General features: G+C 40.4%; 6 protein-coding genes and 1 long non-coding RNA gene across 11 annotated transcripts in view; 3 read left to right on the plus strand and 4 right to left on the minus strand.

The window, feature by feature from the left end:
- Positions 1-58,171: 58,171 nt before the first annotated feature.
- Positions 58,172-84,415, plus strand: LOC119917235 (sprouty-related, EVH1 domain-containing protein 2-like). Its single transcript, XM_038737449.1, has 6 exons — positions 58,172-58,733; positions 73,406-73,598; positions 73,712-73,880; positions 74,387-74,451; positions 80,308-80,466; positions 80,738-84,415. The coding sequence occupies exons 1-6, from the start codon at positions 58,708-58,710 to the stop codon at positions 81,518-81,520; spliced, it is 1,395 nt and encodes a 464-aa protein (XP_038593377.1). The 5' UTR covers positions 58,172-58,707; the 3' UTR covers positions 81,521-84,415.
- Positions 84,416-90,687: 6,272 nt separating this feature from the next.
- Positions 90,688-105,116, minus strand: LOC119917127 (actin-related protein 2-B). The gene is made up of 9 exons (XM_038737242.1): positions 105,069-105,116; positions 101,894-102,004; positions 100,049-100,264; positions 99,425-99,497; positions 98,603-98,739; positions 97,716-97,865; positions 96,070-96,215; positions 95,504-95,636; positions 90,688-92,342 (listed from the first exon to the last, which is right to left on the minus strand). The coding sequence occupies exons 1-9, from the start codon at positions 105,114-105,116 to the stop codon at positions 92,172-92,174; spliced, it is 1,185 nt and encodes a 394-aa protein (XP_038593170.1). The 3' UTR covers positions 90,688-92,171.
- A 47-nt stretch (positions 105,117-105,163) lies between these two features.
- LOC119917128 lies at positions 105,164-107,291 on the plus strand. Its single transcript, XR_005447228.1, has 6 exons — positions 105,164-105,223; positions 105,837-105,922; positions 106,153-106,210; positions 106,571-106,710; positions 106,902-107,005; positions 107,171-107,291. It is a non-coding gene; the product is annotated as an uncharacterized LOC119917128 (long non-coding RNA).
- Positions 106,025-117,631, minus strand: aftphb (aftiphilin b). Of its 2 annotated transcripts, XM_038737240.1 has the most exons (10): positions 117,524-117,631; positions 114,071-115,509; positions 113,668-113,834; positions 113,022-113,148; positions 110,579-110,635; positions 110,300-110,416; positions 110,037-110,097; positions 107,179-107,271; positions 106,874-106,997; positions 106,025-106,693 (listed from the first exon to the last, which is right to left on the minus strand). In XM_038737240.1, exons 2-10 carry the CDS (start codon positions 115,472-115,474, stop codon positions 106,549-106,551), a joined length of 2,295 nt encoding a protein of 764 aa, XP_038593168.1. In that variant the 5' UTR covers positions 115,475-115,509; positions 117,524-117,631; the 3' UTR covers positions 106,025-106,548. The 2 variants fall into 2 exon arrangements, with proteins under 2 accessions (XP_038593168.1, XP_038593169.1); XM_038737241.1 differs by lacking the exon at positions 107,179-107,271.
- Positions 117,632-121,987: 4,356 nt separating this feature from the next.
- LOC119917524 (zinc finger protein 239-like) lies at positions 121,988-125,759 on the minus strand. Its single transcript, XM_038737888.1, has 2 exons — positions 125,473-125,759; positions 121,988-124,403 (listed from the first exon to the last, which is right to left on the minus strand). Exon 2 carries the CDS (start codon positions 124,339-124,341, stop codon positions 123,289-123,291), a length of 1,053 nt encoding a protein of 350 aa, XP_038593816.1. The 5' UTR covers positions 124,342-124,403; positions 125,473-125,759; the 3' UTR covers positions 121,988-123,288.
- Positions 125,760-128,027: 2,268 nt separating this feature from the next.
- Positions 128,028-137,851, minus strand: LOC119917041 (galectin-related protein-like). 2 transcript variants are annotated; one of them, XM_038737111.1, is made up of 5 exons: positions 137,602-137,851; positions 136,976-137,068; positions 136,798-136,886; positions 135,941-136,127; positions 128,028-132,915 (listed from the first exon to the last, which is right to left on the minus strand). In XM_038737111.1, exons 1-5 carry the CDS (start codon positions 137,632-137,634, stop codon positions 132,772-132,774), a joined length of 546 nt encoding a protein of 181 aa, XP_038593039.1. In that variant the 5' UTR covers positions 137,635-137,851; the 3' UTR covers positions 128,028-132,771. The 2 variants fall into 2 exon arrangements, with proteins under 2 accessions (XP_038593039.1, XP_038593040.1); XM_038737112.1 differs by having other exon boundaries at positions 136,976-137,059; positions 137,602-137,850.
- A 2,120-nt stretch (positions 137,852-139,971) lies between these two features.
- Positions 139,972-144,179, plus strand: part of abch1 (ATP-binding cassette, sub-family H, member 1) — a 39,947-nt gene continuing 35,739 nt past the window's right edge. Inside the window, exons 1-2 of one of the 3 annotated variants that reach the window (XM_038737108.1) lie at positions 139,972-140,102; positions 141,390-141,502. In XM_038737108.1, the coding sequence (XP_038593036.1) occupies positions 141,431-141,502 (72 nt within the window). In that variant the 5' untranslated portion in view covers positions 139,972-140,102; positions 141,390-141,430. Of the gene's footprint in view, positions 140,103-141,389; positions 141,503-141,826; positions 142,030-142,053; positions 142,689-144,179 lie in introns of those variants that run through there. The other 2 variants (XM_038737109.1, XM_038737110.1) reach the window with 2 other exon arrangements.

Consider the following 144,179-nt stretch of genomic DNA (forward strand, 5'->3'; position numbering starts at 1 on the left):
GCCTTGTCTGGTACGTGGGAAGCCACTGGGGAGAGCGATTTATGGCCAATTGAAGCGGCAGCAACATCCCTTGGAAGGCAGCGAGTGGATCCATAGCAACGATCCTAGAGGGGCATATTAATCCCCTGCTTTATGTAGTGCTAAGTGTACAATAGTAATCAGGATTGGAGTAGGCCCCGTTGATCATTAAGGGAAAAGGCTATATAAAGAATTCATAATGGGATTAGCCCACGGCGAATGGAAAAAGAGAGAGAGACGAGGGTGTGTGGGTAGATGTCTGGAGGATGAGGACGGGGGGGAGGCAGGGGTGGCACGATGCTGGAATTAAATCACCCATCAAATTGCATGGAGGAATTTTAATTTACAGGTTAATGTCATATTGTGTGACTAATCACAGCCAACCATTTCAATGAACCAGTAGAAAATCGGGAAATCAGAGGCTGCTGCAACAATTTGGAAGTGCTGGTTGCGGTCCTTCCTGGTGAAAATCTACTTCATTGAGTAAAATTAATGTGTTTTCATGTTCACAGAGGATCTTGACTATCCATTCAAGGCTGATATCAGAGTAGAGGCTAATGAAAACTAATGTGATTACTTTATTCACAATAAGTGACTTAGAAGTATAGGGTTGCAGCCATCACCCTTCAGCAGCAATGTGTGAAACTGGACCAGTATTTACACTCTGTTGCTCCTAAAAATGTCCCAGATATAACCTACTTTACCCTAAGTGTCTGTTATGTGATTGCTGTATTTTCATAGTGACTGAATGCAGTTGGCCTTCTTTACAATCAAATAACTGACAGTTATTAGTTAAGCTCGCCATTACAACATTTTTCATCTAACACTGGGGCTCAGGAGAAAGAGCGGGTAGCTCACTAATCAAAAGATCAGCTCCTCCGATATGTACTTAGGCAAGATACTGAACCCCAGATTGCTCCCAATGGCTGTGCCATTAGTGCATGACTGTGTAGGAATGGGGTGAATGTGACATGCGCTTTCAGTGGTCGGAAGACTAGGAAGGCAATATGTAAGTACAGTCCATCTACAATCCATTATGCTAAAGTAGGGTGTAGAAAGGTTTTGTGCTCATATTTTGTCTTATCCAGTAGCATATACAAAGATCACACTAGATGCCAGTAGATGGAGGTAGTCTGGGCACATCCAGCAGGATTGACACCCTAGCCAGACCCATACCATGCTCAAGGGATTGACATATTTTGGCCAGCGTGGGAAAGCCTCGGGATCCCCCAGGAGCAGCTGGACGTGGCTGAGAGAAAGGATGACTTGGCTGTTGTGCTTAGTGTGCTGCCTCCGCAAACCAAACCAGGTAAGCATCTAAAAATGGACCAGAACCTCAGGCTTGCAGGACTAGTAACATCTTTTAAATCACTTCTCAAAACATACTTTTACAAAACAGCCTTTTATTAATTTTAGTGTTTCCTTCTATGTCTTTCTGTCCTACATGTGCATTTAATCTGCATCACTGTTTCAGAAATCTTCTTTCCTTTAACCTTTAATTTTATGCTGCTTGATTAAATTTACTTCTGCTTTGAAATATTTAAATGTGTATTCAATAATGTAAAGCACTTTGTGACTCTGTTTTGATAAGTGCTGATTATCAGATTATCAGTGACTTTTTGATATCTGATTCCTCTGCTGTTCTGTTTATATAAGACAGCAACAACAGAAACAAAATGAACGTGCCAGCAATCTTTCAAAGTAAGTTATTGCCAAATTACTTACTTGTACTCTTCTATCAAACCTAGAAGGACAAAAGAGTTCAAATACCTTTAGTCCTATTCTCTGTTCACTTATGTTAAAAACTAGAACAGAATAGTCTTACACAAAAAGCACTGTAACCCTATCACCAGGTCACCAGCAGTCACAAAGTAAGTTCAGCTGAAGTCTTTCCAGTTCTAATACTATCTAGGGCCTTGGCTCAGCTTGCTTTGGGTAGCTCCTTCATCACTGCGGCAGACCGGGGGGAGGACTTTATTACAGCCACAGCTCGTTAGCTTGAGTGGTCTTAATGAAGCAGCGTGGCGATCAGACAGAAATCATGCTGCTGAGGCCCTGCGTCATTACACCAGCCTTTAATTACGTTGATATATGGCTGGGACGGGCCTCAATACCACAGAAATTTCCTAAGTCTTACCGGACTAAGCGCATGTCCTCCTAAAAGTGTACAGTGTACTGCATAAGACTCAGAGACACACTCACAAAGCAATACCAGCTTTTGTACTGAAACTGTTGAGCCAATATGTTGCGCCAATATTACATTTCAACTTCCAGTTATAGATTTGACTGTTTTTGAACCAAAATCTACAAGTATTTAAAATTAGACACCCTTCTTGTCAGGGTGAAAATGCCTCTGAAACAACAGAGTCTAACCATCATTAGACACTAAAATTCTCCACTGGAAGTGTGGATAGTGTTTTCCCAGCATGCTTCTCCACACAGCAGGTGGGAGAGAGGATCTCAGGACAGATCAGGAATTGAGGCCAAGTCTTGGTGAGATCGGAAAAGCAACTTGAATGGATGACAACAGACTTGAAAAAGGTACTGTTGTGTTTCATTACTATTCATGAGTTTACTTCAAAATGTATTCTCCAACTGAGTACTGGAGAAGGACTTCCAAGAGGCCCTTGAGGGGTTTCAGAATAAGAAAAACATCCAAGTTTAGAGTCAAATGGGCAACAGGAATAATACTGTGTCTGCTTGGAGTACCAAATAGGTTTTATTCATCTATTATCAAGGTAAGATGTGCCATCTGTCCCTTACTCATATGTCCTCTCTGGAGTTTTTGACCTCTACAAGCGCTTCTGTTTTCCCGCATTTTGTTTATTTGTTAATTTTTTGACGTGATACACATTCTTGCCAATGGTTTTACACTATTTCACTGATCTACAGGCTGCAGTAATGCGCCAAGATATGCTGCAATGTGCCAACAAAGACAGGTAAGAAGTAATCTAGTAAACATGAACGTAAACTACTGTGGATTTAAAATACTAAATAAATGTTAATGCTAATGTTTTATGAGGAAAGAAATGTATTCAACACATTTGTTAGAGCTAAAGGATACACAGAACATGTTTTGGTGAATGTAAACAGAACTTTTGTTTGTTTACAAGAAAACTCCACAGGGCACATTTAATTGCCCCATGTAAAATTTCTTTTTAAAATACTTTGTCCTAGTTCTGCCTGACTTCTACTAACTATAATGTATTACATGTAAGTTAGAATTATGTAAGAACACTTTATAGCCTCCCTGGTGCTTCTTATGTATTTTTTTTGGATAAAATCAGTCAGACTTACATGAAGCAGCACGTCTGCTGGAGTAAAATATTACTGTCTGGCTTGCACTGCCACTGTGTGAAACATATTCCACTTTTCTTTCATTGGACTCAGAGTTATGATAGCTATATTATGTCATGCTTCCCTACCTCCTTCATTATTCTAAATGAAGAGAAATCCAGTTATATAATACAAGGGCAGAAGTTCTTATGAGATTTGGAAAGCTCAGCAATAGACATCTCCACTCTGTGTTAATTGGTTTTGCTTTTGAAAGGCCATCATTTTCTTTCGGGCCCATTAACCATAATGCTCCAGAGTCCAGGATTAGTTCGCACTCAGTAAGACTGCAGTGTTGTCGTTAAATTCAATTTAACAGGGCACCCACCAGTGCTAATTACTGCTAACCCCTCTTGCTGCTCCATGTTAGTTTGGCCACTGTCCCTATAATAGTAATAATAGGCCTACTGGCCTACTGGTCGATAACTCGTCGGGTGGGTTTACCAAGTGAAGTGTTTCTCAATTCTGCTGTTAGCTTCTTGCATTTTAAAATGCCTGACACAAATTCCTCTTCATGAATAACTATTAAAGAGTGCTTGGGCCTGTTGCACGTTTCTCGCCCTAGGTCCTGCAAACACACAATGCAAACCTCTACCAATACTTAATTAAAAATCTACCAAGACTTTGTGGTTTTGTTATTTCTATACAATGTATGTTTCTGAACTTCTCGAAGAGAAGGTTGTCCACCCGAGAGCAGGGTTTTCCTGGTTCAGTGTTTAATAGTTTGTGTCAAGCATTGCACAGTCACCATTGTGTGAGACACTTAAACTATTAAACTGTGAGATTTTGTCCGATATCTTTGGTATGAAGCAGTCATTGCGGCTGTTTGTGGTGTTTCTATGCTGCACTTCCAGAGATCAATTGTTATTAAAACTTTATGAGCAGATAACAGTAACTCCTCTCTTGAGTTTCTTTAGGTGTCGCTCATTACTTTGGTCAAACTCTCTGCTTCAGGGTTTGGTAAATAAACTATACTTACTTATACTATATCTTTGAGCTGTTTTCTTGCAAAACTTTATGCATACATCATTTATATTTAAGTATTGCCATTAATCAAGGCCATTTTTGTTCATAGTTGATGAAAACTACCGAAAAAAAATCATGAAGTAATATGTCTGGCTGGTCTCCTGGTTCAGCAGACAGTGACATTTGAGCCACTGAACAACTCACTCACTCCCTACTTACTTAAATGTGAATCATTCTGGGTTTATTTTCCTTCAGCGTAAATTACACTGCTGCAGTTTTCTGCTGCTTAGAGAAACTGACCTTTAATATTAACTCTCCTACCCACTTGGCCACCCGGATATGCTTAGGAAACTTTTGCATAGGACGCAGGTAAAAGATTCATTATTCAGCCCCAGGAATGGGCAGGGGAGGACCGTTCCAATGGCTTTTACCTAACTACCCACCTAAAAGCCTCCCAAGAAAAATACCTGCATTACAGAGCCACGCTGGGGAGAAAGTGTATTCACTATAGAAGCACTCCCAGCACCTGAATAAAAGATGAAATTTTGAACATAGACTGTGGGGTTTTAAGTTTATTATTTAGGCCAAGATGGTCTAATTGCTCTAATGCAATGGAGTTGATTTTTTTTCTAGCAAGTGGAGTCTACTAGTTTCCAGAGCTCTACTTAAATGCAGGATTGTGAAGGGACCACTTTACAGCAAAACCATATTTTCAGTGAGAATGGAGTGAGGCCAGTACAGTACATTCAAGGTAGAAACATTAATTACTTTTTAATTTGTATGGAGGGGTTTACAGAGTCCTAAATGTTTCAGACTCCAAGCTCCATACCTGAGCCTCCACAAATGGTGAGGAGGGAAGCTCTAAATCTGAATTTAGAAGTGTTTAATGTAGAGAATGACAACGCTGCCTTTATTATTAATGAGTAGAGTACCGCTGCCATCAAAACCAAATAGACCCAGAGGAACTTTTAAGAGTAAAGCGTGTATCATGAGGTTGAAAGGCACAAAAAAGAAAATGTATTTTCTTTTTATTTAATGTGCAAACAATTGTAATATCAATTTTTTACATCTAAACCATTTTCTATTTCAACAACTAATTTTACTTACTATTTTAGTTGCAGCACACATTTGTAATCCTAGATGTATACTAAGTACACACTGCTAATGTTTGCCTAGTACCCGCTAATTAATTCTGTGTGTGCTGTTGCAGCATGTACTGTACCTGCTGGTACCTGATGGATTGCCCACACAGTTTAGGGATGGTCAAATATTTGTTCCTTTAATCTACAATGGCTAAATTGGGGACCTATTGTCTGTGTATTGTCTGTGTTTTCTTATGTTTGGACAAGCATTTTACATTTCCTATGTGTTGTGGTGGCAGCCCGACTGAGGGTGAGTGTCCTGTTTATTTCTCCTTTTTTGTCTGTGATTCTGTTTTTTTCCCTGGTTTTCACTGTTCTCTGCCTGCCTCCCTGTGTCTCCTCCCCTGTGTGTGCTTTCTCTCTCTCTCCCTCCACTCCTGAGCCCAGCCAATGACCCGCACCTGTATCTCGTCAACCTCCTCCTCTGCCTGCCACACCTGCCAGCAATCAACTCCACCTCTGCCAGTACTTCAACCCCGGCTCTCCACACTACCTCCGCTTAATCGTCGTTGCTCCAAACTCGGTGCCACTCGACCTCTCAAGCTTGCGCACTCATTCAGCATCATGTTTATTTCCCTGTGCTTTGTCCCCACAGTGCCACTAACCCTGTCTTTCTGTCTGTTTCCCTTCCTCTTCGGACTTCCCCCACGGCGTCCTCCCAGTTCTCCCTTGCCTCCTCTCTTACTCAGCCCCAGTGTCCCCCTGCTCTCTGGTCTCAGTCTCCTCGGTTCCCCGTGCCTGTGTCTCCCCGGCATCCACCTCTCCCTCCAATCCAGTCCCTCAACCCCTTTTTCCCCCTCAGTAAACTTCCTTCCCTCTGAGCGTTGCATTTGGGTCCTCTCTGTCCCCACACCACACCATCGTAAACACTATGCATCTACAAGTGCTGGTCATATATAATTAGAATATCATCAAAAAGTTGATTTATTTCAGTAATTCCATTCAAAGACTGAAACTTGGATCTTATATTTATTCATTACGCAGACTGATATATTTCAAATGTTTATTTCATTTAATTGTGATGATTAAAACTGACAACTAATGAAAATCCCAAATTCAGTATCTCTGAAAATTAGAATATTAAGACCAATCCAAAAAAAGGATCTTTAGAAATGTTGGCCAACTGAAAATTACGAACATGAAAAGTATGAGCATGTACAGCTCTCAAAAGTTAGTTGGGGCTACTTTTGCCTGAATTACTGCAACAATGCGACGTGGCATGGAGTCGATCAGTCTGTGGCACTGCTCAGGTGTTATGAGAGCCCAGGTTGCTCTGATAGTGGCCTTCAGCTCTTCTGCATTGTTGGGTCTGGCGAGTTTGCAGGCCAATTAAGAACAGGGATACCGTGGTCCTTAAACCAGGTACTGGTAGCTTTGGCACTGTGTGCAGGTGCCAAGTCCTGTTGGAAAATGAAATCTGCATCTCCATAAAGTTGGTCAGCAGCAGGAAGCATGAAGTGCTCTGAAACTTCCTGGTAGACGGCTGCGTTGAACTTGGACCTCAGAAAACACAGTGGACCAACACCAGCAGATGATATGGCACCCCAAACCATCACCGACTGTGGAAACTACACTGGACTTCAAGCAACGTGGATTCTGTGCCTCTCCTCTCTTCCTCCAGACTCTGGGACCTTGATTTCCAAAGGAAATGCAAAATTTACTTTCATCAGAGAACATAACTTTGGACCACTCAGCAGCAGTCCAGTCCTTTTTGTCTTTAGCTCAGGCGACACACTTCTGACGCGGTGTCTTGTTCAAGAGTGGCTTGACACAGGGAATGCGACAGCTGAAACCCATGTCCTGCATACGTCTGTGCGTGGTGGTTCTTGAAACACTGACTCCAGCTGCAGTCCACTCTTTGTGAATCTCCCCCACATTTTTGAATGGGTTTTGGTTTCACAATCCTCTCCAGGGTGTGGTTATATCACTACACTTTAAGAGACCATTTAAAGGCCTTTTCAGGTGTTTTGAGTTAATTAGCTGATTAGAGTGTGGCACCAGGTGTCTTCAATATTGAACCTTTTCACAATATTCTAATTTTCTGAGATACTGATTTTGAGGTTTTCATTAGTTGTCGGTTATAATCATCAAAATTAAAAGGAATGAACACTTGAAATATATCAGTCTGTGTGGAATGAATGTATACATTATATAAGTTTCACTTTTTGAATGGAATTGCTGAAATAAATCAACTTTTTGATGATATTCTAAATATATGACCAGCACCTGTATGTAACGGCTCTGAAAACCAAGTCATCATATTCTTCTGAGTGATAGATTCCACATGAACACAAAAATGTCAAAGTTATAACAATTTTGGTTATTTAAAAAAAAAGACTTTCTGTATTTTGTGTTTTGTATAGACGCTTTCAGCGGTAACAACATAAACAAACGGTTCTGCGCATGTGCATTACTCTGGCCCAAACCTAACTTCCGGCAGACTTCCTCAAACAATCCATATCAAGTAATTAACGTTAGCTAGTATGGCCTCTACAAACCTGCGTATTACTCCCTCTCCCTAACTACTTCCACTCCATTTGCGCGTTCATGCGGAGGGTCTGCCACATTGAGTGCCATCTGAAACCAATGAGGGCGGAGTGGGAGTGGGCTGTTAAACCCTCAAATGCCAAGTAAACACTGATGCCGGCTTGTTGAAGGTGTGTAACACTCTTTGTTGCACGATGGGCGACCTTTCATTCAAATGTGAGTTTCGTGTGACTTCGCTGGTTAACATGTAGGATTTTTCAATTCAGAAACTATACTAAACAATTCATATCACCATTCACAGGTTAACAACGTAGCTCAGAGGTTATATTGTGTTTTAAAAAACAAGACAACTGTTTTTTATTTGATACACATATTATAGCAGTGAGTGCAGCGGTAACATCAGATCCAACTTATGATGGGGAGAGGGTAGTTTGTCCGAAAGTTGGCCGCTGTATTTTTACCCTACACGGGTTAGTTGGATCAAATACCTCTTTAGGGAGCTCGATTTGGCTGTGAGGGTGACTCCGAGCAGAGTTCACTTCGTGTCGGAGTGGAAGTGGCGAGGGTCTAGTTTCGGAAAGGCTCCCAGTAATAAACAAACAGAAAGGAAGTTAACTTTGGGACGGGCGTATCACCTTGGCAATGGATCGGATGAATCGGATGGCTCGATTGGAAAGAGGTGATGTCACAGACTTCTGTGCACCAATTAGGATTTTGGCAACATTTGAATCAACAGTTGTGTGGTTGTTTGCCAAGTTCTGATGAAGCAGACCAGCTGAGTTTACAAGTGTTAATGTTCATATCAAAGTCTGTTTACAAGTCTTGGGGACTACTAGTGCTTATGTGAAAAGTTTTATGCAGCCTTTAGAGGTAGCTGCGCAAAGTCTGATGATCCAAAGTCTTCAAGTGAAGTCACTTGAGTCAACATCGGTTGAGGCTGAAGACAACAAGTTTGGAGGAATGGCGTTAGAAAGAGGGGAGATTCCCAGACCTCTGTAACCCATTTGTCACGCTTGAGGCCAGCAGCTCAAGGCTACGTTAGCTGCTGAACCGTCCCTCGTGGGTCCAATAATGTAATAGATCGGTGGAGCACACTTTTATTAAATAACATGAAGCCAATTTGAAACCAAGTTTTCAGACTTTAGGAAGTTTTAGCTGCTTGCCTCGATATACACTGTTTTGCCAGAGTTGCGTTTCCTGAATCACTGAGGTGGCGAGTGCAAAGTTATTATGACGCATCATTTGAAAGGCCACAAATATAACACACCGGTTCAAAAATACTGTAATTTCCCTTTAACATGTCAGCATACCTTCAAATTGGCATACCTACTGCAGTTGGTAAGTCTACAGCAAAAGGCAAATGAACATGAGATGTCAGCAGTTTCCTCTGCTATTGCTAAAGTTGTGATTTATACAAAATATGAAAGAGCTGAGGCAATAATCAGGGAAAGTAGGGGAACTTTTACAAGGTTTAAAACCACTACAATGCTGATTTCCTTACTAAAAACCTACTTAAAGTCCTTATTCCTACTTGGGACCTAAACATGGCTGGATGTTGAACCCTCAGCAACACTTCCACAGCAGATTACTAAGTGATTCTGTGAGTGTTTTTGCCCTGAAAGAGGAAAATACAGAATACAATGAAAGAGAGACAGAAGACCCCTGCATCACCTCTCACAGTCCGTCCTCAACCTCCTCAAGTGTTGTGTTGTGACATTTCCCAGTAATGATGGGAATTTTCTCCCCTCTCCTAGCAGGAGTCACCCTTCCTCACCTCTCCAGCCTGTCCCTCCATGCTGAGACCCACACAATCGCTCTGCACTGGGTCCTGTGAAATCCCAGGACGCCAGGGCCCTATAAAATCCAATAGAATTGCTTTTATCCCCTGAAGATACAGTACAAATCATCATTGGTTTTATCTCAGCTGGGGATGTCGATTTATCTAAATGAGCTTAGTCCCTCTAGCTGCCTGTCAAAGTAATTTCTCCAACACCAGCCCCACCCTGACACCCTCCCTTCTTCTCAGCTTTTTCCTCTCTCCTCCCATCTCTCAGCTCTTCTCTTCCTGCTCCCGCCCTGATTCGGTGAGGTTTAGATCCTTTCGATGCCTCCGTCCTTTGTTCTCTTGAGAGGGAGGGGGCAACAGAGGATGGGGCAAGTAATGGGATTGGTACTCTGTACTGGGCACCAGTTTTGTTCGAAGCCTGCCTTACTGGCCCAAAGACAAGTGTGTTTGTGTGTGTGTGTGTGTGTGATTCTCAGTCCCTTTAGTGTGCAGTGGAATGTACTTAATCTGCCTGCCATCATAATGCAAATGAAGCTCCCTGGTCCCAGCGGGGAGATACTGTGTGTGTGTGTGTGGAATAGCCAGGCCCTTGACAGAGAATACTGGAAAGCTCTGGAGGGGGCATCAAAGAGTGGGCAAAGGCTTCAGTCACACTAACACAATGGCTCAGGACCAGGTCGAGTTACACACACACACACACACACACACACACACACACACACACAAAGGTCCATTGGAGAAGAGATATGACTCTGCAGGTGAACTGGGAAATGACAGTGACCCTGTATTTCTGTCCCTTCTCTAAATGCAAAGGCATTTAAATAACAAGCTTGTTTCTGCTTAAAGAAAAATCAAAACACTCAAGTTAAGGAAAAATAAAGATCTAGAAACTTATATATTAAGAAAAGGAGTGTTAGTATAAAACAAGTTAACTTACTAATACGGCTCTTCTTCCTTTTCACTTTGGCCACTTTTTCCTCACTTTGTCTTCTTACGCAGGTCAGGAAAGCAGATGTTGTTATTGTTTATCTAACACTGAAACTTTTAAACAGGTAAATAGATTATTCTTTAAAGTAACATTAACTTTGTTTTACATTGTACATAGATGTGACTGGGTAAAGCTGTGTGCAGTAGTATTCTGTACTTTTCCACAAATCAGCTTCACTTTTAACTTTAAATGTCATCATATTGTCTTTTGAAAATGGACCTCTTCTTATAATGATGCAAATATACAGTAAGAATGATTATATAAGATATGCTAATAAGCCTATAAAATATTATCTTAAGCTAAAGCTAGTTTTGGTAGTAACAACATTACTACGTTAAGTCATAAACTGCAGCACACACACAGCTCACCCAAAATTTTAAGCCAACACCACCTATCCTAAATGGTCATGTACCGCATTTACTCTAAATGTAAGCACACAGATGTACAATCATCTTCCTGTTAAAAAGAGGTTTTATAGAGATCCCTTCACATCATTTTCTAAATATGTCATCAGGTAACATTAAAAAATTATATTAAGACCTCTACATCTGAATAAAAGACTGAGGACATTGCTTTATTTTTAAAAGGAGTAATAAAACAAAATCGTTTGGTTTTTCCCTTTACCTTATCCTCTTCTCCTTCAGCTCCCCACATATCAGCCACATTCTTAAGATCAAGGTGAAGGTAGATTTTATTGTCCCAAAGGGAAATTACTTTTGTAGAGAGGTTATAAGAAATACTGTCGCCACATGGCAACTAGAAATATATCTTAAGGGTACAAGCTAAAGTCAATTCGGGAACAGAGAAAAAAGGAAATAAATACACTGGCTCTTTCCAGACAGATGTGCACACGTATGAAACACTGTAGAAACTGATGTTGGGAAGACGACTGACAGCGTGGGTACTCCTTTACCCTGGAGTGTTGATGTTAAATAATAATAATAATCTTTATTTATAGAGCACTTTTCAAAAATAAGTTACAAAGTGCTGTTAAATACTACATTCTTTTTAAAATACAGTATTCACTTTGTCCTTTCGCCTGATGTCAGCTGGGATTGACTCCAGCCCCCCGCGACCCTGTACACAGGATAAGCGGTTGACGACAGACGGATGGTATTCACTAATTCGCTGTTGTGCAATTACTGTTAATTTATTGTTATATAGTACAGTACAAGCAGAGGAAGACAATGTAAAAACACCTAAGTGATCCACATCAGAAAGCCAGCCTCACTTGCAATGAAGGCACAAAGACAAAGCATTCAAGATTATTATGACAGATTATGATTTTTACAAAACACTGTAGTCAAACTCCATGTAAACAATGCACACTATGGAATATTATTAACCTGCTAGTTATTAACTTGATTCATGACTGAGAGGAATGTGATTTTATAAAAAAAACTTTTCACAACTGTCAACAGCCAAAGAAAGCAAGGTGCTTTACTCCACACGCCTGAACTGCGAATCCTCATTTCAGTGTTTTGACAGTCAAAGGTACAATAATGTGGCCAACTCTATTAATAGCAAGACAGTTAATTAGATTCAAAGATTAATTAACAGCTTATCTAATCTATCAAAGGGCTAAAGATAACCATCTAATTAACAATATGAGTGAAGAACAGCGACAAAGTTTGTCAAACAAAGAACTCTGTCATTAGATATCAGTGTCTGTATCAACCATCACCATCTATTGTTATCTCTCATCCCCTTGTTCCCTTGTCGTCCCTTCCTTCTGTTCTCCTTTACTTCCCTCTCTTTCCCTCACAGACACTCCCCCCCCGCCCCTGATGTTTATTGATTGCCAGAGTTCATACAAGAGCATCACTTAATGTGCTTGCTTTCATGTCCTGCTTTTGTTGCCAGGGCCGCAGTCCACAATATTGCAAATTGATCCGTCTCTCCCCACCACCCTTTGTCAGGGTTTGTGAAGTGAACTACTATTACATTAGCCCACTCTAGTCTCCGATCTGTGCCCCCACCCCTCTTCTTTTCCCCTCTCTGAGTCTTTCTTTCACTCATTCTGTCTCTTTCTTGCCTTTCTGCGGATAGCATCGGCATGGCTAAACACTGGTTTGAGAGCTGATTAGCGGAGCTACACACCTGACTGGTTGCATTGATGAGCTCCTTGAGGTTTGATGATGTAGCCAATAAACGGACACTTTTGATTATCTGACCTCCGACCTTTTCTGTAACAACAACCTTCCCCCCATCCTCCCGCCTTCCCGCTTCCTCCTCATCATCCCCTTCATGTCTTTTTCTCTCCATTGTCCTTCTAAGGTGACGACTTGAAAATGAGGTCATGCTTGTGTGAACACAAACAAGGGTACACATCCTCAAGGGCAGTCCATCCTTGAAATCATTCGGTGCAGGATTTTACCGCCTCTGGGACACACAAAATGTAGGAATGATTTATTGTACATTATCTCGAAATGAGCATTTAGTAAGGCATGTTAACAATAACTGGTGTATCCTTGCTGCATACATAGGGCATACACTGTACATTTGTGACAGATTAATCAGTACCGATCGGACAATTATCAAACTATTGTTATCGGCAGAAATTGGAGTCAAGGTAATGTCATTGTGTACCTGAGATAATTAATATTTAAATAAAAGCTAACTTTATATAAGACAGCTTTATTGGTAAATTATGAGAATAGTAAAGTTAACATTAGACTGAAGATAACTATTTCTCAGCCTTTTTTCTTTGTTAAGATATTTATTACTTTGATGTTCCAGTTTTTAATAAAGTCAACGATTGTTCAGGTGGAGGAGGAGGGGTGGGCGGTTTTGTCCAGTTAATCGGCAATCAGCTTTTTCCTGCTCCAAACTATCGTTATTATATCAGCCTTTAAATAATCCACTATCAGTCAACCTCTACTGTACATCTTCAAAAAGTTTTTCAAGAAGTTACACAAGTGAAAGCTCTGAGTTGGAGAACTTCTATGTAAGTTGTGAAAACCTGTCCCTTTAGGCAGTGGAAGTGAGTGGACTCCGAGACGCAAGACAGACATCCAATAAAAAGGTTTTCTCTCACTTCGCTCCTGCCCTGGACAACTTGGCAGGAATTTGGAACGAAGATGAAACGCCGGCACTCTTTGACATGCCTGCGGTCTGACATCAACGTCCTCCTGCGCCGATCAACAGCAATTCCTGAAGTCTGCATCCCTAACAATGTAATTGCCTGGTGGAGTGTTCTCCCCAGCTTAAGGCAGAGTGCCTGTAATTAAGATTGGATGCCCAAGACCACCATCACTACCACCACTCAACACACACGGACTCCACTGCCTCCCAAAGCTACTGTTGTCATGGAGAGAAGACATCAGGGGAAGAGGCTGCAAATGTTTGCAGAGATGATGGTAGCAGGGGACAGGGGGGCTGTGTTGCGAGAGTCAAGGCTGTACAGGGGGTTGTTTTCAACTGTGTGGGAAGGGGGGTCTGAGAGGAGAGCAATAAGGGGATGGGGGACTGCGGCACAATCATCTTGATTTCTTGTGCTGAACGATTACATGCCACGCTAATTGCTAGCAGAGGGATCTTTAATAAATATTTCATTCGGTGCAGCATCATTACTGCCTAATGTCGTTATTAATCTCCGCCGGTAATTTCCACTCAGGAGAAGCGTCTTTGTGAGGGGAAAGCAGTGTTTTCCCCCTACAAGGAGAGAACGAGAGAGTGGGAAAGATGGAGAGAGAAGGAGTATTTGGGACTGAGGCTGGAAAAGTGCCATTACATTAAAGTTATGAGAGGAGAGGGGAGGAGAAATGAATGAACCATGTAGAAAAAGAGAAAGAGAAAGAGCAATAAAGAGGGACAAAGAGAGGCAAAGCAAGGAAAAGAATAAAAAAGTCTGAATGAGAAAGAAAAAGAGAGACAATGGGAAGTTAACTGAACAGCACTAGATGGATAATGTGGGAGCTGGCATGGCTGCAAATAATGTTACAGACACATGTCATTTCCTGAGAGGCCTTTCCATCAGTGAGATCATAGCTACTAATTTGATTTGTACATGAGGAGGGGGTTGGTATAACTGCCTCTGTAGAAAAAGATTTACTTAGGGTAAATGGCTAAAGCTGCCAGTCATGACTTTGCTGTCAGACATGTGGAACAATCAACAATGCCGACTTACCTACAAAAACTTTTCTTTCTATCTCGCTCTACTATTATTTTTCTTCTTGTCATCAGAAACCCAGCCACACAGGAATTTGTATGTACCACCAATTAAATACCAAGATACCCATGACGCCATTGACCCAGATCTGCTCTAATAAAGCTTCACTGGAGATCGCTAATGACCAATTAACTTTTGTCATTATTTAAAAGACACTCGTGTTAAGACTTGGAGAGAGAAAAATACAGTAACTAAAAAAATGTTTTTAGCATTGTTAGCATTACTCACAAACTGGTAAAGCTTTCAACAGGAGACATATTTGGAAACAATTTTATCACATTTTGTCTATTGCATGCTGATATGAAAAAAAAAAGCTTATACCTAGCTCCTGATTCTACATTTGCCATTTGTTCCTAGTGTTATGGAGCACATTCCTTGGGAAAAGCGCTCTATATGTTTTACATATCCAGCAGATTGTTTAGGGTAAAAATGAGAAGAACTATCCAAAACTATGATAGCTATGTTGGCTAAGCAGACAATTAAAATACAACAGAACGCTGCTGAGGGACAAAATGTACCAACTTTTTCTCACACAACAAAATGTGCCTTGCGTAACAATGCAAAATGTTAAAGTAGCCCTTAAAAGGCAACACACTGCTGACAACATACCGTACGTTTTTGCAGACCGTGCATTGTTCATACCATGTTGTGCAAGCCATCTATTTCTTCATGCAGTTTAAAACATTAAGAAGGCGTGAAAATGGCAGCAAGCTAAGCCTTGGGCGAATAGCAAATAGCATTAGCCACCAAGCACACACTGCATTTTGCTCATTCCAATTTCCATCTGTGCCTGCAGCTATGTTAGCTAACTGCTATCAGACTGGCTTATTCACAGACATTTTCAACAGCTCTAGTGCTTTTTAGAGCAAAATACAATCTTTGGTTATAAGTGAATTTGAGATGGACCATAAGCACAAACTAAAAAGCAAATCCAAATCCGTGTTGGTGTTATCTAACAATGTATTTCATGGCCGTAGTCCAAACTCATATGAGAATAGGTTATGAATGATTACCAGAAAAATGATTATATGCTTTGCATGATGTTTCAATAGCATATCCATCATATATGGCCAGACAGTGACAGGGTTGGGATGGGATGGAGGGATGGCTTGAAAGAAGAGGAGAGGGAGTGATTTATTGACTTACAATAAAAAAAAGGGAAGAAAAGGATTCAGCTAAACCATCTATCCACCCAGTCCTTACCCCCTCTCTTCTTCACTCTGCTTCCATCTTCTTTTCTCTCCCTCACACAAACACTCACATATACAGATGCGCGCGCACACACACACACACACACACACACACACACACACACACACACACACACACACACACACACACACACACACACACACACACACACAAAGACCAGAGACACACAAGTGATGGCATTGCCCCCAAAGAAAATAGAGTTGTGTGTACCATCCAATTATCTGTCAGGGGTGAATAATGGCCCCAATAATATATTCACATTGCCGTTGCCGATCAATTTTTAATCAAGCTGAGAAATATGGAGGAAGTGAAGCTAAAATGACCCGCTAGGAACTCTCCCATAATGCCTCGGCAGAGGAGTCCCTAATTTTGCACCAATCAAATTACCTACTCCCCAGATCCCTCCAGCTCCCCTAACCCACCATCATCCTAGAAGCGATAATGGTGCCTCCCAGTGTAGGGCAGACTAATAACTACAATTGGCCCGCTCATTTATTAAGGCAGAGGTCAAGGGGCGTGACCTTATTAAAGAAATGTTCACCGATGATAAAGTGATTAGCTGTTACTAGCTGGATAACGTGCATATAGTGGCAAAAAATGAGAAACCACGTACTTGCTTTTTTAGATTCCTTTTTGATGTCTTAAGTCTAGAACTTTTTTTGAAGTCAGCCTTTTATCCCTTTATTTATTTTAAAAATGTCCTACATGTGGTGGGAATACAATGATAACATAAAAACACAATAGTTAAGTTATTAATTATTCATGAATTCTTAAAAACCCAAAAACATTTCATAAAAGAGATTTGTTATTCACATTTAAACTGGATTTTTTGCCACTTGTGCAACAAACTGCAAAACCATAAACACATATTTCATGGTGTGCTGTACAAACACTTTTCTGACAATAATTTCACGCCACCTAACCCACATTTGCTCTCTAGCTCACAGTTACAAGTGCAATTCTCCTGCGTACATCCACAAACACACACAATAAACTTCTTGTCTGCGCACTTTGTGAGTAGATTTGACCCTATAGAGCCAACCCCATTGCGCCTGAGATGGGTCACGTACCTCTATGCAGCACTGGGGCAATCTGCAATGAAAGCTTTCCCATTTGTAATAAACTGCAGCCTCTCAGAAGAGCAATCCTAGGGAGAATCCACCGTACTCACTCCTCACTAAACAACAGCATCTGTAAAACAAATGAGCGGGGAGGTAATTGCAGACAAACAAAAATTACATTTCCAATAAAGGTTCTTGTCTCATTGGGCTCCCAGAAGCCCCCAGCCCTCCTCAACTGTTTAACAGCCTTAATATACCCTCTCATCAGCCTTCCTGTTGAGAAGTCGCCCGAGAGAGGTTATCAGAGCACAAACAGAGCTCATCTAATGTGAACAGGTTGAGGGTTTAGTGGTTGAAGTGTTTCAGGCAATTAAAAGGGGAAAGTAATGGTAGGATAGATGGATGGCAGCATTAGACAAAACACTAAAAGTTTACATGACCCATCCTTTAATTTGAAGACATTCATGGCACTGTGGTAAAAGTCTCATAATAAGAAGCACATATGGGAAGATGAGTAATGCCAGTGCTATTATAGACAGATCATTTCCATCATAGTAGGACAATTATTTGATTGAATCAGCATACGTGTGTGATGTAATTGGTTAAGCATTTTTAGAGGTGTTCAGAATGCATTTTTAAGAGTTTCCCACCTTGTTTCAGCAGCAATGATGGATGAATAATAATGGCATGCAAGAATGTAAAGTAGGTATTAAACTTTCAATCTCTAATTTGCTCTAAAAGCATGTGTTGCATGTTGACGTCTATAAATAATAGCTGCATCAATTTGACATGTAGGAATTATTGTCATAAACAAACAGGTAATCTCGTAAAAGATCGACAACCACTGTGATGCATTTCACATTGTGTGCCATCAAGGCAGATTTTGCAGTACAGCACAACATGGGGCAGGGGGTCTTCTAGAGCTATTTGGAGTTTCTGGCAACAGCCTGGTGGAAAAATAACTTCAAACATAAAAGCCCAAGAAAAATATGTAAACACTTATCTTTGAGGTAACAAAATCAGTATAACTACAACTGTTGAAAAGACCCAAATGTTTCGTGCCATGTATCACCAATATGTATGTTGTTCATATTCCTGCTGGGTAGTTTCAGTTTATTGCTCTTATCGGTTAATTGTATTTATATCGGCATCAGCGTTTATAACATCAGATATATGACTATTAAAAGAAACAGAGAGACCGATCCTTTACTCATGTCATGTGTAGCATAGTTTGCACACCAGAGGGCGTGGTTAACAACAATGCCTCACCACAAACAAACACAAAAGAAAACAATCAGCTGACCAGAGTCTACTAAACAACATAGTGGCTGTGTTAGCGGTAAGTTTAGGCCTGAAACGATTTATCGATTAAATCGACACAAATTCTTTGCATTGATGCTTCATTTAATCCATGTAACTATACAGCACAGTGTTTCGCACGGACATTTATTACTGTCGCACATCGCGCTTACGCTGGAAACACGACATGGTGGTGATGGAGCTGTTTGCAAAGTGGAGGAAGACAGAGAAAATAGCGAGGGACAAAGAAGAAAGTGTCCAAAGTATGGGATTATTTCAAGATAAAGAAAACAACAACTCTGTGAACTCACAGTCCGTCCACAGTAAAACGAAACTTATGTTGCCTTGGCAACAGCACGACAGCAGCTGAACAAAAAGCCGGACCACAGACAAGGTAACAGCAACTTTAGCATTTAACTGAAATCATGATTGATGAGTTGAAGGCTAGCCAAAGCAAGCCGCAGTCCTCAGCTGAAAATGTGCACACATGCATTTGTTGTTCTCCTTTTTGGGCCGTGAGTTCTAACCTCACAGTCATTCGTTAACTGGCTGTCGGGAGCTGCACCTTTTAACTCACCTCCAGCTCTCTCTGTAGCTCAGACAATCCCTGCTACCTGCATGTGCTAATCCATCCTTCACCCAGATTCTTTGTCTTTATAACTGTTATCTTTATAATAACAAACAACAGCTGTTTCGTGTGCAGGATCGCTCATTTCCCGTTTCACATTTCACGTGTGTTTTCTTGACAAAACATGGTTTGGAGACCAGCATCGGGTGACGCAGCTGCTGTCAGCTCCTGCAGTGTGTGTGTGTGTGTGTGTGTGTGTGTGTGTGTCCCTGTCACCGATCAGTCACGTAATGTTAACACCATGGCTTCAAGACTGCCGTCATATTATGGCAAGTTGTATGAACTGCACGGCCATCGGCCGCTGCTGAAAGTCGTGTAGTCTGCATGAGCCTTTAATATAACTTGTATAGCACTCGGGTGATGTTTGTGTTTGTAAAGCAGCTGTCTGGTTGTTGGTCTGATGTTAGCTGTATGACACACTAAGAATTTCCGAAAGGACTAATAAATATCTGTCACCTATAAATGTGCACAGCTGATCCCGCGAGTGGGGGGCGGCGCCAAGCAAAAGTACTTCTTAAACGACGCATCGATGAATCGTTGAAATAATCTATCGAAGCTTCGAATACTAAAATCATCGTTAGCTACAGCCCTAGGTGAGTTGGTCATTTGTCACATTAATTACATGACTTAAATAAAAATAATGTAAGTAGTCCCTCACTTCTCCTCTCCTGAAAACATTCATGACTTGTGAAACCCTCCCGTTTTTCAGTGCCCTCTCCCGGCTTCCTCCTGGTTCACAGCAGTGTGTTTAATGTTCGGGGGTGGAGGCTATGCTGCTCACAGACGTGATTGTAGATTTATTTTTGAAACAATGCAGCAGATCTAGTGAACAGTCCTCTCACTTTTCTCCACTTCATCACTTCTAAATATTTCTTAACATTGCCTACAGCAGTAATGGTGCCCGTTGCTAAATTAGCCACAAAGCTAATGCCGTGTTTATCAGTGGAGGAGCGTTAACGTTAATGAGAGTTTAACGTATTCTTTACATATCTGCGATCAAAATATCGACTCTTAAATCGGCTATTTTTCACTTTAATATCGGCATCGACCCGCAATCGGTCGGGCTCTATTAAGAAATTTGGCCCTTGTTTTGAACAATAAAACTGTACTCTTTGGCGCTCCTTCAGTTGTCCCATGTAGACCCTCTCTCTTTTGGCGTAATTTCTCAACTTTTGTAGCAGTGTTTGTAATTGTAGTCAAACTGTTAGCAAATCCTGACAGTTTAGCTTTTATGCTTGACAAACAGTAAACAAACGGTTTGTGGATTTCACAATTAAATCAACTAATCATCACACCAGTTTTGGAGGAAATGTTGTCTAATGATAACATCCAACCAACCGTCGCAAATAAAGGCATCATTTTGTTCTGTTATTATCAGATACATCTTTGTTCTTAATTTTCAAAAATGTTTGCATACATAAACACAATATAACGCTTTCACCTTCACCCAAAAACACACAATTTGTGCACTGTGACAAACACATGCCAACTGTTAGTTCATGCCACACACACACTCACATAGTAAGAATTCCACCGAGTGCAGCAGCACTCATCTCCTTCCAGCAGCAGTGAGATCAAATCAGTCTGTTTATCTGATGGTGAACCTGACATTAGGCCAAACTAAAGGTCCCTGCTCGGCTTCCTCTTATCAGACCCTGCAAACAGTGAACTCCATGGCCCGGCCCCTCACAAGGGGAAATTGATTACAGCCTCGGGCCAAAACGGCAGTAAGTCCACAGCTCTGTTCATTCCATTATGAGTCCCGGAGCCGAGCGAGCCGAGGTGGCTATTAGCTACAGGTTCTGGATTAGATCCTCAGATATTATTTGATCTTGTAACAGTGATGGGTTGAAAGAGAGTTGGTGTAATCTGATCTTAGATGCAGGATAAAGGCTTCATATGACCTCAGTGGTGACTAAGTGGTCAGAGCTTTTAACGAGAGGTCTCGGGAGTTCGTATTGGTTTGACATATTTTACTTATAATGGATGTATTGACTGATGTGGAGCAGCCCACTAGTTACTCTTTAGAAACAGACCACAGTATGCACGCTCAATGAAATGTTGAGTTAAAAAGGTGTCTGCACGTGCCCACACTTTGTGCACACATCTGCCTGTGTTTACCACTGTTTTTCTGTTTAAATGTATGTGCAAGAGAGCGATGGAAGACGGAAACAACCAGAGTGAGGAAGTGTGTATGTGTGTGTGTGTGAGTAAGAGAGACAAAGACGGTTTTAGGGCATTCCTGTCAGTGTTCCTGTGTGGCTTCCTGCAAACTTAAATGCTTACATGGTTTGATGGAAACACTCAGAGGAGACAAAGATGGGAAAGTCCCTGAGATATTTAACTGACTATTTGCTCCAATGACTTTTATTTCTCTTTGCTCATCTTTTTCTTTCCTTTGCCTTAATCCAATGTGGCGGAAGAATCTGGGATTTGCAAAGCCAACATCAAAAGAAAAAAACATAAAAATGTGTGAGTATGTGTTTCTACAAGCAGACATATAACAGCAAACAAACACACCTCCACCTCAAACACCTTTTGGTTAAAACTTTGCTTGAGGCATTTTATTTCTCCAATTAGACTTCTTGTGGGTGTCTCAACTTTGTTTGCTTCACCAGACAGGAAATTAAAACTTATATTTGAAACTGTTTTCTTCCAACTAAACCAAAAGGGGGAAAACATCAGCATAACTGTTGTTTGGCACAGAAACATACACCGTTTGTTTCATAATTCATACTGAAAATGTAATTGTGCATTACTAATTGACTGCTGACTTGCAGCTTAGGAGTCAACCCTTCAACCTGCCAAACATCAATCATCTTATTTAATTTTGTATAATTTGTTCAAGCCTAAGGTGCCAATGAGGAAGATTTACCACTGTATATTGGACAAAACAACGAGTGCCATAACTTTTAGAAGTTTTTTTATTATTAACAACTTACCATGTTTGTCTGGCACTGATGCTGTAACCATTCTCACTACAAATGATTTGCAACTGCTTCTACACCTAGGCCTGACTATATTTTTAAAAAGTAGTAATGCTATTACCATTATTTCAGTTTACTAGTGCACAGGCAATCCAATTAGATTTATCTAATTAGATAGAAACTGAAGTACATGATATTGCATTTCCAACGTAAAACAGCACAAGAAAACTTTGTTCATTGGCAGCTCTAAACGGCAGTAAAAATGTAGCTTTGATTCGTCACCTCCTCTGGGCCAAAAAATTACCTGATACAATTTCACTTTAGCAAAAAGGGTAAATCTATTTTGTCTCAATTCTCAATCAGTTGTAGCCTCTGTTTGTCCTTAGGGCTGACTGGTTTATTGATACAGAATATTTTTTATGTAATGTAATGTCGCCTCACTTCCCCCTCTCCGATCCATCTCCGCAACATGCTGAGGTGAGAAGGACCTTCTTCTTCATACTGTACATATAGAATAAACATACAGTAGATGTAAATTTTAATCTAATTATGTTTTGTAACCAGATGTGTAATTTACTCTCTGAACTGTTCTCGCTCCATGTTGAGAACAACACACCATAACCTTGAATAAAAAACTGACCCACATCATCTGTACATGCAGTCATATCATGTACTCTGATTGTAAAGTGGGGCGTATCAGCCACATGTCTGCATTTCCATGCATGCACACCCCCACATGCCGCCTGCCCCTCCCTCCTTCCTCCCTGATGTGTTTTTCATGTTAACACTTTGCAGTGCCTTAGGTACATCGTGCGGCTTCCCGCCATACACAGCCCTACCAAGCCCATTTATAATGTTTTTATGGGATAACAACGTTTTTATTTTTCAATTAAATTTTCATACTTTTATGTTTTTCCCCCTTTCTTCTTTTAAGGGTTGCGATTTCTCCCTCATGTGCTGTTTTCTCCTCTCTATTCTCTTTGTCTTGAAAAAAAGATTGCTGGTTGCTTTGTTTCATTCCCAAACAGAAACCTTGGTTTAACTGTCAAAAGAAGAGAAGAGTGAAAGAATGAATCAATACGACATTTAAAGACCACTGATCGCATCGAAAATTTTTATGGTGGATTTCTATTATACATCTTACAGTGATAACACCTATCTAATGCTATCTAATGTCAGCTGTTGACCAGAGTCTGAAGCATTGTTATTAGCCTAACTATCCTTATTAAGCAAAACAAATCACTTCTGAAACAGCAGCATTGACAAACAAAAGTGGTAGTACAGCATTGATCACAGGAGTCAAGTAAGTTACCTCTAATCGGAGAAACCTAGATTTTTTATAAATGATAAGCTGATTAAATATGACACTGCTGTTTAACTACCTAACAAGTCTTAGATGGTTAATTGTTCTGCTAAAACTATGGAGGTAGACTGATGAATCTGCCGGGCTGATATATGTACATAAATGTAGCTGTACTTTGAGATAGAATCACCTGAAAGCTGTTTGTACATAGAGGTACCAGCACCACACCACACCTCCAGATCCCAAAATTTCTTCTCAGTTAACTAATGTTGGAAATCAAAGACGTTGTAGGTAAGGTGAAACTAGGGTGAAAACCTAAACACATTCAGAATTTATCTGTAATTTAACTCTTTCTTCACAAGAAAGAATGGTGTCGTTTATATTGGAGTGTCTTTTACTATCAATACTTTCTTCCTTCCTTCATTTTTAGTTTTTTTATTTTGGTACTGCTGCATTTGTTTAAAGTATTTTAATAAATTTTCTACCACTGACTGTAATATTGACTCATTGATTTATTCAGATTTATAGTTTTTCAGTGCCATAAACTATAGCTACCCAGCCCAAACACAGGACACATTCAGTCCTACAGACAAATTGCATTGTTATTCTCCCCAACCTATTTAGAGTAAAATTACACATTACAACATTAAGTATTTGTCAAGTATTACAGATAACAAATTAGCAGAAGTAATTTTCCATTTCATTTATTCACCAAAATCAAATATTTTTGAGAGATTAAATTGACAGTGAGAAAACTATTCTGGACTGTGTCTTGTTAAAGAATGACCCTGTTGCCTTTTCAGGTGTATATAGTGTGTGTGTGTGTGTGTGTGTGTGTGTGTGTGTGTGTGTGTGTGTGTGTGTGTGTGTGTTACAATTGTTGGTCCCAAAAGGACGATGCCTGATGTTCTGACTTTTCGTCTATCGCCACCATAAGCAGGTCTTAACAATAACGGTGGCCCCGGGGCCAGTAAAAAGTAACGTTGAGACAGTTGAACTAGCAACTCACTGGCCCGATCCTGACAGAGCAAAAACAACGACAAGGATAGAGGCAACTTGTGTCCGCTGCTCTGTGTACATTGTTTTTATTAAATGTGTCACACAGTGGGCGTGTCTGCTGTTTTGGTTCTCAGTCATGTTACTTGTAGTCTTGTTAGTATCTGTTATATAGTTAGTCTGTGTTTTGAGTTTCAGTTATTTCTTGTGTCCAGTTACTCTGTGTTCCTGTGCTGGTTGGTCTGTTACTGTCTGGTTGTGGGGTTATGATCCGTTTAGTCATTTTGACCTTGATCTTTCTGCTTTAGTTACCGTGTAGCCTTGTTTATTATTTCATTCATCCACATCTTACTTAGTTTCTGTCTCGTATCTTAGTTCTTTGTCCTGTACCTTCATTCATGTCTTTAGGGTTCACTCCCGGTCTGTGTACTTTTGTGTTTTGCCCATGTCTATCTGAGTTCTGTTTTACCTTCATTTCTGTCTGTGTTCCTTGTTGGTGTTAGTTTTTTTGTGATCTGTCTGCTTGTATTAGTTTATTTATATTACTCTTATGTTTAGTGTTGAGTAACTTGTTTGGTCTTTCGCCCCCCTCAGTATCTGCCTGCCTGCTAGTCTCTCTGTTTTCCCTGTTGTCTCTCTGCCTGCCTGTGTCTCGTTAGTCTCATGTCTGTCACCTGTGTTGCTCCCGCCCTGCTCGTTAGTCCCTGTGTATATATACACCTGGTCTTTCCGTCTAGTCTTTGTCGGTTCATTGCAGTGTTTTGGTGTGAGAAGAAGCTCTGTCTGTTCTTTGGATATCTGCCTGAAACTTGGTCTGCCAGCATTTTGGATTTCTGTTTGGACACCTTATTTTGGACTGTGGTTTTCAGCATGAATGTGATAACTTGATCATAAAATTCTTGAAATACCAGGGAAACAAAAGAAATTCCCATTAGCCTCAGCTTTGCCTTTAGTGCTAACTGTAATGTTAGTATGTAAAACGCGCTAAATTGTGATAGGCCTATGTGGGAGAGATTCTGAATGTGCAGAAAGTTTTGACCATGAGCACAAAATCTGCTGGAACACAGGAGCTATTAAAGTCCAGGAGTTTATAACTACATTAAAATTAAATAATTTATCATTGAGGTGAAAAGTGCCACAGTCACAATTAAAGAGGTTACTTCCCCAAACAAAGACACAAAGAGAAGGGATGATATCAAATAAGTTGATCTACAGGAGAAACCGATCTGACAGACTGAGAGCTGCACTGACGTATATACTGTTATATTTAGGTTATAGATTTTGAATTGTCACCTGCCACCTGAATTTTGTTTCTGTTTATATAAATAAAATTTTAAAAACCACCATAAACTGGTGCAGAAAAAATCAGAATGCAGGAAATAAAGTGTTTAAAGCTCAAATTTTTTTATATAATTCAGCATTAAAGATTTCTTAAAAATACTGCTAAATCTCATCTCGATCTCGTGGGTTAAGTGTCTCATCACACCCCTACATGTTAGCATTGCCATTTTGAGCATGTTAGCATGCTAATGCTAATTCTAGCAGGTCTGTAGACTTGTGCTTGACATGCACTTAAAGTAGGGCTAAACAATATGCAAATGAATGTACCACTTTAACCTCGAGAAGCAGTCTCTATTCATTAGCCACTGTACATTTACAGCTAAACTGAGACTTATTGTTAATCATTCTCTCTCTGCTCTGCTCGCCTGCCATTCACCAGTTTTGTGCAGATTTGTGCATGTCCGCCGACTCGCTGGGGATTGCATGCACATCACAGTTCCTCGCGGGTCTAATCCAACTACTGTTTGAAAAACGATGTAATATTCTTTGTGTGGTTCATCAATGGTGATAAATGATTTGAACGTCCCACAAAAGTTCAACTCTGCACATCAGCGGCGCACCATTGCAATTTTGGATTTATTCACGCACTTTAAAAACATTTATTAAAGGCTTCTTTCTTAGAAAACCGGTAGTTCTATGTAAAATCAGACATTGAGCACCGCCAAATAGCCAAAATGTTTTAATAACGCCTCTGTGATGATTCGAATGTGAGATTGGGAGTTGAATCAGGATCCGCATATCGAATCATCAAATCTTCAACTATTTGTGCGCACCCCTAGTCCGTACCAAACAAGCCGAGGCATTGCTGTGGCACCACAATGCTTTATTAATGATGGTTTGTTGTGACACATTTTACCTTTATCAAAAAACTGCTGCTCCTGCGATTTGGATATTTCACTTGGCCATCATGCGATTTAATAATATTTCAATGAATTGTTAACAGTAGCTCAAAGTTTGACCTCAGTTGCAGCTGACCTGTCATAGCACACACAACATTAAAAACATACCACGATATCGGCAGGAAAAGTAATGCATGGCGAAATGTCAGCTGTGGCTACCAGGGTTGTGAATAGGCATAAAGTTTACACACTTACCTAAATCCAATGCTAAAGTTAACACACTTTTTGATGACGTAAACCACCTCGCGATAATCAAAGTGCAAAATTCTTATTATCTTGTTTCATCTTTGATCAGCCCCACACCACAGAACTATCATAAATGTGTTGATTAGTGCTCCCCAATCACAATAATAAAGACATTGTTTGCACACAAGAAGTGCGTTTTATATTTCATGCAGCAGCAAAAGTGGCTTCTTTAAATCAGCTATTGCCACCATGTCTGAATAGATAAAGAAATAGGCCCTCTCTAAATCCAGGAAAGAGAACAAAAATAGGCACAAAATAAAAAGCACATGGATCACAAACATCCTTCACAAATTATCACCTCACCTTACAAACTCTATAAGTAACAAACAAAGATGACTGTCAAACAAGCTTCTGAAAACAAAAGAGGGCAGGCAGTTTCAACCCCTCTCATCTCTTTCCCTCTCAACACCATGCACCGATCTGAATCTTTATTTGAATGGTTCGATTGATGAGGAGAACCAAAAGCCTTGAAGCATCAATCTGGCCGGGCTCCTTTACGCCACCCAGCCAAAGTAATGCCATATCACATTTGACACCCCAAAGCCTGAGAAATTGATCCTCCAGTATGGCCATTGATCGGGTTGGGGTTTGAACATGTGTTCAGGCCGAGCATGGACGGAAGGGTCAGGAGCAAGATGTGTGCTTGGCTCAGTTCTTTTGTTACAGGAATCAATGATCTCCCACCACGGGGGAGATTAGCCCAGTCTGGTCATGCGGAGCCCAGCACGACCTTACGTCGTGTTATATGTTTGTATATATGTCTGTCCCCAATATGTTATTCTTTGTCTTTTATGTTAATCTAACTTGTTTATGTGTGTTCTTGCCTTGTAGTCCTTGTCTCTCCAAAACAAAGATGTGTTTTCTCTTCATTGCTTAAAGGTGTATTTTCCTTGTTGATATCACTAATATCACTTTTTCGGTTACATTACATAAGTTAGCATGTTGACTTCTCCAAATGGGAACATTGTAATACTTCAAAACACAAGTTTCAAATTCAGTATTAATGCCACACTCACAGACACAAACTGGTAACTGAAATTAAACACCGTTGAGTTCAGCGTTCTGTCAACCAGGACTCAACAGTCATTACACAGACATTACAGCAACCACTCCTGTCGAGTGCTTACTGGTTGATCCCACTCTCATATCTGCCCAATAAATATAAGGCTAAATCCAGTAATTAGTTAGCTTAGCTTAGCATAAAAACTGGAAACATAATGATATCTAACCTGGCCAAGCACCTCTAAAGCTCATTAATGATTTCAGCACAAAAAAAAGAAATGTAAAAATAATTGGTGCGTTTTACCTGGAACTATGTGTTACTTAACAAACCTTTGTAGAAAGAAAGAAATGAAACACAGAACATAAGAACACAACACAAAAGTGAAAGCCTAACCAGGATCCAGAGGAAAAAGAATGAAAAGCAGAAGGAACAGAGGAGAGCAGAGAGCAGAGGAGGTGAGAGCTGAAGGCTTTGGCAGGAGCCAAAGCAGGCCACAAACAGACCATCGCTAAAGGGCCCAGGACAAGTGTTGCCATGTCCCCCTGAAACCGCCGAGGCCACTGGGTAATGAATAAACAAACATCCCCTCCAACCATCTAGCTTCTTCCTCTTCCTGCTCTCCACATTTGGCAGCCAACACACACACATGCATACACATACAGAAACTGGCACGTGTATAAACAATGCACACAAATGCATACATGCATGATTGCCATCGGCCTGACAGCCCAAATACAGACTCACAAACATGCAGGTTTTGTGCAGCAGAGTTTCTGCGATGTCCGTCTGTAGGTGTGTGTGTGTGTGTGTGTGTGTGTGTGTGTGTGCGGTGGTGTTCTTTACATCTAGCTGTCCGTGTGCCAGAGTATATTCCCTGCTTTGCCTACTTCATACTGTTCATCTGTATGCGTTTTATTTGCCCATCCATATTTATCCAAGGCTGTGTGGAGACATTTGGCTGCCTAAGTCAAAACCGGGCAGCCTCAGTACATTCCCGCACTCATGCCATGTATAACCCAACTGAGAAATCACCCACACGCCAGTGTAGAGGCATGCGGCAACGCCATGTCAGAGCTTAAGAAAACAAGAGACAAGAAGCTGCAAGACTCGCAGAGATGGTGCCACGGCTCCACATCGCCTGGCCTAACAGTCAATGAAAATATTTTCAATTATTCAACTTGGCGGATTAAAAAGCCAGACAGAGCAAAGGCCTTTTAACATGTAACTTGTTGTGACAACGCTAAACGACCCTCACCACGGCTTGATGAAATATAGATAATTTGTTTTTGTTTCCAAGAGGATTAATTTGTCATTGCCAAGTTGTTGCTTCGGAGACGGACGAGATCTGCTAATGTTAAGTGAGAACCAGGAGGTTGAGGAGAGTTGCTGAGTGAGGGGCAGCAAGCCTCTAGGTATAATCTGAAAAAGCAGTAAACATGGAAGGAAGGCAATAAACATACAAAACACATACTGTGCATTTGGGTCTAATTGCTGTGGGTTTTTAAAGGAGAGGTTCAAAATAAATAAATAAATATCACTTTCAACTTAAGTCATGGGGAACAAAATGCACAGTCCTTCTTTTGTATGTTATTTAGTACATAATTCGACCTTTTTGTTACTATCCCTCCACTGCCACTCAACAGCGAAATATTGTTCACGAAAACAAATGGAGGGCATATAACAATATTTTTGCAGTGAAGAAGTTGCATTGATTGTAATGACACCAACGTTTTCATGCCCTGTATAGTGTAATTAAAAGGATAAAGTTTTGCACCCAAATTTATCAGATTTCTGATGAGAAGTCTCCAAAATGCCATTTATACCAGGGTGGTGACTCTCTCTCTTGGTGAACCAGGCTTCATTACAGGTTTTAAGGCTACTGAGTAAACTCTTATCCTCTCATCCATCAACAACAGTAACAGGCCTCTAAATAGTCAGTCAATGTAACGGTCTTGTTAGGGCTGGGCGATATGGACCAAAAAGTCATATCCCGGTACTGTTAGGCAGAATTCCGGTATAAAATATATATCTGTATTTTCTGCTAAGTGGGGTGAGGGGATTCTTTTTTAGCGGCCATGTTTTTACTATTTTTAGTAATTTAGCTTGTTTCTTATTTCACCATTTTAATTATACTTTATTCTCCATCTTAAGTGTCACTCACTTAATGAATTTGCCTCCTTCAGTTCTCTTCACACTCACAGACCTAAAGTTGTCTGCTGCAAACGCTTCAAGGTGCCCCTCTTCTTTCCGTCTCTCTTTCCCTGTACGTCTGATCCGGTGGCTTTCTCTATTAGTAGGTAGGTAGGTAGATTTATTGTCACAATATAACAAGTTATAGAGTGAAATTGTGTTTTTTAACACCCTTCTGCTACATAGCAGACAATATACATTAATATAGAATCATTGTGAAAAATTGTAAACGGAAATAAACTATAATCAATGGAGCAGTGCTGAGGATGAATTAGAGTTTAAGAGTTTAATAGCTTGGGGGGAAAAGCTGCTCTGCAGTCTGGTGGTGCGGCAGCAGAAACTTCTATATCTCTTCCCAGAAGGCAGCAGGGTGAACAGGCTGTGGTTGGGGTGAGTCATCAGTAGCAGCCTACATTCCGCTTTGTAAAATACCCACTGTGTCACTACTTGTAACGTAATCACTCTGTGTTTCTGTGATAAATGCTACAATGTATCGACTAACCTGGGCGGCCCGCCAAAGTAAAGTAAATGTGCAGGAAACACTGTCTGAACCATTGTTTTTTTTCTTTTTTTAAACCAGGTCTTCAGCACTGTGTCTCCCTCCATGTTGTTGGCGGGGCTGCGTGGTGAGGGAGAGAGATGAGCAAACGCTGGCAGGACTTTATGGAAACATATCAATTAACTCAACATCAAATTATATCGGTATAAACGGTATTGTCTAAATTTATCTCTTTTGAAATTATACCGGTATACCTCATAATACCGATATACCGCCCAGCCCTATGTCTTGTCCTTGTCAGGGTTAGAAATTACGGGGTCTTGACCGAAACATTTCTTTGAAAAGGTCACAAAAATGTCGGCCTAAATATCAGTGAATTTGACTTGGACTAAACCTGAACTGGACACTTCTGGTTTCGTCTGCCTTCACTGAGCTGTCCAGTTCTCGCATGTAAATAAACCTTAATAGCCAATGAATCACCCTTTGAGATTGACTGTAGTCTATGCCCAGGGACTTTGTTTTAAGTTTTAAGTCAGAAAGCAAGACATTACATAGCCTGAAGCAATGGGGAGTTTCAGTTATATTTTAATACGAATTCCCCCGAAAAGATAAAACAAACCCTAGAAATCAAACCATTCCCCCAAAACCTAATTTATTTCCCTAGCTTACACACACACCTACAAACACAGCTACATCTCCGCTTTCCAGACAGAAGGTTACATGGCAACCTTGACCTGTCTGCCCATCGTAAATTACCACACAACCTCTGCTGGCACCTCATTCTCGTGTATCATCAGCTTGTGCCCACAACCGCCATTAAACTACATCAGTGCCTTGGTGAGTCCACTGTATGTATTACACCATGTTTTGCAATGAAAGTAAGCTCCTGTTGTATTTGCAGCAGGTGTATAATTATGTACAGAGAGAAGTTGATCACTGTTTATGTTAAAGCTGCATGATTCTGCATATGCACAGGAAGAAATGGCAGCAAGAGACGCTTGTAACTTTATGTAACAGAAATCCTATTACATGATATAAATTAACAGCAGACAAGATAAATGTTAAAAAGAGGAACAGGATTTAAAGCCTTGGGTCCATTTGTTTTAAATATAGGTCAGCTGTAGTTTTCTATGGTTTGCTTTTGATTTGTAACTTACAATCAATCATAGCCACCATGTCTTTGTTATTTTTTATTTATTTAACCTTTATTTAAGCAGGGGAGAAGACCTATTGAGATACAAAAATGTTCAAGTGCACCCTGGCCAAGAAAGGCAGCAGGACAGCGAGTCCAACAGTACAGACTAAAAACAACATCAAAACATCTAATCTTAGTTGTAACGATTGTATTATTGTAACTGAAACAATTGCTGTATGTGTTTGGGAGCATGGCAAGTAAAAATAAAGCATGCTGCCAGTTTTCCACAACAGTTACTTGTTCCTACAGTCAGCAAGATGGAAAACAACAGATTCCAGGTCATGAAGAAAAGGAGGAGATAATGAGAAAATAAGAGTGTAATGGGAGCTCCACTTTATGATTTAGCCTGATAAGACTGGTGCATCTTAGCAACAATAAATTGTAACCCCAAGCAGCTTTAATTGAACTTGGCAATTAAAATGATTCAGATGCTGATCATTAGACCCGAGTGCCCACTACATTCACTCATTCTCAAACATAAAGGGCTTGCAAGTACAGTAACAAAGCGTTTAAGTACTCACATATACAAAACTGAAATGCTGAGCCTGACACCAAAGACAAAACAATTAACATGAAAAATACACCTCCATGCTGCATTGATGCTCTCTGATGGGTTTATTAATCAATGTTTTGACCTCCGCTGGCCTTCATTAGGTCTGCAAAACCACCAACAGATAACAGTCAACGTGCAATGATCAACACTTCGGTCATGTAAGAATACCTGTCATTGTAATTATGTGTCAAGTAAACAAAGTAGGGTGTCAAATTTTCAAGATAAACCACACAAGTCATGAATTAACTGTTTGATTCACTTTAACCTTGAGTGATTACAGAAGACTAGCAAGTGTGTACGCATCTGTCTGGACTCACTACATGCATATGTGTCTCTCTCTGTCCTACACCTTTATATGGATGCAAATGAGTATCAGACTGTTTATATGGATGCATACAGAAGCGTGCGTGCACGTGTGTGTGCGTGCGTGTGATATGAATGTGTGTTCTCTCTGCTCTCCATGCTGCTCTGCTCCCACAGTGCCCCTGGGACCCATCTGCCTCCCTGTTATTAATTCATCAGGCTTAACCATGCAGCGCTTTATGACTCTGTTTGGACTGACGAACTATCACACACCCCTATCTCTCTCTCTCACCCTCTCTCAGGAACACAGTGCTGAAAAACTATATATCGGTCACTGGATGCTGAACTTATACTGGCAGCTTGATATTTCCATCATCTTACAAGTCTTTCCTCTTGACCTCTATATGCAGTTCTGTTGTCCCTTTACAATTAATCAATATAGCGTGTATGAGCATACAGTGTGCTCTGTCTCTGCAAGATGCATTTCTGCAGTTATTGTTGTTGGGTGGCACCTGAATTTTCCATCTTTGTGTCAATTTTTTCTCTGAAAATCACTCAAAAATGATTAAGCTGAATAAAAAATAACATACAATATCCTGTTTCACTTTAGAAGCCCTCAGTAGGCCAAAAATAATTTCTCAGAAGGCCACAAACTTTCAGGCATCCCTAAACTCCAAGATTTGTATTGACTTTACAACGACTTTCTATGTGTGGCTAATTCCCATCATGGAAACTATTTTGGCTAAATTGTGGCCATGTTCAAAATAAACCCTTTTAAAAAAAGAAATTTAAAACTTTGCATTGAAAGATAATCTAAGAATCAATCAATGTCATTCACGTGAATACGTCTTGATTGCCATGTCTAAACCTGTTCCCATCAAAGACAGAGAGAAGAGATCTGAGATTGCGGTACATCAAAAGAGTTTATCTAGCTAGTATTATGTGGCTGTAAATAGCTGCAGCAGAGATACAAGATACACTCTCACTGAGAACTGAAAAGGTAGAAGTGGAGAGAGAGGAAGTAAGGAAAAAAAAGAAAAGAAAGAAAAGTGAAAGTCTTTATTTTAGTACTCCAGGAGCTCAAAACCAGACAATGGATTTCTCAAAAGATACAAAAATCAACAAACAAAACAACGAATAGTTGTTTTTTTGGTGGTGGTGGTTTTGCATCTTTGCCGTTAACCAAGTCTGATCTTTCTTTCTGAAGTTTCTCTGAGTTTTAAGTTAATATAAGTTGTGACCAGTATCACAATCTATCTGGCTTTCTAATCTTCCCCCTCTCTTCTTCCAGTGTCAAATAACTAATAACATCTAAAAGAGCATAAGAACCATCCTCTGAAGTAAAAAACAAAACAAAAACAAATCTACGGTGAACAACACAGACCAGACCAGGTTGTGTCAATTATGTCAAATCCATACAACTATAATAATTTGTTTTATATTGCTTAATTGATGCAACTTAGAGGTCTTCTATTATGCTCGCTTATTGACCTATTTGGAAAATATTGCCTTCATCCACAGTAGTTAAGGAGTCTTTATTTCAAAAATACAGAAGTTGACATACTTGGTAAAAGTGACTTTCCCCTCCACTTTGTTCCTCAGAGGCCAACACTAAACTTGAGGACATCCAGGGGGAGTTCCTGTTGGCCCACCAGTGGCTTACTACTGGGGTGATACTGCCCCCCAGTGGGCATAATGTGAACACAACTCTCTGCAATGGAGACTGAAAGACAATCAGCATCATGGCATTGTGTTTAAGTTAAGAGCGTGTTCAGTCTCATGTTACAACTTGTGTGATTAGAGGAGTGTGGTGGTGTGGAAACCCTGGAGAAGATTCAGTGTCCAGCCAGGAGAGATTACCTGAGACCATGAGTTTTTTTGGCTGGATCCACTGTAACTCACATCATCTATCAGTTCAAGTTATAAGTTAACAGGAGTCGGTGACACTGGATAAACCTAATGCATGAAAAAATTACAAATATTTAAACAAGTACACACAAAATGCTCATGATACTTTAAGCTATTCTCTTATATGTGTGTTGAAAATGCTCTTGTTTGACTCTTGGAGTTCTGACATATTTCCCGCCTTAGAGCCTCTATGGAACAAAACGATTGACAATGTTTGAAAATGGCCCTGACAATGTGATTACAGATATGTCAGTATGCCCGTTGTCACTTCAAGGGAAAGTCTGGAAAAAGAGAGAAATGGGAATGTGAGCGAGAGACTGAAAGTCATTCGGAAAAAAAAAATGTTGAGAATGACACTCTCAATGGAGTAAAGAAGTGAGAATGGTTGACAAGAGACGAGAGTGACATGACGTGCCTCAAATGGAAGTGCAAGAGTTGGAGAGGATAAAGAATGAGAAGAGTATCAAGAGAGGTATGAATATTATAATTAACTGGCTAAAATTCAAGCGTACAAGAAAGGCAATGAGAGACATAGGGATTTTATTCCCTCTTTGTCACAGTGACACAGTTGGACAACAAGATGGAGATGCAGGAAGGAAGAAGAGTAATGGGGATAAGTGCAGGAGAAATCTCATTAGGAAGCACCATGACAATAAAGAGCAATGCAGAGCCACTCCCTGCTGTGTGAAATCCTGACGTCTTCTATCTATGGAACACAAACTCTCTGATGCAGATTTATGTCCCAATTCAACCTCCACTACCTCTCTGCCAGAATATGAATTTTGAACCACAGAGGTTTTAAATGTATCTGAACAGGAGATGCAAATAACAGTTTGGAAGATCCAACATTTCTAGTGGGTTTAGTTTCAGTTTGTTCATCTTTTGTCTTAGTTACCTCTCAAGACACTGGTGAAAAAGCAGATGTTCGGACAGGAAATGGAAGCTGGAACAGCCACACGGCTCCTGGTGGAATAACAACCTGAGCTGTTACAGCAAAGCAAGCCAATCTGTGTGAGAATATCTACTAGACTTCTTCTAATTCAGTGTTTTTCAGTTTAATTTAGCTCAGCAGAGTTACAAAACATTAACAATCATACATTCTGTTAGATGGAGGTGGTGACACAAATGTTTGATTTAAGTATTACTCAAGTGCCTGTAAGATTACGTTGGATGACAATTTAAAGTGCAAAAGCCGCACTTTTGATGACACCATAAATAATGTAATTACATATAATTACTATGCCAATTTGGCACCCTGACATGTATATTATAAATACATTACTCATACTAATTCCTCACTTCAGTGATTCTCTCTAAAGCTGCCCGTGACCATGTTTGGTTTAGCTTTTTCACAAACATATATTCAAAATCCCACTAGACCATAAACATGTTAGAGTAGAGAGGACGTCTTTGTAGCAGCCCGCATGTAAGCAATCAGTATAAACACAGCAGAGACCATACATAGTGAATTAAAAGCAATTAGCTGACCTTGCAGTTAAAACGCCTTTCTTGGATTATATAAATAACTATTTTATTTTCAAGTCCTCAGGTTAGGAATGCACGTTAATATCAGCACGTCATCCATATCAGCTGATAAAGGCTATAAAATTAAATATTGGTATCAGCCTGAAAGGAACATTTCTGCTGATATCACAGGCTAATAAGATGACGCTTATGTACAAGCAACACGAGTATGTCTGCAGTGTGGACATTTTTAAAGTGTCCAAAACGGGTAGCAAAGTTGCTACTTGCAATGACTGCCCAGTGTCAGTCATGCCAAGTGGAGCCAAATCACACTCCTTCAACACTACTGTTTTAATTGCTTAACTTAAGAGCAGTCATCCCGGTTATTGTGACAAAGAGAAACCTGAGAGAAATATGCACCGGCGAAAAATATCTGTCAGTAATAGTTTTCTTATTTCGCGCAGTGAATGTGTACATTTTGAAAAGACCTTGTATTTTAGGTCTGCATCTGCCAGTGAGCCATGATCAAAAGAGTAGGCATAATGTTAATGTTAACTCCACTACAAGAAAGACTTGACATTCTGTGCAATTAGGTGGAAATAAATATGTACACATACCGGTATCTGCAATTGGCCAAAATGAGTTGGAAAATATCAGCATGGTGGATACACAACTCAGCTTTCTCAATATTTGTTAGATATACATTTTTGTTAACACTGAGAGACCTAATTATTCCTCAGAACCTTGTAAAGTAATTCAAGTACACAAGGACCTTAAAAATTGACATTATTTCCGATTGAATTGAGGCAGATGCATAAAGAGGCTACTGACACATGGTGGTACAAAGATGGAACAGGTAAATAATGGTGGTTTAAGGTTAAGGAAGTGTTCAAACATGTTCTCGTTTTTCAAGAAACAAACAGCTTTAAGCTACTCGGGTAAACTGCTGCTATTCCTGCCCCAAGCAACCTCACTTAGTGCCTTTCCCTCCAGGGAGCTCTTTCTTGGCAAACAGGGCTGTTTATTTTACTAAAACGGGCCCTCACTTCAGCTGGTTTGTCTAATTAAAATGCTGCAAAAGCGTCAATGAATAGGTATTTTATTTAACAGCTAATTGTGCTGACGCCAGGGATAGGGATATTTTATGCATACACTTTGCAGGATCTTGGGGAACACAATTGTATGCACATACACACACACACACACACATATACGAACAAACACACAGGAGATCAGTTTCTTGCTCAATGGTGGGATGAATTTTAAACAGTCAGGAGTATCAAGTTAATCAGTGAGAATTCTGTGGGGGAAGATCAGGTTGCCTTTTATACAGGGGATGCATGTATGATTAACGCACCGCTCCCCATTGGACTGAACAGAATAATTGTCTTGTTTACCAACAGGTGTTAATCTAGACACAGGAATTAACAATCCTTGTTTGTAAGGGCTCTCAGGAGTTGTCATCTTTGAGATGTAATGACTTGCCGTTTTTCTTGTCAACAGCTCATGTCATCCTAATTGAGTGTTTCAAGTCGATGAGTTTAGAAAGGTCAAAGCGTATTTACAAAAAAATTTCTATTAACGTTGTTTCTAGTGGACATTATTAAGTGTTAAAGTGGTGATAATATGCTCATTTTCAGATTCATAATTTATTTGTCATACTGCACATTGCTGCAGCTCCTCTTTTTAACCCTTTGTTTTAGCTATGGAGTGATGCATCTCACCTCTACAAGATCTTTGTTGGGAGTTGGTCATGCGCAGTACCTAGTTAAGCGGTCGTCTTATGTGCATGTGTTCATTCGCACCAGCTAAAGCAGCAGTGAATACACAGAGTGCAGATGTTAGTTTTGGTTGTTTGATTTGTTTGAGTTTTGCTACGTCATTAACAAGTCGACATGCGGCTCACCTGCTACCGTGATAACAGATTGTGGGTGGAAAAATACGGGGAAAAGACGAGTTCTGTGTCTTTTAGGCGACTATAAAACATAATGCTGATGGAGAAAGTGGAGCAGACAGGGGGAGAGAGACAGAGGTTTAGCAAATTAGGTTTATTTAAAAATAATAGTAATAATGTTAAGGAATGAAGTAAGGTAAGGAATTAAAACCTGCTAAAAAGGCAGTACGATGTGAAAAAAAACAGCCATTACTGATGGAGGATGCCATCGTCTATTGGCCCAACATTAGTCTCTACATCACAGTAACAACTTTACGTCCGTTGACTGCCTGGAGGGTAGCTAACATTTGGAATAGAGAGGGGAGGCAGCGGACGGACGTCTTGTCACTGTGTGCTGCAGCTCTGAGTGTTTTTCCACTAGCTAGGCGAGCATGCTTGGCGAGCATTATGACGCATGTTTTGCTGTGACGTCACAGCAAAGCAGAAGAAAGGGCTGGACTACAAAAGAGCTGTTTTCATGCAGTTCAGAGCAGTGTTTTCTGTGGAGTGGACTTTGGGCTTTTTCACTTTGCTAACCTATTACATGCACAAAAAAGATATAACGCAATAAAGGAGAGGGAAAAAGCTAAAAAGCATAACATGAGCTCTTTAACTAGGACTAGGAAGTTTAACCACAGACTTACAGGAGGTTGGCGAGCATTTATAGGGGGCTGCGTTGGTGATGGCATGTTATTATTTTATGCACAGCAGTTTGTTATACTCACAGACAGGATTTTACAACTGGAAAGTCATCACATCAACGGATTAATCGCTACAATTTAGTGGTAAACAGCAGAAATAAAGCATTCACATTAAAAAGTTAGGGCTTTGTGTGGTTGAGTGGCCAAATGACCTCACATTACATTGCAGTAAAAGTTGAGCTAAAACCTTCTGTTCAGATGACTCTGTGTTGTTTGTGAGTTTTTTCATGCAGAGCTCAATGTAGTTGAATATAGCCTCAAGGGCCATGCTCGAGGGCTGTTCAGTGATGGTAATGATGGAGGAACGCTTCACTTTCCCCACCCAAATAAATCTGGGTTTGAATGTCTTTCCATTTATTTTGCATCCAATCCCACCATCTCTAACCTTAGCTTTGCATTCATTCTGAAAACACCTTTAAAGCAACATTATGTAGTAATTTTATCTTAAAATAACAGCTTTAAAAGAGTGACTGAGCAAGAGATCGAACAAGAGTACATATAAGACTGACTTTGACTTGTTGGCGTGAGCTTAAAGGGCTGAAAGGACGCAGGACAGATGCTGAGCAGACCTTCCTGCTGTTGGACTCGTAAGTAATAACTTATTAGCTGGTTTGCTTTGTCTTGTTGCACTTTCTTGATGTTTGCCTGTGTTAGCAGAGTTGTCAGCTCAAGCTAAATCTGCCAGGTTTCACAGACAGAGGTTTAGCTTGTAGCTATAAATCTCAAATTGACGATCACAAACTTACTAGATAACATACTTGGTTACTTTAAGTGCTCTTATGTCGGTTTTGTCTAGCTTTGTTGGCCTGCTTGCCAATCAAGTTTCAAGCAACAGTATGCTAACAAATCGATTAGAATCGTTGACCGTGCTGTGGAAAAAATCTGAGAATTCATTTTTAAGCCATATCCCTTATTCAAGAGCTGCAACCGTATCTCCCCACCTTTGCCCCAGCCTAGCTGTTTCACTTGTTGCCTCCACAATTAAAAAATCATGTTGAGACAAGCATTAGCAAAAGGGAACAAATACATCCTCACCAACAATGTGGTGTAGACAAAACTAAAAACAACTGATGGATGTTTTTGAAGCAAACACCCTATAAAGAAATTACAGCATCACAACAACCACTAAAATATTTGGGGCTATAGCTAATGATTATTTAGTTATCAATTAAGGTGCCAATTTTAGTCTTTATCTTTTCTTTAACTCTATCTTTTTTCTTTTTTTTTTACCTGCCCTGCAGCTTGGTATGCAGTATACGATATTGTGCCAGACAGATTTTACTTTAACAAGAGAGTTTTAATATACTCCTTTGTCTGTATTTACTTAATTATGTATTGATTTTCCACCGGGCCGGATAGAGGGGCACAAACGGAGGATGGGAGGGCATTACTTGACTAATCAATTAATCGTTTAGTCAGTAACTGACACGTTCTGCCTGTCGGCTATGTTAGTTAAGTTTAGCTCTCTGTGGTTATTTGGATATTTTGATCAGTTCAGTATCTGTCTTATAGTATGTTGGGTTTTGGTTTATGTCTGTGTTTTGTGGTGTCCTGTTTTCCAGTTGGTTCCACCTCTGTTCCCTACTTCATTCTGTTAGTCAGTTGTTTCCTGTTTGAGGTTCGGTTCCTGGTCTTGTGTTCTCTGTTTAGCTTTGTGTATTCCCTTGTTCATTTACTGGTTCTGTTTAGCTCTCTTTGTACTGGTCTGTCATGCATTATAGATTGTTCCCTGCATCTTAGCTCCTGCATCTTAGCTCCTAGTTTTGTGTCTCAGTTCATGTCTTAGTGTTTACTTCTGGTCTGTGTTCTTATGTGTTATTTTGCCCATGTCTAATCTGAGTTCTGTTTTATCTTTGCTTCAGCCTGTGGTCCTTGTTGTTAATGTATGGTGTTTTGCATCTGTAAGTGGCTCTCTGTTCCCTCCTGCTGTCTCTCTGCCTGCCTGCTTGTCTCTCTGTTTTCCATACTCTCTGCCTGCCTCATTAGACCTGATCCTGTGATCACCTGTGTTGCTCCCGCCCTGCTCGTTAGTCCCTATGTATAAATGTTTGGTGTTTCTGTTCATTGTAGTGTATACACTCTGTTATGTTGTATGGAGGAGTGTTCTGTCTGTTACTGTTTCTCCTGTTGCTTTTGGATGCCAGTCAACTACTTGTAAGCCTGATTCTGCTTCTGTTGAATTAAATCCCCTGAACTGAATCTCTGCCTTGGTGTCTTGCGTTTGGGCTCTCACCTCCTCTGCGCTTACCTCCACGAATCGTGACAGTAACACGTCAAAAAGTGTCCTTCATAATTTCCCAGAGCCAAAGCTCACATCTTCAAATTGATTATTGTCCAAATAACAGTGCAAATCCCACATATAACTAATGCACAATTAGGAGAAGGTGGAATGACAAATCCATTATCATAGAAAGATTAACAGAATATTAAATCAACATTTTATTTATATATATATATATTACATAAAAACATTTATTGCAGGGTTATTGTTCTGAATAACAGTGGAAGGTGATACTGTTCATGGTCCGTCCCTGTAGAATTATTTCAGCAGACGTGATGCCAGTGGGAATTTATCACATTTCATATTTTTTACTCCCTGTTCTTTGGATATTCTGTCAGTCTAGCAACAAGACAAATACGGCAAATCACCTCACTTGAGTGCAGCCAATAAGAAGTACTAGCAGGATTGTTTTTTTCTCTAATGAGGTGTTAAAACACTTGGGTTGTGGTCTTCATTGGTTTGAGATAGTTTGGAGAAAGATAGTGTGAATTTGGTGCAGCTATTGAAGCAGTAAAGAAAAGCAGTAGGGTGTGTGGGGGTTTTCCTCTGTGTGTGTAAAGCCTAGCTTGTATTACCTTTTCACACGTCAGCCTGAAGCTGACAGGTTGCTAAAGCAAAGGTATTTTAGCATCCAATTTCAACAGTTTTGTGGCACAAACCTGCGAAACTAGGGGTGAAAATGAAAATGGAGAGAGAGAAAGTGGGACCTACACTTGGAAATGGATGGAGGTTATTTTTTGTCATTTCCTTTATCCTGTAAAGGAGAGAAAAAGCTGCCACACACCAATACCTATAATCAAGTGTCTCCCTACTGTCATTTCTCACCTATACTGAAAAGAAAAGGTAGTGGCTTTAAAAGTGCTGGATGGTATTGAGCCAAGAGATTTGCGATACATGATAGCAAGTCACAACACAAGAAAGACAACACCAGAAAAGAGACTGGGCTTCAACATTCAACATTGGTTTGCTTTAATAATAATAATAATCTTCCTGAAGTACAGCTTCAAGATTAGGCCCAATTTCTGACCCTTGATGTCAAATGTCATGTGAGAGACGGTAGACGTCAAAACACCAAGTCTTCAAGTCTTACAGTCATCACTTGCCTCAAGACATTAAAGAGCTAATGTTCTCTTCTGGTACACCCATAGACTGTATATAAAAATGGACGTAGTGTCCGTGACATCACCCGTTGGTTTTCGGAAGAGCAGTTTTGAAGACCGAATTGGGGGAGACGGCCAGCGCCATCTTGGCAATGCATCACCGCATGTCACTCCCGGACAACCAAAAATGGGCAAAGAGGCGGGTCTTGGGTGGAGCTGAGGTGACGTGTTGCTGAAACCACTCCCACACCTAGCTCTACGTGACCGAGTTAGTTCAAGCTAAGGAGCTAATGCTACATGCTACTCAGCGTTAGCAGTGGTAGCTTTTAAACCCCCGCTGCTGTGTGGTGGAGGTTGGAACCTGTGGCCGTATTGTTACCAGTTTATGGTCGTTACGAGCTTACAGTCAAGGTAAGACACAGGAAAATATTTAAATAAAACTCCCTTATCTGGTATTGACATTATACTTCACAAGGTTTTAAACACTTTAATATATAAATGTGGTAACGTTATTTTGCAACACTAACGTTAGATTTTGTTGAGACCAACGCTGACAGTTAAAAGTTAACTATGAGTCAGTTATTAATTGCGTTAATGTTTGTGGTAACACACACACATTATTATATATATATATATATATATATATATATATATATATATATATATATATATATATATATATATATATATATATATATATATACACACACACACATATACATACACACACACATACATACACACACACACACACACACCGTGAGAAGGCGATTTTAACGTGATAACGTGAAAAAACACAACTCGCCATTACTACAACTGTATGAACCCAAAGTAAACATTTTGCTGTGATTAAATACCAATAAACGGGTCAAACTGATGCTGAAATAACTACATGATGCAGATTTGTTAAACATGAATTCATGCTTTGTCAGGTCTGTCAGCAAGACAGCAGGACAACAACTTCTAAAATGTTGAATGTCTCTGAATGGAGTTTGGATCGATCAGGGCTATGCTATGCTAACTTGGTCACAGTAAAGTACAATGACAGCTGAAATAAAGTTACAGACACATGTTTTCTGAACTCACCAGGTAGTTCAACCTCTTTGCTTTCTTTTCTCCCAGCAATGTCCAGTTGTCTGTTTTTTATATAAATATGAAGTCGTAGTCCGACAGAGCTAACGACGCTAACAACAACACTGGAACCGGATGTGCACAGAATCTAGCTACTGAGAAGCTCCAGTGAAGATAAATCAACGTTGAAATCCCAAAAACTAAAGTAAAAAGCTAATTTAATAAAAGCAGTTAACTCCGAGCTCCTCCCGCAAGTAAACGGTGTAGTTGTAGTTGCCGTTTTTATCTCTGGTCCCATTCCCACAGTTGGTCGCGGTGCTGGCCGCTTCAGTAGACTCCTTGGCCTCCACGACTGGCTCCAGTCCGCCTGCAGGGCTCATCGTGTGTGTTATGTGGATAATTTTAATATTTTCTGGCAAAGAATGTCTCTTTTTAAGACAGACGGACTTCACCCAAACAAACGGGGCTCAGAAATGTTAGCTGCGCACATACAGCATGTGGTGCGGTCCACACATGACTTACGTGAATGACTAATCATTCATGCAGCACACCTGGACACACCACCGGTCACTGAACACATCTCTGCCTCACTGCCACAAACAACTGTCTCCACCTGCTGGCATGTAAAGCCGCCTGCTCCCAGCGCTGTTCCAAAGACTTCTATTCCTGTCATCATCACGCATAGACCAGTAAACTGAAATGTGCACATCCCACACAGAAATAATAGTAATCTCTTAAGGATTAGGACAACTGCACCAACTCCAGCACCCAGAACAAACTCATTTAAAATGGCTCTCTTCAATGTGAGATCTCTCAAGTAAGACTTTTATCTTAAATTATTTTATCTTGTCTGCAAATCTAGATTTTATGTTTTTAACTGAATCCTGGTTGCAAATGAATGACTATAGCCAGCTATCTGAACTGTGTCCGCCTCAGTATGATTGTTTTAGTCAACCGAGGGTCAGTGGTTGTGGTGGTGGGCTAGTGAGCGTGTATAGGAAAAATTTAAAATGTCATCAAGTACGCTGTGATGAATTTAACTCCTTTGAAGTTCTCACTCTTAAAGTTGGGGGCCTGCAACCTATCATATTTGTTATAATTTATCGCCCCCCCAAAACCGCCCGGAGGATTTTTATCAGAACTTCCTGAATTTTTATCTACTCTGGTTTTAAATTATGACAGAATTGTTCTTTGTGGCGATTTTAATATTCATGTTGATGACCCCAACAATGTTAATGCAACTGACTTTTTAAAATATGGCCACTTCTTTTAACTTCAAACAACATGTCAAAGGCCAAACCCATAACCGTGGTCATACACTGGACTTGGTTTTTACCCTGGGTGTCAGCATTTCCTCTGTGGAATTAGTGGACATGACCATATCTGACCACAGATGTATTGTTTTTAGCTGCGATTCGCCTGTTACTCATGCCGCCTCACCAAGCTCCGTGTGTTGTCGCATCTTTAATGAACAAAGTGTTTCAAAGTTTTGCACATTCTTTCAGAGCCAAAGCCAACACCTGTCTGATTCCAACACCAACAATCTGGTCGATCACTTCAATCATATCTGCTTGTCGTCATTAAATATTACTGCTCCTCTAAAGGTTAGGCCTACGTCTAAAGCTAGTAAGCAACCCTGGATAAATGACATTACTCCTATTTTAGCTTCATTACACAGGCTCCCAGTATGTTTTAGAATGGACTTTAAAATTTTATTGATCACTTTTAAAGCTCTTCATGGCCTCTCGCCTTGTTATATTTCTGACCTTTTAGTCCCATACGCACCAGCACGTACCTTGAGATCCTCGGGCAGAGGTCTGTTGTCTGTTCCAGAGTCTCGACTGAAAACTAAAGGGGACAGAGCGTTTGCTGTCAGGGCCCCGAGGCTCTGGAACAGCCTGCCCGAGGAAATCAGGTCGGCTGAGTCAGTGAACTCTTTTAAGTCCCTTCTTAAAACATACTTTTATAGGAGAGCCTTTCCCGATCTTATTTGACTTTATTTTATCCCTTTTATTTTATTTTACTAATTTTATATTAATTGTTCATGCTCTTATCTTGTTTTTTTTGTATTATTCTTTACACTGCACTTTGTAACTTGTTTTTGAAAAGTGCTCTACAAATAAGGATTATTATTATTATTATTATTGTCAGAGCAGAATCCGACTGACTTCGGGTGTTTATTTGTCCAATGGTTGCAGAGCTGCTCCCTGCTCCTCTTCTCCAAGTTTAGCAGCTCTCAGCCACCCAGCAGATTTTCAATCCCCGGCTCTGCCTGGTCCTCTTCACACAATGCTCTGAAGCCTCGGTGACGTACTGACAATGTCAACACTGATAGGCTATCGCGACTCAGCGTCATGCGACTTCTTCCCTTAACTTGAAAATATTCAACTCACACAGATCCTTCGTGTTGCCTTTGCGTCGCCGGCCCCACCCCGTTCGCGTCGCGCCGCCCGACAGGAAATCGCGGCTTTACGCGTCTCTGCATTGACATTGTATGTAAACTCACCGCCCTGAACGCTCTTGGTCTGAAAGCACCATAACAGACGGCAAACCAAGTGCTAGCAGTGACAGAGGCCAGAGGCGCCTGTCAATCAAAGTGGTCACGCCCCTAATAATGGAGAATTTTAAGGCTTAATATAATTTAAACCGGTGAGTTATAAAAAAATTCTTCCCCCTCACAGTTGTCACGAAGGGCAAAATTAGCAATATACACTAAAACCATCTTTTGCACCAGGCTGTAAACGTGTTTTGATCTGCTGTAAAGTTGAGCTTAACATGGGGGTCAATGGAGATTGACTCCCTTTTGGAGTCAGCTTCAAGTTGCCACTCGATGAACTGAAACGTATTGGCGTCAGCCTGGAGACCGGAAGTTTGCCGAGTGGGTACACCCCACTCTACCAAAGTGAAGCGAAAATATCCCGCATACAAGCGTTGCCATCTTGCACTGGTGAAGTCATCCAGAGCCAGAGTCTGCGCAGTAAAGCACTTTGTAACTTGTTTTTGAAAAGTGCTCTACAAATAAGGATTATTATTAGTAGTAGTAGTAGTAGTAGTCATTGAATTGGAGCCGCGGTATCAAGGTCCTGCCCAAAACCCGGCCAATTGAAATCATTCATGTCATTCATGACATGAAACCACCCTTTTTATTGAATCAAGTAACCAATTAAAACCAATCATAGTAGAAAAATAAAACACACATCAGCGTGATAAGAATTACCTGAAATGATAGACACCACCAAGGGGCAATCAAATGTTTTGGTTTCACTTCTTTGAAGAGCTGTCATGATGTCAGTTTTCCCCCAGACACAAGAATGGTATCAATCTTCACATCTAACTCTCAGTAAGAAAGCAAATAAGCATACTTCCCAAATTGTCATACCATTTCTTTAACGAGCATCATTTACTATCAAATATTGTCGTATTTTTCATATCAAACACTCATTTACGTTTGTACACAACCTCCTCTCTACTTAAAATAAATCAAAGTCTCCATCCCTGATTGAACCTAAACTCTGAGCTGCTCTTTAAAGCCCTCCTCCCCTCCAGTGAGCCCAGTAGGATCCCATCCTGTTTAGAAAAGGGTTAGTCAGGATTAAAGGGTGTTTCTGTCGCTCTTATCTAGTGTTTGAGCACTTGATCACGGAGGCGTGCCCTAATCCGAACATCGATGCGGTTCCATCAACACGCTCTCCTGGAGCAACTCGCCAACAAAGGGGCTGTTGGGGCTTGTTTAGATGGGGTCACACACACACCCACCTTCTCACACGCATAACACACAGATCCCTTTTTAAGAACACCGTTTCTGCTGTTGCTCGCTTTGATAGTTGATGCTAAACGTCTAATCTCATAAACTTCTGCTTGTTCTCTTCTGACGGACTCGAGACTTATGATCTGTGAAGCGTGTGTGTGTGTGTGTGTGTGTGTGCGTGCATCTGCAGGTCTATGTGGGTTTGTTTGGAAATCTAAGTGGGAGATTAAGTCAGGTTGGTTGATCACCAGTGGATTTGTTTACAGCAGGCTTTAGACAGAGATGATAAGCTGTTTATGTCAGATCTGTCATGAATAATTGCAAATGTTTGGACCTTCTGATGTGTGTAACATGTTAGCCTACATGTGATGGGGATCTCCGTCAGTGCAGATATGCAATCAGTAGTTGTCCGTCATTTTTGTAAATTACTTAAAAGCCATTTGGCCCTTAAAATTTACAGTATAGCAACGTGCATCATAAACATAATTTAAATAACATTTTTCAATACCAGGCACCTGAAGTGTTCTTGATTTAAGGCAATGGTTAACAACTTTAATCTGATGGGTTGTGAGAGGACTATCAAGATAGGAAAAGTATAAAAAAAAAGAATTTAAATATTATTTGCTAGACATAATTTTCAGACTCTCTTCTAATTGTTTTCACTTGGAACAGCCACTATTCTGTTGCCTATGTGAAGAAATCGGGTTGGATTTTCCTGAGCCTCTTGCCTACTGATTCTGATCTGTACCAGAGACGTTTTATAGAGGAGACACGTCACTCAATCACATCTTTAATACAACTCTATGGGGAAAGCCCGCAATGGCAAAGATGGCGGTTATCTCGCTAGAAAGCCAATCGTCTGCTTTTAACAGCCGAAGCGGGAAACATATTTCAGCCAATCGTGTGGTTCCACTGACGTACGGGCCCGTTTTACTTCGGCTGTGCATGCATGGTAGTAGTGACACATGCGTAGTAGAAGTATATCCAGTCAAGAAAAATGCTTTTTAAACCTTATTTTGGGGCAAAGTCATCAAACTTTTTCAGCAATTTTTATTAGATTTACTGCTGATTCTAAACATGCAGTTTTGGCTCTCTCCCCATTCATTCAGATCTGGTCTTGTTAGTCCGAAATAACTGCCCGGAGGCGTTGCCAAGATGGCTGCAGAGTAGCATGGCTTACCTATAAGGACTTTTTCTGTACACACTGTGTAGTCACTGTGAGTCCGCTAACACCAAAAACGACCATCTCCCAGCACAACACAGACTTCAACACAAACTCCACATAAGGACAAAAAGTTTTATGTGCTTAAGTTCGTCAGGCCAAACAAGAATCTGATCGACGTCAAGTGAAAACATGGTCAACATCGGAAAGTCATACAGAGACCTCCGCTTTGTTTTGGATATAAAAACCGACAGGAGAGTTGGCTTTCATCTTATTGGACAGGTAAACTAACATTACTGCAAAGCATGTAAAATATAGGGGTGTCCCTGACTAAAGGTCTATATAGGGCGGCAGTAGCTCAGTCCGTAAGGATTAGTCTGGGAACTGGAGGGCCGACGGATCAACCAGAGTTGTGTAGCGTGGACTGGTAGCTAGAGAGGTGCCAGTTCACCTCCTTGGCCTTGAGCAAGCACCTGAACCCCCAACTGCTTGGGGCACCGCACTGAGTGGCAGCCCCGTCACTCTGACATCTTTCCGTGTGTTGTTGCATGTGCATGTGTGTGTGTATATTTCAGACCTGAGTGTGTACTAATAACAATAATAACACCAGAGTAAGAACATTGAATTTCCCCTTGTGGGATTAATAAAGTATGTCTTCTAGTCGAATCACAATTGTCAAGTCTTGCCTATAGTCGACTGACAAACTGTGTTTTTGTAAAGCTGCAGAGCTACAGTCTCTGTTCATATGTCTACGAACAAGGCAGAGATAGACCAATTGAGTATGGTCAAACGAGAGAAGAAAAATGACCCTCTGCCTCCCTCGTGGGCCTGCTGGCTATTTGACAGGACTGTATATCATACTCTTGGATGAGTTGTAATTGCAAGTGACTGTTCTCTGTTTCTCAGAAGTGGTGTGGTTGTGGTTGTGGGGGGGTGGGGTCAGTGGTGTTTTTGTAAAAATAAAAAGGAGAAGTGTTGTGCTTGCTCTGGATTCTTTAGGAAATTGCTGTCGCACACACAGGGGCTGGAGCCGGGGCCTGGCGACGGAGACAGAGTCTGGCTCCCAGAACCATTACTACGCCTGCTGGAGCCACAGAGGCCAAGCTGTGTGTGAGAGTGAGTATTTTGATAGTACTGCAAGCTTCTGGGGGCCCAAGCCAGACATGAGCTGGATATGTAAGTGAGGGTGAGGGTGTAGATGCTTGTGTTAGTATTGACTTTGGGATTAAGAAAATTTTATGCCAAAGTTGCCTCTTTTGTCAGAACTACTGTATTTTGATTACACAGGTAGGATTAACATTGAACACGGGCGTGTATGCACTGTAAATGCATGTAGGTATTTTACACATCACCAAGAAGGTCCTTGCTGAGAAGGTACAGCTATAAATCTTAGCAATGTGAACAGAAAGCCTGAGTCGCCACTCTTAAAAAAAACACAGACTAAACACAGATGACCCCAATGGTGACCTTGCGCACACACACACACACACACACACACACACACTTTTCAAAATGGCACATATAAGCCCATCAGCATTGTTCCAATGGGAATAAGGGTGCCAAAGAGGTATAGGGCTGCAACTAATGCTTATTCTCAGTGTTGATTAATCATTTGTTCAACCAAACAATATAAAAATACACACACATCCTAGTGCACAATTGAATAAATGTGAAATGGATGCTAAAGATACTAAATGGCCACTAGAATGCAATAATCTTAGATCATTTTAAATACAAAACACAAGTACAAAATAACAATTTTGACACTAGTAACACTCTAACACTCTAACAAATACTTGCCAAAGCTATAACTTGTAAAATTAAAGCTTTATAATATATTTTGTTACAAATGTTTGGTTGCACCACCTGACATTTTTTGGGCTGTGAAGTTTAAACGTGAAAAAATGCGTTTAAACACTTTGAAATGTTATTTAACAAATGAAACTTGTTTATTTATACACACTGCTAATTTCAAAGATATGAATTACATCCATTTGGAAAATACTTTTTAAAAATACATTTTTAGAAGCTTTATATAACATTGACCCATATACAGAACTCTATCTAGTAGCTCTTAAACGATCTGTCAGAAGTGTTTTCATTGTTTGGGAAGGACTGAGCAGAGTCTCTGTCTCCCTCTGCTGGAACAGAGATGTCGGGAAGCCAGGCGGCAGTTTGACCACACCGGTAACCCACATCCCAGTGACTTCAATTTACCCTCAAAACCCCACAAGAACTGTTAGATCGACCTTTGACCCAATACCACACACTGGGGCAACCTCATTTATCACCTGGATGTGGAGTGTTGTGATAGGGGGGTGGAGAGAGGAAGAGGGGGCTTTGGCGGTGTAAGCACTCTTGAAGGGAAAGGAGGCTTTTATGTACATATGTACAAAAGCTACAGACAGGGAGACGCTGTCTGGATTGATTCTGATTGGCCTGGGGGGGTTGCAGGGAGGTCAGGGAGTCAGGGCTGATGAATGTTTTGTGATACTCAGGAGAGGTCTCTATGAGGGGGGAGCGCAGTGTGGTGTGGTTTAGATTAGAGACAAATTAATCCCCTTAAAACTTTTGTGACTGAGGCTGCTCGTGAAACAAGCAGAGAAAATGTTGGGCAAGGTGTAGAGAGAGTCAATCCAACAGGTCTGTTTTTTAAGTTAAGGGCACCAACAATGTTTTATTTTATCCAATTGTTTGCCTTTTTCTCCCAGTTTTGAAGGCATATCTCTCTATGCACTGCATCCACGTCACTGCCAACCTTGCAAAAGATTTTGGCAGTCGCGGATATTTAAGTGAACCCCCTCAGCACAAGGGTAGGTAGTTCAAAGTGCAACAGAGTTGAATTTTCAGCACAGAGCCATACCTTTCCTCAACGCTAGATCAATTATGGAACAGAAAAATCTAAAGAAAACACTTACAATTTGTCTTCTAATTACTTCTGAGTGACACTAACTATCTAAGCTACCCATTTATTCCCTTGTGAATTGTTTTAGAAAATGCATTATTTTGATGGGGAACTTCATCTCATGCCTCGTGCATTTCAACATGAGTACACAAACATGCCACTGTTTGAAGTGTTCAAGGCTGTAGAATACCGCACCCTATGCAAGGTTTGTAGTTATTGGTAATTTACCAATTAGAGTTGGGGTCACAAATGTCACAAAGTTTGCAATATTCTACCACATGAAGTGTGTGGATACTTCAACAGCGTGTGAGTGAAGAGAGAGAGAAATGAACAAAAAGATAAGCTAAGAGAGTCAGACGAGCGAAATAAAAAGTACGGAAAAGTAAGAGGATAATTGGTTCAGGGAGACAACAAAACAATGGATATTGAAGGGGAAACGTATCAGAAACGGGGCCCAATAACTTGTGTTTTTTACATATGTTTACAAATATTGAAATTAATATCATTATTGCAATATTCATGATCAATACCGCAAAATCACATTTTGTCAATATCATGCAACCCTACTTTAGAGATTGTTTCACACACACAACAGGACAACAAAATGCTAACAAGTAGACAACACATATTTCAAAGCAACCACAGCAAATTACACATGGCAAAAACACTATACTGAAGAGTGGAAATTGCTAGAAAGAAGGAGAAAGCCAGCAGACAGAGTGAAAGAGATTGGTCCTTCTACAAAAGTGATAGGTAAAGCAATAACTAATAGGCCCTTTTCACAGATTGTGACATGTAACAGTACGGAAAGCACAGGTGTAAGAATAAAATGAATTAATTGTGCATGCTGGCTCACGGTCATGGCTTCCTGGGACAGGTAAAACAGTTAACACAGCAAACCAGAATGCAATAGTTTATACAGAGACAGTACAGCTTTGTCACCATTGATTGTGGTAATAAAGAGCTACAACAAAGTCAGCCAAACTTGAGCAAAACATACTGTGATTCATATATCATATCATATACTTATTTCCCTTACTAGTTTATCTGTTGATTAGCTAGTTGTACTATTCATTGAGTCAAATAAAATTGTGAAAAACACCCATCACATTTTCCTAGAGCCCAAAGATAATTAAGATAAGATTGACCAAACAAAACGTACAAAACTGTAAGATATTCAATTTGCAATGATACAAAACCGAGAAAAGCAGAAAATCGTCACATCTGTAAGCTGGAAGCAGTGAATGTTTGACATATTATATAACTTAAACAATTTATCAATTAGTTGTTTTAACTGTACACATGGCCTTTTAACTGCACTGTGACTGATTAAAAATGCAACTAATCTTACCTTACTTAGATTGTAGTACTGAATGTGAAAGGATTTCAGCTGAAGCTACTCTAACTCACTTTCAGGTAGCTAGCATTAGCTCATTTAGCATCCCAACCCCCCCTATAGGGATGAAACGGGATGAAAATTTCATATCACGATTATAGTGACCAAAATTATCATGGTTATCAGTATTATCACGGTATTGTAAAAATGTGCCAAAAAATATTAAAATGTACTGATACACATACTGAAACCATTTCAACAAGTTTTATATTGAAAACTACAAATACAATTGCCATTTTGTTTGCATAAAAAATAAAATAACAGCAAATACCTTTTGTAAACATATAAAAATCATCCAAGTGTGCATTATCAAGATTTTATATTTTATAGGTAATACAATAACCCCGAGGACAATTACATGAAAACAAATAAGTCTTTAGAAGACAGTGATAGTAACTGCAATGAGCCCAACAACTGAGGTAAATACAGAGGAGTCTGTAGCGTTTCTAGATGATGCTAACTGCGTAACGTGTTATCATGTGCAGAAACCCTGAGTTTATACGCGTCAGAGAGACAAACCAAAGCTAAAAGTTAACTCACCTTTCATTCACTGTAAGGTTATTTTCTTCAATCAAGTTTCCCTCAGCGCTCTCATAAAAACTAAAATACTACCGGACTTCAGAGTGACTGAAAATCTCCGCAGCGTTTTCTTCCGCCGTGTTGTCATTGACACCAACACACCCACGTTGCATTCTGCGCATGCGCGCTTGCTGCTGGGAGACGCTGGACAGTGTTTGCCGTGAGATTATAACAGCGCGGTTAACCGTACCCGGTTATTATGGTAATTAAAATGTGTACGGTAATAATAACCGTCGGGAATTCTACCATGGTTTACCGTTAAACCGGTAATTGTTTCATCCCTACCCCGCTAGCAAACTAGCCAGCTGTGTTACTAACGTTAGTGGTAAGCTAGTTAGCGGTTAGCTAGCTCACTGAAGAAATCAATCTTAGCAAGCTTATCATCTTGGTCAACTGACCATAAATGCTTTGGGAGTTTTTGGTGACAACATTTAACATACTCTTTTGGTGAAAATGAATCTGTTTGTTTTTACTTTCCCTTGTACCCAAGCCTGAGGGAGGGGTTACCCGGGGTATAAAAGGTTGTCTGTCTAATCAGAATCAGCTTTATAAGCTAATTTATAAAAGAATATGTACAGTATGGCTGTTATTTAAGTCACAGTTTGTGCAGGGATGTGCAAATTATTTACATGGGATTTACAGTGTCAGTGGGGGTCCCAGGCCTTGTTGACGAGGCCAGCTGCAAACAGAACAAAACTGTTTCTGTGGCCTGAGGTTCTGGTCGTGATGGAGCGTAGCTTCCTGCCAGACGGGAGTGTCTGAAACAGTTCGTGTCCAGGGTGAGCGGGATCAGCTGCAACCTTTCCTGCTCGTCTCAGAGTCCTGGAGGTGTACAGGTCCTGAAAGGATGGTAGACTGCCCTTGTCCTTGGCAGTCCACTGTGTTCAGCTCCCACTTGAGGTCCTGGGAGACGATGGTCCCCAGGAAGGGGAAGGACCCCAAAATGTCGACCGTGGAGTCACACAGGGTATTGAGGGAGGGTGGGGCTGCTGTCTTTCTGTCGTCCACTACCATCTCCACTGTCTTAAGAGCATTGAGCTCCAGGTTGTTCTAACTGCATCAGGTCACCAGATAGTCAGGGATGGTGTCATCAGCAAACTTTAGGAGCTTGACGGTCTGGTGACTGAAGGTGCAGCTGTTGGTGTACAGGCAAGAGCAGAGGGGGAGGAACGCAGCCATGAGGGAAACTGGCGCTGATGGTCCAAGAATCAGAGACATTTTTTCACAGCTGTGGTGTTCTGCCTCCTGAACAGTCTGTTCACATCAACATTTCATGGGCATTTATTTTCCACACAATAAAGATTCCACACTTTTGATATTTTATATTGTACACTATTTGCTACTATTCATACATCCATACACACATACACGGACAACATTTTCCCTTGGCATGAATAAAGTTCTATTTTACATTTAAAACATGTAACAAGAATTTCTGCTTGATATGGTTTACCTACAAAACAAAGTAAAATGTTGAACATTCGTTGAAAGCACACCTACTGCTTCTCTCTGATTAAAAAAAAATCCAGTATGTGTGAATATGCAAATAGCATTAACTTTAATTGAACTGCTATTGTGCAAATGTCTACTGCTTCACTAAAAAGTCGATTTTTCAGCAATGACATGTGCAAGTAGCAGTGCAAATCCTGCTCATATATACACATGCTAAAATCAGATTTAAAGCAACAATATGTAGTAATTGTATCAAATTCAAATCAGCTTTATTGGCACGTATGTTTAACAACAATATTGCCAAAGAAGCTACAAATAAATTACATAAGAACAATTAATTTCATTAAATAAGTAAATGAAACAGTAAAAGTTGTGTTTGTGTGTGTTAATGAAAACTAAAATAATAAAAATTTATAAAATAAAAATTATGTAAAAATGAATATAAAAAATAATTGAAACAGTAACATGTCTGTGTATTAATAGACAAAAAAAAATAAAAACTTTAATTTGTAAAAAAAACATTTTCAAAAATCAGTATCAAATGTGACTTTTGGGTTAGACACTCCAGAGTGTTATCTTTCAAAGAAGCCTGAAACCATGCATATACTCCAAATCGTTCAAGAACTACATTCAATTTACTTTGGATATGCCTTAAATAGGCCTTTTGTATGACTTTTACAGGAATGGTAAGACTAATGTAAACATAACAAATGCTCATGTCCAGCTGTTCTTCTTCATGACAGCAGTGAAGTGATTGGCACTCAATAATTATGAAAAATATATAAATATAAAAATATATATATAAAAAATATATCAATAATGTTTCTTTAAGGTGAGCACAGAAGACTTCCTTTTCAGCAGATGAATGTGAAAACAACATTGTTGTGGATCCTTGTGCACATGCACATGAAGTAACTATAGCAAGGCAACTTTGTGAGTGAAGGAGGACTTTAATTTTGAAAGCCTGAATTACCTGAAGTACTGTACTTAAGTACAATATTAAGGTACTTGAGTCTTTCCATTTCATGCTACTTCATACTTTGGAAGCCAATTTTGTAGCCTACTCTTTTACTCCACTATATTTCTTTGTCAATGTTAGTTAATTACTTTGCAGATTCAGATAATTAGTACAAAATATAAATCAATATTAACAAATTATGATATAATGTTATAGATTAAGAGAGTAATTAAAATGAGCTCCACCTTACCAACTCCAACATTAGTGATGCTTACACATGAATGCATGACTAATTATAATCCAGTGACATATTATTCTGAAATGATGAGTACTTTCAGTATTTTTTGAGGCTATACTTATGTAAGCTATTTTTACTTAAGTAACAGTTTGACGGCAGGACTTATACTTAAAACAGCATATTTCTAAACTGTGGTACTGCTGCTTTTACTAAAGTAAAAGATCTTAATATATACGATTATAAGCACTTCATTTTGTCTTTATATAAGAGTAAGACCCTGAAACAATCATGTTATGTGATATTACTGTGAAACTAGGATATTATGAATATCTGTCTCCAAGAGCTGGGAAACAGAAAAACGAGACTGAATTTTTAGTGTTTACTCCACTGATGATGAATGGGAGGCTTACTGTGTGTGTGTGTGTGTGTGTGTGTGTGTGTGTGTGTGGAGTCATTAACTGTTTATATACACAAGGGAGCTTGGGATGAATGACCCTTCAATACCCTGAGGGGAAATTTCAGTTGCATGAAGTACATACAGAATATAAAGCAAATATTAGGACAGCATAAGGATCCAAAAACAACACACACTGACAGAAACCAGACATAGTAAAGAAAAAACACTATACCCACTTAGCTGTACTTTCTACAGTGGCTGTCAAACAGTAAATGCAACTTGATGAAATGCTCTGTAATAATTTAAGAACATTTACCATGTTTTTAGTTCATTTGCATAATACTAAACTCAAAAACAGGTTTAGCTACACAACAAGGAATGATTGGATGTTTTAAAGTGCAGTAAGCTGATGGCTTTCTCTTGAAAATAATGAATGAAAATAAGTTTACAGCTGAAGGTTCACATGATATGTGATATAGTCAAATTGATTGACATTTCATTGCAAACAAGTCTGGTTTTACTATTGGTAACTGACGGTGCACATGAATATACATATTTTTCAGTTTAAGAAGAGAAAGTATTTTCTTTGAAATGGTTATTGAGCTGGTAAGAATATTTACATTATTCCACACAGTGACTGTTTAGGTGATATCAAAGATTTCTACTGTAAAATTTGAAATTGTTTAGGACACAAACACTGTTGTTTTAAGGGAATTACTCAAATAAAGCTGATAGGCATTTTGACAGCTCCATTTGGGAGTGAATATTGATTTTTTTTTTTTTTTTTTTTTACTAAAATCTCATAATGTAACCTCAGTAAACTGCACATAGTAGACACATTATGCAAATACAACAGATGATAAAACACACATTGGTGGATCCAGTTTCTACTTCTAAGATTCAATGAATACATTGTGGACACAAATGAACCAAATATTGTAATTAAGTGAATCTGCAGAAGTTAGTGGCAATGTTACAGCACGTTTTACCTTTTATGTTGAATTTTTTTGTCAAAATTGTTCCCTAAAACTGCATTAATGCTATAAATATCCAATGTAACTATGTGGACTAGCACTGGATTTGAAGTATTCTCACAGTCTGTGAAAGATGACAATTAAAACTCCAGGTGTGAGGAAAGAATAACCGTTTGCTGAGCCAATGATCCACTCAGTTGCTCCTTTTGATTGAGGGGCCACAATCACAATGTGCTGGGCTTCTGCCTAATCTCCCTTATCTTCTTTTAGATTAATGCTTAAGCAGCAATGTTGTGGTTCTGACAGCTCTGAATTGCTAATGTGTATTATCATATAACTTTAATGACTCTACTAATTATGATGATTAGGCTATTTCATTTAAAAAACATAATTTGTATTTTTTTTAAATGATGGTGACACTGGAAAAAAAACTGAATTAAAAATAATTACTATTCATAAAAAGAAGTTACAGTACTGGTCAAAACCTTTACTCCAAACATGAGATGTAAGATGTAGGAATCACCAGCTGAGGGCGCTACACGACCACAGTTTTACATTAGGAGCATGGTGTTTTTTTGCCCAGGCATGAACCTGAAAACAATGCTGGCAACTCTTTAAGGCAGAAACACAAATCTGGCAGCACTCAACGAAAACAAAAGTGGCTAATCATTGAACTTCCTCACAGTTTAGGAGATCAGTAGGTGTTAAAAAGCTCAATCCGTAGACTAGTTCACTTGACCAAAAAGGAATAAGAGACTACTTTATGGATTAGGCTACCTGAGAGCCTCTCAGAGATATGGTGGTAAAAAGTTAACAAGATTAACCAGAAAATCCCTTTAATCTTTTTGTTTGTTTCTGTCATCAGACATGCAGTTGGGTTTTATAAAGACTAATCGTTTTTTAGGCTATTCAACGAAATGATTGTTTAATCTATAGGCCTAGGATTTTATCAACAGGGGTTAAGATAACCAACTCCAAGTGACAAGCATTACAGTTTATTACTGTCTGACTCTGGTATTTTGTGTGATATAGAGTATAGCCATTTATAATCTGCCTCATGCGCTGATTGGCGAGCTTACTGTTGTATTTTGTAATTCTTATCTATCTATAGGCTAATATCCCAACAGGAAGTTATAGGATTTTCATTTGAGAACAAAGGTGACATGTCCGGATTTGAAATCAAGGATCCGGGGAAGTGAAAGCACGGAGGGGGGTCATTTATCAAGGGCCCCCATACGGCTTGTAGCCATCGTGGGCCCTCCACCAAAATGTAGACCGACGTCACCGCTTCCGCCGCCGCCCCCCCCCCATCCCCCCTCCCCCTCCCCCTCCCCCTCCCCCTCCCTCCCCCGGCGTCGTTGGAGCAGCTCGGCTGCCTGCAATCCAACATGGAGTAGAGAGAGATGGGGCTCTAGCGGGGCCACCCCTCGGTAACAACAGCGACGACGCGCTTTTTACGCACAATTGGAACCGGAGTCGTCGGTGAAAACATGCGCCTTAGGACTTAAAAACGGAGAGTGTGCCTTGTGTGTGTGTGTGTGCGCGCGCGTGCGTTTGGGGAGGGAGGGGGGCGAAGAGAAGAGCTGGATTCGGCTACCAAACTATCTGTATAGGCTACGTTACCTACTGAAGGCGATGGGGTATTAAAGTTAGGCTACAGGGGCATTCGCGATCCAAAAGAAACTGGGTGGCTCCGGGGGAGAAAGAGGGGGAAAGTGAGGAAAAGAAGACAGAGGCAAGACCTGTCGAAGGCAAGCCGGAGAGCCGACACTCGCACAAAGGCGCAGGGGGATTTATGCGGAATTGGAGACAAAATCGGAGGAGACGCGGTGAAAGAATGACGAGCGAAAAGTATGCAACCGCCGTGGTACATTACCTGAGGTGAAACGAGAAAATGATAGAAGAAACACACCCAAACGAGTAAGTACTGTGGCGATTTCTCTGTATGTCTTTTTTGGCTTCTCCCAGTGCCTACAAGTTGGAGATGAATCGGGCAACTTGGTGGAATTTGCAGCCTAAAACACCCCACAAAACTGCTTTTCATGTAGCCTGTGTTTTGCATTTTGTCTTATTGGTGCTTGATGCTTGTGTAAAGCAATGCATTGACAGTGCTGTGGAAGAGAATTTTTAGGGCCCCCACTTTGGTGTAGACTAGTCTTCACAAGGCAAGAGAGAAAGAAGAGGAGTAGGAGGAGGAGGAGGGGAATAAGCGTGGGTGGATCGGAAACATTTTCTGAAAGGATCTGAAGCGAGAAAGCAGGCCCTGTTGCAGCGTAACTTAAAAACTCTACACGCGCCGAAGAAGTTGCACCTTTATATATAAATACACAAAACAGCAGCGAGCTCGCTCACCTCTTGTTTGTGCATGAAGTTAAAAAAAGAAAAACCCGACGGCGTTTACAGAAGCGATTTGGCCACATCTGTATGTTTGCTTCCAACCGAAGGGGGAAGTCTCACAGGATATGAGATATCCGATATGCCTCATCCGCCATCTCTTTCTCAATCGCCCTCATTTGCATAGCCTACCGCGCTCCATTCATAAAAAATACCGATTGTAAACGACGACTTCCCTGAAAAAAATGCGCGTCTGTTTCTCTTCGAGTCGAGCCTCGCAAGCTTGTATCTGTCTGTTTCTGTCAGACAGACCCGTGGGTCGTCCTGGTGCGTCTTGCAAAACGTAGCTAATATAGAGCACAATGTGTAGGCCCACGGACCTGTTTATACGGCACCCATACCTTAGGCCTATATGGAAGCGCTTGGAGCTTTAAAATTATCTTTTTACCAAGAGCCTGTAGCTTAATCTGAATTGGATTTAATGCTGGGCAGGTGGCAGGCGCCTGTGTAGTCCTGTCCTTATGTGGGTGCTATTGTTAAAACAAACACGAATAGATCACCAGGGAGATTATTAAATTGTTTTTTAATGTAGGCTATGCGGTCTTTTTTAAGGCTCAAATGAAAATGTGCAGACATATGAGCAGACGAGCCAGAAGCGTTTAAATGATTGGCTCCCAGGTTGCCTTTTTTTACAACTCCATTAGCGTATATCGACAACGTGTCTGTCTCTGTCAGACTGCACGGGGCTGTGCTCGGTAGGAATGCCTGTCTTGCACAGATCACTGTCGGCGCGGGTGGAAGGGCGAAGGGCACCGTGAAGGGATGTTTGCGCTGCTGTGGCGTGACGCCGGCTCATTCATAAAAGCCCTCTAACCTTCAGCGCGTCCCCCCATTCATGACTACTGGCCGTGCTCGGCTCAAGGGGCCAGCTTACAGAGGCTGTGTCTGTCAGTCCCCGGTCCCACGGGCAGACAGGGCCAAGATAAAAGTGCTGAAACCTAGCCACTTGTTTGTGCCTCATGTTTTAGCAGAGGCACAACCTGGGGCCAACTGCAATTCACTCTTGGTGTCTTGGAGTGAAAAGTATTTAAACGTCCTCCATGTTCCTCCCTGACAGTACATATATATTATTGCCTTTCTTTGTCATATATTTCCTAATAAACAGTCGCGTTAACCATGAAATCCTAATGAATGAAGCATTTCTATGTTGATGACGTGTAGGTCTAGTAGGGATACTTTTCTCATGGCGTGACGTGCAAATTGGGCCACGCCCACGACGTAACGACGTGCTCAAAGGACGCCGGTTTATTGATTTTCAGCAGCTTTTTGTCCTCTGATAAGACTGACAGGGTTCATTGATACTACTGTAATACTATTTTATGACTGTCACGTAAAGATTTCCATTTTCTTGAAGTCTATGCAACTCAAGTTCATTCCTAGCAAATAACAGGCAGAGGTTTTGTTAGCATATTGTGACTTTTCTATAATTTTAATGGTGAAATAGTTGTGGTGTATGGGAAGATTTTTTTTTTTTTTACCAAATTCTTGGAAAATATTTTATCTCCTGAAGATTTTTAAAATAATTTTATTAAGATTATTCAACCTTTACTATTTACTTAAATTGAAATTGTTTAACTTGGAAATGCAAGTTCACCTTGTTCCTTGACAACGCTAGTCAACACGACGAAGATTGCCTTTGTTTCAACTTACAAATTAAAGGGCATAAAGTTGATTTAACTACAATGTTCTAGTTGTCTCAACATTGTTTTCTAGTTGATTTAACTTGTTTTACCTTCATAGTTTAACAATACTTGAAAGCTTCCCTTAACTCTAACAACATACATTTCTGCATTGTTCTAACTCAAAAGTTAAAACAACTTATTAAACATATTTTAAATTTTAATAGTTTTAATTTTCATGTACAAGGCATATGTAGCCTACAAGGCCGTTGACCTTTCCACCGGTGGCGCTAGTCCTTCTTTGTTTACCACAAGTGTCTGTATTTTAGTTGGAATTTGAATACATGACTTATCTGCAGTGTATAATTAGTTCATTATGTCCATGCTTCAACGTTTGCCATGGTTTAAAGAAGAACTTCTCTTAAATGCAAAAGAGGCAGCAACTTCCAATCAACACATACAAGTAAGTGGACATAACTAAGTGGGGCTGTAATGATTTACAGTGTATCTACTATAGAAATACATTTTAAATTTGAGCTGATGGTAATTTATATAACCCTTGACTGACCGATGTCAGTTTATATCTTGATTTTCATTGGTTGACTAATGTCTCGACTGCATTGTCCCCCAAACTTCCAACAGCTGCACATCTGTGGCCACAGTCAGTATTAATATCTAAATATGTATTTATTTAACAGAATCATCTATCATTGGCCTGCTGCCGTCTGTCTCATGTCACTTAGCTATGCTCGCTAACAGCTAAAAGCCTATGGGTTGCTTAGCGGAAGAGTATTTTAAGGTTTATTGAACTGTGTTGTTTTAAAACATAGATGAGTTACTGTAATTTCATAATGGTAAAAGAACACTTAACATATGTTTACATGTATTTTAGTTGCAGTGGTACAACAAGGTCAGTTCAGGTTATTTTATTGCTAATTATTTTTGAATTGTTGTGCAGAACTTTTTAACTAAATTTGTCTCTGTAAAATGTTGATAGCCTTTTGTTACTACTATGCTGCTTCATACAAAAGCATTTATTGTCTTATTGCTGGAAGGAATTGAATCAATGTACGGTTATCTGCTGGTTTGGGTGTTGCGGTTTGCTTATCAGAAATAAACACCTGTTGTGGGAGTAAGGCGAGGGTAGTACACACCTTTTTAAACCTTTTGTGTATTGTTAAAATCAGCCTTTCTTCTGACCATGTAGCAGATTATATATTTCACTATCTCTCTCACTTTTTGAAGGATTGATTGTATGTCTGTAGTTCAACTTTTTTTCTGCTGATGCTGTAGAGGGTGAGTCACATGCGCACACATTTGAATGCCTCCCCTGCTCAATGGAGCAATCATCGTGTCAGTTTTACTATCGGCAGGCAATGTGATTTCAGGCGCACACACACACACACACACACACGTTCTGTTTGTGAGGGCCTTTTGTTGACTACATGTCCTAAACTAAACCATAACAGTAGCCATCATGTCCTCAATTTGGAGGATGTGCCCTCTTTGACCAGTCCTTTTGAGGACATTTATTATCTTTTTATAGAAGTGCAAGATCTCTCTTGTACTCTCACACCCTGTAGAGTCACAACAGGAGGAGAGGATGTATTGATCTGGTGTGTACTGCTGCAGGGTCAGCATGTGCGCAGTCAGTATTGGACAGGAGATGCCCGGTGACATTCAGCTAAGGTCAACGTAGCATCGAAATATAATCCATCCATCTGAACAAAATGCACTCATCAACTGGCAAACACAGAAGTGAGGAGTTAGCTGGTCTACATGTTCCCTCTGTCCCTCACACATACATTTTTCTACATTGGCAGCATTTGATATTAAGACTATAATAAACTGTGGTGTTAATCACCAAGACAATGCATAATTGTCAGAACAACTTGTAATAAATTACAGATACTGTAGAAGAGGTTACTCTACCAGCAATTGTTAGTATTGTAAATTCATAGAGGTGTAGCTACATTGGAGCATCACTCAATTATGTAACACCTGCACATTTTGTTAAATTAATAATCCAGCTGTAGATGAGTCTGACACTGTTTTATTTAAAAAAAAAAAAAAAAGGTGTTTTAAAGTAAATTTATTTTCCTGTCCAGCCAGAGGACCAATGTATGGCACCCATCTGTTAGCTCTACAAGTATGTGGAAAGACTGATCACACTTGAAGTGCAACACGTGTGGGAGCTGCATTGCACTGTGGTCTCTAGACGCTGTTGGTAGTGTAGAAAATGACTATCTGCAATGATTCTGAGGGATTGTCCATGAGACCTGACATTTCCTGTTGATGGCTGAAATTGTTCCTGATGTCAAACAATTTTTTTCACTATAAAATGTATTTTATGCATACAGCATTTGCATGTACTTTAAAAAGAGTACATGTATGTACTGGAAAGAGAGGGATAGTCTGGTGGTTGAGAAAGTGTGGGAAGAGACACTCAGAGAGGCTTATTTACCAGCTTACACTCTTTCTTTTTTGTGTGTGTAATATTACGTTTAAGAAATGAATCACGTACTTTTTAAATTTAAAGAAACAGCACAGAGAACGACCAAAAAGAAACATTACAATCCGCAGTAATACAAATTACATGACAAGCGTGCTACAAAATAGACGTGTCACTTTGTTAGAATTGTCTTAAATACAGCGGCAGTCTATTCGGATGGACATATCTGAACAAAGAGTCCATATGATGTTGTATGCAGATAATTAGCGTATCATGTGATGTTAGTAACGTTCATATCACACTGAAGCGCATAAATGCATAATGCGCACACACACAAACAAAGAGAATATTGACACATGCTCCATGTCCAGAAATGAACTTCCTTTTCAGACCCACACATGGACACACACACACACACACACACACGCGCATCATGTGGAACAGTTCACAGTATTTCCTGTGTTTTACAGAGCAGCTCATCACTGGTTGCTATCCGCAGCCTTTATATAATGGCCTGAGCTGTTTATATCTGGAGACCAAACAATGGACCCAGATTGTTTGCCTGATTTTTTTTTTTTTTTTTTTTTTTTTTTTTTCTAATCTCTGCTCATCAGCTGACTGGATGACCAAGATTATAATAGCTTGAGTTTTCATTCACTTCACTGTGTTTTTCCCTTGTCACACCAAATATACGACAATCCAATGTGCTGGTTATTGAAGGCTCACATTTCTTTTAGCTCTTCTGTTATGACCTCTGTGAACTTACATTTCTTCAGGAACCAGTTCGGGTTTATACTTATGTTCGACATTGTAGTACCTGGATTATGGACACATACAGGACACTTTGCGTGCATGTAATGTATGTCCTTATGCAGACTACTGTACTTGGCATGCTTTGTTGTTCTGGCTGATTATCCTCTCTGATTTGTCTAAAAACACACACTACAGTCAGGCCAACAGCTTTTTATAAATTAGTTTATCTTCCAATGTCAAATTTCTTCCACATACTCCCTTTTAAAGGAATTAGAATCATTTCGTGGGACACGTTTAAAAGTTCATCTAGTTTGATTTTGTGTTTAATAATTTGGCTTAACAGTATGCAAAACTATTTTGCTGAAGAGTTTATTACTGCAACATACAAGTCAGTCTCAGTCCTCCCCTGTCCTGGTTTATGTTTAGTCACACTTATACAGCTTCAGATCTTCTGTGATCTCACCTACACAAAAGGGTTCATTGTGGTGAAAAATTGCCCCCCTTTCAAACTGTACTCTCACATTTAGTTTAAATGCAATTCACAGTAGTTTTATGCTTCATGGAACCTGGATGTTTTCATGAAAACTTTTCCTACAACACATAATATTGTGAGAAATATTACGGGCTTTTTAAAGGCTTATCACATATAACATCAGGAAACGTTGCAGTCCGTCATGTGTAGTTGTAAATACACCAGCATATTTAGACTAGGAAAGCCCTAAGAGAACAGACTTCCTCGTGTTCATTATGCAAATCATTTTCAGTTGGTTTGGTACCCTGGAGCTGGCCCATAGGCTGTCGAAATTACAAGATAAACCTATGATAACTGACAGTTTATGTAAACGAAGACTACCTGATCAAACGCCCCAATGTTGGCATTGTGACAGATGTCAATCATAGAAGCAGAGAGAATTAGAAAGCCCCTCATTACTTAGACTTGACCCAAAGCCGTAACACAGCACAAGAGGATATTAGGCATTACAGAAGGCCTTGGTTGGCTTTTAAGTCACTTTAAGAGGTTTAGAACCAATCAGCTTATTTTCAGTATGGTTTCCACCTCGATGAAGATGGAGGGGCTGCAGAGATGACTGCTTTCTCCTGGAGTACAGTTACAGGCAACACAATTGGGCCCCTAACATTTGCACTTCGCACATTGGCTAGCTGTTTTTGTTGTGTGAAACATATTGCAATATCCCAATTTTTTTTGTTCATATAGGCCATTAGGCTGCACAAATAATGTGGAGTTCCACAATTACTTTGACTTGATTCAGTGTAATTTTGAGGCTTTGCTTTTCTCCCATTTTTTTCAAGCACACAGAAAGTATTTGTTCTATACCACAGGCCCGAGTCCTGATGAACTACAGTGACACCATTTTGCACCAAAAGACGTTGATAACCATGAAAAGGTTGGAACTTGTGTTGTGTGGTCAGCTGGGTATGGGACGTTGTCCGTTGACGTTCCTAGTGACCTCTCTGCCATATCAACTGACATACTCACACTCACTTACACCCGCAGCATGAGTCTTGTGCTGCCCAGACATGCGAGTGTCCCATATAGCTTCAGCTGATTGACAGAAAACTGATCAAACTTCCCCCCCCAGGAGCCTCCAGTGTCAATTGTTGTGAATGAACTCGCTTCATCCTGCCTCTCTCTCTCTCTATTCCTTTGTTTCTCTGTATTACTTAAATAAGGTCAATTGTGTAAATCTGCTTATTTGTAGTTATATAAAAAAAATATCTATCTCTTTGCCCACACTTTTGATCAGTTCCTCATCTTGTTAGTTTAGAATTGCAGTTTTGACATTGTCCAATACTAACTCTTAGTCCAGAATCAGTGAAAATCATTCTTATGCATATACCGTACTTTATGTATGTTGTCAAATCCATATACATTTTATTTATTTATTTTTACTTTATTTAAACTATAGTTTTTGTAACAAGTGCTGGAACTTTTCAGCAGAAGACATTTATTTGTTATATAATTATGTCAATAAAAGGTCAAAAAGATCAAGTTACATGCTTACACATGCTAATAGAGTTTGACAATAGTCAACTAAACCAGACACGCACTGTCAGCATTCAGTGCATCAAAAGTACAATAGTACAATAATGAATAATGTACAATAATGAAATAATCCTGATTGTAAAGCTCCTTTTGAGTCACTTCCTGATCACTGCAAACAGTGTGCATGTGTGTGAGAGGTGGACCCTGTGTGTGTGTGTGTGTGTGTGTGTGTGTGGTTCTGTTGATCAGGCAGAGGTGCGGCCAGTCATTCCTTATCAGAGGAAGTAAAGCCGCCCTTATCACACATGACTGGGCTGCCCTCACTGGCCCTTTTATCTGTCACACATGAGCTGGATTCCAGACTTTATAACCAGCCTGCTTTCCAGCCCCCTTTACTGTTTTACTTCAATATTGTTACACACAGACCACATCAGGTATTTGCAGGTGTCACCAAGTAACACACTCTTAACATTATATGTATATGAAAAATGTATTAATTCCAGTAATTTTGTTGTGTTTTCATAGTAAAGATGGACAGAAACTGGCTGCTAACATGGCTTACAGGCAAACAAATTTAACAAATGGAACTTAGTTGCAGTTAATTTGACGTTGCACGATTGTGGCTTGGAAAGGACTCTACAGGTCTGTACTCCACCCACAGCTTATTTTCTCATTATGAGACAGACTTGTTTGCAAGGTGTGGACCAGGCATAGAAATAAAAAGCACAGAATGGATTCTTCAAACATAGCAGTGCAGCAATGACTATATGAAATGCAGAAACCAAGGAGACCGCAGTTACGAGTTTGCGTGACATAGGATTGTTTGTACCTCATTGACAGAGCACAGGGAGACACCCAATTGGCTAATATTGTGGCAGATGAAAGTTTAATTTCACTGTACTTAGCTGTTTGCTTATATTGTTTTTACATTACAGCCAGGATAAAGAAGTGCCACTGAAGAATACTTCCCTCTCATACATTATGGCTGGCGTTTGTTAAAAGCAGCTATAATCAAAAAGTTTTATTCACCATGGATCACATGACTACATGTTTGTGAAACACGTGTGTTCATAATGATGAACCCACAGTGAATTATCACCTGACTTGCCCTCGGCTCTACAGAGCTTTATAATGCTTTTCAGCTCATTGTTTTGGTTATCCAGTCTCACCGCTTTTATCAACATTGTTTTCAGCCGCAGACGACAAACATTCTGAAATCCTACTGTACACTATCTTCCTCCAAAGCACCAAAGAACAGATTTAGCAACTGGCTGGTAAACATAGTAGTGAGATGTTTCCCTCACGAGTTGATAGAGACCAAAACAGAGCTAAAAGGAGGGTGAATATGGGGATTGCATTCACTAAGTGGCCTTAGACACCCAATTCCCAAGACAGTGTGGAAAGACAGTGCCCACATGAATGCTAATGTTTCTCTATGTCTGCTGAATGTCTTTCAAAAGTTTGCTAAAACATTAGCCATATCAACTTTAAAAGATTGTAATATATCAGTGTTCTGATAACCGTTTGTTTCTGCTGCCCCAAGTAACGAAAACAGTCTATTATTGCAGATTTAACTGGCATGATGCATCAGTAATAGTGCTGGATTGTACCCATAGTAAGAAGCATCATTCATTCCACCAAAAAAGTATTCAAATGCCTGTGAACAAGGAAGTAGGGAACCTACAACCTATTTTACATCTGTGGGCGAGAAGAGGGTAATGGCTGCTGTGTGCTCGAAGAAACTGTTTATATGTTTGTTGTCTGTTGAATTTGGTGCAGTGAGTGAGATTGCCACGATACTCACTGTGCTGTAACTCAAACTTTGTAATTATATTGAATGGCACCTACACTAGCTGGAGGAGCTTGTGAGTCACGGTGGGAGGAAGTTGTCTGGTAGTAAATCAGAAATGTACTCTAAAGACACATTAAAAAAACATTCACAACACATTGACCACCAACAGGCAACACTAAATTGTGATTTTTTTTTTTTGATTTTTTTATTTTACCTTTATTTATTCAGGGAGCTTCACTGAGAGCAACCTCTCATTTGCAGGAAGGCCCTGATCACATTCACACCTGGAAGCTGCCCAGTACAGCCGCAGCCTGGTCTGCTGGCCACTAAGCAGCTCCACTGGAGCTGTGGGGTTATGGGCCTTGCTCAAGGGCATCTCAGTGGTGGTAAATGAGGGAGGGCAAGCGCTGCTTGGTTTACTTTCCACACCAAGATTTGTCCAGGGAACCGGCGACCTCCCCATTCACAAGCTCGCTTCTCTAACTGCCAATACATATGTGTAATATGATATAGTGAAAGAAGTTGTGTTAAAAAGTTCAGCTGGTAATGACAGAATAGTAAATGTAAATGCTCCGTACTTGTATAGCGCCTTTCTAGTTTACACTACATCTGCATTCACCAGTCATACACATTCATACACTGAGCCTAAGTGCTCAAACAGAAACTAGCATTCACACTCATTCATACACTAGGGGCAAATCGGGGTTCAGTATCTTGCCCAAGGACACTTTGACACGCAATCAGGGGGAGCCAGGGATTGAACCGCCAACCTTCCGATTAACGGCCAACCCACTCTACCTCCTGAGCCACAGCCGGCCCATAGTAGTGCCTGTCTTAAGAAGTAGAGGCAAGACGCACCCTGTACCTTTGACCTGATATTAAAATCAACTTATTAAAGTAGTAGAGGATATGATGCATGCATTGCCTGCGTGTTCCTTATCAGTGAGGTGTTGACTCCCCCCCCCTCCCCCCCAGCTTCCTTCTGAACTGAGTCATCACTGAACTTTACATCCTCATCCCACCTACAAGAGATTACAAAAATTGCTTGCATCCCTAAAACATAACACTGTCTGAGCAAGGGATACTTGTAAATCACCTGGAACACACTTTTTTTTATTTTTTTTGTTTAAATATTGTGCAACCATAATGTTTCAGGAAAATGTATGTATGAAGTTAAAGATTGTGCAAATGGGAATTCTGCAGAAATAGGTGATTATAAATAGTGTATCAACTACCTTTTCTTAAAGTGGGTGTCACCTTTTTCAGCAGCGGCACCTCGTGCCACATTTGTGTGGACAGAATTAGATTCAAAGCTCCCGTGTGTGTGTGCGCGCGCGCCAAAATGTGTGGTCACTCCCAAGTGTATTAAAGTAGCACATTGCTGCTGGTTGTGGCTGTCTGTGTGTTCCAACCACAGATTACAGGGCCTGTCGGCAGACGGGGCTCTAAACATGGGTCACAAGACAGCCCAAAATGTGACAAGTTCATCTCAGAGAGCTGATAGCCGGTATCGTGTATCTTTATGCACATGGGCTTATATAGCGCAGAATTCAGTGTTATTCCTGTATGTGGCTAGACTGAATGTGCGGTTCCGTATGTGAATGTGTGGTACATGTGTTTGAGTCATGTTGACCATTACACTGTGGTACTTTAATATAAAAGCAGCAGTGTGGATTTTCACACTAAATTTTTTTTTTTTACTATATATTCAAATTACAAAACCTACATGTAAACTGTGACTTCCTACAGGAAATACATCTGTTTAGTGGTCTCTTGTTACAATATTTTGTTGTCAGATAAGGCTAAATACTTAGCAACCCCAACATCATCCAAATACACACACACACACGGCCAGCAAGTTAATTTGTGGATGAGGGTAATTTATCTAAATAACTAGCCCCAAATTGTATCATTAGTCAGTTCATAACCTTTGCTAACCTACTCTTTTAATTGCTCTTATTACTTTAGTTGTTTCCATCATGCAAAGGCGTTTGAACCAGTACAAAACAAAAAAAAAATGGCGCAAACGCATTGTGATCCAGAAAGGCAGCACTCTTCTACCAGCATATTACCAGCTAGCTATATTATATCAACCACGGTAAATGTGGCTGTCTAATATCTGACAGTAGTTGAGCATAAAGACATAAAATACCATTATTATCATAATAAAAATCCAGTTTCCAGAAACCTAGCTGACCTTTCGTAATCTATATAGCCATTGTAGCCTCTAGCTAGCAACTGTAAGGTAAGCTAGTTTGTTAGCCTGGGCCTGCAAGATGATATAATGGAAATAGGTCATTGACATTTGTAACATTTCTATTTTGAATTCTATTAATTCCTCTGTTGCTATTCAAGATTCCCATGTGGCTAGGTAGAACCTGAATGACTTTGCCTCCGCCTATTGTGGTTTGAAAAGGTATCAAGAATCTCCAGTCTGCCAACAATATTACCCTTGTAAGTTTTGGCTAGTGTTGCTTTAATGTCTTAACACAATACTATAATAACTGAATGGAAAAGTTTAATTTGATTAAGTGGATAGAGTAAGCATTTTGTGTGTGTGTGTGTGTGTGTGTGTGTGTGTGTGTGTTTACACAAAAGCACAAACCCTGTGACCTTGTATTTGCTTATCTGTTTGTCTGCTCTCATCCAGTCAGTCTGTCTGTCATTCAGTCAGTTTTATGAATGCGTGTGGGAGGGAGCTGGTGAACCAGTTTTGCCACGTGTGTGTACATCAAATCCCCAGAACTGTCTGTACGCTAATTATATAACAACACCCCTCTCATTCACTGCCACCCTGCCTCTCTTTCACCCTCCCTCCCTTTCTGTCTTTCTGTTTCTCTTTCTCACTTCACCCTTCTCCTGCCCACACACACACACACACACACATTGTGCAACATCGATGGAAAACACAGAGGTACATCCTGTTATTGTCAGATCATTTATGTGGATTGTGAGCGTGTTCATTGTGTCCCTGTGAGGGTGGTGGCTGTCATGCTAATGCTTGAGAATGTCTTGTGTTTTACCATTCAACCTCCATCACATTGTCTCATGTTATAAGCACTGAAGACTCTATTGGCTGCAGAGGGAGTTTTTGTCATGTATTGTTTTGTACTGCTATGTAGACTAAACTGCAGCTGTATTATCTGTCAGTTTGTGTGATTTGCATCTGGTCACTCCACTGTTCACTAACCAGGGCAGCACAATATGGTAAAAGAACAGATATAGATATGACAATTATTTGATTATGATTATTGAAGTGGACAAATCTTCACATTTCTCCTCGATAAGGGACTGTTTTTAAGTTAATTTCAAACAGACGGTACAGATACAGACAGGAAATGCATGGAGAGAGAGAATGGGGTGTGACATTCAACAAATGTCCCTGGCAGGAAGTGAACCAGGGACATTGCCATTACTGTATATACAACCAATTGGCCACCAGACATTTCTACAAATAATTACAGGGTTACCCCAGGAAAATGTTTAGCCGAAGTGGTAAGCCATGCAGATTGTGACTCATCTTGTCTCATGATTTAGTAAGTAGATCAGAATCAGCTTTATTTGCCACATACACATACGAAGAATTTGACTCAGGATTGTACATTGCTCACGACGTGCTTACTCATACAATAATGCAATTATAAAATAGATAAGATAAAATAAAATCAGACACAGGCTACAGTATAGAGAACACAATGTATACACACTATAAACAGAAACAAACAATATAGACAGATTGAGACAATAGTGCAAAGAAGCAGAGTGCAAAGGATGCAGGAGTAAATTATCATAATATATGCATACATGTACACAGTGCGATTAAGCATAGTGCAAAACATGCTGGAATAAATATTAGTAAGTATTATGTACAGGTGTTGTGTACTTGAGGTAGGTGGATTTGGTATACAGTATATACAATATGACAATATGAACAGTATGAACCAGTAAACAGGTGGCTGATTAGAGACAGAGTTACTGGGTTATTGCACAGGAATTGCTCCTGATACTGTGATAGTGGCCTAAACAACAGCCACATTAAGAAGATAAGTAAGCATTTGCTGTGTGAAATGTAATCTGATCGTAAATGTTTTATTGTACAAAATTGTACATTCATGTCATGTTGGCAAGGTGGCCCCCTTCCGCTATAAAACACTGTGAGGAATCGGTTATCGAAATTGTCACTGATTCATTTTCTGGTGATCAAGTATTAACTGAATGATCATCTCTTGTTGTCGAGGATGTTCGAGTAAATACCACCAAAGAAAATACATCACCAAACTACATTTACATTAAAGAGTGTGTGTTTTCGTGCTGACTTGTACAACACCACCTCCCACCTCATCACAGCGAGGACCAGGCAGAGTCGTGACTTGAGACGCCCTCAAACATTCTGCCACCGTGTGAATCCAGCTCTATAATAAACTGCTGTGGCATTAACGCAACTCTTAGACTCTTGCCAGAAAAATTGAGACAAGTTTGAGTTTCCAGGATTGTTGAATTTTTGAGTTTTTAAGTTAAGGCCAGGATGAAACAGTAACTGCTGCCTGAGGAAGAATTTCTGTTTCCTTAAGGCCTTATATACACTTTTTTACTTTCCTACTTCGTAGCTTCTGAGGTGCTGATTTTGAGATAAAAGCACTAGCCTTTCTTTGTTTTTTGTTTGTTCCCATGGATTAGATACACCTATCATTCGTGTAGTTGCGTTTTCTTTTTTTTGTATTGGTACAGAGAACACCACATATTGATATTATCTCATAGATATTCATTTCTGTATGTTTTCTGTGGTTTCACTATGGAAGGAAGTAGTGGCTTCTCTGCGACTGATGTCTTGCCTGATACAAGTCAAACTGGATACCATACTGTAACAAAATAATAATCTCATGATGCCTTTGACATACAGTCAGTAGGTGGTGTGTCGTGCATATTTTCTGCAACCAAACATGTTTTTCTGAGCTTGCTATGCTCCCTAATGTTGATTCAAACATCCTGTGCTTTTTTTTTGTTAATGCTTTCATTATTAGCTGACATATTTACTAGCATAACTCACAATTCTCTTGAAGTTAAGTTTGTAGGTGATGCTAAGTATTTTGAAGAAGAGTTGCAAGAAATTTTTATATGGTAAAGCCTTAAAAGATTTCATCGTACATACTTACAAACAAAAGTGATTTTGACTAATAGGGGCAGTCATTTAGCTGGTTTCACCAATTTAAAGCTTGTAGGAAAACCCCATTACTGTTCATTTGAGTCGGTGCTCTCATACCTGGTGGTTTGTTATCCAAAATTCAAATAATTTACTTAATGGAGACGGAGCATTGCCCTAAAGATGTTCTCTATCCCAAAAACTGGTTTCATCACCATATAATGAGCAGATGAAAAGTTGAAATGAAAGTGTTTGAGTTTGATTGACCTCCTGCAATATCTTTACACACATCCTTGGTAGTATTTTGTCACAAAAGTGTTAAATCTTTAGGTTTATCAGCTAGTGGAACCTTTGAATTACGGTATACTCTAATGTAAAAACAATCACTTATAAGAATAATTCGTAATAAAAATAATTTTTTCTCTCTCTCTATTCAGTGACAGCTACATCGTGCGTGTGAAAGCGGTGGTGATGACTCGGGACGACTCGAGCGGCGGCTGGCTGGCCCAAGACGGGGGAGCTCTGAGTAGGGTTGGGGTGTGCCGCCTCCTGCCACCGGAGCTGGCGCCCATGCCGGCCTCCAGCTTTTCCCAGTTCCTCATCCGTGGTGAGCGGCTGCGGGATAAACAGGTAAAACACGCACACATATGCATCAACAAAAGTCATTCAAAGTTCATTTAAGGATAAGATATGGATAAGGAATTCTCCCTGTTGTGATTGGCTGATATATGTCTGATTAACAGGTGATCCTGGACTGTCCGCTGAGGAAGGACCTTGTGTACACCATAGCAACGCCCACATTTCACCATTGGAAGGTGGAGGACAGGAAGTGTGGCCTGTCCTTCCAGAGTCCAGCTGACGCCAGAGCATTTGACAGAGGGGTACGGAAAGCCATTGAGGACCTAGCAGAAGGTAAGACAATCTCAAAGATGATGAAATCTTAGTTATGACTAAAACATTGTTCATGTCTGTTTAAATGTAAAATTAATGTTGAAGGAGTTTAATATGAAGACAGATGTCGCACATAAAGATGAGAACACTCAACTAATTAATGAATAAGGTGTAATCACTTAGTCCTGGGGAGAACATGAATGAACTTGGACCATGTGAAGAAACTCACATACTACAGCTTTGAAATCTGTTTCCCAAATGTTGGTTTTGAACCAGATAGTACCAGTGAACGGTACGTTCAAATCATGCGACTGTAGGACTAACATTTTTCAAAGGTAGAAAGAGAAGTGAGTGAACTCCTGAATTGGACTAAATTGCTAATTGCTCTAAACTCCACTGGGGTTGATGACTGACAAGACACCCAGATGTTCCCGTATTATTTTAATATCTCCCTGGCTGACAAATGCATCATCTAGTAAAGTGTTGGACCCTTGAATGAAAGGATATTCCTGTTTTCTTCCCTTTAGGCTCCACAACGTCCTCCACAGCACTCCAGAATGAGGGCGAGCTGGGCGACGACGACGTCTTTACTGTAAGCACCTACATTCATGTAGTATCCATATTGGAGTAATGTCTTATAGAGGTTCATCTGTTTTATTTCAACAACCACTTGCCTGTTGTAACTGCCACAAATCTTCTTATATGCTGCATCAACTGACAAAATAAGGGGCCACAGTACAATAACTATGATGTGTCTATTTGAAGGCTAATTGATGATTGAGTTGAAGTAGAAAACAACTCTGTGCTTCCGTTTTCCAAGAGAATAAAAATAATGGTTGTCTGCAGGCTGTCGCTCCTGTGCGTCAGAAGACATTTGCATAAAGTTGAACTCTTCTCAGTTCGCCCATTTTTGAGTCTCGAGTCGCAGTGGGGGCAGCACCGAGATGTTATTCCAAGGTTCAGTTCGCAATGAATGGCATTCTGCTTTGCCTCCATTATTTGTGGTCGTTCAGACTGCAAACACCCTCTGCTGGTTAGCTGTAATTTCAGTTACAGACAATTATAACGATCTAGGAAGGCTGGATTACTGGATCCATCCATCCAGTATTAATGGTGCTAACTCAATGGGCTTTGGCGAAAAAGTTATGTGATACTGCTTTATCAGTCACATACATGCAGGCGCACATTCCTTAAGATTACTTTATAACTTGAACCCTGTATTTCTACTGTTTACCTTGTGATTGTCAGGAAGAAAGATAATATAGTTACCGCCTTGATAACTTTCCAGAGTTGTAAAATCATGTCTGTGAGGACTGTTGTGCTGTGTTTTGGGCGTCTGATAGACGTTATCAATCCGGACTTCCTGGATCAGATGTCCACCTGGTACCTTAAGCAACATGCCCCCACCAACACCAACGTTTGTGGTTTCAAATACACCCTTATATATAGATTCTAGTTATGTTATCTTGACTGTTGCAATACTCTCCTAGTAGTCAGACTGTGGCTCAGTTTCTACTCAGTTTCTTGTTCAACATCTCCTGTCTGCATCTTAACATCCTTAGGATTCCTAATTAAAATAAGAAGTAGTAGTGGCAGGCACTGGGATAAACCATGGTTCCTAAACCCCAGAGGAGTCTTCTGCATCCAAAAAAATCTCAAGACTTGGTTTTGTCCGTGTATCAGAAAGTATATGAATTAAGGACTTCACTCAGGATCCCTTCCCTGTCACTATACCTGACACAGTAGGTGTGTGTGTGTGTGTGTGTGTGTGTGTGTGTGATTTGTGTGTCAGGGCCTCTCTACCTTTAGTTAGCATGAAGGTCCCCGTCCCCCCACTCTGTAATCTGACACCAGGAGCAGCAGGCTGGGTCACAAGGTCACATCCTGTATCCCACCACCTCGATTTCTCCTGGTGAAAACCTCCCCCCGCCCCCACCCTCTGTTGAAAAAGAGAGCCGCCACCAAACTAGCAGCTAGCAGCTGTTTCCCAGCTTAGTGTAGGGCCGCTGATTTACGAGAGGAAGTGCCTCGTGGTTCATCTTTGACTCAAGCTGTCTGTAAGGGCCAAGACTAATAGGTGCTCTGCTGGGAGTGTACAGCCACCACAGAGACGCATACAAACACATGGGGAGGGGTGGAGGGAGGCTACATCGCTGTCAGAGGGTGGAGAAATCCCTGAAATGGAGCATTAGGTTTTCAGGAAAGTAGAAGCTTTCAATGCAACAAATCCAAGACAATCTCTTGGTATTGTTGCTTAAAAAGCTGCTGTATTCACCCGAAATAAGACTCAGCCGCTCACATCTATTCAAGTTAAAGCCTCTGTAGAAGCTCATAATAAAGCAATTATGGCCCTGACACACCAAGAACGAGCACCAACAAATGCTTACTGAAGAAATATTTCACATTGCATTCATCATGTCTGCTTTTAAGACCCGCACATACATTCTCCTCCTGCATGAGAGGAATTACTAGCCTGTAGTCTAGAAAAAACAAATATTAAGAAATGTCTCTCTTTGCCCGTGTCAGTCATCAGCTTCCATAGATACATGTCATGTGTTGCAACAGATTCACCAAGTCCAGTGAGAAGAACAAAAGGGTGTAGACAAACCGTCGCATGTGATCGGTAATTAATTAAATACAGCAACATTGTCGCTTTCAATATCAGGTCGAGATCAGGTTTGGCAGTACCAGTCGAGTCCCGTTGAGTCTTAAAGGTTCAGTATGTAACTTTTAGTGGCATCTAGTGTTGACGTTGCAACGTGCAATCAACAGCTCATTCACCGCTTACCCCTCCCTTTCCAAGAGCCATAGGAGAAGCTATGGTGATAATACATGTGGTCCTCCATTTGTCCAAATTTCACTTCGCTTCTTACTTCTAACAAACCAGACGACGACAACTACTACTACTTCATACATATTCAACATAGTGACAAAGAGCAGCTTGTCCGTTTGGGCTACAATAGAAACATTACAACAAACATACTGCGGTGCAGTATGGTGACTTCCATGTAAGGGCTCATTCTAAGGTAATGAAAACATAACAGTTCATTATGTAAGTCCACTGAAAACATAGTTATGGATATTATGTTGCATTTCTGTCAATAGATCCTCCTAAATATTACACACTGGCACAAAGACATGTGTATGCGTTGTCTGTTTTAGGCCTGTACAGAAATCTACTCTTCACCGACTACTTCCATAACTTTAACATGCTAAACCCCCGACTAGCACAAACTGTGCCGGACACACTGGAAAAAGTGTGGGCGATGGTCGGCTTGTTGTGTCACAACCCTACTGGAGTTATGACTGAATATGGGTATGAATAAGTACTGCCTGGATTTGCTTTTGTTGCAGACTATGTCCATTTTATCTGTCTGTATGTCTGTATGCATTTCTGCTTTCCTCTACCTGGTGGTCATAGTCTGTCCTCCACAGAGCATTGAGTTGTTTCACAAATATGTCTATAGAGCATATGAGGCATCCTATTGAGACCAAACAATGCAATGTAGATACAAAGCTTCTTTATTTCACTCCTTTTCCTAATGGGATTCAGCAAGCCTCCATCATCTTCTCTTGTGGAGAACCATCAGATTGTCAAATTTAACAATGACACTGAAATCACATGTTAATAACTATGGGATACATTGATTTACAGCTTTTGAGGATGGTGGGGCGGCTGCGGAGGGGGATAGCTAGGATGGACATACTTCCCTAAATTATTCTTCGTACGCCAAACCTAAACTTAACCCAACCCTTCCTCTGCACGTCTCCCCTCTCTGTCTCTATTTTGGCTCATTCACAACAGGGGGGAGTAAAAGCTCTTGAAGCAATTCTGGGCTCATCCCAGGAGAACGAGACGGGCCTGTTGAAGGATGAATCCTCCTGAGCTTTGAGTCGGGACATGTTTTGTTTCAGAAAATAACTTGAAATGCCCTCTGTCCAGCCTTGAGCCAGAATATATAGAGTGAGGATGTCCAGATATATAAACTCTCCCCCTCAACTTCCCTCTGTCTCTCTGTCCTATTGTGCAGTTTGAGCTTGCAGCAGAAAGTCTGGTCTGTGTTTTGAATTAGTTGCAGCCGTGGAGGCCAGAATCGGACTGGTTTTAAACCATATCAGCTCCTCCCCTGGTAATGTCTTCTCCGGGGGGGGGCGGGGCCTGGAGCGGAGGCAGCATGTTATGTTATTTTTGGCTGGCTGCTCTGAGGGCTTTGTAAGAAAGCTGGGGGAAATTCTCAGCATGGTGGTATCCATGTGGGGAGCAGGATATAATAGGGATAGCTTCGACAGACAGACAGACAGACAGATCTGGGTCATATAACTCCTGCAAATAATTCACAGCATTGGTTTTATGCTTGTTGGAGTGCCAGATTTTGACACATGGGGTCAATTTCTAAACATTTGTAAGGATTTCTTGGGGTGATATGCTAACTGACAGTGGCCCATCTTTACCAATGTGTATGAATGGGGTGAATGTGAAATGTAGCGTAAAGCTTGCTCAATGATCACGCTCATGGTTTTAGATGCATTCAACTCAAGAAAAGTCTCCTTAGACCATGACACAAAGTCATTAGCTACTGGCCCATGCCCTAGTTCCTCTTTTTCCAGGAGGGTTAGTATAACAGAATCATCAAGCAAACTTTATAGTGTGTCTGTTCTGGTATTTACTTTGACAGCTGTTTGTGTAAATAGTATAAAGCAGTGGAGACAGAAGACATCCTTGATTTGAACCAGTGGATGAGTGAAGCTAGTTTGAAAGGACACCATTAACTCTCACACACTGAGACCGGTCTGTCAAAGCCTAGCATCCATCCAATGATATTAATATAAAAGAAGTTTCTCTGCAAGAAAATATGGCTGAAGAGTATTTAAAGCATGTCGCCACACTAGTGTTAGCGTTTAGCTTGAAGCTTAAGTACAGAATCAAGTTAAAGTTAAAATGAATTGGGAACATTTTATATAATGGCTGGATTCAAATGTCTCATCTGTTTTGTGCTTGTCAGGTAGAAATTGTTTTTTTTTTTTTCATGGAATGAAATCACATCAGCACGGAAAATAGGAAGCACAGAAATCTCATAACTTCTGTGAGATGCTGGCCAAACTTTTCTTTGGCGGACAAGCTTGTTGACCTTTTGATACACGTTTCTGTGGCTCTGTTGAGTTACTCATAGCAAGATTAAACAAATGCAGAGATGATATGATGAGACAGTGGTCCTCACGACCTGCCTATTAGCTGGTACACTGTGACACCCCACAGATGCTGGCCCACAGTGTGCCTGTCTGAAATCTGTCTGTCTGAGCGCTACATGGCTTGTCTAGTGTCTGGCCAAGGTTTGAGTTGGAGTGAAGCCCTGACAGCCTTCAGCGGAAAGGGGACAGGATACTGTTAACACACACACAGAGTGGTGGAAAAGAGAACTAGAAAGGTGAAATGTATTGAAAGTGAGATTGAGGGGGAAAGGACAGGTTGATGAACAGGAGGGGCCGAGGCCAAAGAAGGTGATACAGTGAAAACTGTGTGTGATAGAACGCTGGCTTTCTAATATCATCATTCTTATCTAAAGCATGAAAAATATTTCTCTAACCTGTCAAAACATATTGCGTTAAAGTGGATTTAACAGCTGCCATTTGAGTCCTGAAACAGTTTGTGGAATTAAAGATTAGCCAAAGTTAAACAATATATTTTTGATAATTGATTTCAAGAAACACCAAATATTCTCTTGTTCCAGCCTCTCTAATGTGAGTATTTACTACTTTTTTAGTTTGTAAATTCAGTATTTTTAATTTGAAGATGTCACTTTGAATTTATAACAAGTTGAGTTGTCACTGTTTTCAGTCCTACCATAAATCCTACCTTCATGAGGAGGTGAGGTGTTGATTAACCTGTATCGTTATATCTGGAGGATGTAGTTGGTGCTGCCATTGACTTCTATTGTGATACAGCCTACTGAGGTGTTTCTAATATTTTGTCCACCCCATTTGTTTTAATGGGGGTCGACTAAATATTGTTGCTAAATCAGATGATGCCCATCACAGTTCTTACTGCATATTTAAAGCAGCAAACAATAACCGCTGGACTTATTTGACTAACAGACCTCTCCAGCTGCCAAATGCATTGGCGTCATCACGTCGCCACGATAAAGGGATGGGATTCCCGTAGGCCACATATTGAATTTTAAACCAAAGTTTGATTACTATAATGTTTTTCTTAGTGACTGTTTTATGTTTTCTTGTTCAGATGTTAATAAAAGTTTCACTCGCACACAGAGATCCAAATGTGCATCAAGTGGCTCGAAAAACAGAGCTCGCACTTCCTGTTTTCCCAATCAGAGCTGCGCCGAGGCTTCCTGTTTTTGTTTGTCCAATCATTGCGTCCTCTCTATTTGTTTTGCGTATCCAATCCAAGTGCAGCGTTAAGCCTGCATCCTGTGTTTGTTTGTCCCCTCAGAACACCACAGACAGCTCATCCAACTCCTCCCAGAAACTGGAGAGCTCTCTGCAGCCGCTCGAGTCCTCGCCCCTTCCGCAGAGACACAAGTGCATGCTGGGACATCGCCACGACCTCCATGACCCCTACCGGCTCTCAGACCACTACTTCTTAGACCAGGTGAGACAAAGAACGTTAGCGATGCCAAGAAAGCAGAGGACCAGGTGCTCTTTCCAAAATGGTATGTTCTGATTTATAAAAACTGATAAACATTCAGAGCAAACATTGCAGACTATTACGTTTATTGTGAAACATGGTTGTTGTTTAGGTATTTATTAGACTGAAACAGGATTAAGATTAAATTAACCTCATTGTGGTTTACTGCCAACCTGACCAAAATGTGTTAATAACTGCCAGCAATGTGTAATTTTAATTCTGTCTTTCTCATTAGCCCTTGTCTCGGATTCCCCGTCACGTCACCTTCCAGGAGGACGAGGAAATCGTCCGTATCAACCCTCGGGAGCGCAGCTGGGAACGAACCCCCGAGCGTCACCTTGGCCGTCAGTACGATCGCCCGTGGCTCACGGGCTACGAGGACTACCGCCACGCCACAGTGCGTGACAAGTTCATCCAAATGGAAGACTCCTACGTCCATTTTTCCAAGACAGAGGCGCAGAAGCATGACTACACCTATCCGTTGGCACCGGCCCTGTCGCCCTCAGACTCTGACCCGGCCCTCGGACCCTTGGTCAATAAGAGCCACAGCGGCTCGTATCACCAAGGCTTCTCCTCTGTGGTCTCCACCCAGCCCCGTTCCTTCCTTCCGAGCTCCTCTCCGTCAACCAATGGAGGGAAAGGGCGGAAGGAGGACGGGGTGGAGCGCATTCAGTGTGAGCATTGCGGCGAGGCCTTTTACACATCCGACAACCGGAGAGGGCGGTGCCAGGATGCGCCAGACCCTGTGCGGGCGTGTATCCGGCGGGTCAGCTGCATGTGGCTGGCAGACACCATGCTCTACCACTGCATGTCCGACCCAGAAGGGGACTACTCAGACCCCTGCTCCTGTGACGGGGCGGAGGGCAGCGGGGGAGGCCGACTCGGCTCACGCTGGTTAGCTCTGCTTGGTCTGTCTCTGGTGGCGCCCTGCCTCTGCCTCTACCCGCCTCTCCACGCTTGCCATCGGGCGGGGCTCAGGTGTGGCTGCTGCGGAGGCCGACACAAAGCCCTGAGCTGAGCAGCCGCGCTTGGAAACCTCTCGGAGGAAACAACAAAAAACCTAAACCCAACACAAGCACAGGGAAAGGGAAGGATGGGGAAATACAGAGGGGACAAGTGGTCATGGCTGCTCGCTCTCTTGCCTTGGTTTCTCTGGGTTTCTCTACAAATTCCAGACACTGAAATAAGCCAAAAAAAAAAACAGTTGGTGCATTTTCGGAACGGCCTGGGAAGATAAGCTCCCCCTTACGGCAGACAGTTCTCTCAGCTCTCCACGTGGCCATTTAATGCTCTGTTTCTAGTGAGAGAGTACTCTTTTTCAGGGGGCCTTTTTTTTTATAGCTGACTTATACGTCATGTATCACATATGCAGGTACTTTATACTTTGTACACTGACTTTGCGTCAAAGAACTTGAATTGTTTCTTTGTTGTATTTTTTTTTCTCTCCTTTCGATGTACGCGTGGCCATTTTGTTTATATTCCAATATCAGGCCCGCTCAGCTCAACTCCAGCTACAAGAGAAATCAGACACTACACCTCTTTGCGCGCGCGTGTGAGAGAGAATGGTATATGTGCATGCTTAAAACATGCGTGTCTCCTTTAGTTGTCTGTACTGCAGCTTAGAGTAAAGCTCATGTATATAGTCTACACAGCTCTCCACCATCGACATCTTCTTTGTTCACTGAAACAAACGTGGTACTCATCTTAATCTTCTAATATCCCAAAGATTCATGTTTTTATCCTATTTATTTTCTCTCTGAATTGGTCTACCAGCGAAAGGGTGCTGGGCTGTGATTTACTCACTGAATGAGTGCTTATGATACTCTCGCATACGTCTCCCTGCTCCTTTCACGTTATTTCAAGCAGTGCCTAAACTATCACCCAAACCAGGAAACCATCCAGTCTTAGAAGTCCAGTCAGTTTTTTGGCTTATTTTACCTAACATGCACTCAAAGCAGTTTGCGATTTTAAGGCTCAGAGTTCCTCATTCTCTGCAGAACCGCAGTAAGCTGTCTTTGTCCCATCAAGGACTGACAAATCAATCGGAGATACCGTTAAAGTTGGTGCCCGTTATGCCTTAAAATGTGGAGTCTTGCTCCAAACTTCACCCCTGTCCCAGCAATCAGCCTCACCACATACTCTTTTAAACTTGGTTTAAACTATTTTTGTAATGAAAAGTAACTATTTTAAAAAGATCTCATGAAGTGTATAAACTAGGGACTCTGCTTGCGATGTACAATCAGCTTCCCTCTTTAAGCCCCACCCTCCAGTTGAGCTTACCAGTCACACCTGTGGAACAGCAAAGTCATAACTGATGGTTATTTGAAGGGTCTAATGAATGCAATTCATTAAGATCTGTGTTCAAAATTATTTAAAACATCCAATCACCCCACAAAAACATACCATATAAAAACAAATATAGGTATTAAAACCTCCTTACAAGTGAAAATACAAAAAAACATGTTTTTACAAGAACATAGTTAGGAATGACCTTTTGACATGTGCAGTGTCACTAGAGCAATGTGGTGAGGTATTTCACACTTTATCAGAAATAAGCCTACATGTCATTATTGAGTTGTAAAAGGAATAATCTGACATTTTGGGAAATACTTGTCTTCGTTTTCTTGCCAAGATTTAGATGAGAAGATCGAAAGCATTGTCCTGTATGTGCGTTAAATATGAAGCTAAGCTAACCTTCGGACAGAGCCAGGGAAGCTCCAGCAAAAAAGCAGAGTATTTCCCAGAAATGTCAAATCATTCCATTAAGGCCAAGGTATTCTTTTTTAAAATGGGAGATTAGTAACTTGCTGAAACAGTCACGTGTGACTGGCGTGCACTATTCCTACAGCATTTTTCCCCTTCCATGCCAGATTTGGTTCGTCATCGTGCACACAAAGAGTAACGCCAGATGTTCGACAACAACTCGACTGAATTAGGAAAGAAACCATCAAAGTTGTTTTGTTGTGGGGTCATAGAGGGTGTGTCGAAGTACAAACTCATGCATTGGAGGAAAGTAAAAACGCTGCCTGTGTCACCTGCTGTTTGAGGAACACCTCAGTCAGCCAGTCACGCCTTTCACACTGACAGCACAACGCTGAATTGCTGACAACTGCTCGGGTGCTTTATGCATCTTTGACGGCAGCGCTGGGGATGTGACCAGGAAGAAACACAATAAGCTTTTAAAAAAGACAAAGAAATATCTGTAGGGTCCCTTTGGAAAAGAACATCCTGTCCTGTGTGCCTGTATGTACGTCCTTGGTGTGTTTACGTGTGTGTGTATCCCACATCCCTTTCCCCTCTCCTGCTCCTTGATCCAAAGCAACTGGGATCAGCTGAGTATGCTATCACATACTAACACCTATCCAGTTTAATCAGATCCTTCGATGATGTGATGAATCAGGAACGGGGCCAATCAGATTGGAAAGAGAGAGTGAGTGTGTGTGTGTGTGTGTGTGTGTGTGTCAGCGTTTAATCTTTTTTTCTCTGTCTCGTCTGGTGTTTGAGCATGTTCTCACATGTCAGCCATTTACAAGTGCCTGAACGCATCCTCTTTATCTACTTGTGTATTTAAATTGAAAAAAATGAAAGAAATGACTCCCTGTAATGAATTAGACCCAATTTTTTTACGCTTAGTATTTTTACCTCTGTAAAAAAAAAAAAAAAAGAGCGAAAATTATATTATATATAAAATATATATATCAAGTGTATGTTGTACATTTTTTATTTCTTTTTTTTTTTTTTTTTAAATAACTGTTTTTAACACGTACAATGGTTGTAGCTCTTGCTTTTGAGAAGGAACAGGAAGTACTTTGTGTAGATACTGAAGGGTGGCCAGGTCTGTGAGAAAACTAAAGTGAAATGTGTGTCTTACCTTCCACCTCCAATAAAATGACAATAAAACAGTGAATCCATACGCGAGTCTGCTGCTTCAGTTTTACTCTCGGATTAAAGGTACTTCAACACAAATATCTGCTATTAAACAAAAAAGGCACATGCATTTTTTTCAGCTTTTCTGCTGCATCCATTATCATTTACCTCCATGTTCTTCCCATTTTAGTAATGTATTCTGTCAGTGCATTAAATCTCAGCTAATTAATGGAACAGAATTTGTCTAAAGAAATACCAGGAATAGACACAAACAATAAAAACATTAAAGTAAATCATAAAAGAAATTTACAGGATAAAACTAGACATGCTAGCCGGTGCTTTAGCTAACTGCTACTGTCAGCATGCTAACGATGACAATACTAACATGCTGATGTTTAACATCTTAGTTTAGTGCGTAAGCTAATTAGCACTAACAAAATAGAGTTCATGGGAATGGCATTAGTTTTCCACGTATTTGGTCATAAACCTCAGGGGAACATGTTTAAAATGAATGGCTAAAACTAAATATCCATTTCTATGGCAAAGCAAATCTAAGAAGATCGTTGTTAGTATCATGATTGCTTTATTGGGGGACACTTATTCAGTATCATAGTTTGTTGAAAATATATTTTGAACAATGACAGACTCCTCAACATTCAACAAGCTGTTTGAAGCCACATATAAAGTCCCTAAACAGGTTTTGTTAAACAAATAAAGCATGATCACAGAGTAATAAAATTCTAGAGAGAAAGGATGTCACCATGACCTCATATGGAGAGCTGCAGGATAAAAAAAAAAATTGTCTGATGTTTCTTATTATGTTTTAAAATCTTTAAAGAAGGAATGCACATTGAAAATAACCTCAGCATTTATATTCTCCTCAAGATGTCTTTCCCCTGCTGCCTCCCTCCTCAGCAGGAACATGTGATAGCCATCGAGGACGTCGAGCTGTTTCACTCAGGATGTCTCTGGAAAAGCATGTGGGCGATAATGATGGAGCGCGAGAGAGGGAAGGAGGAGGGAGAGAAGAGAAGAAAAAGAAGGTCCCTGAGGGCTTTTGGGGGCCTGCTAAGCAGCTCAGCGGCTGCAAACAGCATCATAGTCCACATGTGCAAACATTTAAGATATCTACTCGTGTAATGGGGTCAGCGTGGCCCCTCTCTGGGTGCACAGAGCACTGGTGCTCACTTCCCAGTGAAGTTTACAGGAATGGGTGGCTTGTCCCACACCAGTGCTGTGGTCTCATGTCCAAAGATAGGCCATATTTTGATGTTTTCCTCCCAGTGTCTGAAATGTTGCGAAAGCATTGCTCAATGGGTGCAAATGTAGAGCAAAATATCAGCCTATTGTGTTTCTCTGTCGGGTCTAAATTGCCTGATAAACCCACACTGAGTAGATATGTAGCAGAAGATTACAAGGAGCCAGATAATTGTTTAAGCATTGCCTGGCAGAGTTATACCCTGCACCTGAGATAAACCCTGTAAGACTGCTGAGAAAAACATCTCTCTACTCCCACCCTGTGGAAAAGGTTTTAGCTGGTAACAGTTGGTGCAAAAGCAAGTTAAAACCCTGTGGTGTTTATCTGGGTGAAACGTGTAGAAAAGTTGAAAGTCCACCAAAAGGTTAATTACAAGTTTATGTTTTAGCAGCAAAATGTACTCAAGCAACAAAAGTAAAAGTATAGATAGGAAGGAATGGTTCTTGTGTCACATTACAGATGTGAACCAAGTGCTACATGGTAATATATCAGTAATAAAAAAAGTTAGAAACAAAAAAGGGGCCTCTGAATCATTCATTTTAATATCAGTTGAAAGATCCTTTAGGTTAAAACAATTCTCTAAACCTCTTTTAATAATGGACGAAAGAATCCCAACACAAAGTCCATTTAGTAGTTCTGGAGCTTTTGATCATATCACATGATCAGCAGGAGGAGGTTGTCATAGAATTGAAGATGTTTCAATTGCCTGAACTTCAAAAGCTGACTAAAGCGCTCGGTCTAAAATGTCTACAATTCACAGTGCAATCAAGCTGATTCACAAGTTTTGTTTAAGTACATGCACAGTTGACAGTTGGTTTAGATTGTTAAGAAAATGGATCTAACTTATCTGATATTGAATGTACAATCTGAAAGGCAGTAAAAATGTAATATTGAAAGTCTGAAGCAAAGTACTCCGCACCGAAGTACTGTATCTCAGCAAATGTCCTTCGTTACTTCCCGCTTTGGTTGAAACCCGGTAATGTCTTTGTTTGTGCTCTGGTGGGGAGGAAACTTCAAACGGTGCTTCAGAGGTAACAGTTCAGGGTTAAGAGGGAAGTGGTAAGAGTCGAGGGATTAAAATGGAACAAGGCCGGAAGAGTCTGGGTGAGATCTTTATTTCAGGCACGGAAAGAGAGCCTTTTCCTTTGGTGGCGCCAGTCCTCTGCCACTGTTCCATTTCCTCTTCCTCCTCCTGGTCTGTGTGCAGCACTCAGTCACCTTCATACCTCCATCCTCTCTTCTGGTAGAGCAGTATATCAGTCAACCGACCTAATCTCACCTCCAGCTCTCTGCAACAGACTTGAGTTGCAACCATTAAATTTGAGGTTTTCAAATGTGATAATATTCTGTTTTTCTTTGTCTTTAGTAGTTCGGTTTATAGTAAACTTTATATATTTTGGACTGTTGGTCGGACAAAAAAAAGACATCTGATGTTTAAGGAAATTGTGATAGGCATTTTTAATGGCTTTCTGATAGGTTGTGGCCCACATGATGGATCAATTCATCAACAAAATAAATAGATAATAATTGTTGGTTGCAGCCCTACAAAAGACGTAAACATTTATCAATTTCAGGAGACATGGATTGATTTTTAAAGTTGCACACATCAACCACATTCTCAAACTTTCTCAGAATCATTATTTTATTCCAAACTTAAATAAAAAAGATATTGATTGAAGTATCAGTTGCAGATTTTTGTTTTAGTTTGATATTAAGCTTTCCAAAGTAAACCTGTAATGATATTATTAAAACAGGCACAACAAAACCAGAGAACAGACATTGTTTTCTCTGCTCATGACAGTAACAAAGTTGTTTCCACGTTGCAGAGCTGTACGGAAATATGCTGCTGCACATGTATTTTAGTTTTATACATACATAATAATATAATATACATTTCAGCCACAATATAAGTTGAAGCTGAATTAAATCACAATTATGTAACTTTGGTAACAGCCACTGTAGCCACAAGTGACAATTAAGGGATAATAGTAAACATTAGCACAGTTAGAGAGTCAGCAACCTACCTCAGTGAGCTCTATCTTAACTTTTCTAACATTAGCTAGCCTTAGTCACCGTATGCTGCTCATACCAAACCAAGTAAGGCTCTATCAACAAAATACCTGCAAGGGTGCTTTTTGTTTTTTATTGTTTATGAATCCTATATTTTGTTTGTAAGATGGGGAATGTGTTATTCTGTAAAAACTTAAATAGTCTTAAGAGGAGCAGGAAATATTTGTTTTTCTTCTCCAACATGAAACCAGCACCCCACAACAGATATCAGTTTGTGATTTTTGCTGATGTCTTGTTATGTTTTTAATCAATTTGTTCCTCTCAGCCTGAAGATGACTCATAACTTCAGTTGACTGGCTGCATGTCAACAAGTAGAACATGTCATTACAGGCTGTGGATGATATTTAGTATTTCATAACAATTTCTAATGAACAAAACAAACCCAACCTACCTAGGTCCACTAAAGCTTTTTCTACAGCTTTCAGCTATTTCACATAGTCTTCAGCAGCACCAGATGTTTGCATAGAGATGGATCTGTTGACATGAGTAGGTGTTTCAGTCGGGGTTGTTTTATTAAACTTGACCCTTCCCTTTTAAGTCAAGATGGATAAGAAGTCCTAAAAGGTGCTGTAGGAAACATAAGAACTACTGAGCACACTCCATCTTCTGATGAACCATGTGGTGCAGTTGAAAGGTGAGGTAAAAGCTTGCAGGTGGACTTCTGAGTTGGGTTTGTTTTGTGAAAGTCAAGAAAGACTAACTTTCATGCTTAATGTTTAAACACTGATTGAAGATCTGTGTACTCTGTACAAATGGGAATTATTCTTTAATCCAAATCCAAATTAATAACTGAATAAAGAATAGTGATATGACATGTGCAAAGGATTTTCACAATATTTTTCAAGGCGACTGGAAATGATTGAAATTAAGTTTCTAACTAAAAAAAAAAAAAATCCCCGCTATTGGCTAAATTAGAGAAATAATTGATTTTGAGAAATAAAATGATTTGGCCACCATTTTGCCAGTTTTACTAATTCTTTGAGCAAATATTTCATATATTCACCGGCTCCAGTTTCTCAAATAATAATAATAATAATAATAATCCTTATTTGTAGAGCACTTTTCAAAAACAAGTTACAAAGTGCTTTAACAAGTGTAAAGAATAATACAAAAAAGATAAGAGCATGAAAATTTAATATAAAATTAGTAAAATACAATAAAATAAAAGGGATAAAATAAAGTCAAATAAGATCGGGAAAAGCTCTCCTATAAAAGTATGTTTTAAGAAGGGACTTAAAAGAGTTCACCGACTCAGCCGACCTGATTTCCTCGGGCAGGCTGTTCCAGAGCCTCGGGGCCCTGACAGCAAACGCTCTGTCCCCTTTAGTTTTCAGTCGAGACTCTGGAACAGACAGCAGACCTCTGCCCGAGGATCTCAAGGTACGTGCTGGTGTGTATGGGACTAAAAGTTCAGAAATATAACAAGGCGAGAGGCCATGAAGAGCTTTAAAAGTGATCAATAGAATTTTAAAGTCAATTCTAAAACATACTGGGAGCCAGTGTAATGAAGCTAAAATAGGAGTAATGTGGTCATATTTCTTTGTTCTGGTTAAAAGCCTGGCAAGCTGAGTTCTGGACAGTCTGGAGTCGATCAATAGATTTTTGGGTTAAACAGGTGAAAAGGCTGTTGCAATAACCCAGGCGTGATGAGATGAAGGCGTGTAAAATGGTCACGGTGTCCTTAAAAGTTAACATAGATCGAATTTTAGCTAAATTTCTAAGTTGATAAAAACATGATTGAACAAGCTTTGTGGTGTGCTGCTTGAAATTTAAATTGCTATCAAACCAAACACCAAGGTTCTTTGCCACAGGCTTAATGTGATTTACTAGGGAACCAGCAGATGGCAGTATTTGATTTGCCATCTGCTAAGACCCGATGACCAGGATTTCTGTTTTGTCTGAGTTCAGCTGGAGGAAATTATTTGACATCCATTTTTTAACTTCACAAAGGCAGTTGTTAAGTGAACTCAGCATTCCAGGGTCTGTGGATCTGACGGGCAAGTATATTTGTGTGTCATCAGCATAAATATGAAAAGAAATGCCATGTTTATGGATAATATGTCCAAGGGGAAGCAGATACAAGGAAAACAAAATGGGTCCTAAGACCGACCCCTGAGGCACACCATATTTAACTGGACAGAATGAAGAGACATAGTTGTTTACAGACACGCAAAACTTCCTATTTGACAGGTAGGATGAAAACCATTCTAGAGCAGTACCAGAGATCCCCACCCAGTGCCTCAGTCTGTCTAACATGATGTTGTGATCAATGGTGTCAAAAGCAGCGCTAAGGTCCAGGAGTACCAGGACTGAGCACATGCCTTCATCAGCAGACATTAAAAGGTCGCTGGTGACTTTAAGCAGGGCAGTCTCAGTGCTGTGGTACTTCCTAAAACCAGACTGAAACTTTTCAAATATTTTGTTATTTTCCAGCACAGTGAGCAGCTGTTTGGACACAATTCTTTCTAGAATCTTTGCAATAAAAGGCAGTTTTGAAATTGGTCTAAAATTATGTGGGAGGGAGGGATCTAAACCAGGTTTCTTTAAAAGTGGGTTCACGCAAGCCGTTTTAAAATAATCAGGGACACAACCAGTAGATAGGGAGCTGTTGAAAACAGAGATCAAATGGGGCCCAACAGAATCTATTACTTTCAGTAAAAATTTTGTAGGTATTATATCAAGTGGGCCGGAGGACACTCTCATTTGTGATACTGTTTTTAAAAGCTCAGACAAGTCGATGGGATAAAACTGGTTAAAACTCTGTTGTGTGAGAAAATGTGAGAAAATGACTGCTTTTCTGCTTTATATCACTGTAAACCAGCCTTTTCTGTCGTGACCCCCTTCGGAAACCAAAGTTCATGGACTAAAATATCTAATTCAGTCAAACCCAGAATGAGTCGTTTGATATCACTCTGTAAGATTTGCGTTGGTTTCAGTTTTTACTCGGCCAAAATACAAAAGTGCCAAAAATAAAAAACCTGCCACAAACATCCTTATAAATCACTTTTCTTTATTTAAATCAGCGTTAGGCAGTTATGCTATGAACAACACAGGAAAATAAAAAACAAAAACAGTGACAAGAAGAAAATCATGAGAGATCCACATTAACTGCTCTTGGCACTGGATAGACGTTGATGGAAAGAGGAAAGGAAAAAAATAATAATACTCATATTCAAAATAGAAGTGCCTCCAGTAATCATTAAGTTGATTATTTGGGAGTGAAAGACTGGAAAACTTCCGCATTCCAACATCCATAAAATACCGTTTTATTTTGCGGTGCTCTGTGCCCAGATTCAAAAATCGATCTCGTCGTCAGCCTGCGACTGCCTCCATGCTCCGGTGCATCTGAAGGAATACGACAGGTGAGGTGCTGTGGCGTCGTCACAACTGCTCACACCCATTCATTCAGCTTGAGATTTACCCCAAGAGAAGGAGGCAGAGGCGAGGCTGACTAATGACGAACAAATAGTATCACCCCTCCCCTACACACACACACACACACACACACACACACACACACACACCACTGCTTCATCACCCCACAGTACCGTCACACACTCGATATCAAGCTCAGGGGCTCCTTTAAGTATTTGTCCCTTTATCAATCAACCATCAATTCTTCATAAAAACATGGAGGAACTTCTGTTATCACAATACACTCCATTTACAATGGTAGTAGTGCACAGCAACAAAAAAAAAAAAAAAGTTAATGAAAAAAATAATATTCAAGATATAAATTGAACTCGTACATCAAACAACAAAAGGAAAAGCAGAACAAAAAGTAATCCCTCTCCCAGAAAAGAAAAGTCATGATATCATTTATAAAAACCGACATAAAAATGTGATCAGTTCTCGCTCACCTGGAACAGATGCTGAAAGCGGCCCGTGGCTGTTTGTTGTGGACCCTGATTGTGATATTACAGATGCTTACGAGTTGCTTAGAAACTTTGCATCAATTTATCCCCTCCGGACGTTCAATAAAGGCAGGGAACCTTTCTCAAAACAACTCACCGTTTCGGTTTACCTGCCGAATTTAACTCCTATGACTAACCTACTTGCAGGTAAACATGCAGAGTTAACATTTCCCGCCCCGATTTAAACCTTTGCCGCCAGCACTCGGTGACAATCAGACTCTAAAATACGCCAGCGGGGCAACATTAACCCTTCAATTCGAGGTTTAAGTAAAAGGTGGGGTTTCAGTGTAAATCTGCAAAGATGGTTCTTGCAAGGAAAAGTGTGAGCCAATCCCAAACCAGGAGAGGAGAGGCAGAGAGGAGAGAGAGAAAGAGGAGGGGGAGGTGGCGGCTCAATTGCCTCTGATGTTTGAAGAGCATCAAGAGCCGAAAGAGAGAAAGAGGGATAAATAGATATATACTCTGCAATGTGGGCGAGGGGGAAATATGTGTATGTCATGTAAGTGTGTGTATTTATGTGTGTGTGTGTGTGTGTGTGTGTGGTCTGTCCGTCCAGTGCTTTATCTGACGGTGACTCCGAGTTTTTCCAGCACACGCACTCCTTTCTCCTGGTACTCCTCCCGGGTCAGCCAGAAGTTGTCCTTGTCCTTCATGATGTCAGCCAGCACGGCTCCGCCCAGGAACACCATGTGCTTTCGTCTGGGAGGATCCTCAATCCGGATCTTGAATTTCTACAAGACAAGGGGACACACACAGACATGTAGGACGGCTCTGCGTTACAAAGAAACATCCTGTAATGGCCGAATGTTTTGTTTTTCTCAACTCAGACGTGATAAATGTTTCTGCAGAGTTCATCAAGTTAAGTTTGACACTTGTTTTAACTCCTGTTTCACAACCATACCGGCCACAATATGGAAGTATAATGAAAAACCAGTGGTTGACAGCATTTACTCAAGTGCTTTTTACATTTATCTGACAGCTTCACTTACTAAATACTTTACAAAGTAAGATATTTACACACAAAACATATGACGAGTTTAAAAATGATGTTTTGCTATAAATTAAACTACACAACAGTCTATACAAGTACAGCTAGTACATTCGTTGATTGACAGAAATGTAATTGGCATCTACTTTGATGATCGTTTAAGTATGTAAAATGTAAAAACATTTCTTGGGTCACAAATGTGAACATTTGACTTTAACATATTTTATCAATCTGAGGTTTTAACTGACAAACCAAGCATTGTGAAGGTGTCACTTTGGTCTCAGGACAGTTTCACATTTCTCACCATTTTCAGAATTATTACAATCGATTAACGGAGAAAATAATCAGCGGATTGATCCATAATACAAATAATCATTAATTGAACTCTGATACAAAACCGTTTAACCAACTACAAGAGTAAAATCCTGCTTTATATTAATGCCCCAGTATTAACAGTCTAATGATAAGATGTAATAGTATAACACTCACAGGGGACATTTCTTTAACTTTAAGTACTTTTTCCTGATTATACTTACATACCTTAATTAAGTAACATTTTCAAAGCAGTACTTTCACTTGTAACAGAGTATTTTTGCGCTTCGTAAACGTAGTTCATTTAAATTTTTACTAAAATCAACACTAGCTGCTGCAGCTAGCAGTGAAATTGTTTGCCACAGGTCTGATGGTGCTGACTGTAAAAGATTAAACAGCCTCCTGCAACACAAACACAGTTGAAACAATCACACTTCGAGTTTATAGAGTATCACGTCTCCCAACAATCAGATCCAAAAACATCCACAAACTAATATACCTGACTTCAGCAAACAAGAAAAAAATATGTACGACCTTTTTTCTTTAAGGAAACTGAATTAAATGCTTTTCCGGACCTGCAAGTGTTTGTACATTCAAATAAAAATGTGTAATTGCTGCCAAGACAAACTTGAAAACAACTGTTACAACTTTGGTGCCAGAGGGAGCTTGACTCAACCAGCGTGAGCAACAATACACAGCTTTAAAATAAAACAGCTGGCGGGACTACGATTTGGAATAAAACTCAAAACTTGAAAGATGGCATCAAAACTGTAATGTGAAACTGAAGCCAATTGAGGAACGAAGTGAACAAAACTAGATGGGTTCTTTTGTAAATGATTTTAACAGTGTCATAAATATTGGATATAGCATCATTTAGTTATAAATATGATTATAAATGATGCTATAGGATAATAACAGCGTAAGCAGCATTTTAATATTAAGGACGTGCAGTGTGAACATCGCTACCACCTGCATTAATAAACAGCAACTACTGACAAAGTATTATCCCTAAAGTTGATGTAGCGCTCATGTTAGGATTAATATTAGCATGTATTTGTCACGTTTTAGTCACTTGATGAATCTCACAACATTCACTCTCCTTTAGCTCCGTTTTGGTCTGCCCCAACTCCTAAGGGATCTACATGAGAGCGGTGAGAGTGAACTAAAACACTATATGAACTTAAAATGTTGAAACGCTCTGAAAAGAAAGTGGAATTCTCTGGGGGTTAATCACTATGAGCAACACACTTCACATTAAACAGCCATTTGCCAATCTAAAAAGACTGATGACTGCAGCTTTTAAGTGATACTCGACGAAAAATCAGCTTGAAAGGACGGCTTCATGCATGCCAGATACAAATTTGTCATATATGTTGTACGACAACGGGAGAATCAAAACATCAATACGAACTTCTCAATCCTCTCCTGCCTCTTCCCTTGTCTCTGTCTGATTGCTCAGCATTTTCCAAACACATATTTCACCAAATAGGGCGAAAGACACAGCTTCTGTTTGTTGCTTACAGTGCAACAGCAATGGCTTATAACATTTTTAATGGATGTTTTGACATGTTTTCACCGTGAGACCTTGTCAACAGTGGAATGCATTGTAACCGACAGCCGTCCTTCAAGCAAACACGGGTTAAATATTTGAAAAAAATATATAAAAATACACATTTGGGGATCTCTGTCATGTTTTCAAATGTGTTCAATCTTTACACAATGTAAATAAAGATAATAAAGATTTCTACTCTAAAATTAGATAAACAGTTTGAAGACAGTTGTGGGCAGAGGAGTAAAGCATGTGACTTCTTGTTTTTATACGTACGAGTCATCTGTAGATCTTTGACAATAGTTTTGTTTAAAATCATAGCTTTCTTTAAAATACTTTTGTTGAAATGTAATGTAGTGAGATTTTTCCAAAAGCAAATATTTACCACTGGGAAGTGAACCCCATATATATTGTTATTAAAATACTCTGTTTAAATTCATTGAATGTCTGTTAACCTATGACACCACCTGGTGGTGGTCTGCGTACACTGCACCAGTCTGAAACGTCACATACTGATAAACTTTGCTCCTAAACCTGCAAGAGCAAGTGTTCGAGACAGAAATGCTACAAGTCGTCCAACTGCACATGATTCAAGGAGTTTCATTTATTTAACTGATTTCCCAGTGTGTGGGATTTAACCTCATCAGGACAAAGGAGATACTGTCAGGCGTCAGTCACCGTTTACATACTAACATGACTCAAATACGTTCCCTTGGGGTGGTTGTTGTACCTTTACGGCTCTCTAACATGTGGGAAACCCCGCCCAAGCCTACTTAAACAAACCCGGAGGATCAGCTGGAAATACTGATTCACACCCACTGAGAGGCCTGGCACTGTAAAGCCAGACTTTGGCTCATCTGAATGTTTAGGTTACATTGGTCACGGTGCAATTGACACTAATCAAGTTCTAATTTGAGCTCAAATTAACGTCGTGTGACCCGTTTTCACACTCATACTGTAAACCACATCTGAGTCCTTCAATAACGCTCTTCACACCGTCAACAGTGTAATTATAAATGACGCGTTCAGGGTCGATATCTCACCGAAAGCTTGTCCACATCTCCTTTGAGTACACGCTCCAGATACAGCTGCTTGAGTTCCCTCTCCAGCCGAGAAGGTAGGCCCGGGTACATGGTGGATCCTCCTGACAGGACGATGTGTTTGTAGAACTCAGCCCTGAGGACGGCAAGACAGAATAAAAAACAAAAAAAAAAAAACAAAGGTGAGAACAGGAAGAGAACCAACCACATGTCAAGTGCACAAATGTTAAAAATCTACATTTAAGACCTTGCAGATTAAAGCCCTTCAGTGACTTCAAATGAATTCTAAAAAAATAGATAATTTAAATAATGATGTATTGGGTTTCCAAGGGTGTATTTTCTTTGACATTTCCACTCTTACATACCCAAAGATTAATTTTCATACTTTCCATAGAGAACTCAGTGGTAGCTCTGGGAGGCCGACACCACCATTTTGCATATATCTGCCTGTGTTAATGTGGTCTATTTATGTGTGCTAAAGCAGAAACCCTCTCAGTAAAGCATATACTGATGCGTCTGCCTTTCTTTATTGACAGTGGAGTGAATCTGTACTCTTTTGTTGGCCTCACCTGGTGTCTATGTCGGCTGCCTGGATGGTGTTGAAGAGGAGCTCAGCCACTCCGACACCCTCCACGTTGATGAGGTGGGGCTGGAACAGAGCCTCCGGGGCCTCAAACCGCTCTCCTCCCACCTTGATCACACGACCATCTGGCAGCTGGAGATGTGTGGGAGGGATGAGATGAAAAGAGAAGGGGAAAAAAGAAAATGTGATGACTTAACGTATGACTTAGTAGAGAGTCATAAATCTTGTAAGAATCAAAAATTATACTTTTCAAAAGGTTGTTGCAATGTATGAAAGTGTGTTTACTGCAGTTTGTTTTGCTACAACACTCTACAAGATAATACTGTACAGCAAGTTAAAGCACAGAGAGTGTAGGCTCCAAACTGAGTAGAGTGAATGTGTGTGCGCGCGCCTATAAAAAGACTTCATTCAGCCGAGGGCAGTGGGAGGAAGCGGAGCCCAGCCACCGTCGCAAAGTGGCTGCCCAGGAAATGATGTAACGCACAGTTCAGGGCACTTCGGCCACAGTTACATTGCCCTCCTTGTTTCGGCACACTTGTGCGCACAAAATGATACTTACATGTTCACACACCTACACACACACTCGCCTACACTAACCCAAACACTCATGGTCAGTGAGCTCTGAGACACAACATGTGCGCGGTAGGGCGTGCAGTAACACAGACTTCAGGACCGGCGTTTAGATTCTGCGGTTCCCTCTGCGGGGAAAAGGGCCCTGGAAAGAAAAGCAAGCCTGGTGGAGGAGCACTGCACCCCCATATGTTTGAGTCCCAGAGAAAACAGTCAGCAGCACTGCCCCGTCCTAAAGCAGCCAACAGAACCAACAACGGGCATGTGGTAGTCTACTTAGCTCAGTGCAGAAACAGATTCAGTTACCACATTAGTTTTGATTACTTCAAAATACTGCCACTTTTGAATAACAAATCCTTAGGGATTTTTTCCACAAAGCTATTTTAAGCAGACATTTGAAACTTGTGCGCATGTGGCTTGCATAAAAATAACTAATTTTAATAACCAAGTAAACAAAACAAAAGCGAGAATTTCCCCGGGGGCTGGAAATGTGTTAATTTTCCGTTAAGATTGCCAACTTAAAAAATAAAATAAAAACTTCTGCTTAATGTGTTAGACAAAATATGGATGAGTAAAGTCAGTATTTAGCAGTTATTTCACATTTCTGTCCCAAATTCTGTCATCTTTATCCTCATATTGAGTCTCACTGTGTCCTGACAAAGCTCATGTCTCTGATTTAATAGAAAACCTTTTTTAAATGATTGTTTTCTGACATATTTATTACGTAGATGACAGCAGGAAACATAGAGCAGTGAGTGGGATAAGATGGCACGCGTCTAGGAGTGCTGAGCTACCATGATCGTCCAAGGGGAGATATTTCTTTTATGTTGTCCCTTTTCCCCTATTTGATACCAAATGAAAAGTGCATAAAACATCCACGTGAGGGCACTACAAACACCATGTTACATAATGATTAGAAGTTGAACAGCTTTCTTAAACAACTCACAAACAGGTACAAATAGCCGCAGTCAAAATGTGCATTATATTAAATCTGCTTGCATGTATAAAGTATATTTATCAGTGTTTTATTATGCTGAAAATTAAAAACACATGAGTATCTACCGTGTATGATTCCACCAGCACGGTGGTCTCCAGCGCCAGCTTCTGCTCCTGCTCAATGTTGTAGCCCACATAGCACAGCTTCTCCTTCATCATGCGCACCGTCTCAAAATCTGCAGAGTGATTGAAGGCGTAGCCCCTCAACAACAGCAGCTGTACCCAGAGATGGACGAAAAGCAGAAATAAGACGAAGAAGGTCAGAAAGCATTTTTCTTTTGAGTTACTTAAAGGGATTCCTTTATATGTTTATTTAAGAACCAATGGTATTTTTTACAAAGAAGATGCCGGTGTCCCCTTCCTAAAGGGCAACCAATTTAAAGAGACTGAACTCCATATTTGTTACACCACAAAAGCATGAAAATATCAATTTTGGAAGTGCTGGTGATGCAGTGAATTATGCTGCAAGTAAGGTTTCATGTAATTCTCAATTAATTGTCAATCATTTTCACGATTAATAACTTGTGGTCCAGAAAATGTCTGAAATTGGAGAAAAATGTTAATTGTTTTTTTCCCCAAAGCCAAAGATGACATCGTCAAATATCCCGTTTTGTCTAAAACCCAAAAATATTCAGTGTACTGTTATTTAGATGTAAAAAAAAACAGAAAATATTTACATACGACTGGAATTTGGACCTTTCCCCCCCCCCTTTAAAAAAAAGGTTGTTAGTAGTTGCAGATTAATGTAATAGTTGACAACTAACCATTGCAGCTTCAGCACCAGCAAGTGTTATTATCTGGAATCTACCATATGAACATGATTTTTTAAATCAATTAAAAATAAAAAAAAAAACGTAGTTCAGTATTTTCTCCCCTGACAAACTACCTCGTTTGCGCTGCTAGTTTTTGTTCTTTGTTACACTCTCTCACACACTGAGAGACTGACTGATTACCTTGATGAGGTAGCGGGTGATGTCCCTGCCTGCAATGTCCAGGCGCCTTGTCAAGTGGGGCAGGCTGAAACCCTCATACACTGGACAGATGTGTGTCACACCGTCACCTGAGTCCACCACCACACCGGTCAGAAGGCCTAAAACACACACATTCACTACAGTTAGCAATCTACAATTCTACAAACAGAGGTGTGTTTGTGTCCGAGTTTTATCCAGTGTGTGCTTTGGGCTACTAATTGTTAGTCTTGTTGGCTGGGTAAACACACACAACCTGGAAAGAGAATACCTATAATTTAACAATTAACTGCTAATAAATGCTCACTAGTTGGTAATAAACTCAAGAGACAAAATGGCGGATAAGCACACAGACCACATGCATGGCTGTGTGTTCGAAACAGACTGGGTCTAACTGTAGGTGCAAATGGTTTTAGAGGTCATCTGATCCTGCTTGAAGCTCCACACAGGTCGTCCTTAACACATCAGAACACTTCAGATAATGTCAGGATATCGTGTCTTGCAGGAACACTGCAGAGTGATGTTCATGTGTTTGTCTAGACTCCTGGGCACCAAAGGTATCTAAGCAGTCTCATAAAACAAATCTTTGCACAAACTATTTGACAAAGGTGTTGTAGTTAAATAGTGCCACACAAGAATATTTCCGCGATTAAAATGAAATGCCTTCCGTCTCTCAGCTACTGAACTACACATAATTTAATTTATGACACAGTGTAAATCTCATTTGTGGGTTTGTTGGAATAGAGCACCTGCAAAATCTGTGCAATATTAACATTTTGCTATTGACTTCTACAGTTTCTGTCTTACCTTGGGCATACAGTGTCAGCACAGCTTGAATAGCAATGTACACTCCTGCAAACTGGTAGGTCTCAAACATCACCTGCAGCAGAAGTCAGAAAACGCCAGACCGTTGATAAAAACAAATAAAGTACATCTGGCAACCTATCCACATAGGATTATAATACAATACTTTCACAGAAAAGTGGAGTGAAGTGGAAAATTCTGAAATGCCATAAAATAAATTTCCTGTAATGGCTGTTGCTGGCTCCAGAAAAAAAACCCAACTAATAAATATGATTTCTTCTAATTTACATCATGTAGCAGTTTAAGGGATGACAAATCTCTCTGGCCATCACACACAGCCTATTGCTCCACCCACCAAAGACCACCAAGTTATCGACAGAGTCGACCTTTAGTGGCCCATTATAATTATGTTGACAAACCTGACAGGAGCTATGCTAATTTCAATACTTTGAATAACTGGATATAGAGTGAATGAGTACAGTTTAACATCCCTCGGTGATACGGATTAAATAGATCTTCTTACCCACAGTAAGAAATGCATAAAGACAGTTTCCTCTTTTTCTTCGCCTCACACATCAACAAAAATACATCCAAGCTGCAAATACAAGGAAATAAATGTCAACATACCTCAATGATTTTTTCGCGGTTCTTGGTGGGGTTCATGGGCGGCTCGGTCAGCAGGATCTTGCAGTTGCGCGAGTCGATGTTTAGCTTCTCTGGGCCGAAGGTGTAATCCCACAGGTGCTTCATGTCATCCCAGTTCCTGACGATGCCGTTCTCCATAGGGTAGTTAACCTCCAGCATGGAGCGCAGCTCGCTGGCCTCGTCCCCCACCATCAGGTCCTGGCGAGAGAGGTCAAAGGTCAACAAATAAATATTCAGAAGCTGTGCAGCGTAGCCCTTCACTTCTGAAACCCAGTTTGGATCTTTCAGAGTCACTGGGAGCAGGGATAGGCACTAAGTATTGGTTTAGTTAGTTAGTTTAGACAGTAAAATAATCTCAATTTGCCCCAGTGGCCTGCTGGTCTCAAAATTAAAACGGAGCATCAAGCAAGTAATGTCCTTAACCTAAGTATTTTTTGTTTTAAAACTCTGTTACCCAGCATGCACAACAAGCCATTATTTTCCATGCACCTACACCTGGAAACACTTCTGCTTCCCTCCAGCTACAGTAAACCGCTTGTTTTAGCACCATTCAACTAGCTGCATGCAAGGCAGCCTGGCAATGTAAACAACTGCTGGGTTAGAGCTCAGTATTAGCCACACAGTCAGGCCTCTCACGTTCCACTTGGAGACATCAAAAGCCCACTGAAGGCAGCCATTTTATGGGTTCATCCTGTATGCTTTGGCATTAACAAAAGTACCAGTCACAGGCATTGCCTCCATGTGGTCTCACGAAAAAAAAAAAAAAAAAAAAAATGCATGCTGGAGTTTGGACACTTCCTCTGCACTTGAAAAGGTGAAACATTTACAGATTACTAAGTCAAATACTCTAAACGGGACATTCCTTAAATAAAAAGGTAAACGGATCTGTGATATATAGATATACAACAACTGCAGCTGAAGTTCCTGCTGAAGCTGAAAAATGCTGTGATTATTTCAGTCCTTAAATAGCAGCTGGACTGAGGGGTGGGGGGCGTAGCTGTCAGGATGCACCAGCAGATGAGAGACTCTGAAAATGGAATCGGTCCAAAATCTCTTTTAGCACCCCATTGATAACAGCTGGCCTGTGATTCATTACAGCCATTTCTGCAACACTTTCAGCCCGGAGAGAGGAGTGCATTAACGTAAGGGTTGTATATCTAACTGACTCTCTGCCACTCATTTGGCCAACAACACTCAAATTCAACAGCAAAAATCAGCAAATTAGTCTGGATGTAGAACAATGGAATCAACGTGTGAGTAAAAGAAACCAAATGCAGAAAAAACACTGGACAAAATAACAACACATTTAAAAACAAAGAAAGAGAGCTTAATTTTTTTGACACAACTCTCCGGAGCAGGCATGAACCGGAGGCACACACCAACCTGAACTTACCATCTTCTGGGGATTCTACTTCATCGAGGGGGAACAAAACATGGAGGAAGAGGAAGGTACATATAAAAAATAAATAAACAAAATAATTGGAAAGAACAGTAGAAAGATAGATATAGGCTTCATACTCAGATAATGGGGACATTTAGACTTGCTGCTGCAGAATCAACTGATCTATACCCAAATTACAGCATCTGGTCGAATATAATTGAATTGGGCTTACTTACTACAAATTTATAATTTAGATTACAATTAGACAGCTTGTGGCTTTGACATAATGTTTATATTAGAAATTGACTGATCTGTTGTGTGCGATTTCATCTCTTGCTTTTTGACTTCATAAAAATTTTCTCTTGTCACAGTTTCGCTCTTGAAATGAAGACTTTCTGGTCAAAACGAAAGGACTGTCCAGAAACATCAGGGTGACCAGTTCGTACCTTGATCTCAATGTTTCCGACTTTGGCTGTCGAGCGAATGATGGGCCTCCCAACGAGCGCAGGGAAGATGTGCTCTGGGAAGTTGGAGCCTGCATAGCCGCACTTGACAAACTAAAAGGGAGAGAGACAAGAAAACCAGAGCATAGAGGAAGTTATGAGGAAATACAGTTACGTACTGATGAGATAACTGCGCAGTACAGCGAGACAACGTTGCTGTCATCCTGCTGATAACAGTGGACTTGATTAGCTTTTAGACCAAGATAAAATGTTACGGCCTACACTACAATGCCAGGACATTCGTGTGTGTATGTGTGTGTGAGAAGGAGTTTATACACATCTGTGGCCAGCATCTGCTTGAGCAACATATTTATTGTTTTTAAAAGTTGATCTACAGCTTTTAACAATAAAAACAATGTAGAAGTTTGTATATGAATAAATAAACCAATCATTAAAATAAAGTTAATGCTTAAAATGTTGAAAATCCCTAATAAGATGATGTCAGTATGATAGAGCCGGACAATACCGACAAAAATCAAACACCACGATGTTTCTTAGCTAATTGACTTCCATGATGTATTTTAATGATGTGACAGTATTTTTAGCAGTAAAATATATAGCCAGAACCACAATTATTAATACTGTGTGGACATAAAGGTCAAGCAGGTTGAGGAACTTACTGTTCACTGCACTCAGCCACAACAGTTACATGAGCTCAGATAATCCTTGAACAGTTAAATCTTGAAAACCAAGAAAAGATTTCATCTAAACTGTATTGTGGTGTCATGATAAATAAAATCCCAGCCAATCCCTAATCTCGAATTAAAATACTGATATCAGGTCAACATTTTGCTCAGCGCTAATTAACACATTTTCCCTTGCATGCAAGTAAGTTATGATGCTGCAACACATTCTGTGCAAGTCCTTCCTCTGCATTGCTTTAATGTTTAAGCGACTAACCGTTATCAACACATTGTGTAAATATAGAAATATACATACACACACACAGACACACTGAGTGGTTTAGTGTTCATAGTTGCATGTCAGATTCTTCTGCATTTGTCCTTTTTGTTTCACAACCTCAAGCAATGTAAAAATGAAAGACTTTTTCCAAACTGTCAGTGTCAATGGGTAAATTCAAAAGCCAGTGTTTAACCAAATAAAGTACACTTTTAAAATGTAGTGCAGACATCTCACTATTGCCCTGCCCCCACATAGGAATTAGGTTGCTGTTGCTGCTAGATTAATCATCTTACAGAACCAGTTCACCCTCCATGGTGTCTTTTTCTGGATGGTTGTGAAATTTACCAGTAAACCAAACAGCTCATAGTTGTCTGTCCACTGTTCATTTTGCAGCTGCATGTGCTTGAAGGAAACTGTCAGATTTTAAAGTGAACTACGATATGAAACAACATAAAGCAGGGCTCTAAAAATGTGTTGGTGACATATGTGGCTGTGGTTCAGACTCACTTCCTCCTGACACTGGTAATTTTTGTTCTGGCTTCGCACAATGCACTTGAAAAAAATTCACATCTCAAAAAAGGCCTTATTAGTCAGTAACATGCTGAGCCAACATCCTCTTTGACTGCTGACACGTTTGGAAAGGAAGTACCTACACTCTGAAAGAGGCATTGTTAACTGTGTGCAATGAGTAACTCCTAAACATTAAAGTCAACGCAACTTTATCGCCAATTCTACTATTTACACAGAGGATTGAAATTGTGTTTCTCACATGACCCAAGGTGAAATAAAGTAAAGAGTAATTAACAAATTATTTACAATCAGTGCAACAGTTAACAGTCCAATGTAAATATTTTGTCCACAGTGCAACGGTGCAGAGTTATCATTATTTTAAGTTTCTGCAGGGGTTTGCAGTTTAGACGTTACGGGCAGAGGGGAGAGTTTTTCTTAAAAATAAACAAAGATCAGCAAAGTGCATGTTATATGTAGGATGGGGTAGGAACTGCTCATTGTGTCTACAAACCACAGCAGCTTGAAACTCACCCTAAATTCACCAACCGAAGGAACTATTCAACCAACCAGCTAGCATGTGACAAAGCACCTTCAGCCACAGACTGTATTTGTGATTAAATTTTTTGACCTGTTGTATACAATTGTTATTGTATATTCTACCTAGAATGTTAATTGTATATTGATTGTGTATGTTTATATATATATATCTTGGAGTGTTACTGATTATACTTTGATTGTTAAAAGTAGTAAAGTAAATGTGCTGTTGTGTCAACCTGAGTTTCCCCTACAGGGGATAAATAAAGGTCTATCTTGTCTTATAGGACGACCAAACTGTCCTCAATAGAGAAGATATGACCAACACTGGGCAAGTGGCCGGTGGCTACCTGTCACTGTATTGAGGACTATTTCGAAATATGTCTTTTTACACACCTAAAGTATCTGTCAACCAGCCAAAAGCCCTAACGTTAATATATCCAGAGAAAATGTGTAAGTTAGCTAAAAACAAAGATGATTAACGACGAATGCATACGTGAAAAAATAAAGTATGAGGAGTGGTCTTTCCAAGGTCCAAACACCTTACTAAACGCCTGTTAGGTGACATTTCTATCGGGGAAGTTGGTGCTAGCTGCAGTACAGGAAAACATAAAAGGTGGTTCCTCAATTAACCTGCCACGGCCTAGCTAACGTTGCACCTAGCTGCTGGTATCAGTACAAACGTCTAGCTACTGCTCTTTATAATTAAATCAAAATGTACAAGATAAATAATTAATCTGCAAATCCCGCATCGCTTGCAAAACAACAAATCAGTGAAATGAGCGACGCAGCTGCCGGACAGTATAAACCAGACAGCTGTTAAATGCTAGCAGTAAACTAGCATGCTAGCTTAGCTTAGTAACCGTTGGTATTAAATGAGCAGTTACACGTCTGCCTAGTATTTAAAAATGTATGTAGCTGTGAGAACTATAATCAGAGCTGTGTATTCATCTTTTCTCCTGACATTTACACCCACTCTACGTGCTGTTCCCGTGTCGGGTCTGGATGAATGAAAATTAGCTGGCTAACAGGCTAGATAGCTACCCACCCAGTTAACGCTAGCTAGCTTGGACGCTGATACTTCCTGTTTCAGCAAATCGTCCGACATTAACGGCACCGTCCACAGCAAACCACGGATTCATAGCGTGTCAAAGCAAAGCGGTAAACTCACCCCGGTCCCATTGTCACAGACTACCACTTTCCTTCCCTGGCTGTCCATTGTGTAAAAGCCCAGTTGTCGCTGAACCTCCCTCAACTTTCTTCGGCAAGCCGGAAGGAAGACACACCAACCCGGCCAGGGAGAAGGAAGGGCAGGGTGTTCATCCGGTGAGTTGTTCAAATGACAGTCCCTCCCTCCAAGATGCATGTTAAGCTGTAAACTCCTTACACCAAATGCATACATACATTTTACAAACCAAACAAATGCACTGACTGACTAAAAAGAAAGTTAATTAAGTTCAGGGTCCGTGGATGCAAAGCAGCCTAATTCAATTTCCACATGCAAGAAGTGTTAACAAGTGTAAAGCTTCTCATCTGGCTACATTTTTTTATTTTTTCAGAACATGTAAACACTCATGGACAAATCTCCAAACAAATTATTATGAAGCTGTTAATGGACAAAAATCACGAACTAATCAGCACTCAGTTTTTTCTATTAAGACATTTATTTTGTTGAGGAAAAGGGACTGAAAAAAAGGATTTTACTTAATCATGCATATTTGTTGAAAAAAGATTTTATCATAATTGTTATGAATGTTCTTCCTCAGATTTGTTAATTGATCCACTGTTTGGCATCATCTCTTTCTAACCATAAAGAGGAATTTAAAACCACAACAATCAGCCTTTAACCTCGAAAGAAATAATGATTTGACATTTATCCTGATAATTATCAATATCGACTGATATGACATATTTTTATCGTTTTGCCCATATCGCCCAGCTCTACTACTCAGATCAAACAGGGCACTGCATGTGAAAACGCCAGGATGAGCTAAGTGGAGAGTGAATGACCAGTAATGTATGAAGGTGTGTAAACTGTACAAACTGGTGTTTGTTGTTGCTGTAATAGTTTGAGGATGAAAAATCATGACTGACCTAAATAACAATAAATGTAAGAGAAATCCTGAAGCCCTTTCACATGTTTTATTCAAAGCAAGTTAAATCAATCAAACGCCAATTAACCAGCTTTACTGACTTACGGTCTACAACCATAAGATGAAAAGAGAAGAAATTTCAACTGTTTAAAATTTCCACAGAAGGAAGATATTCTTTCTTATCCCACACTCACTCACAAAGGCTACATTTCTTACTATGGTAAGTACATACTTTCCATCTCCAATATATGACTTAATAAGCAGACATGTTTTACAATATATATAATACTGTATTGCACACCTTCTTTACACTTTGCAGATTATTGTTGTTCATTGAAATTAATGCACAAGCTAACACATATAATGCCTCTCTAATGACAAAGACTTTGGGCTTAAAACTGATAATAGCCAGCAGGTGGAGTATTTTGACTGAAGCAGTAAGCTCAACTCCACAAGTCCACAATGCCTCTTGTTTCCTTATAGCCCTAATGGAGTATTTGAATCCTGTGTTAACAGCAATAGGTGGTAGATTACACATTCAGTGTAAATGTGTACAAATCACTGTAATTTTGGGGAACAGCATTCTTTGGGTACGAGAATGCTTGGGAACATAAGGACTTTGGCCAGCATGAAAGACAGGTTAGGCAGTCCAGAGATCACTCTGCCAGCTTCCACACTCAGCTCTTCATCCTGCTGAGACTTCCTGATAAAAACAGCAGAGTAAGTATTTAACGAATTACAACACACAAAAGAAGGACACATCATTATTAATACAGTAATTAAGAGAGGCTTGGGTATGATTCTGATTTTTGTTTCAGTTGTATGAATGCTTTAAAATTAAAATAAAATATGAAAGGTACATGGATGTAACAACTGAGCTGACCTTACTGAAGTGCTGGTTTTCTCTGCAGTGGACATCAGGCGATTCAGTGTGTCCTCCATGTGGCTACTGTTAAATCCCGTTTCCAGTTTGCTGATGGTCAACTCATACAGCTCACGGTCAACTCCTTTACACGTGAGTGTGTATAACAAACACACATAAAACATGTCATAAGAAGGTACAGAGGACTCATTTAGTGTCATAAGGACTTACACACCCACAGCATGAGCTAAATTTAGCAAGAGTGTACGGTCTGATATTGGTGGCTGCTCTGACAAAAACAAATCTGCATTTCTTCAGTTGCTGACCTGGAGGAGGACTGTTGCTACGGCTGCTGCTGCTGCTGTAGGATCTGCCCTCCTCCTCAGGACCAAAATAATCCAGGTTGAGAGCAGTGCAGTCTGTGCTAATCAGAGGGGAGACAGTGAGGAATGTTCTGGGCTGAGGAGGGACGGGGCAGCTTGATTTCTTATTCATAAAAAAGGAGAATGAGCATCTACTTGTGACTGATGTTTTCTCATTTTACTGAGACAGTGGGAAGACCGAGAGAATGACAGACACAGCAAACGAAGCTCAACAAAGCAATGCAAAGTTTTTGTTATCCAGAGTCTTTTATGTTCAGATTCACAGGCCCCTTAACCATGAAATATCCACCACCTAGTATGAGGTCACTTAAACTTCACATGGAAATATCCTGACTCAGCTGACAAGGTGGGCCAAACAGCCTCTGGATGTTGTTGTAGTTTGTTAGCATAAGAATGTCTCAGATCATAACAAAAGGGTTGAAACTACCCGTAAAACTTTTTAATCTTTTAAGATGTTACAATATTTTACATGCTACCCCTTAACACTTTCAATAATTTGGTAGTTACCTGCCATAATAAATTATCGCAGTCCCAACTTTAAAAGGGTGGACTAAGCAGGTTAGCTAGGAAATCTAAACCGTTTTATATCCTTTGTCTTGTAAATAAAACAAACCACCACATCCCAGCAAGCTGCGTAGATGTTTGAATACTGCAACTTTGCATTCGGCCACAGAGAAAAGTGATACGGCTTCCAACAAGAAAGAAACTTTGAAGGAAAAGAGGCGAAACCAAACAGAAAGGATCAACTGATTTATTTCAGTATTTACAAGTATTTCCCACAGGTCCTTATTGCAGTGCATGACATCTGGATTTCAGCAGTAAATCTGAAGACATTTTGGTCAACAAACTATAAAGAGTATTTCATCATTTGAAAAAAAAGTCCTTATTTAGAAAATAATTGCTGGCATAAAGGCACAAATCATTATTAAATACTGTAACCGCAGTTCAAGTTGTAGAAACACTTTTGATTGGTAATAAAACAAATGACATTATATATATATATATCTCCTATTCAGCATGCTCATACGGTATGTCAGTGTCAGCATGAATGACAGGAGTGATCAAAACTGCAGCCTGACGTTTGGCTCCTGTTTTAATTGTTAAATTATGATAATATGTTAACCTAATCACAGAATAAATCAAACCCCCACAGACAGATTTCATAAACAACCACTTAAAAATATAGATAGACTAGAAACAAATATTTTAAAATATATAAAGTGCATGTCCTGTTTTATTAGTGGCTGACAGTTTAACTTTAAATCTGCTAAATGACTTCATTTTGTTCCTTGAGTAAATGCAGTAACTGCGCTTTGACCTTTTTTCTGCCCTCAGCACCACCAACAGAGAACACACTGCCCTCTGCTGTGCATACTTTAAACAGGTTTGCATGCTACAAACCAGAGCTACAAATCAAACATGTCAGCATACTGACATATCAACATCACTGTCCAGAAATGCAAACTCCAATTAACATTCAGATTTAACTTTTCTTTACTAGCAGCATTTTAGCTGCAACAACAAACTGGCTATCAAATGTTAAAGAATTTTCCTTAAAAATTCACGAGGACACCAAACACAAGTTAATTTGTGGAATTTGTCATTTATTTTTCTAGTCTCTCTTTTGTTTTGTGACTTTGTTTTTTATCACATTTGTTAGATCACGGTAGGCTCTATGACCATTTGTCAACAACTGACAAATCCATACTTTCATTTTTAGAATTCCAGTTTTACGATGAACTAGAAAAAATTTTCTTCTATGCAAATATTTATCACCACTGTACTAAAGCTGCTTTTAGAGCTTTTTTTAAATGTGTGTTTTTTGATTTCCTTTTACCAAAAGGTAACTGAGGGGACCCTGAAACCATTTAAAAGCAAATATGAACAGATAAGTGTCTTTACTATTTGGTGAAAACTAAGTGTCAAATACAGCCAAAGATTTAATTGAATGACACTGTCAGATTTATAAGCTAATTCTTAATAAAAAGTGTGTAAAATAGTCATGCAATGGGCAAAAGATGGACCAGAGTATTAACATTAATACTGGAAATGTTAGTGTTCAAACCTCACAGTGGCCACCAAGAAATAAAATTAAAATGGTCCTTTGGATAAACACATCCATTCAATGAACATGGGACACATTATGACCACGCTCCATGAGTTCACTGGTATTTAGTTTAGTGTTCTGCAAATGTAAAATTAATTTATCATTATCCTCACATTTCTTTATGTTGAAAAAAGAAACTTTGGAATCATCAAGTTGCACAACAACAGTAAGCACATCTGCCTTCATAATAGTTTTCAGTAGCCTTTGCCCATTTCCTGTGTTCCCACTTCAATACTGGACACCATAATGTTACCACATAGTAAAAACTGGGACTGATAAATACTGAGATAAATTCACAAAAGTAGCTGAAAGAGGGAGAAAAGGGAAGTCAGTACAGTGTTTCCCCTGTCATTTTTTGGCTGCATATCTGTCTTTGACTCCCAGTTTTGGGTCTGTTGGATGTTACATCTCTGAAAGTTTTCTTGGTTGGACAAATCATAATGACAACAACATGATTTCTGAACACTGATTCCATGTGTTTTATCTGGGACAGCTGTCACCCACTACTGCTGAATGAATAGAGGGGAAACACAGTGTGAATTAAAAGAACCAGAACACGCCCTGGAGGAAGTGAGGAAGAGTCCAGAGTAAAGTCTCAAAAGTTTCAGCTCATTAGAAGAAGCCACGTAAGGGATGGCTGATGCTGTAGTTTACTTCCGGCCCCAGAAGTGAGGGGCTCGGCGAGGGGACGTACCGTCCTGAGAGCTGCTAAGGCCACGGCTGCTCCAGTCTAGCTGTCTGGAAGGGGGCGCCTCCTACACAAAATAAACAGCATTTAAAACTGACACATCAGAATGTAACAGCAGAGCAAGCTTTATGGTGTGATCAGTAAAATACATGGCTTTAGTAGTGGGCTGTTTCCCTACACAGTAGCTGCATGTATTATCCTCCAATCTCTTGTTCTTTGATCTAATACAGCAGTAATAAAATCAAATCAAATTAAAAATACCAATCTACCTGCATTGTTGAAGGGGCCGGTATGGCCCAGGATCCTGGAGGTTCTTGTGCTGTGACCACTGTGTGTCCTGGAGAACAGACAGCTGACACAGAGTCTTTGGTGGGCTCTAGCATTCCCTGATGAGTGAGTGCCATAGGGGGGAAATTGAAAAAACAAGGTTTGGAATATGGACTGTCAATGGTAACAGCAAGAAAATAAAATGTAGGACTACAGAAACTGCTCATCTTACAGAATTACAATGCTGCTTCTCCCCAATAAGTGTCCAACAGTTTACTCACCAGGCTGGATGCAAAAGCAGGCACAGCCACTGGCTGCTTCTTCATGCCAATGAACGCCTTTCAAAAGGTAAAGACACACAAGATCAACTTACATTCAGTGCAACACTAAAATGATAAGCTCAATGTTATAAGAAACCAAAAGAAGTGTAACAGCTGGTAATTCTGCCATTACATATCTTTTTAGTCCTATTTTAATTAAGATTAATTTTGCTCTGCTGCAAACACAGTGGCGTGCCTCGCCTCTTTCTGTTTCTCTCTCCCTGTATGTGTCTGCTCTGTTAACTTGCTCCATCAGCAGTGGGCTATGTTTTAATATATTGCCAAAAAGACACAGTAGTTGTCTTCTGGATTTTTTCATCCGCGATTCCATATTCAGCCGCCTGTGCGCCGCTTGGGCAGGAGGCTTGTTAATGACGAAGCCTATCACAACAATAATCCAAAGAAGGTTAAAGTCAAGGGCAACTGGACTTGGTTGAAGATACTAGAAGACGTTTCGTCCCTCATCAAAAGGACTTCTTCAGTTCTGACTGACTGGTAGGAAAACTAAGCTATTTAACCTCAGTGGGGTCGTTTGTCAGGATCGTCGATACCGCTGGTTCGTTAAGTGTTCCTGGTTGTTGTAACGACAGTTGTTATTGTCATTAGGACTACCGGAGGCCAAGACTGAACGACCATCGTTGGCATCCTCACCTGAGGCCAATAGGTTACGTTTGTTGAGTTTCCTGGGAAGTGATGAAAGGACAGCATTGTAAGTGGGGGATAAGTGGTGGCGTAGACCCCCTCCCCTGTTCAATGACGGCTTCTCAACCCTGGTGTAGATGGCTTCCTTGACACCTCTTTCAAACCATCCATCTTCTCTGTCTAAAATGTGCACCTGGTGGTCCTCAAACGAGTGCCCTCTTTCCTTCAGATGTAAGTAGACTGCAGAGTCTTGACCTGAGGAGTCGGCCCTTCTGTGTTGAGCCATGCGTTTGTGTAGTGGTTGTTTAGTCTCCCCAATATACAGGTCTGTGCATTCCTCACTGCATTGGACCGCATACACTTTTCTTGTGTTAGGGTGTGCGGTCTTTGGGGTGTACCAGCATCTGTCTTAGCGTGTTCTTGGGTAAAACACCGGGATGTTGTGTTTGTTGAAAATCCTCCTGAGTTTCTCTGATACTCCAGTCATGTATGGAATCACAATGTTGTTGCGTTTGACCTTCTTTTCCTCCTCCCCTGTAGTTTTGTTCTTCCTGGATCTTGTGGCTGTCTTCACAAAGGTCCATTTAGGGTATCCACAGGCTGTAAGTGCCCCCTTCAGGTGTTTCTGTTCCTTCTCTCTGGCTTGGGCGCTTGTTGGTATGTATTCCGCTCTATGGTGCAGTGTTCTCATGACCCCTAGCTTGTGCTCCAGTGGGTGATGGCAATCGAAGAGTAGGTATTGGTCTGTGTGTGTGGGTTTTCTGTAAACACCAATCTGCAGGCTCCTGTCCTCTTTAATGTGTACAGCGCCAAACTGTTGTTGTGGACATCTTCTTGTGTGAACTTGATATTACTGAGGCTGAGGCTAGTTCTGTTGTCCAGGGTGTTGTCTTGTGTTAGCCGTTTCCTTACAGTTTCTACTGTTTCTATGGTGGGGATGCAGGTGAAAAACTAAGTCACGTTATAGGATACCATGGTTTCATCTGGGTCCAGTTTCAGTCCTCGAACTTCAAGTTCAGAAAGTCAACGGCGTTTTGGATGTGGTGAGGCGTGTTTCCCACCAAGGGAGCTAAGATGGTAGAAATGTGTTTGGCAATATTGTAGGTAGGAGTTGATGCTGCTGATGATCGGCCTGAGTGGGGCTCCTTCTTTGTGTATCTTGGATAGTCCATAAATGCATGGAATGGCTTCTCCAGGATACAAACGCTAATATTGTTCACGGGAGATGGTGTTGTCTTTCTGTAGCTGTTGTAGACATTCTATGGCCTTTTCTTGTCTCGCCTCAGTGTCTCATATGTTACAACAGCCAGGAACACTCACGAACCAGCGGTATCGACAATCCTGACAAACGACCCCACTGAGGTTGAATAGCTTGGTTTCCCTACCAGTCAGTCAGAACTGAAGAAGTCCTTTGGATGAGGGACGAAACGTCTTCTAGTATCTTCAACCAAGTCCAGTTGCCCTTGACTTTAACCTTCTTTGGATAACTATGAACTGGATGACTGAGAATCTTCACAGATATCACAACAATCGAAACCAACATAGTACCAAATGACATCTGCACTGGTGTTCACTATCACCTTACTTGGTTGGTGCTTGTAAAATATCCACCGCGTCCGTGTCTTGTAACATAAAAGATAACAACTCTATCTGTGTCAGCAAAATGCTAAAATGGATCACCAAATATACCTGGGTGGCCCAAGTAAAGTCTATGTGTAGGAAACACTGTTTTACAGAAGTTTTTATGTTTTTCCAAACTTACAATGTTCCTTGTGTCCATACCAAGGCACCTGAGCACAGTCCTGTTGGTATGGGAACCTCCCCACTGAAACTGGAGGCCAACTGCACTGTGGAGGTCCTGGTGTGGCCACCACATCCCCCGCTGAATCCTGTGAAATGGTGAGAAAATAACAAAGCAGCATTTTGGTCTGAAAAAATGTTGTGTTATTTATTCAGACTTTTTGCTGTAAGATTTAGTCATGGGGCCAAACACTGCTCCCACTATCTACCCAGTTCTCCATCTGTTTATTCACATCCTACTGCTGTTGCTTCCTCGTGGAAATGCATCACTTCTGTATTGTGTTCGATTAAATTTTATTTATACAGCGCCAATTCACAACAGAATTTATCACATTGCACTTTTCATGCAGAGCAGATCTAGACCGTCCTGTTTGTTATATTATTTACAGAGACCCAACAAGTCCCAGCATGAGCAAGCACTTCTTGGCAATTTTTTCCAGGGAAGCCCTTCCAGATATCAGGAGTTTACCAACAACAAATGTTAAAGATTTGATGAGCTAGCTTAAAGTTATAAAATAGCTTTTGTTGTATCATTAGGGGATAATGTCAGACTGACAACACATCCACCATCATCATCACCACCACCATTGCCAGGAAGTCATCCTCACCACTGAGATGGCGGACAGAGTTCTGGTATCTCCTCACTCTCTGGGAGGTGTTGGGCGTGAAGCAGAGCACCGAGACTGAGCACCTCCTCCTCACCCTCCACAGCCGGGACCTCTATCTCCGGAAAACTGGCCAGGAGAAGCTGTTGGACACGGCAGGAAAGTGACGCCTAGCCAGAAAAAAGGGGATATGTTTATTTTTTTTAGTCAAATATTCAAAATATGTGATTTGATCATTCATTTTAAGCCTATACTGTTGTCATTTGCCTGTAAAGCACTGAGAAACATCTGTATGGCAAGTGACATACAAGCAAACAAAATATTGACAAGAAAAGGAAATAAAAATTAAGAAAAAATTATATTCTCTGTGCGACATTATTAAAGCCAGTTTTTAAACATCTCCCACTTGACAGCTGTTCCTCCTGGAAACCCCGTATTGCTCTGCCCTGTCCTGCTCCTCCTCAGTGCTCCCATCAATCTGACCCCTCTGTTCCTTGAACTCCGCCCACGACTCTTCTCCATCCTCCTGTGTGGGCGCTGAGCAGAAATCTGCAAAGCTGTCACTCGGTGGGAGATTTCCCAGACTCTGCACCCCTGCATCAGCTGTTTGGACATGATCTTGGTCTCTGTGACTCTCAAAACTACAGTCATCGGTTCCAGATTGTGACTGGTTGGAGGTAGAAGAAGTTTCCTGAGTTGCAGATTGATCGCAGTGATGAAAACCCTTCTCTTCATTAGACTGTCTGAGATTTGTCATGCTGTTGTTGACAAAAGAGGCAGAACGCCTGTAGTTTCCCAGTTCTTCATCCTCGTCATCAGTCTGGTCCCAGTCCGTCTGATCCTCTTGTGAAGCAAGAGATGAAACATTTGGTTCCAAGTCCGCAGAGGGACACTCAAATGACAAATCATCACAGAAGGATGCCAGGTCCTCTGACGCAGACTCATACACACTGAATGTTTGGGGGACAGAAGAAATGCTCTGCTCTCTATCGTCTCTGTCATCTTCTGACTCTCCATCCTTCTGCAGCTCTTTGTCTGTTTGCAGAGAATTAACACTATGCCTCCGTTCCCTTTGACCATCCCGAGGGTGGCCCTGCTCCTCTCCAGAATGAGGCTCTTCAGATAGAAAAGCTGCTGCAGCTTCCTGAGGCTGATGGTGGTCCTGAGATGGTTGCACGAGGGCTGCATCTCTTTTCTCACAGTGCTCAACCTCAGAGCAAACGTTTCCTTTTGCCTTATATACACCATGAGATCTGGGCTCAGAGTCCATAATAACCTCCTGTCCTGGATCACAGATTTGTTCACCCAAGCTGTTGGGGGACTTTTTCCCTGCCACTCTGCCATCCCATTGCTCTGTGCTGCTCAAGGGGGTGAAGCCACAGCACCAGGGATGTGCTGTCTGATCTGCAAACACAGTGAAATCAGCAAACCCTGTTTCTTCCCTGGGAGAGCTTTCAGAGTATCCATTTGTGAGGTGCACACGTGATTCAACATTACAGTCCTGCCCTTCCACGTGTATCTGGACCCCGCTGGACCCAGAGTTCACAGTGGAAGTGGGTTGGAATTGTTCAGCGGGGCGATTAAAGCTGCAGTTTGGTTGATGGGTGTCTGGCTTTATGGTGGGAGAAGGATATCTGAGGCTCGGTGGTGAATCAGAAGAATCAGCAAAGCCAGGAGGCGAGCAGGAACCCCTGACAGAGAATCCCCCAAAGTCCCCAAACTCGTCCTCCTCTGATCCCGCCTCCCCGTCACCATCATCATCCAGTGGAGGGGGAGAGGAGGAGTGGTACGGCATGATGTCTGGCTCCATGGGTTCTCCTAGCAGGACCTCAAGGCCTCATGCACCTGGGAGAGGAAAGTGAAAAGAACAGGAAGAGGAGCATCATGAACAGCCTTCTGGGAATCAGAGAAAATGTTTCAGTGGGTTGATAATGGTAATCACTCCAAGATTGTCTGACTTTTCTAGGACCCCATGTGTTTGGTCTTTTGGCTATTCTATCAGAGCAGTTGTACTATAATGAGATTGGCATCCCCTTGACATGTATGCAGAATGAGCAAAAGCAGCTCATCACTGCTAGCTGATGTCTGAATAGACCTCACTTGACATCATATTGCATATTGACAACATTACTCGAGTTTTAGCATCCCTACATTGGTCCTGGGTTTGGTTTACTGATTAATATTAAGGCTAAATGAATATACTGCTGCCAGATTACATTTCACATTGAATCCACCCTATCAACCTGCGTGCAGCCTGAGGTGCTCAGACTTGAACCATCTGGTTGTTCCTTTAACTAGGTTAAAAACGGGCGAGCACTTAACTGAAAACAAAAACTGCCTTCTTTTTTTTTTGTTGTAGCTTACACACTATGTATTTTACATTTTATGATTAGCTTTATTGATATTCTGTTTGACTCTTTTTATTCCTTTTTCATGTAAAGTACTTTGTAATGTTGGTTATGATGGCTGCATATCCAAAAACGTGTTAAAGCCTGTGCGTCAGAGACAGTACCAGAATATGTAGGTATCAATTTCACGTCTGACAAAGCAACCATGGCAGTAGGGCTGGGCGATGTTATCGCAATAACAAATTTCATGATTATAATCATGATAAATGTCAAATAATTATTTCTTTCAAGTTTAAAGGCTGATTTTTGAGTGAAAGTTGAAGAAACCAAAATGCTAACTGTGGTTTTAAACTATTCTTTATGGTCAGAACATGACAAACACCTGGATCACGTAAGAAATCTGAGGTAGAACATTCATCTTTTTTTCAACAAATATGCATGAGTAAAATTAAGTAAACCATTTTTCTGGCCCTTTTCTTCAACAAAATAAATATCTTCAAAGAAAAAATAAGTGACAGTTCTTTCATGATTCAAAAGAATTAAATGAAAAATGTATTGAACATTTGTTATATTGTTATTGAGGAAAATTATATCACGATAAATATCATAATTGTTTTATTGCCCAGCCCTAGTATAATTTGGTTACAAATTGATATAGATGATGACGCTCTATTCGTTTTTGGTTTCAGTAAAATAGAGGAACCTGCACACGTTTGATTGTTCCGCATACTAGAACCTTAAAAAATCTGAACATCACAAATCTACTACACAGTCTCATCTGTTCACACATCCTCTTTTTGTGTCTATCCAACTATGAGATATTACCAGACTCCCCGTCTGGTGCTGATCCTGGAATGGAAAAAGTGTCCAGGACTGATCGCAGTCAGTAAACTGATACAGGAAACATTATCCGCAGCTTTGTGCTACTTAGCTGAACAGTTCAAACCAAGTCAGCCACTTCAGGATCATGGATTAACGTTAGTGCCTGTATTAAACCTTCAACATGAAACACACAACAACTGCCACCTTGTACTGAAGGGGAAAATACTATAACACGAACACGCTGACACAATGAAATTCATCATCCCAGCAGCTATTTTTACACAACAGAGGGATAAAATTATTTGGCTGAATAATCCTTAAAACAACAACAATTATAGACGTCCAGCCATTTTCTCCAGTCTATTATTTTTATTCCTGCACAGACAGGTGACATGCCATGACATTAAAAACTACACTAGGTTGTTCATAAAATGTAAAGCTATCTGTTTATGGCTAATTACTTGAATGTTACGTTAGGTTTAATGTTAAATTAAGGTCCCAAATCGCAAAGCTCTCTCTTGTCACAACACAGCAGCTGATTAGCTTAGCGTTACATTACCACCAGCTAGCTAATGTAGCCGGTGTCTAGCTTAACCGTAGCTATCCTATAAAAGCAGCCAAACGTTGACGTGCTATTTAAACGAGACTAACAGCTAGCTATGAATACAAAGTACCACATTTATATTTACCAACACTCAAACACTTCGCCTTCTCCTCACTTCTCGTCTTATCAGCGCCGCAGCCTTGCCCTCCATCACCTGCCAGCATCTTTCTCCATAAGTATCCGCTAAGATGAGTAAAAAAAAGAAGAGCTCTCACTGTGTCCCGTTTTCAGGAACCGTAATTACTCGTCGTTAACGGTCGCGAACAGCAGTTGGGGTAAATACCCGGGGGCCATGTTGCAGACCAGAGAGTGACTCCTCTTCAAAATAGACGATCTGCGCGCAGACAATACCAGCTCCTGGAAGAGACTCGATCCTACGCCTCTCCTTTTGTAGTACACTACAGTTTATTCTGCTTTTTGGCTGTTATAGTTATAAGTGCAAGAAGCAGTAATATTGTAGTTTATTTAGTCAAATAAGAAAACATAATATGTGACATTTTTTCCTCTCTCTCTGCTGCTATCAATACCAGTGATGGTCAACTCTTGTGGTTTGTTTTTAGGGTAAGAGCAGATAAGTAATCACAATGTGGCTTCCTGTTGTCTGCTAAGCATATTTGTTGAAAAAATATTTTATCATCATTGTTGTGAATGTTCTACCTCAGATTTGTTAAGTGGAAAATTTGGCATCAAGTGTTTGTTCTGACCATAAAGAAAAGTTTAAAACCACAATTAGCCATCTGGATTCTTCAACTTTGACTCAGGAGCAAAAGTCAGCCTTTAAACTTGAAAGAAATAATGATTTGACATTTAACGTGATAATTATCGATATCAAATTTTTTATCGTGACAACATTTTTGGCTATATCGCCCAGCCCTACTCCTCACCCCACTTGATGGACATGGATCCAAAATAAAGGTACTAGAATTAAAAAGTTTGTGCTAAACGATAGCCGTACTGTACCTATTTATGTTTTTCTATTTTATACTTGCCAACATTTTTCTTTTCTTTTTCTTTTTCTTTAATGCCTTGCTTAGCAACGTGAGCAACTGTAACACAACAATTGCCCCTCAGGGATCAATAAAATATTTCTGATTCTGATTACTGATGAGTTTTCGACTTTTAATGTTGGATCCAAAGCTTTTCATAGTAACAGATTTACTACTACTAAGTATCACAAAAAGTTCTAAAAACAAGTATTTTTTTTGTTAACCAATAAGCGCTAGATAACCATGAGCAGTAACAAGAATTAAAAACAGGTCATGGCTTGAAGTGTAGAGCTCTCAAATGCACCAAACCAACAAAAAAATGATTGAAGTAACCCGGATAATCACCACATTGACAGATAGCCTAACATTCACTTAAGAGGCAACCTTTCATCAGTCTTCTATTATTCATGACCTACTTACAGTTTCAATAAAGAAAACATTAACTTGACGAGACACTCTCCTTCATTCAAACTAATTTAAAACACTAAACAAACATTAGTTGCAACCCAGATTTCTGATCACTGGACTCAAAAGGCTGTGGTCTGAAACATGAGACATTTTCTCAGACAGTTGTGATTGTTTTTCTTTTCCTTTGGACAGTCTCCACATCTGTTTTTGTACTTTCGGATCACAGGTCATTTTTTTATTTGTTCAGAGATTCAAATAATAAATCAAGCGAAACAAATCTCAATTCAGCCTGTAAGGACTTTGCCTACAGTCTATTACAAATACTACAGAAAAAAGTACATGTATTTAAAATACTGACATACCTACTATACAAACCAAAAATAATTACCTATACTTTAAAAAGACAAAGTATGGAAAAAACAACATGTGGCCATTTGTTTAACACAACAACACATATAATGTTTCAATAAACTTTAGAGGCCCACATCAGCAACAATTCCTGAAAAGCAGCCCAAACTCTCTAAAGGCAAGGAAAACCCTTTAGGATAAAAGGCAAAAAATGGAAGTAACTTGGAGAGATCACCTCTAGAGGGAGATAAACTGTAGCCACAGAAACAGATGAACAAAGTTTCTTATTCAGCTACATTTCAACATATTTACAAATAGATTTCTTTTGTGAGAGACTATAGCTCGAAAAGGTCATTCCTATACTGGATGCACATTTCATTGATTTATTTTTGAAACAATATTTGGTGTCACAAAGACTCGTGACGTTCTCTCATACAGCTTCAAGTTTTCTCTACTAACTCCTGTCCTTGCACTTTCTCACTGACGTATTGTTTCCATGACTTCTGAACCTCCATGTGCACTTCCAGGTCTGAATCTGTGTGAAAATTTCTGCCACATGTTGAGCAGCGAAAGGACTTTTCTTTTGCCACATTTCTTACAAAACCTTGGTTACTCTGTAGTATGCTTTCTCATGTGAACATTACGACTAGAGCTCTGAGCGAAAGTTTTGCCACAGAAATCACAACTGAAGGGTTTTTCACCAGTGTGAACTCTCACATGCTGAATAAGGTGGCCCTTGTGATTAAACCCCTTGTTGCATTCAAAGCATTTAAAGGGCTTCTCCTCTTTGTGATTATTCTCTACATTTCTTTTTTCTTGTGTGATTTTGCTCTCATTCTGTATGTTGCAATATTTTAAATGTTTGCTCACAGCAAAACTTTTCCCACATGTAGCGCAGAAGTACGTTTTTTCACTCGTGTGAGTTCTTGTATGCAGAAAAAACGAAAGGACGTTTCTCCTCGGGAAGGTTGTTCTAATTCCAAAAAAATATCCACACTACTGCCGTGATGAGGCGACGATGAACCATCACTTTCATTCAGGTTGTCTATGCTTTCGTTTACACTCACAGGTGCAGCGGGTGAAGACGGGAACAGCTCACAGTTAGCAGTTGGTTCTGATTTAGGAAGTGTGACTTCAGCGTCATTGGAAGTATCAGCCTCCGGACTGATACACTGATCAACCTGCTCCTCTTTGACCTGTATATCCAACACAAATATGTTTATTCACCTGCAAGTGCCATGAGTTTTAGTTAATCAGAGCTGCCAACTGTCAAGCACTGAACGTAAGACTCACACAACTGACACTTTTTACATGCTCTTATGCCACAATTCAAATTTCTCACGCAGTAAAAAAAATTTATAAATCATACCGTCAACAAACAGCACAACTCAACTCATCGCAAACTTGCTCTGTTTGGGACAGTATCTCTGCTCTGCTGTGGCTGTGGTCAGATTTATGTCTGATCAGATGTGTTTTTAGTTAATTTCCAATAAAGTAGGCTAATACGCAGCAGGGCAGGTAGACTTTTAAATATTGTTATGAATTCTCATTAAATCATAAGGTTATTCTCGTAATATTACGACTTTTTTCTCAGCATAAATAGATTAGATAGATAGATTTTGAATATGCAGAAAGTTTGGAACATTAGTAGGAAACTTGCTGGAAAACAGAAGCTATTAAACTCCAGGAGATTATAAATGAATTAAAATTAATTAATTTAACATTGCAGTGAAAACACGCAAAATGCACATTTAAAGAAGTTATTCCCCAAATAAGACACAAAGGAGGAGTGAAGAATAAATCATGCCTGCATGTGTGTTGAGTGTTGACTCAAAACTACATTATATTCTGTCATAGTCACCTGTCGCCTGAATTTTATGTATGACATTTCCACCATACTTTGATTCAGAAATTGGTACTGAAAAATTCACCAGAATGGAGAAATTAGGTGTTTAATGCTCAAACCCTTCAATTGGAGACCCCCCTCTTAATATGTGTCCCGTCTGATGTTGAAGCCAAACCTGCACTCTTGCATTTTAACAAGATAAATAAAATCACCAGGATGTAAGAACACTGTCTCAGGGTGGGTTGACACATGATTTTTGTGGGGGGAACATTCCCTGATACCTGGTTAAGTTTGCTCTCCTGGCAAGCAATATATTGCTGATCAACCATACCTATTCATTACTTACAATGATCATTGACTTGGCTTTTCATCTATAACGTTAAATACTTTAAAACAATGAGATTGGCTGCTAAAAATCAACCTCAGCAATTCCCAAACTGAAAAGTTGCGCCAAAAGGTGAAGGATGAACTTTGTTTTTACAACTAACATTACAGTTTAATTCGTGATAAGGAAGGTTTAGGATTCCCTCCAGCGACTTAGCTCAAATAAAAGTTCGAATGTACAATATGGGTTTATCCATCAAACGATATCTTCAAGAAGTTGCAGGTTGCTAATTATTTTCTACCAACCATCACTAACTGTAGCTAATCTGTTGCCCAGCAACGCTCTTCGGCTACATAGCAACGGACTAGTTGTCTGCCAGTTTCACATGAAGACGCACAGGATAAATCTTGACCAGCGCCCCCTGCTGTCGAAGTTTAAAAAATACTGAAGAGAAACAAAAAGCACTAACATGCATAATTATCAACTATACAAAAAAAAATACCTTATCTATACTTTATAAAGACGAGGTATGAAACAAACACGTAAACTGTTTATTTTCCTTCTTTACAATAATTGTTTTTTTTATGATCAAAGTGTGAAACTGCAAACACTTGAGAGGAAGTTTGAGACACTGAATAACACAAGGGGAATACAGCTTGGTTTATTTCTTGCACTTTGTAAATCTCAACTTCTCAATCACAACTTTTTTTAATATAGCACACTTAAAACAACGTAGGTGCTTTACAGGGTAAAAGTACAATAAAACATTGATTACAAAGTAAAAATAAAGCAATAAAACATTGGTTGAACATGTGGTCATTTGTACAACACGTTTCAATAAGCTTTACAAGCCCACATCAGCAGTATTTCATGACGCAGCCCAAACTTTCTAAAGACAAGGAAAACTCTTTAGGATAAAAGGCAAAACATGGAAGTGACTTGTGGAGAGGACCTCTAGCGGGAGATCCCTCCAACAATTGTTCGTTACGTTTGTATTATTTCAACTGGAGCCACAGAAACTGATGAATAAAGTTTCTTATTCAGCTACATTTCAACATATTTACAAATAGATTGCTTTTGTGAGACACTGTAGCTCAAAAAGGCCATTCCTATACTGGATGAGCGTTTAATCTATTTTTTTTAAACAATATTTTGTGTTACAAAGACTCTGACGCTCTCTCATAGAGCTTTTAAGAGGTCATATTAGGTTTATTAGCTCTCCTTTATTGTGCATGTAATAGGTAAGTGAAAAAGCCCAAAGTCCACCACAAAGGGAGTTCCCATCTCCCACAGAAAACACTGCTCTGAATGGCCTGAAAACAGCTTGTTTGTAGTCCAGCCTTTTCCTTTTGTTCTGTGACGTCACAGCAAAATACGAGTTATAATACTCGCCTAGCGACTAGCGCGACGCCCTCAAAAACACCGGTGGAAAAACACAATGAGCTGCTGCACACAGTGACAAGACATCTGTCTGCCGGCTCTCCTCTCCCTTCCATTAACATCAGCTACGCTCCAGGCAGTCAGTGGACATAAAGTTGTTTCTGTGATGTAGAGACAGTGAAGTTATAACTATGTATTAAAGATAAATGTATTACAGATTAATAACTCACCACTCTGAAACTCTTGCTCCAGTCTATGTTGCTAAGCCAGTAAAAGCAACATTTACAGCTGAACCGAAGCCATGTTTACCGGCTTCTCACGGCCCGCCCTACTCTGCGTCTGATTGGTTAGTAGTCCTTACCTAGGAAATGTGCAACTTGTATAAAATGGTTGTTGGGACAAAGATTTTATACAAGATACCTCTGTAGCTAAAACGAAGCGTTCAGTGTGCAGGATGACAAACATATGGTGTTTTTTGAAAATTACACCATGTAAACCTGTTCTGGTACCACCTCTAAATAAGATTTTGAACCTGAAATGAGCATAATATGACCTGTTTAAGTTTTTTCTTCTAACTCCTGTCCTTGCAGTTTCTCAGTGATGTATCGTTTCCATGACTCGTGAACCTCCATGTGCACTTCCAGGTCTGAATCTCTGTAAAAGGTTTTGCCACATGTTGAGCAGCGAATGGACTTTGTGCTTTTCTTTTGTGTCCCTGTGCAGGATTTACGATGATGGCTACTGGCAAACATCTCGCCACATTTCTTACAAAAATATGGTTTCTCTCCGGTATGCTGTCTCATGTGAACATTACAACTAGATTTCTGAGTGAAAGTTTTTCCACAGAAATCACAACTGAAAGGTTTTTCACCGGTGTGAACTCTCACATGTTGAACAAGGTGGCCCTTGTGATTAAACCCCTTGTTGCATTCAGAGCATTTAAAGGGCTTCTCCTCTTTGTGATTCTTCTCTATGTTATTTTTTTCTGGTGTGATTTTGCTCTCATTCTGCATTTTGCAATATTTTAAATGTTTGCTCACAGCAAAACTCTTCCCACATTTAGCACAAAAGTACGGTTTTTCCCCAGTATGCACCCTCATGTGAACAAGACGACTTGAGTTCTGAGAAAAGGTTTTGTCACAATAATCACAACTAAAGGGTTTTTCACCCGTGTGAATTCTTGTATGCAGAATCAGCCGGGACCTTAGTTCAAACTCCTTCTTGCACTTCAGACATTTAAAGGCTTTTTGCCCTTTGTGACTCTTGTCTACATGCCTTATAAGAATAGAGTCCCTCTTAAAGCGTTTACCACAAAAACGACAGGACGTTTCTTCCCTCGGAGGCTGTTCCAGTTCCACAAAGACTTCCACACTACTGCCGTGATGAGGAGACGATGAACCATCACTTTCATTCATGTTGTCTATGCTTTCGTTTACACTCACAGGTGCAGCGGGTGAAGACGGGAACAGCTCACAGTTAGCAGTTGGTTCTGATTTAGGAAGTGTGACTTCAGCGTCATTGGAAGTATCAGCCTCCATGTCCGGACTGATACACTGATCAACCTGCTCCTCTTTGACCTGTGGTTGATCTTGGACCTCTGTTTCATCCATAACGGGAATCTGTTCCTCCTTAATGTCACACTGAGAAAGTTCCTCAGAGACCGGCCGGGCGTCTATAGGACAGAGAAGACACACGATATAACTTGTTAAATAACCAAGTAATATCCAACACAAATACACTACTATTCTAGGCAGAGCTGCAAAAAAAGAAATCCATAAGAAAGAAAAGATTAAGCCCTAATCTTTTCTTTTTATTGGCCGGTCTGAGATATGGCTTTTTCCTTTGACACTCGGTCTAGAAGTGCAGTATCCCAGAGTCGCATCTTTATTGTTGATGTTGAGACTGGTGTTTTCCAGGTAAAGAAGCCGTCAGTTCAGCACATGTGAGGAGTTTATTTCTCAAACTAGACCTTCTAATGTATTTGTCCCCTTGCTCAGTTGTGCACCGGGACTTCTCACTCCTCTTTCTGTTCTTATTAGAGCCAGTCTGCGCTGTTCTGTGAAGGGAGCAGAACACATTACTGTACGAGATCTTCTGTTTCTTTTTGCGTGGAATAGCCTTCATTTCTCAGAACAAGAGTAGACAGATGAGTATCAGAAGAAAGCCCTGTGTTTCTGGCCATTTTGAGACGGTCGTGGAACCCACAATTACTAATGCTCCAGATACTCAACTAGTCTAAAGAAGGCCAGTTTTATTGCTTCTTTAATCAACACAACAGTTTTAAGCTGAGCTACCATGATTGCAAAAGAGTTTTCTAAAGATCAATTAGCCTTTCAAAATGATAAACTTGGATTAGCAACATGCTACTGGAGCACAGGGCTGATGGTTGCTGATAATGGGCCTCTGTAGATGTTCCCTTACAAACCGCAGTTTGCAGCAACAACAGTCATTTACAACACTAACACTGCATTTCTGATCAATCCGATGTTGTTAAAACATTTGAACGGTAGTATATATATATATTTTAAACGTAAAATAAAGATGTTTTTCAGTCAGATGGTTTCAAAGCGCCACGGGGGGAGGAGAAGGATCAACTTTGTACAATACAATATGGACTGATCCATCTAAAGATATCTTCTTGGAGTTGCATGCTAACTATCTACCTAACAGCACTAGCTCCTGTTTGCAACGCTATTCGACTTAGAAACTAGCAGCTAACTTACATGAAAGAGGACACAAACCTGCTGCGAGTTACATTAATTCAGCTGCTCTTTGCAGATGGTTGACTTCTCTCTTGTTGCGCTCAGCTTCATCCTGATAGTCTTTTCAACAAGTCCACAGATTTGCTCTGCAGCCGCTGCCCGTCCGGTAAACGTGGAGGGTGGCACGCAGACATTGAAATGGTGAAAGAAGAATGAAGAAACTCTTTGGCAACTGAAGACCACAGTTTAATGTTATATCTTTGGTTCAGTAAGATAAACTCAGGCAGGCAACGTGAGTTAACGCTTCCTGCCAGTTAAACGCACAGGATTCATTTTCACCAGCGCCCCCTGCTGTCGCGGAGGGGTCTCTTTCCTTTTAGCAGAAAAATTATGCTCTATTAGAAAGAAAACTATGTATTCCAAATATTGAGAAGGCTTACTAAAACTAAAGTTTATGTATTTTATAAAGACAAACACATTATTATTTTCCTTCCTTATAATAACCGGTGTGGCGCGGTGGTGCAGTGGTTAGCACTTTTGCCTCACAGCAAGAAGGTCGTGGGTTGAAACCCCTGTTGCCCCTGGCCTTTCTGTGTGGAGTTTGCATGTTGTCCGCGTGGGTTGTCCAGGTGCTCCGGTTTCCTCCCACCATCCAAAGATATGCAGGCTAGGTTAACTGCACAATTGTCGTTAGGTGTGAGTGGTTGTCTGTCTGTGTGTGGCCCTGCGATGGACTGGTGACCTGTCCAGGATGTACCCCGCCTTTCGCCCAATGTAAGCTGGGATTGGCTCCAGCCCCCCTCGACCCTGTACACAGGATAAGCAGTTGATGATGGATGGATGGACTACAAACCGTCAGAACAAGTTTGAGATACTGAATGCAAAACGGGAATGCAGCTTGGTTTCTTTCCAAGTTTATTGCTTGCAAGATGTGTTTCTGCATTATGTGCAGCCCAAACTCTCTAAAGACAAGGACAACTCTTTAGGATAAAAGGCAAAAAAACATGGAACTTGGGAAGAGGACCTCTAGAGAGAGATCCCTCCAACAAGTGTTTGTTATGCTTGTATTATTTCAATTTGTATCCACAGCAACTGATGAACAAAGTTTCTTATTCAGCTACATTTCTACATATTTACAAACAGACACTTTGTGTTAATAGACATATTGTTTGACTCATTTTAAGAATGTTTTTATCCTTGAATCGTGTTGTATTTTTCTCACGTTTTGTAACTTCCTTTCGATTGGGTGTTGCAGCTCTAGCGATTCCCAGATATTTTTGTTTCATATTGTGAAAAAGATACTTGATGAAGGTCCGTGACCTAAATGTGGCATCTGTAATGAAGTCGGTGCTGACAGGGTGCAGGAGGTGCATATCATTTTCCTAGACAGCGGTCTACCAGGTGTGCATGAAAACACCTAATTTAAAAGTCCAACTTCTGGAAAGATGTCAGATTTCCACTCTCTCTTCACTATTCATTTCTATAAACTTCATAAAACAAAAAATATATATACACAATACTTACCTCTAAATTTAAGTTGAGCATAAGTAAAGTAGAAAAAAATGGAAATTCTCAAGTAAAGCACAAGTCCTACAAGGCCTACATCAGAAAGCCTTCCAGTAACAGTCAAACTTACCTCGTCTCAACATGCTAAATGCATTGATGCTGGTGTTTCACTGCCCCCTACAGGTCAAATATTAAACTAACACTGAAAAAAAGACAAGATAATTCAAATACACACAGCCCTTATAAGTAAACACAAATTAATTCAATCCACTTCTGAGACAAAAATCGTAACTTTACCTTACACATGAATGTTGACATTAATAAAAATAAATTCTGTGCTTTGTGCTCTACATCATTTTATTTAATTATTATTAGGGAATATGTCAAACCCTGAAGTTTTGACAGTGGTATGAACTATGAACAGGTGTGTAAATAGCCTATACTAGTAGAAATGTTTTCATTGCACTAAATCTGAAGTTGCTTTTGTCAAGGTTTGTAATTTTTCTTACAGGTATGTACCAGGGATGCAGCTACTGTACCGGTTTTATTTGTTGCCTGGGTGCCTATTCAGTGTTGAATCCTCTCTCGACATCCTGGTGTGGTTCACAAGCTGCACTCAGGCCGACAAAAAGGCACTACAGAGTTATTAAATTAGCTCAGAACATCAACAACACAGAGCTGCCCTCTCTCCCTGACATGCCACTCGGGTAGCCACCTGCTCACTCTACTGCCCACTGGGAGTCGCTATATATGTCTATTGAGGCCCATATCTCCAGTGAACAGGCCATTAAATAACTGGACTGTCGGAAACAATTAACTGTGGGGTGAATTTGCGACTGTTGCAGTATCATGCCTGAGTGTAAAGATCTCCATGGTTTATTTATATTTGCACACATTGTCTTTTTGCCAGCATCATCACAGCTGAGTGCATATTATACTGTTTTTACCAGTTTGTGTGAATCATTGGTGAAACATTTTATTGTACAATGAGGTCAGTTGCACTTAAATCTTGCTGAGTTATGTTCGATGACATTAAAGCATTCTGATTCAGACTGAGACAACAAGCACTTTCAGACTGAGACAACAAGCACATTCCAAGATGAGAAGTTTATTGGATTTGCAAAGTAGCTGTTTTTACAAAAGCATGAGGAGGGGAAAAAATCATTTGGAGAGGTCTAACACAACGGTAGAATGTGCTGTCTTCATCTTAACACTGGTCGAGTGCATATCCTCAATCAGACACAAAATCAGGGTAATTCTCAGGATATTTTGGGAATCGTGTAAATACAAGTGCTCCTTCTGCTTTTGTTTTGTGGAGTAGCTTTTTGTGGCAAACAGAAAGCTGCTCAGCTGAAAAACAGCCAACAGAGAGGCCCAACATGATGCCTGGTAACATGAAAGACTCTCAGAAGATCAAAGTCACAACAGCAACAACGCCCTGGTGATCCTCAGACTTGGCACATCCCGGAAATAAAACGCTTGTGTCAAAATGATGCTTAACCTTGTTTTGCAGTTAAAAGAAAATTATCTTTGATCCAATCCTCGTTTCACACATTTCCTTGTGTTATACAGGAAAGTACAATACGAAATATTTGCACATGTCAGAGCCCAGATCCAAAGAAATACTTTCATCATTGTAAAAAACTCAACTTTTCAAAGACGCCTTCATATAAACAGCAAAAAAAAAAAAAAAAAAAAAGTACATTACCAATACAGTAGGTATGACGTTACCACACACACAACCCTGCTGGTTACACAGTAATAAATAGAAATGATAACATGATTGTACAACCACACAATACATTAGCAACAGATCAGCCTACATCTACTCAGAGGACACATCATCATACTGTAAATGGACATCATGATGTAGCTGTTCTTACAACAGTCATACAAGTTTTAGCACTTCTTTTAGAAAATCATTGTGTTCTTCTACTTGTTTAAAGTTCTGGGGGGAAATGCCACAATCTTGTCAGCAGTGTTCAAAGACTGTAATTTGGTAAGTACTAACAGGTCAAAGTAAAAAAAAAATGCAATCACAAAGGGAAATCTATCCCCGAAACACGGCTGATACACTAGATGGCAGACAAAAAAAGAAAGAGCATGCTTGACTGGAGTAAAAACTGGCAATACCTCAATCTTTCATTTAAAATGCCAGGTACTAGCTTACATGCACAAAAAAAAAATGCTTTCTGCTTGTTAACTCAGCTTAGTATTCCTCATGTAAAAACGCAGTTGCGTTCATAAATATGTACATCCAAAGTCCAGAAGCAGGGTAAGATACAGACCTGGGTCAAAAAATGTTTCTCTTGCGTCAGAAGCCCACAGTTTCTAACTGAGCGTATAAGGGTGGGTCTATTTCACCCTTTTCAACATGAAGTATTTAGTTACCTGGGTATTTACCATCAGATTACAATCAGGAAGAGAATAACATTCAGTTTTTCAGTTGCAAAAGGGTTGAAGAACAATTAATATAGTTATGAGCAACAATTATTATGTCCTAGGCTTGTTATTCAAAAGACATGGGATCATTAGGAGATCAGAAACTGGGACACTATAAACACAATATAGGTCAAGGTTTTCTATGCACATGTTTTCTTACTGTGATACTAAGCAGTTGTGAGTCCCTGAAGTGGACACCAACAACCTAATTTTTGTTTTAAAGTGCAACAGTACAACATAAGTACAAGCCCAAGTACCACAAGCTTATCATGTACCTGCACTGCACCTAACCTGTGCAGAAAACCTAATGGGAAAAACACACCGCGCTCGTACACAGCTGGAAAACCAACCACAGTCCCATGAACAATTAGCAAATGCAGAGTTAAACTGTTCCATGTTGAGCAAAACACACACACATACACACACACACACACACACACACACCCCATGTTCGAGCCCTTTAATTCAGGAAGTCTTGAATTGTTCATCTCCCTCCCCCATAATTCCTAGCAACAGCAATACCACTGTTGATGCTGTTAGCTGCTGCCAGCTCGGCTCCGCCTGCGACAGCCAGGGAGCCAAAACCGTGAACCTGTATTACACTTTAACACACATCTTGTTTCCACAGCCACAAAACATGTGGCTGAGTTATGGTTATATTCTTCTTCTTCTTCTACTTGGTGTATGTTAACATACAGAAAAGTGTAGTTTAAGGGATGTTCACCAGTTAATAGAAAGAACACAAAAACAGTATCCAAAAACACATCCTGTCAACACAATGTCACATTATTTGTACACATTTGTTCTGTTGCAATACTGGAGTAATGATGCTCACACCCTTTCAAACTGCCCTTCTCACTGCCCACTCATACCAAAACGCACTCGTTTCCTGTTTGTGTCCGAAATAACCCAGCGCTTGCCTAAGCCAAACTGAGGAACTAAGGAAGACACTGTCCGACCAACCAGGGGGGGAAAAGAAAGTTCTGCTCCACAGCCAGTCCGTCTTGGAGCAGCGACCTTATTGCTACGCGAACGGAGCTAATAAGTACTCAGTGCATGCACGTATGGAAAACAGCCTCTCTGTGATGGATGCTGCACACAGCTGTAGCCAACTGTGCACAGACAGTAATGAGATGTTAAACAAAAAAGGTTTGCTCAAAGTTTTCTCAGAAATCTCGCAGGAAGCTTCATTAGTGTGAGCAATGCAGTGAAGTCAGTGCAGCTGTTCTGCACAGATGTCATGGCTTACTCCCGATTCACAGCAGCAAGACATGATGGGAAAACCTTCATTAGCTCGTAAAGAGCAACTGTAAACATATATCTTAATGGTACGTGTGTGTAGCCTTGTGAAACGTTCTACCAATAACTACGTTTTGCTTCTGCTGCTCAAATGTATTAACATTTATAACTGCAGAACTGATGGTTTATTAGATAGTTTACCAACATTAATAACTGAAAAAAAAAGAAAAACCTGGAAAACAAAAAGTTTTCATTATTAATGGCTTACAACTGATCTATTAAAGCATTAGTAAATGATTTATTATTCATTAATAATGCCATAAGAAACATCTTATAACCGCTTTATTAGAAATCTACGCAGTGAGATTCCTCTAGTTCTACTGCACATGTTTAACTTTACAGAGCATAGTGAATTTTGATACGGGTGTGAACAGAGCACCTCAAGACATAATACTTTTAATACTTCGAGTTTTGCTTTGAAGATAACGTCTATTATTACTTATAGCATCCTTTCTGCCTCAGTGAAGGAAAAGACGTCACCTTATGGAGACAAAACCATGTAATGCATTTAGGATACAATTGTATTTGTTAGACTTGTAAAAACCTGCTGGCTGCATTAAACAAGGATGCTTTATCTCATCTATCTGTGTCGAGACACTGATGTGGAATGATTCAGGAAACACTTACAAAGCCATAAAACACATACTGTAGGACTGCAAATGGACTATAACAGCACCAGCCATACCACCAAATAACAGTGACATTAAGTAATAGTTTTGTGCATCACTTTATCTTCTATGCTACTAAAGAAACATGAATACTATACATTCAAACTACCATCAGGATCCAATCTTGCTTCCAAACAACCAACTGACCATCGAATGCGACTGGAGACTTCAGTTTGAGTTTAGTTTGCACACTTTGACAGCACAGTTTCTTCTGAGTATGTACTGAAGCGAGTGCTTTTTTATGAGAATAAATTGCATATTGGTTTAGTGTACAATTCAGAACCTTTGCATGAAATAAATGTGTTCTGTGAGTGTGACAGCAGAGAGCAGAGTCCAGTTGCAAATTCTACTTCCTGTCCACCACACAGGCATTTCTAGACTTTCTGCAGTGACACATGCAGTGGACAGCACTTTCAGATCCATGTTGTCATGATATAATCCTCATTTGTGGGTATTTAGGTCGGTGTGACACTGCAGCGTGTTATCACAACAACTGGGATAAATCCAAGAGAGGGGCAGGAGCTGGAGATACATCAGCACATTGAAAACACGGCGCACTACTGTGGTCAGAAAATTGAGTTTCAGAGGATAAGTAAAACAACAAATACACATCCAGCTGGGTTGAGTGAAATCAAATCTGAAAGCGTCAAACTACCGGTGACATTCTGCTTTCAACCAGTTTTATCTGCTATGAAAATCATGTTTCTGCCCTTTTGGGAATTAGTCGAGGCTTAGTTTGAAGACGCTGCTCAGGTCCAATACTGGAGGAATTTTACAGCATGTTTGTCACTGGTGAAAATCTCTGCCGTCACGTCTCTTTTTAGCTTTATACGCATGCATGTTTCCAGTTTACCCAAAAGGTTTCTATATGCTGACGAGATGCAGAATTTATAAAATGACTGATTATATAAAACATTTATAATCAGCCACCAAATTTGAAGATTTTGACCCATAAGCAACAGTTTGCTTTCATATTAGCTGCTAAGTACCAGATATGTTTTTTCCTGAGTAACTGGTTTCTGTAACATCTGAGTAAATGCTCCATCCTTGAAAGAACTCCACACCTGCCTCCATCTCAGCATCAATAAAGGATTGAACATAAAAAATGAAAGCACTATTAATAAGCTGTGAGATCCCTGATCTGACAAAACTGGGGCTACAAAGAGAAAAACCTGAAAATGGAGCAAAGACATTCACCCTCAAAGCATCGTCATATCAGATCCATGTTAAATAGAAAGGAAAGGAAAGACGTGCATTAAATTTAGCAGAAGAACTCTAACTTGTCTCCGCCGGAGCCTGTTTCCAGTTGTTATGCTGTTGCAGTGTTGCATGATGGGTTATGGATGATGGCGTATGTGTGTGGGATCATCTGTGGTCAAGTCCTTGCTTCACACACGACTTGCAGAGCAGGAAGAGTGGGGCGTTAACCGAGCTTGGTGATCTGTAGGTCTCCTTGTATCCGTACTGTGTCGATAGAGGGCAAAGATTTTACTTTGTGATAAAAGTCAAAGAGCTGGTGTCCGTCCACGAATATCCGGAACCTCTGGTGCTCGCAGTGGATTTCAATCTGCAGCGAGGGAAGAAAAGATGGAGAGACCGGAGAAACAGAAAGAGCGACACAAGTTGTCAACAATGCAAGTTCAGTGCATTTACAGTTTATAATCAGTCCTTAAAGAAGCAATGATATTATCACTGGAGCATCAAACTGCAACACAGGGACATTTTGGAGAATATGCTTATTCGCTTTCTTGCCAAGAGTCAGATGAGAAATCTGTACGATAAATATGAAGATACAGCCGGGAGACAGTTATCTTAGCTTAGCACAAAGTCTGGAAAGAGAGCAACAGCTAGCCTGGCTCAGTGCAACAGTAACAAAATCCACCCACCAGCACCAGAGCTCACAAATTACATGATAACATTAATATGTTATGAAACCAAATCATCAACCAAAGTACCAAAATGACAACAGCCATTTCCCTCTTTGTGCTGAGCTAACAGGCTGGTGGCTGTAGCTTCATATTTAACAGATATAAGCTTGATACTTATCTTCTCATCTAACTATTGGCAAGAAAATGAATAAGCAAATTTACTAAAATGTTGAACCATTCCTTTAACAATATTTTTCTCTTCTCAAACTTTAATCTCAGCTTTGTATGAACAAAGTCTAAATAATTTTTAGATTCACTATGTGTCCAACAGGCTCCTTTACATTGTGTCTCATGTCCTAAAAAATTTAAGTGAATTAACACCAGGCATCTTAAAACTCTGCAGCAGTTAAACAGTGGTGAAAAGAGTAAACTGCACTTCTACTACTATGCTGATGAGAGTGGCGAGACTAAACCAAAAGAGTAAAGTTGCGGGCCATAAAAACAAAACAACAAAGCTGAGAGAGAGACACTGTGGGGTTGAGACACCTTTCACATTGTAATTAATTATTGTCAATATAAAATATTGATTGGTGCAGCTTTAACTAAATACAGAAAACAAATACTGACAAAATTTTATGGGTTTAATGAGAAGGATGTTTAAAACCATCTGCCAATCCTCCCTGTAGACTCTAAAGGTTTAGCAAGTGCAAATCACAAGCTGGACTGATGCTTAATATCATGTTTTAGATTTAACATGTTCCACGACACCAAAACGCTGTCTAATGGATCAGCTAAAAGGGAGTCCAAGTCACTTTTGCTTACAAGCCGGGCTCATTTGTAGCTGCTCACTGTGAACCCTCAAGAAACCAAACACAAAAATGCAACAGCGTAAACATCTCTCTGCATGGTTTGGACCAAAGAAAACAAACTTGTAGGTGTGATCCCACTTCCTGCAGTCCCGCTCTAGAACACAGCACATTGTGTGTCTAACCAAATTCAGGCAGTTTATTGGAAGCCTTAATCTGCAGCCCCCAGCTTTTGATAGTCATGACTGTGCTGACCTGCTTTGTCACACTCCAACCACAAACAATGACACTTTATCAGAGAGCCGACTTGACATAACCGGACACAGGGATCACCTCTAAAAATAATCCAAACATGGTAGCTGCTTGGTGTATTAGGCATTCTTTAAAAAAGACATTTAGGACTAAATCTTCTTTCTTCTAATACAAATGACGATAGGTTTAAGAGTAAAATTCTCTAATTAAAGGCAGTTTAGTTCACTCTGGATTGAAACACGTCATCATTTATTTTTAGTCAAACACCATATGTGAGGCTCATGTGCATATTCAGAATTATCAGAGCGAACAAGTCCTCAGGTCTTATGAGAATTACTCATCTGTATATGTGCTGCTACTCAGCCCCTCACCCAACAAATAAGCAGCTGATGCTGCCCCTCATGCAGTTAACAGACCACAACACCAGACACAGCCTGTATATATGATGTAGCATGGAAAACATTTCCTGTTTGTCTCTTATTGATGCTGACAGCAGGATTTTACAAGAAAAATCCCAAACACTTCAATGTTACAAAGAAGCAACATGTTTTAGTCATTATCGATTAATCTGTCAGTTTTGGGGGTATGAACTAATTGGTTAGCATTTAATCCAAAAACAAATGCTCATACCAATTTTCCAGAGCCCAAGGTAAGGTCTTCAAATTGTTTGTTTTGACCCACTAACAGTCTAAAACCCAAAAGGTATTCATCTTTCAATGGTATAAAACTGTATACCCAAGTATATGGGTGGATACTGGGATTGGGTCTGTGAGAATTTTTTTATCTTATCTTTTCACTGTCTTTGCTCTTGTTATGTTTAGGCACCGTATACTGCCCTTTTGGACCTTATGTTGACTGCCTTGTTTGCACTGCTTAAATGTTAAATCCAAAACAGCTTTGATAGCACTCATGGCCTCCTGACAGGGTCGGTCAACACAAGTATTTAAGGGTGAATTTCCCGTTAAAACCTTTTCTGTTTCAATGTAATTCAATGTGTCTCATTTTTAATAATTTTGGCCATCAGTCCTTTTAGTTCAGATAACATTTTACTTTCCATGATGATTCTATAGAAATGGAGATATGATGACACAGCTTTACAACACGTGCCTTTTTAACAATACTGCCTTGACCAATAAAATTACTATAGAATTTGTTGTAAAGATCCGTTAGATTTCACAGTGCTTCCCGAGTTCAACGCTGAGCTACTCTATTGATCTACTAACAGAAAGAGCACAAGCAAGCACTTTAACAATGCTCCTAACAAATATGAAAATGCAGCTGCTGAACAGATTCACCTTTGTTTATACTTTAAAATTAGCTGGTTCTGATAATAATGCTGACAGCTTGTCTGATCACTTATGTTACTTGCCGTTATGGACTCTCGTTGTAAGGCTGTGTCTATACAGCCAAATCACAGCAATGAAACTAAAGACCTAATCGCCAAATAAGATCCAGTTTGTAAACGAATAGGTCGTAACTGTAACCATGATAATGAAGAACAGGGCTGAAGGAGGAGCATGCCCTCAGAAAAGAGAGCATCCCACCTCATAAAAGCATATGTTCAATAAGAACAATCAAAAACTCTCAACCTGAACCTGCTTGCACCCCAGGAGCACCACAAACACCTGGACAGTGAATCTGCCATGAGTACAAAAAGGATGTTTACCCTAAAGGGCTGATCGGGGATGAAGGGAAAGTAGGAGGTGGATGCCTCCTCCCCTATCCATTTCCCAGAGATGCGGGCGCTGCGCATAAACTGGCGGTCAGTGAAGCGGACGGTGAGTTTCAGGGCCACATCATACGGATGTTCCTCCTTCTCTGAGTCACGGCCGCAGGTCAGACTCACATCAAAGCTGGGGGGAGGGGGGGGGAGGAGGAAAAAGAGGAGTCAGACAGGCAACATGAGTCCAATAACTAATCTGGGATAAGTTGAATGCATAATTCTGCTGCTGCTGTGTAAGACCAAACCAACTCTGTTAATTATGCATAATCCCTGCTGCTAGTTTTGGTGTATACCCCTCCCCTGCAGCTGTTTACACATAACAGTCTTTGCGTGAGCGTGTAGGCATGATTACAGTAACAAACTTTCTGAGCACTGATATGAAACAAAGGAAACAGTTGTGTATTTGGAGCAGCTCTGCCAGCCAGAGCATTCACATGAACTTTGCCATGAATACTGTGCCAGCAGCAGCCCCCGAACATGATGAGGTCATGGAGCTTTTTCTTCCAAGTTTGACACAAGTTTCCATTTAGGGTATAGACACACCCAACAAGTCTGCTTCACTAGGTCCCTCCCACTCTCTCTTTTCTCCCTGCTAGTTGGGGAACGCCCTGTCTCTGCATACTTAAGGAGCCACCATTCTCTCTAGCTGCCCACAGCATTACTCACTGTGCCCTGGAGTGCCTGGGCAAGTTTGACTGGCCTAAGAACAAAAGTCCATCTCTAAAAATCACTCAGCTTGCCGCATATTGATGAGGCCCTAGATAAGGAGCGTGTGCATGCATTGTTAAGTGTTATCTTACCTGTCTGGCTCCAGGTCGACAATGCCCATCACTATGATCTTCTTTCCTGGCCGCATGCCGCCCCGGATGCGCCCGCTGAATGGCACCGTCTGTGCAAAGTGCAATGAATTTATTAAGTACAGCCCGGAGCGAGCATCAAACAAGAATACTCGAGAGACCATTAAGGCGTCTTTCATACCAGCAGACGTGACAAATCCTCCTTGTCAGGTGAGATGAGGCCGGGGTTCCCCAGCGAGTCGTTCAGATGGTCGTCTTCCACATTCTTCAACACCAGTGACAAAAGACACAGGATGCAAACTGTCATTTATCGCTCTATCAGGTAGGATATAAACTGGCCTGGCTGAGGTTAAACACCCAACGTGAGGCTGCAGGCCTGTTTATCAATAAACACACACAGTGTGGCCTTGCATGCGGCTGTTCCCAACAATGACGAGGTGGCAGCAGACCTGTCATGTTGTTATCGGGGTTCCTGTCGCGAGCCATGCGAGATTATAAATTAGCCCTCTGCAAGCGATGCAGCCTAAATACGTAGATTCAAAGCTGCGGTTGAGCGGCCTAGGTGAGCGCGCACCGCCGATACATTTCACCACGAACGTATTGGATTTCCTCCCCCGGTCACAGATGAAAGAGGAGTCGCCTTGCGCTCTGAATTCGCTGCGCACGGCGCTCCGTATTTACAATAAGCGCCGGATAATCGCCATAACAGAGCGCCTAAATCAAATCCACAGGCCGTTACGCACAGAAAATAAATACAAACACAATGAACCCACGCCCCAGTTCCCACTGAAGCTCCAAAATACTCACTATTCCGTCCTTTTCTGCTGCCTGCACCGCCATCTTGAGCAGAATAGCATAGGATGCTTGTTATGGGAGCGGAGGAAGCCCTGCTGGGGAGTGCGGTGTGTCAGCGTCGTGGCACTGACTCAGGAGGATATTCCTGTTACTGCCCCTAGTCCTAGGTCACCACGTCTGAAACGGGCCTGACAGAGAGCTCAGTCGCTTAACGTTTGCAGGACATCCCTCCGCTCCTGAAATGGGTGGATATCTGCTGACGTATGCTTTATAATAATTACAGACTAAAAGCTTAATCCCCGTCTGTTGGAGAAGGCTAATCAGACAGATTTTCCTCAACCCTTCACCCAATTAGGCAACGCGCTCCTTGGGCTTTTTATTTCTACACTGGAACAACAATCCAGTTTATAACTTTGATTGAATAACTGGTTAGTGTGTGAGCGCCAGACTGATGCACTCTGGCGTGTCGCCTGGTCAGTTTAAATGTGATACAGCGGGGCTCTGGCCTAATTGGCCAAAGTTTTCACGCTCAATACTTCTGAATGATTAAACAATAGGCTACTGTAGGCCTCTGAGGCCACTACGAGCTTTAAATAAACCAGTTATCCAAGGAAGGTTAAAATTAAGGGCAACTGCCCGGACTTGGTCGAAGATACTTGAAGACATTTTGCCTCTCATCCTCTCTCTTAAGATAACTGTTTAATGAGAATCTTCAGCTGTGAGCCTGGAACATTAATTGTTTTTCCAGTGAATGAAGGGGAAATTTACATTTTCTCCGTTTTATTGACTTTTGCACACACACACCACACCACACCACTACCTTCTGTCTTTCCACCTCTAGCTGTCCATTACTGTGCATGCAAACATTTCTCTCTCTCTCTCCCATTGTGTGTGTGTGTGTGTCTCTCTCTCTGTGAGGTTGATGCCTGTTTAGTTGAACTGGTTCACTCTGCCTCTTTGTGGACATTTAAAGGCATCACAAGCTGAAACAACATGTCAAAGGCCTTTCCCATAGATGTTGACGCATTAGCCAATTAAAAGCTCTTAAAGCGGTTTATACCAGGGATTTACTACTACTTACATTACACAGTCCCATTAGTATAATTATATCATTTGACATCAAAATATGACATCTGAGGCAAGAAAATGCATACATTATGAACATGTGTGGCTAAAGTGGGACATAAAGCACAAATCATGGCACCATAAGGTTTACATCCATAAGCTAGTTTTTACATCCCCTTAAAGTATTTGTTTTAACAATTAATAAAATTCAAAGCCCTTTTCACATAACCCACATGGTTGAATATAAATATCCAATTAAATTATGTTGCAGCAAGAGACAAGGAGAACACCAAAAATTTAAATACTCAAATATGTAGTTCATTACAAAATTACTCAATAAACAGTTAAAAGACAGTTCACAGTCACATCCAATTATACTACATTAATCTGTATGGGTGCAGCAGCAGCAGACATAATAGACTTCATTGCAACAATGGACATCATTGCTGCCTGCTTCTCTGTTTGTCATTTCCAAGTAGACAAAACACTTAATTGTGTCTCCACACTAAAGCAGTGTTTTACTAAAAATAACATGCTTAATCGACCGTGAGCCAACTATCTGTTCAGTTTTTTGCAGTATGCCTCCTAATGCCCCAAGTTGTCTGAGATGGGGGCATTTGTGGAATTTCTAGAGAGCTTTTGGGTTTTCTGGGTCAGTTTATTAGGCCTGTAAAGCCTATTTAAACAATATGTAATATTGTGCCGTACAAATAAACTTGACATGTCATAGTCCACATGTACAGGGGCCAGAAATATCCCCTCTCTGACTGGTCTCTAGATCTCTCAGGATCTCACTGAGCCTAAATGGTGTTTACCTGTGTTGTGTTTCTAAATGAAATTCATAAAGGATTTCTATGCTGTAAACCCTCTTGGAGCAGAAGGAAGACTTCCAGTGAAGCTGACGACAAAGCATCATCTTGTTCAGACTGATTTCAGGTACTGAACTGATCTGGTTTATATAATTAATCTACATTTTTGCAAGCATCACTTTGTAACCTTGAATTAGGGGAGACCAGGGATGGTTGTAACATTTTTAACATTTCTGTCTGTATGAATTTTTTTCAGCAGCAGGCTAATTAGGAAGCATAAGCGATTTTGAATCAATGTCACTTGTTCTGGTGCAAATGACAGCAGGGGCATTGGGGAGGCAACAACAAGACAACCCCCAAAAAGGGAATGGTGGTGGCCACAGACAAATGCTCTCTCCTTATCCTTCCTGACCTTTGTTCTCTAGTTTTGAGTTTCTCTTCATGATGCAGTACCTGCAGCCCATTCGGGTTGCACAGGCAGTCCAGCTTCTCCACGATGGCACATCCATAAGTCCTGTCGCAAAAAGGTGCGTCTCCCATCACAGTCTCAAGAGCATGGAGGAAGTACCAGAGGACGGGCCGCTAAACGACGAGAGCTGGACAGTGCCGTAGAAAAACATCAACCCAGCAGCAGGACAGGTGAGGAGGAACAGGAGGAGCACTGCAAGAGCCCTACAAAACGACCTCCAGCGGGCTAGTGGTGTGCATGTTTCTGACTAAACTGTCAGAAACAGACTCCATCAGGGTGGCATGAGGGCCCAACATCCTCTAGTGGGATCTGTACAAGTTTGATGAGTTTAACTACAAAGCGGACAATACTATAAAAAATAAATGAAGTAAAACTTTCTTTTTCCCCTCCAAAAATGGGCTGTGCCTGCCACAGGGTGCTACTTTTCCAAATGTGGAAAAGAATTAAACTGAGCATGTGCAGAGTGAATCGGATAATTCATAACTTGTTCCTCATTGGAGAAACTGGACATGTTACAGCTGACCTGTGTTACAACCATCGACGGTCTCCCTTATCTGTAAAAACTGGAGATTCAAGAGTCATTCACTCATTCTTCTTCTCAAACATGGAGGCACAGGAGAAATAGCTTTTTGAAAGATGCTTACCATCCACCATCAAGCTGTTTCTGCTACTTTAAGGCCTGCATTTTTTCACCAGTTTAGCCTGAACTAAATAAAGTGACATCTAATGAACAAAGGTATTCTTGACAGTATGTTAAGTACTCGGGTAAATTAGTTGCTTTGCTCCCTTAAACATTGATGGTCACGGATCAATGTCCCTGTGCAGTCCTGTCTGTTGTGCAGTGATGAGTCTCTTGTTGTGTGCTTCCATCTTGTGGTTTCTTTGGGAATTACATCATGACCTGAAACCATATCTTCAAAAGATTCCCCACAAAATTTTGTTCATAAATCTCCATGGCAGAGTATTGATGAGAGGGGGCGTGCCTGGGATGGAAGTGTGGGAACGTTTTACTTCTTTCAAGATGAACCAGCCTGATATATCTTCACACCTCGATGAAGTAAAGGAGAAATGCAACCTAATAATAAATTAAGATCGTTCCCTTTGTTTCCAGATCAGTTTGACGTCCTTGAAATGTAATCAACCAGAGTCACAATGAACTAAACTCATATCACCCATATGGTTAAGTGTTTTTTTATGTAAATGTTTTTTATTTGTTAGCTGCCCCTGTACACAGATTAGTTGATGTGGTCTGCAGCCCACATGCGGCAGCTCTCTGTGGTCTAGAATTGGCAATAAATAATACAGATTAGAGAAAAATCCAGAATCCAGTATTTCTTATGTCAGTCGTTGCTCTTGACAGTCAGTATGTAAAACAGAGAGCAGTTGGTCCGACTTCAGTATTAGAAGTCCCATCCATCCCCCCCTCTCTCCCCCTCTCTCGCTGTATCTTCTTGCAGAGACCCAGCCGGCTGCCCGGTCCGCCCATCTCCCTGCTGCCATGGCCGCGGAGGATACCGGTCAGGATGATGCGACGGCCGCTCATGCAGACTGCACCGAGATGGAGGAGAGGGTGAGCTACATTTGGATCATTTAGGATGCTCTCTTTGCGGAAAGGAGTCAGTCTTCTGAAAGCAGGCCTTCCCAGTCCCTGACGCGCCGCTGCAGCAAGATGGAGATAAACTCTGCAGGATGCGCACCGCAACGAAATTCAACCGCAACGATTTATCGTATTTGATTTTGGCACAATATTCAACTAGACACTTAGATTTAGAGGGAGGTAGGATGAGCTTTATCGTTCAAGCAACGGGGAAATGCGGGGGGAGCGAGGGAGTGCCGTGCATGGCACTGCTGCAGAGCTCACGTCCTGTGTGACACGCTGATGTGAAAGAGAGAAGTGAAAGTGCAGCAGCTGGTCGGTCGGTGGATGTAGGCTACAGAGGCTCAGCTTATAAATAGCCCGACAGTAACCATTCTTGACCAGTTAAGAGTCTCACTCGCCTCGTTTTCTGTTGAATCCGGAGAGATTTGAGCGCGGCTGTCAAGTCCGTTTTCTTCCACTTTGCGGTGACGCAAGTTGGCAACAACTTGGCAGGAACGGTAGGATTTTTTTCTGATCAACAGAGCAGAGCTGCGCCGAGTATGAATGAAAAGACAGGCTTTGCTGGGCTCATTAAGGTTATTATCAGAGGAGCGTGTCCAGCAGAGAGCATATAGAGGCACAATGTGGTGTTTTCTCCAATTATTGGCCTGTTCATCATTGGGGCTGCAACTAAAAAACAGCCTACTATTGGTTTTCTAACAATTCTGTATTTGAAAGAAATAATCAAGCTCTGAAAATGTCAGAATCACAAGTTACCAGAGCCCAAGGTGATGTCTGCAGCTGGGTTCATTTAGAATGATCGACAATTAATACCAAAGTATTAATTTGATCACAGTAAAGTGTGAAAATCAAGTTAGTCTGACAACTTGTGAAACTGTAAGCAATTCTTCTGAGTAAAGCCACCTGTTACAGGCTGTGGAGAAGGGTGTGTGTGCATGTACAGTATGTATGTGTGTGTGATAGGTGGGTATTATTCAGAGGAAAGCATCCGTTCTCCACCTGCCGGCAGGCGAACTGAACCCGTTCTTCCACTCTACACTAACTTGACTGAGTTGTTTGTGTCAGCTGATGTTCACTTGCTCATTAGTAGTTGTCCTCAGTCTGTGGACTCACTCATCAGCTGCTCTTCATCCTTTTGACTCTATCTTCTCTCTGGGTGAGTGTTTGTTTAAATTGCTGCTTTATCTTTTATCTAAGTTGACATTTACTGCCACTGTGGATGAGTTGACTTTATCTTTGTGGCTGATGGATCAGAACTGTGTTTAAAATCAGCTTGAGATCTAAAATGATAACAACCTGCAGTAACCACAGACTAATAGATAGTGGGATTTGTCTTGGTGCAAGGTGAAGTCAGTTAAAATGGACTTTTTGGTAAATGACTTCAAAAGACCATCAAGGCATGCATGAGATATAATGGGATTGTTTTCTAAATTGGCATGGCCTCTTAATTATTTATTTTTTGTTGTAATTATAAGAGTTAGAGTATCAGCAGGTTCCCTCTTAACCCTTACAAAATTATTACAAAATAAAGAGAGAACAGACATTCATTTATCTGAAACCATTTTACTTTGAACATCATTGTGTGCCACAGTAACACTGTAAATACATATCCTATAATAAATTGTTGAACAAATATTTAATTTAATAATGCATTTTAAAAATGAACTGACCATTTTTAGGTTTTGCATGAAAGTACAGGTATAGACCTCTAAACCTGTTTTGAACCCTCAATTTCTGTGTAACTTCTGTGTGTGACAAAAGTTTATTTATAAATTTCATCTTTTCATTAGAAAGAGCCTGTCAAAACATTGTTCATGAACATTTTGCTTTGTTGGTAAGCCAACACGTTCTCACTCCCAAGTCATCACATACGCTTGGTCAAGACCTGTTGACGTCAGTTTGTAACGCATTAGGGGAAGCCCTAGGCTACTTATGGACTTATGAACGCTAAATGTAGGTGTAGAATATTTAACACAAAATGTGCGAGTAAGGAGGTAGTTGAAACTGGACTTTCACCCAGGAGGCCGGTAATATAATAATATTTTTTATTTATGGTCTTTTTATTAACTTATGTAGTTTCGTAGTTTAAGTTAGTTGCGCAAGTTACACAAGTAGCGTTACTTAACTTAGGTATGTAATAGGCTTATTGTTATTTTAACCCACGCCACAATCTTTTTGAAAGCCTAACCAAGTAGTTTTGATGCCTAAACCTAACCAAATTGTGACATTTCACAACGTTAACTACTAGTTTTATTTTAAAGGTCAAACCAGACGTTGCATATTGTTGCCAACTCGACTGGGGACCCCTACACCCAGGGCCTTAAAAGGTGACACAAAGGGGTCTTGACCAAGCCACTATATGATGAGCTGGGAGTTTATTTAAAATTGTTTCATCATCCTTAGTAGTGATAAGTGAAATTTGCTTTATCATGCTTACTTAACATAATGTTATGATTTATCTGATGTACTTCACACAACACTCTGCCACGCCCACCTTAGCAACCTCAGACCAATCAAAACTATTGTTACATGTCAACTAGAGTTGTAGCTACAATGCAAGATCAGTAATTGTGAATGGCTGTAAAATATATATATATATATATATATATATATATATATATATATTTACAGTGTTCAGGTTAAATGT

The sequence above is a fragment of the Micropterus salmoides genome, unplaced genomic scaffold (assembly GCF_014851395.1).
Source record: "Micropterus salmoides isolate LMB-PRFRI ecotype aquatic unplaced genomic scaffold, ASM1485139v1 Ms_hic_scaffold_22, whole genome shotgun sequence".
In the NCBI taxonomy this organism is placed as follows: Eukaryota; Metazoa; Chordata; class Actinopteri; order Centrarchiformes; family Centrarchidae; genus Micropterus; species Micropterus salmoides.

Coding starts and splice junctions, on each gene's coding strand:
- LOC119917041 (XM_038737111.1), bottom strand. CDS start 137,634: ATGGCGGTGCAGGCAGCAGAAAAGGACGGAATA. Junction 136,887..136,975: donor AGGATTTGTCACGTCTGCTG/GTATGAAAGACG, acceptor CACTTTGCACAG/ACGGTGCCATTCAGCGGGCG. Junction 132,916..135,940: donor TCCCCGATCAGCCCTTTAGG/GTAAACATCCTT, acceptor CCCTCGCTGCAG/ATTGAAATCCACTGCGAGCA.
- aftphb (XM_038737240.1), bottom strand. CDS start 115,474: ATGGAGCCAGACATCATGCCGTACCACTCCTCCTCTCCCCCTCCACTG. Junction 110,098..110,299: donor CGGCCCCTTCAACAATGCAG/GTAGATTGGTAT, acceptor TATTTTGTGTAG/GAGGCGCCCCCTTCCAGACA. Junction 106,694..106,873: donor AAAACCAGCACTTCAGTAAG/GTCAGCTCAGTT, acceptor TGTTTTTATCAG/GAAGTCTCAGCAGGATGAAG.
- LOC119917235 (XM_038737449.1), top strand. CDS start 58,708: ATGATAGAAGAAACACACCCAAACGA. Junction 58,734..73,405: donor GAAGAAACACACCCAAACGA/GTAAGTACTGTG, acceptor CTCTCTATTCAG/TGACAGCTACATCGTGCGTG. Junction 80,467..80,737: donor ACCACTACTTCTTAGACCAG/GTGAGACAAAGA, acceptor CTTTCTCATTAG/CCCTTGTCTCGGATTCCCCG.
- LOC119917127 (XM_038737242.1), bottom strand. CDS start 105,116: ATGGACAGCCAGGGAAGGAAAGTGGTAGTCTGTGACAATGGGACCGGG. Junction 100,265..101,893: donor TCGGAAACATTGAGATCAAG/GTACGAACTGGT, acceptor CTCTCTCGCCAG/GACCTGATGGTGGGGGACGA. Junction 99,498..100,048: donor ACCGCGAAAAAATCATTGAG/GTATGTTGACAT, acceptor CTTCTGCTGCAG/GTGATGTTTGAGACCTACCA.
- LOC119917524 (XM_038737888.1), bottom strand. CDS start 124,341: ATGGATGAAACAGAGGTCCAAGATCAACCACAGGTCAAAGAGGAGCAG.